This window comes from Patella vulgata, chromosome 5, assembly GCF_932274485.2.
Source record: "Patella vulgata chromosome 5, xgPatVulg1.2, whole genome shotgun sequence".
NCBI lineage: Eukaryota > Metazoa > Mollusca > Gastropoda > Patellidae > Patella > Patella vulgata.
In genome coordinates this window covers 23,400,437-23,528,578 of record NC_065883.2, presented here as the reverse complement: position 1 = coordinate 23,528,578, position 128,142 = coordinate 23,400,437, and the positions used below count along the sequence as shown (strand labels likewise).

Genomic DNA, 128,142 nt, shown 5'->3' with positions numbered 1-128,142 from the left:
TCCCTTGCTATCTTAGGAAATTCACTAAACAAATTAGATACCATTGTGCCACTATATTACTATCTAGGGAAAGGAAAATTACAAATACTCCATAGTAAACTAAGATTATGCTGCTCAAATCTACAAGGCCATAAATTCCTCAGACACGTCGATAATTGCCCTGCTTGCCTCTGTGGTCACAATTCGAAGATCCCGAACACTATTTACTCATATGCCTCTTACATTCTGATACAAGGAAACAGACAATCCATAACATTCAACATAACAATAAAACAATCAGTTGTCTAGGTCAACAAAATTTAGTCCAACAATTTATTCTGTCATCAAAAAGATTTCAATGTCCATAAAACAACTTACGTTTTTTCAAGCCCTGCACACTGTACAATCACCTAAATCTCTAGATTAATCATTATGTATCCTATATGTTCTATATTTAAGTGCGTGTGTGTATGTATGTATGTAGGTGTGTGTGTGTGGGTGTGTGTGGGTGCGTTTGTATATGGTGTATATCGAGGACACACATCTGAATACACACCTTCTAATCGTGGACCTGTGTCAACCGAGTACGTCCTCGGTTGAACCGAGGATTTTTTTTTTTAACTAAATCCAAGACTATAACGATGTTCAGAAGCCCGGATTTAATATCTCATTTGAATGTCGGGTCGATCTGAGGTGCTCCGCGTTAGGCGGTATTCTACAGTTAGGGTGTATCTTTCGAGTGTGTGATCTGAAAAATGAAAAGTATGATTTTGTGTATCAAATCCTCGGTTAGTGTTTATTGGACAACTAGCGTATCAAGTCCTCGGTTGATCTACGTCTACCATACACATCATAATATGGTCACATGGGAGAAATAAGTTGTTATTTCAACGATAATGAAAGCAAGTTTTACTATTATCATCATCATACCTTTGACAAAACACCCGATGACCTGTACAGGAAAGCCGTTCGATGTTAAAAAATCAAGCCATCTAGTCATTATATCATTTCTGAATGAATTTTCGAAGTTTTTACCTGGCATAACGTAAAACATTATTGCCGAAATAATAAGGATAAAATAATAAGTAATCAACAATTGAAATATTAATAAGTTGCGTAAGTTCAAGTAGTGACACTTGTTAGCGCGTGTTACTGTTAAGCCTAGTTTTATATAATGCCTAGGTCCCACTGGGCATCGCGATCCATGCGGATCCATCTGGAAAGCGCCAGGAATGCCTCCACGGCCAGTTTTCCCGGCGATAAGTAGGGAACACATCGGTAAAAATTCCAATGCAAAAAAAAAAAAAGCTTTGAAATTTTTCGCAGTTCTCCCGGACAACCCCGAATGCTTAACAACTTCCATTTCTTACGGGACTACTCCGTTGTTTGGGGAAAAATTTGTTTTATTTCCATATCGCCGATGATTTTCCCCCAGTGGGACCTAGGCATTAGTTCGTCAAACGTTAGTGATCAGCTATTTTCCAAATTGTACAAAAGAACTCAATATAAAAGACTAGGTTTTGTTATTAACATTTTGATCCACACATCTTAAATAAGAATAGGTCCCCATACACCACGGTGGAAGCGGACGTAAAATACAACTAAGAAACAACAACAACATACATGCCCTTTGCGCACTACAGACTTGAGCCTTTCGTTTCAAGTAAATATCTTGAAAATGCAAGTTAATATCTTGAAAGTTCATGTTAGTGTTTTAAAAATTCAAGTTAGTATCTTGAAAATTCAATCTAATATCAAATTAATCTATCAAAAATTTGTTTCATATCCCTCTCAAAACATTGTATTCGGGAGGAAGGACCCCAAGATGTAAAAATCTAATTTTAAAAGCCATGTTTGTTACGTAACTTAATTGAGAGAGTGCCCATTTTCAGAATGTATTTGTCGTTACTTGTGTACATTAAACTATAGTTTAAATTCTGCCCATCGAAATATTGACATCAAGCGAAACAAACAAAGTACAACAATGTAACATGGCGGGGGTGTAGTATGTGGGTAGTTTTTTTTTTAATTATTGGCCATCGCATTTGGTGGCTTTCTATGTTCTGACCTGTTCGAGCTATTTATTGGTTATGTAACGAAGACAGTAAACAATTCGATTACACAATGGTCCTCTTTTAGTGGGTATTAAGTAACTGTTAAATGTAGGCTTTATTTATATTAACATTTCGTCACAAATCTGAATTATCATACTGCTTATATACACGTATAAGCCTTCGTATTTTCCATAAATTCAGTGGCATATTGTTGAACAAGTTTCACTCATCAAAGTTTGTTTCCAAAGTAGCAAATTCTTATATGGGTTCAAATCGCAAAACCAACTGGACTAGTTTCTTCTGTAGTATTTCAGTTTTTATTCTCTCTATAGGTAGAGAAATATAATAGCCAAGGATTTCATATCGCATTTCACATTACATTGCAAGGGATATCTGGATTATATAGCCAGTTATGCTTGTCAGTTAATGATACAGAGTTAGGAAATGGTCGTCGTAATTGCCCCGAGCAAATATAGAGGACTGTTACAAATTAAAAGTCTTCCTAAAATTAGCACACTGTCCCAAAATTTATATTGCTTTTATTAATTTCACTCCACATTTGGTTTGTCTTCTCGTTATTTGCGTTTTATTCGTCTGATTTATTATCTAAAACACTATGGTTTAAGAGCAGATAAAATGGTCATATCAAAATCGTTTGTACTTAAAGCCAGTATATATTATAAATGAAATGAAATGAAATGGGGTTTAACGTCCTACTGTTCTGCTCCGAACTGGGCATATGCCATACAGTGTGCTATGAGGGCAATTTTGCCCGGACAGCGGCACTACGGCCTACACTTATATCGAATTCCAACTGTCAAAGGATCTTTTAGTGCACGCCAATGTGTACACGGGACCTCGGTTTTTCGTCCCATCCGAACAACTAGACAGCCGCCTTGTCAGGCCCTCCGTCCTGTATCACTGACAAGGGGGAATCACGCCGGAAAATCTGGATGAACTTTCTCGGCCAATGCAGGAATCGAACACCCGACCTCTAGGCTAGCGAGCCAGCGTCTTACTCACTTAGCCACGTGATCCCCGTATATATTATAAATACTTTAGCCAATTGTACACCAATCTGATTAATATTATGATCGTGCGGCGGCGTCCATGATGATCAACAAACTAAACTTGATTACCTAATCAACAACCTTAATCTCCTCGCCACAAGATGCTTATCAATTGGTGAGATTACCAGGAATTATTTGTCTTGACAAATCTAGACCGAATTGAAAAAAAAACACCTACAAATACAGGATCACTCTAAATTAAGTTTTCTTCCATTTTCTGAACAGTTGGTAAAAAAATGTTATTTTCTTGGTGATTGATACGTGTTTTATCACCCAAAATAACAAAATATGTCATATCATATCTTACAGCGCTAGCTTTAAAATGGGCATTTTATCATATTCAACGCTCTTAAAAGAGTTTGTTACATTCTTTGCTTCAGTTTCATATGTGCATACAACATTTTCGATAAAGATATGTTAGGAGTTCTTGAAGCTTGGTAAATGCAAATATACTTTTCACGTTTTTATATAATATATGACATGCTTTCATATACCTTACCAGTGTCGGTATTACGCGGCTTTATTAAAATTTCAATTATCCATAATTATCCATGAAGCGAATCGAGGACAACATATTTGGGAACTTTTTTTTTTAAAAAGGTAGTGATATTTAGGCAAATAAAAAACCCGGGCAATTTGGTGCAATATTTCAGAGAAAGAGAAGCAAGAAATGAAAGACAGTCGTGCAGAACGAACAAAATAAATTTCTTTTAGCTATTTGAAACTGGGTAAAATGCAAACTTTTATTACGTTTTTATATATTAATGGTTATTTTAATTATTAATATACTCAGTGCACCTTATGACAGTTTATATAAATGACACTCAGTTGTACACAAATTGCACATTTATTGTTTCTAAACAATGACGACCAGCTGGGCGAAACGATATCCAAAACATTCTTAAAAATAATAGTTATATTTAAAAATTTTCAACTAGTCAGGGTAGGCCTCGAGTCTGATTTATAATCGTGGGAACGTGTAGTATTATGACAACCCATAAATGAAATGAAATGGAGTTTAACGTCCTACTGTTCTGCTCCTCTGGGCTAATAAGACGGGCATACGCCATACAGTGTGTTATGAGGGAAATTTTGCCCGGGCAGCGGCGCTACGGCCTACTCTTATATCGAATTCCAACTGCCAAGGGATCTTTTATGTGCACGCCAATGTGTACACGTGACCTCGACTTTCCGTCCCATCCGAACGACTAGACAGCTGTCCTTGTCAGGCCCTCCATCCTGCATCACCGACAAGAGAAAACCACGCCGGAAGAGAACCCATAAAGCGGAAAGCTAACTAAACAATAGCAATATTGCAATTTTATACAGAATTTCGGTTATTAATCTGAGAGACACCCCCCCCCCCCAACCAAAAAAGGAAAAGAAATTGCCAATAGGAAAGCAGGGACAGATCCCCTCTATATCCACGTATAGCGCGATTTGGTTTGTTACATAATTCCCATCCGTCGGCTTTTCGGGTAGAAATCGTGGAATAATTTTGAAGGTTTTGATGTTTACTGACAAACAAACCAGTGTTGACATTTCTTTCTGAGTAGATCTTCATTATGGTGGTTGTTAGGCATGGAAGCGTATAGGGGTCAATAGCGCGATAAATACCGCAATATTAAGTTGGTAATATGTTAACATATTGTAATTGTTATGAAGATTTTATCTCTGAAAAGACAATTTTGCTATGGAAGCGTATTTGGGTCACTACTTATTGAGATAATATCGCAACACATCGAACTAAAATATGTCAACTTCATGAGTTATATTACAAAAAATCGACTTAATAAGTCGACTCGACACATTAAATTCACCCCTAAACGACAAAAACTATGTCGATATGTTTACATCATGCCAATAGTCGATTTGACTCTAAATCAACAAGTCATATTTTAATGCAATATATAGACTTAATAATGTCGCCGTTTTCAGTTATGTACCACGTGCTTAATTTCATTGCCCGAGATTGCTTATTCATGAAAGTGCAGCCAATGATGGGGTTTAACGTCCACTCGACACAAACTAGGTCATTTCGGGACTAACATATGGTTTAATTTTAGGGGTCTTTAGCAGTGGGAGGAAACCGGAGGACCCGGAGAAAACCCACTGGCATGATGTAAACATATCGACATAGTTTTTGTCGTTTAGAGGTGAATTTAATGTGTCGAGTCGACTTATTAAGTCGATTTTTTGTAATATAACTCATGAAGTTGACATATTTTAGTTCGATGTGTTGCGATATTATCTCAATAAGTAGTGACCCAAATACGCTTCCATACTTCCATAGTTAGCGGCCATTCTATATTCTCGACACGACAAGTCGAAATAATTGCATGTGACAAGTTGACAAAATGTACTCGACAATCGTCACCTTTATTTTGTCGATTTGTCGCCTTCGACAATTGTAATTAAATGGTGTTTAACGTTCCACTGTTCTTCATCGACAGGGCCAGTGAAGACAGGCATACGTCATACAAATGAAATGAAATGGGGTGTAACGTCCTACTGGTCAGCTCCGACTGGGCTAATGAAGACACCCTAAGGATGATTGAGTTCGAATTTCGTAGAAATCGGGCCAAAACTGCCGGACAAAATGGCCGCCCCTCGCACGCAAATAGTGTAAACATCTGGTAAATTAAGGTCACAATTTTGATCCGATTTGGTAGAAACTTTAAATACATGTTTATAACTCAAAGATATTGGTTCCTTAGATATTCACGCATATCGGAGTGTAACTTCCTGAATTATGGCCCTTGATTGAACAAAAAATAACGTTTTTAGCTTGTGGTCCCTGTAGAGGTCACAATTTTTATCCGATTTAAAAAAAACGTGTGAATATATCACCATTACACACTTAGATCTTGGTTCCTTTTGATAATCGTGGATACCCGAACTTAACTTTCTGGATTATGGCCCCTGATTGTTCGAAAAATCGCATTTTTAGCTTGCGGATTCTCTAGAGGTCACATTTTTTTTAAAAACCGTTTTAATACATCACCATTCCACCATAATGAAGTTTGAATTCGAATTTCGGGAAAATGGCCGTTCTTTGTACGCAAATTGTGTAGAAGTGTGTAATACGAAGGTTGTGGACCCTCTAGAGGTCACAATTTTTTTTATCGGATCTCAGTCCCTTTTGATATTTGCACATTTCAGGCCATAACTTTCTGGATTATTGCCCCTGATTGTACAAAAAATCCTGTTTGTTTTTAGCTTGTTCTCTACCCATCTCTTGAAAATGTGGGCGTATCCTGCCTGGCAGCCGCTGGTAAACAGTTATATTGTCTTTATCTCCCATGTGTGGTCAAAGGGGGAGGGGAACAATATGATAGTATAGAGCAGATGACCTCGTTTGGCGGCGTTCCCAACATACACCATGCGTGTCCTCGATTAAGCGTAAATAGCATAGGGACTCGGTCGGTCGTATTTCCTCAATTATTTGCAACATCCTGTGTGTCTGCATTTCTTCTGTAAAACGTCAAATACACAAAATATATATAAATTGAGGTATTATTTATATATTTTTCAAATCGTTTGATGGACTAGAGTTCAGACATAACTGTGTTTTTTAGTTACATGCAATATTTATCAAGACCTCGATTAGAAGCATCCAGTCAAAGTCCTCGATTTACACCATAAACATGTATGGGTGTGTGTGTGGGTGGGTGTGGGTGTGATGGTATGTATGTGTGTGTGCAACATGGAATATTTTATGGCATAGACATGAAAAGATGGTTGATTACTTCCGAGGCATCCTTCTTATTCATCCTGGTTCGTTATTCAAGCGAGAGAGAGAGATAGAGAGAGAGAGGTTTTAACGTCCAGTCGACGTTATTTCAATAATTCGCTTGCGCGTAGGGGTCATTAGGGGTCATTACAATCGGGAAATCGAAACCATGCCAGTCGACCCAATAACAGACCTTACGACAGCGCGCACGCGCTAACCGTTCGGCCATCCAACGCCCTAGTCAAGCTCGAAAAACCAAATGGAACTTTTTATAACATTTTACTGCTGAGGCACAGTTTGCTTTACAATTGGACAATATTAATATAAAATTTCTAAGAAAGAATAATAATTTTATTTGAATCTCGAATAATGAAACACGTTCTGTCTCGTTATTCTTTATTTAAAATTTGAATCCCATATAAAGAAACAAGGCCTGTCTCGGTATTGGTCATTAGCCAATAAAGAACAATGACTAACTTTTAAATCATAAGGTCTGTCATCGAGTCAAGTTCCTTGATTTCAATTCCCCAAATGAAATGGGGTTTAACGTCACACATGTTTGCTCCACCCGGGCTAGTGAAGACGGGCATACGCCATGCAATGCATTATGAGGGAAATTTTGCCCTCACACCGGCGCTATGACCTAGTCTAATTTAGAATCGTAACTGTAACGGGATATTTTACGTGAACGCCAATGTTTACGTGCACCACTGACAAGGGGAAACCACGCCTTACTTACTGAGTCACTGCGGTTCCCGCTCCCAGGAATACTTCGGGTACATAATGAAGAATATGTGAAAGCCAACTATAGGATTTATCTGTGATCTTTTAGTTTGTAATATAAATATTGCAAATAAATCTATAAATTCTTGGCAGTCAAATACCTCATTTTATTTTTGCTTCTACGGCTGTCAGGTACCGTAGCCTGGTACACGTTTAGAGGCCCTTATATGCCATAACACGTGGCTAAGTTGGTAAGACGTTGGCTCGCTAGCCTGGAGGTCGGCTGTTCGATCCCTGCATTGGCCGAGAAAGTTCATTCCGATTTTTCGGCGTGGTTTCTCTTGTCAGTGATGCAGGACGGAGGGCCTGACAAGGACAGCTGTCTAGTCGTTCGGATGGGACGAAAACCGAGGTCCCGTGTACACATTAGCGTGCACGTAAAAAATCCCTTGGCAGTTGGAATTCGATATAAGAATAGGCCGTAGCGCCGCTGCCCGGGCAAAATTTCCCTCATAGCACACTGGCGTATGTCCGTCTTCATTAGCCCAGGTTAGGAGCAGAACAGTAGGACGTTAAACCCCATTTCATTTCATTTATATGCCATAACTAATTGATGTAACTATATCGAACGGTCTTCAAGTCTTGCTTTACTTTGTGGGTTCGAATTTCAACACGAATTTATTGTATGGTTACGCCCTTCGTAGTTATAAACTATACGAATTTGCTGCTTTATAATATTGCACTGCTTAATATCTAAATATCAATTTTAACAGGTTTTAAATGTCACTATTATTGATTATTTGAAATATGAATGTGATTAATGAGGTCGAGAATGTAATATACAATGCGTGTAAAACAAGGTATGATATCAAATCACACATTAGAAATAGTATACGATTGTGTATAGTTGCTATGAAGTATTTATTTACAACATTGCCATATTATGTATCGAATTTTAAAGGTTCGAGGTTAATCGGGTCATCTTGTACAAGATAAAAAGTTCTCTTTATAAAATATTCGATATTTCTTATGAAAGAGAAAAATAAAATTATGGACTGAAAGAGATTAGTAAGCTCAAAATAAATAGAGGAATAAATCCATAATCATCATGCGCAAGTTTGACAAACGGCTGTTCAATGTTTGAACATGAAGCGGTACTCGTAGATGGCTGTTTATACTGAACACGAATGCGACCGAAACGCGACTGCGAACGCGGATGCGGCGATCGCATTTGATTGATTAACTACTATTTGCATACAGTCGTTTATACTACCTGCAAACGCAAACGACGCCGTATAATATGTTCGCGCGGAAAATCGCAGATATTTCATCCAGTACGCATTTTTAGGAACAGTTCGCGATTCTCATTATTTAATCAGAGTGCGAGGTCAAAGGGCATACATGATCAAATCGTCAGTCTCAGTATGAACAATGATTGGGGAAGGGTTAATTTGTGATTTACTAGAACCGAGCCGCACAAATCCGAAAGACTGAATTGTCTAAAATAGGTAAAATAAATTCGCCAGAATGTATGCATTATGTAGAAAAGTTTATATTAAAAATTAATGTTCTAGAAGATTTGAACATATTTTTCTTAATTGTGACAAACTAAATAACCCCCAAGAATTAGTTAAATCAATTATTTCATCTGTCTTTAAAGAGACAGGTTACACGATGTTCAGTTAATTTTCTGGTTCCTGTTTTGGATACCCAGTCAGTAAACATATTTAGCAAAATAAATTCCCTACGCCGTATTTTTGTCGTACCGAATAAGTATAATGAAGTTTAGGCTCTTTATCAATATAAATAAAAAAAAAATGTTTGTGTATTTTTTAAAAGGATGTACCATTAAACGAAAAATACAAATCTGATTTACAAATTTTAAAACTTTATTATCAAGAAACCCTACATTAAAATTATCGATAATGAATTAAAAATTGATTTTACATACATTTTCATCTCTGCATTAAACATACATTACGCAAGAGATAAATCTGTCTATTGCAGGTATTTCATTAGGCCTGAAATATTATCTAAATTATTAATTAGACATTAATTAACTTATCCAGACCATAATCATCTCTAGATGGTATCGCTAGCCTGCGATCTTTAGTGGATTGTGAGCCGATTTACTGCATAACTTTCTTTCACGATTTAACGATTAAATGGATAATCGAGACTATGCTGTTTATCGTACTGACTTTAGTAATGATGGCCGAGGCTGGGCGGAAATTTCAACCGCTTATTTCTCGGTTAATAGTGGATCAATTTGAATGAAATCTTCAGCAAATTGCCTTTACATTATCTAGTTTTTAACTATTATATTTTAGATAGAACTGCCAACTCTTTATCGAATCTCTCATAATGTATCTTTAACTTCGTTTTAATTTCAATATTTTAGATTAAATGACACATGTATCATATATATATATATATATATATATATATATATATATATATATATGTGATATTTTTTGAATAAATCATTGTCAAAAAAAACGAGTGGGTTAAATCACAAAGTCTGTCATTGACTCAAGTACTGTGGTTTCGATCCCCCGCGTGTACGTGACAAGGAGTATGGGTCGCCCCTAAGCGCAAGCGAATTTTTGAAATAACAATGAACCATATGTTAGTATCGAAATGACCTAAATTTGTGTCGAGTGGACGTTAAACCCCATTCCCCCCTTCAAGGATTATTGAGTTAATGTCTTATGTATCACTATCTTAGTGATAACAGAGACCAGTTTAGTAAATATATGATTTATTTACATCAGGTATATAAAACAGCTATAGTTACATACATACAACAATAATACGGGAACTTAAATTATACAGGAACTATATAGACTACGACAGGAACACATCAGGACGGTGCATAACTACATTAAATCTACCATTCCGCCCCTCTGCCAAGGCAGCGGCTGAACTCGGGTGAGTCCATACGCCGGCCTTTCGTCTGCGTCTCTCCTCTTCTCCTCTCCTCTGCCTAACTGTCAGCAAACTCCTCGTTATATACCTTCAGACAATAGATAAGACTCATGGTCCTACATGCAATTGTCTCTTTTATCTCGTCATGGCATGCTTACTGACCAGTGCGTATTCCTTTGAAGTAATGCGGGGCGTGTGCACAGATCATAATATGTAGTTTGTAAGTGGCATATAGGATTAATTACATGTTAAATTAGAACGTGACTAAACAGAAGTATATACAGAGTTATAATTGAAAAGTCAATATCATATATTATCAAAACCAGCTTAGGTCAATAAGTCCTATGCACCTAAATGATCGTTCAATTTGATAAAAGTTATAGAGTACTTTGTTACACTTAAAGGTAAATCGATTCGTGCGAATGTCTGATGCGGATTCAATTTGATATTGGTCTGGTGAGCACGTTTATCAGTTCTTCCGGCGGGTTGAAACGATTCTCTTTTGTATCGAAAGACGAGAAGAGCAAACAATGTTCGTCTATTGTTGTTATCTTGTCCGCCCGCTTCCATAAACAACGTTCATTGAAAAGATTGACGACTGGATATATTCAATTTACACATTTTAAAGGGTGCAAAAGATAAAGATCCCTTGGAAAGAATGAATGTACAAAACACATTCAATAGATTATTGCGGTAGATATTCATAAAACGATGTTGATGCCTAGGACATGTACACACAATTTTGAGTTGAATTGCTTTCGAAAGATAATGAGTAAAGCATCGATTGATGTGGCTAATTCCCTAGAAACTACAATTGTCATTGTATCTTTCAAAAATTTTAATTTGTTGTTCGAATTGGTCAAAGTTAAAAACAAAATAGACATCGAAGAGTTGTGTCCCTTGGCTTCAATTCACTTCTTCGAGGGTGAGCTGGCATAAGCTGAATACTTGATGAAATATACAATATTAGTATGCATTATGTCGAGGTGCTAAATAAATCAGATATTTGTGTTTTTTATCTCGTCGTGTTGTCGAATTCGCTTCGTGATTATTACAACATATAATCAACGTGAATGGCAGAAATGGTATTCCATAGAAACGCCACACCTGACACCTTTAAATATAAATATGACACAAAAGTCGATATTCACATTAGTGAGATATTTGATTTATTAAACGAATGGTGTCTGGAGTAGTTGAAAGACGAAGCATTTCTAATTATCGGAAATATCGGAGGTATTGTCATATAACTATAAATAGAGGTAAATAACATTAAATCTATGTAAGCCAGAATAATTTGTAGTTATAAATAAGCTTTTAATCATATTCATTGATGAATATGCACATGTACTTATACATAATGCCTACTGTTTATCTGTCTATGGCCTCAAGCTACAAACAAACATTATTTTGACAGTCTAGAGTTTTCAAACATTGTACTTATATGGAGGTGTTTAGTATTAATCCGGCCGACCCACCTCCACACCTTATTTTCTCGAAATAAGTCATAAATTAAAAAAAATGAACAAATTACTACTCATTTCATTTGAAATACAAAATTTAAAATTAACCTCACGTTCCGTGGCCGTGTGTAATTGTAATCAATTGACTGCAATGTATATTCCCTTTAGGCGTCATATCGCCAAACATTTGTTTAAAGATACATATGTAAGATTTAATTAAAGAGCTAGCCATTCTTGCTATAATAGTTCGAAAATAGATAATATAAAATGAATAATTTAAAAATTGCATTCAAATTACTCTATTGCGAGCGAAGATATTAGCCTTTGAAGGTTTGCAAGACGTGTGCAATAATTTCAACCACCGTACTGGTTGTTCGAAGATAAGTCTCGCACCTCCATTTTTAAATTAAATCAAAATATGGCTGAACCTTTCTAATCTATTTAATATCGGAGAAACCTGATGCCATCAAGAGTTGATTATGGCCTGGATCAGTTAATTAATGGGGGGTTGGGTGGCTGAATGGTTAGCACGTGCGCGCTGTACCATAAAGTCTGTCATTGAGTCAACTAGCGTGGTTTCGAATCCCCGGTTGTACGTGGCAAGGAGTAGGGTCGCCCTTTCAACATCGTGGGTTTTCTCCGGGTCCTCCGGTTTCCTCCCACTGCTAATGACCCCTACGCGCAAGCGAATTATTGAAATAAAATTAAAAAACCATGTGTTAGTCCCGAAATGACCTAGTTTGTGTCGAGTGGACGTTAAACCCCATTTTTTTCCCCTCTCTCTCATTCTCTCTCCCTCTCTCTCTCTCAGTTAATTAATGTCTAATCAATAATTTAGAAAACATTTCATGCATAAAGAAAGACCTGCAGTAGGCAGAGTTAGCTATTGCATAATGTATGTTTAAACAACATTTTATTTCTCAATGAATCACAGATGTTTTTTACATACATGGATACAGTGCCGGACTGGTGTGCCGAAGGCCCACCTGTCAGGTCATTGACCAAGGCCCACAAAAGTATCCTGTCCTCTCCTTACTTCTTTCTTTTTTGTCCTCCTTCTCTCCTTTCTTCTTTTTTCTTTATAGGCTTAGGCTTGCTTGAGTTGACTTGCTTTCGAAAGATAATGAGTAAAGAACTGCCTTGGTGGAGAGGATGTTTGGGGGAGGTGGCTGGTAGTTTTGGCGGTGATCTAAGGAGTTTTTAAGCGTTTAGTTAATTTGATATAGTGATGTACGATTTCAACGATGAACGAGTTGTCCTGAAAAGATAAGCTGAGTTTCCCGCAAGCATTGTTGTATATTTTTATGTTCGAAATATAATTTAATAGTTATTTTTCGTTGGGAATTGCAGAGCGGGCAGTATAAAAAAAAAATAGCGTTCACCGTCTTCTACATCTAGATCACATAAACAAGAGGGATTTTTCGATATATGCATCAAAAAATTGTGAAGGTTTAAATCGTTCTTTGTGTTTCGAAGTTTACAATAGATTATATTGAGATGCCTTTCGCCTAAATAGTAGTGGTCATTAGTTTTGATTAAGTGGGTGCTTGATTTTAATTTCAATTTGAATTCAGATATAGTTTTAGAATTGGCAGACGTAGATCATTCCACTGTTTAAAGTTACAATTTCATATTTTCTAAGAAAGTCAAAACATAATTATGTCTATGTCTTTTGCTCAATTAGGTTGTCAACTCACTATTATACGATCATAGGTGTCATTCTCACACTTAAAACTCATTAACACCGGAAATAATAACACAATTACCTCCCTTGTTTTATCTTCTCCACCATGGAGTAGTTATCTTCAAACGTTGGAATTTGAAGATGAAAATGATATTTTTGCAAATTTCTCAACTGGCAATAGTGAATTATAGGATTAATAGGATTATTCTTTAACAAGGTAGGACTGGTTATAGATACCATCTATTTTAAGGCTTTATTTTAATAAATTTTAAAAAATATAACTTAAAAATATGACATCGCAACTTTAACAGAGGATGGAAAGAAAGAATGTTGGTAAAATAATATTCTACATTTAATTTGTTTAATTTGGTTTGAGTTACGAAGACGGCGGGGTTGGTCAGCTGAGAAAAGGGGCGGAACTATATCGATTAGATATTTAGGGAATAGTCCATTCAAAATTTTATAGAACAGTATCATTTTATGTTGATAGCGTCTTTATTGAAGCTGGCAAATTCCAGTTTCCGTATAAAGTACATTATGAGAGGTACCGCGTGGATGACCGGTTATAGTACGCAATGCGTTGAGCTGAAATTTTTCAAATTGGTATGATTTATCTTTAGAACAATTATTCCATACACAATCAGCATAATCGAAAATTGAAAGAATTAATGATTTATATATAGTTTCTAGAGATTTTCACTTTAAACGGTATTTAAAGATTCTCAGATAATTTATCAGTTTACTTATCTTGGAGTTAGGTAATCTACGTGCATTACTAAAAAGGATGCCCAAATGTTCATGACTTACTTCTAGGCTGGTCAAATAACGTTTGACCGTAGAACAAATTGCAACAAAAGTTTTTTTTGGTTTCTATTGACTCAGTATGATGTCCTAAGTAAGGAAAAGAAAGTTTACCAAAATCAGAGTCCAAATAACGACGGGGGGGGGGGGGGTGGCGTGGCCAAATCCAAGATGGCGGCAAATATCTCTAAAACTATTGGATTTAGACACCATAAATGTATTGCGGACAGATAGGAAGTCGGTATCAGACGTCGCATTTCTTCCAAAATTACTCCATTTACACCATCTTAACAGCAGAAACGAATGCTGATGCAGAAAAGAGTGCATGGCCATTATGTTGGGTTGATAAAGAACAATGTGTTACAATTAGGGAGAGGGGGTGGGCTAAAAGTATAACTACTGCTGCATTGCCGATAGGTGATACTATCAGAGTAGCTGCAGGAAGACGGATTCATTTCAATTGTTGCAGAAATGAAATTAAATGAGGTTATACATCCTATTGTTCTGCTCCGATCTGGCTCCCTTAGTGTGCTATGAGGGAAAATTTGCCCTGCAATGGCGGAACAACCTACTCATATCGAATTTTATCCGTCAAGAGGTCTTTTTTTGGAGAAGTAGTGCACCAAAAGGTGAATGGGTGGGGCTGATCAATTTTGACATTTATTATTATTATTGTTCGATTTATATATAGCGCTTCATTACACGTGAAGTGTTTCTAAGCGCATATCACAAACATATACTTCAAACACACAAAAACAATCAAAATCAGGAGAACATAATTAAACACAGCTGCCTGTTAGGCGCTATTATTCAAAGGTTTATAATTTTATCCAACAAATCAACCGGCTAATCTCTATATTGAACTCAGTCGAGGTATTACCTGATGAACACCTACACCAAGTAGAGTTCAAAAATAAAAACGAAGTTTAAAAGAATCAACTTCATTAACAAAAATTAAACAATCAAAAACTAAACTGATAAATCAAATTCAAACGAAACAAATAAAACAAAGAAAATGAAAAGAGCAGTTCATTACCCCAAAAATCATCAGAAAGATTTATATTTTGACACCAGTTTCGTAGATGTACCCGAGATGTGTTACAAAACCAACTTTCGCGGTAATGTGAACAGCACCCCCTGGTGGTGTCCACAAAAGCATTACTTTATAGTGGCGTTTTGTGGGTCCAGATCATATGTGGACAGATAGGAACAGAATACCAGAGAGTCCAAAAAGGTGAAAATCGGTTGACCCTATCCATGCAACATTCAATGCACTTCCACAGTACAAGCACAAAATGGGTGTCAAACATTGAGTCGCTGGGCTCCTTAATGTCGCTTTTTAAAATCTATTTGGCCACTACATCGTCGCTCTCATTCGGCTTCATCCTTAAAATTGATTATATCGTCTTTATACTAGTTATGTTAGGCCACATTTTGAAGAAGTTCTAATATTTGTCCCCATACATTTTCTGGTTATTTATCCCAGACGTCGGTTTGAAGGTTGGTTTTTATAAGAATACGACTCGCTGAATCCAAAGAGCTTGCCCCGCCCCCAAAAGTGACGGCAAATTCCGCTAGGAAGCCAAATTCAAAATGGGACCCATTTTAAAGAGAAAATCATAAAGTCCCCTGTATAGTTTTTCGTGGTCTCCTCAGGTATTAACATAAAATAAGTTCCACCCAAAGGTATTCCAATATGACCACTATATTCGCATTGCGGTCACGATTGGCGGGACATTTCGAAATGAAATGGGGTTTAACATCCTACAGTTCTGCCCCAACTGGGATAATGAAGACGGGGGGACATTTCAATGTTAATTGTAGTAATGTGATGGTGTAATACGTTAAACTGGAGGTTTTCGATGTCGCCGAATTAATATCTGAACTGCTAAATGTCAAATTTGAGTACCATATTGGTGCTTTGATCGGTCATGGCACATTTTGGGGTACAGATGTTAATTTGCTTACCCCGAAAACCTACTATTTGACGTATTATGCCACAACATTGCTAACATCGAAATTTCCCGTCAAAATAATGTGGCCATATTTTGATTAAAGTCGTCATATTGGAATACTAATTTGTATTGGCATCATCCGGATTCTGAATCGGCACATATTAAAGATATACTATTGAAAAAAAGTAGGGGATATTTGATTTTTAAGTGTTATTAAAGTCACCTAATGAAACTGACGAAGAAACAAATGACAAAATGAAATGAAGTTCACATTCATCGATTTATTCCAAATGATCGTTAGACTAAGTAAGGCACAGACTGACCATTATAAGGGTAAAATGATACCCGGGGTCAAACAGCAAAGTTACCACAGCATCACAACCAAGTCAGTAACGGGTAAATCCTCCTCTGTTTGCCAAACAAGCATTGATCCGACGTGGCATTCTCCTAATGAGACGTCTAAGGTCATTTTGGTCCAGATTGTTCCATTCCTGTTGCAACGCAGCAGCAAGTTCTTGGACATTGGCAGGACATTGTTGACGTTGACGTAACCTCTGTCCAAGCATGTCCCAGACATGCTCGATGGGGGAGAGGTCGGGACTCAGTGCTGGCCAAGGTAATGTGGTGATGTTCTGTTGTTGGAGGTAACCTGTAACGATCCTGGCCCTGTGACATCTTGCGTTGTCATCCTGGAAGATGAAACGGCGGCCATGACGTCGTGCGAACGGCACAACATGGACTGCCAAGATGTTGTCCCGGTAGTACTGGCCTGTAACACGCCCTGCAACAACATGTAAAGCCGTTCTTCCAGCAACAGTGATGCCTCCCCACACCATAACAGAACCACCCCCAAATCGATCATGTCTGATGACGTTAACGTCTTGGAAGCGAACCTTGACTCATCTGAAAACATCACATTGCTCCAGCGTAGATTATCCCAGTGTTGACGATCCCTACACCAACGACGTCTTGCCTGAATGTGATGATCTCTCAAACAAGGGATCACGCGAGGACGTCGGGCGCGAAGGTGACCCCTATGCAGTCGATTCCGAATCGTCTGGCCACTCACTCTCACACCAGTGTCTGTTTGAAGACGAGCGCTGATCTGATTTGCTGTGATGACACGATTTCTCAAGGCCAAGGTACGGATAAATCGATCCTGGGCTTGAGTTGTCGCCCTTGGTCGACCTGAGCGTGGTCTGTCCTGTACAGATTGTGTATCACGGTATCTGGACCATAGCCTGCTTATGACAGACTGAGAAACATTCATCGTCCGCGCCACAACCGCCTGTGTTGTGCCGATCTGTAGCATGCCAAGGGCACGTAACCTTTCATTTTGGGTAAGCCGACGCATATCAAAATTTGTTTTCTGGTCACTAAAACAATTAAACTGATGTTTCCACCCTGGAATTCAATGCCACAATGACTGTAACATTCAAAGTCAGAGTCGTGCAAATCTTGGGTTGGACCCCCATGATGATCCCAAGCATCACCTGCATTCCATGCGGTAGCTATTGGTGCGTTTGGGCGTCACATGTAACTGGAAATGTTTCTTCTGTTAGGTTCTATAGTGACTTTTTTCGTAGTCATTTGCATATTTTAGTATTATGCCCCCAAAATCAAATATCCCCTACTTTTTTTGAATAGTATATATAATCCATCAAAACACATTAGTTGGACTTTATTTCATGCAGAAAGATATGGTGTTAAATAGTGTATGCTTTAAATTATTATATAAATTAACACTTGGTATATTGATCGAATATTTAACAGTTACATGCACCCGTTTAATAGAAAATTCCAATAAACAATTTATTGTTAGTTCCGGGTGAAAATGCAACAGGTGGTAGATAATAAACTTATTATGCAGATAGATGTTAATATGGAAGGTCCACATGGATACAAAATAATATTTTGTGTGAAATAGGCGTCTTGAATACAATACAACATAGGCGGCTTATGAAATTTTGCAGTCTAGTAGTTTATTCATCAATTGATTCTGAGAAATAAAAAAAAACATTTTGCCATCAAAGCTGGTTTGAATACTGTTTGATGCAAAGTGAACGTACCCTTTACTGCAATATTTTAGTATGTTTACGGTAATAACATGTCTTAAAATTCTTCTAATATAAAGGTAACAATTATTATCGTGATACATATAAATATATATATAGGTTTTATTCACGCTAGGTATATGTTTGCTAATTTCATTTTGAATTCGTGTGAGAGATTCCGCTCGGTGTATTTCTTCACAGACAGAAGATACTACATCTTGCGGTAACTATGGTTTGTGACATCACATCTTGCAGTAACTATGCTTGACATCATTAATTAGTATGCACAGATAGTTCTTTATATATAAAAAGACAGAACTTCTTTTTTGAGTGTTATTAAAGTATTCTTATTGTTGTAACATTGTAAATGTGCTAATTTTCTTATATTTTTTAAAACTTTTTCCACGTTTTCGCTTAAAAATGTGGTATGTGTTTTCTTGAAAATTAATAAAAAAAAATTACCAAAAATATGTTCTTCAAATCAGTTCAAATAAACAGCTTCATTCTGGCCTTTATTTCATAGAAATTGACGGAAAACTAGAGCGGCTAGGATAAAATTGATATAATATCGGCGGCCATATTTGATGACGTCATTATGGAATAACCTACCACGTGGTGAGTGTCCACCCAAGTTCAAAATACTTACTTCGGCATGTCAATATATACACCTCTATGTTCGGCACCCACTAAATATTTCTACAAAAAAATTCTCCCTACTCAAACTTTCCTACAGAACCATAGTCAGATGCTGGATTAGATACCCTGACGTTGACGAGAGCATCAAACGGAACGAGAACGGGTCAGGGCTCCACGGCACTAAAGCCTGGGCAGGTGACTTATAGTTTTAAATTTACCAATTTTTCCAAAAAAAGGTGAACTGACACAATCCGATTCTGATCTTACCAGTGGAACTAGATACCCACAAATTTACCAATTTTTCCAAAAAAAGGTGAACTGACACAATCCGATTCTGATCTTACCAGTGGAACTAGATACCCACATTCAGCAAAGTTACCTGTTTTCTTCTGCTTTACGATCAAGTAACAGTGTATTTTTTAATAAATTTATACCAACAAATGTTTTTATAGGCCCACATTGTCGGTTCCTTTCGATATTGGCATGTATCGGACCGTAACTTCATGGATTATGGCCCCTGATTGTACGAAAAATCACGTTTTCAGCTTGTGAACACTGTAGAGGTCACAATTTTTATCCGATTTGGTTTAAACTTGAAATGTATGCTTATAACCCAAAGATCTCGGTTCCTTTCGATATTCGTGCATATTGAAACGCAACTTCCTGAATTATGGCCCCTGATTGTACGAAAAATCGCGTTTTTAGCTTGTGGACCCTATAGAGGTCATAATTTTTATCCAATTTAAAAATACGTATTATTATATCACCGTTACACCCTAAGGACGACTGAGTTCGAATTTCGTGAAATTCGGCCCAAAACTGACAGACAAAATGGCCGCCCTTCTTTCTCAAATCGCGTAAAAATATGGTATATCAAGGTTGTGGACCCTATAGAGGTCACAAATTTTATCCGATTTTGTTGAAACTTAAAATGTAAGTTTATAACTCAAAGATCTCGGTTCCTTCCGATATTCGCGCATATCGGACCGTAACTTCCTTAATTATGGCCCCTGATTGTACGAAAAATCACGTTTTTTGGTTTGTAGACCGTATAGAGGTCATAATTTTTATCCGATTTAAAAAAAACGTGTTAATACATCACCGTTACACCCTAAGGAGGGCTGAGCTTGAATGTCGTGAAAATCGGCACAAAACTGACAGACAAAATGGCCGCCCTTTGTTCTCAAATAGCGTAAAAATATGGTATATCAAGGTTGTGAACCCTATAGAGGTCACAATTTTTATCCGATTTTGTTGAAACTTGACATGTAAGTTTAAAACCCAAAGATCTTGGTTCCTTTCGATATTCGCGCATATCGGACGGTAACGTCATGAATTATGTCCCCTTATTGTACGAAAAATCGCGTTTTTAGCTTGTGGACCCTATAGAGGTCATAATTTTTATCCAATTTACAAAAACGTTTTATTATATCACCGTTAAACCCTAAGGACGGCTGAGTTCGAATTTTATGAAAATCGGCCCAAAACTGACAGACAAAATGGCCGCACTTCGTTCTCAAATAGCGTAAAAATATGGTATATCAAGGTTGTGGAACCTATAGAGGTCACAATTTTTATCCGATTTTGTTGAAACTTGAAATGTGAGTTTATAACCCAAAGATCTCGGTTCGTTTCGATATTCGCGCATATCGGACCGTAACTTCATGAATTATGGCCCCTTATTGTACGATAAATCACGTTTTTAGCTTGTGGACCCTATAGAGGTCATAATTTTTATCCGATTTAAAAATCCTTTTATTATATCACCGTTAAACTCTTAAGGACGGCTGAGGTCGAATTTCGTGAACATCGGCCCAAAACTGAGCGACAAAATGGCCGCCGTTCGTTCTCAAATAGCGTAAAAATATGGTGTATCAAGGTTGTGGACCCTATAGAGGTCATAAATTTTTATCGATTTTGTTGAAACTTGAAATGTAAGTTTATAACCCAAAGATCTGATGATCCCTGTAGTGGGTGAAAGCGCTAGCTAAGATGAAATTATTTTTTTCTTTCTAAAAACCTCACTTTTCTATATACTTTTACCTAAGAGTAGGTAGTGCTTGACAAATGATGTATATATATTTCAATAGATAATGCAATACGTGTATAAAGAGTGCGAAACAATAGAATGTTTAATGTATGGTTTCCCCCTAATCATTTTTCTTTTTCAATATCAGGGTGGTTTTAAGGTTCATGTACAACTATATCCTTGTCATCACATGGTGCTTTTCAGGTCTTTGATGTTAAATATGTCTGTTAATTGTTTGGACTCTTCTAATGATTAGTAATAAGAATGGTTTCACATTGTACATATATATATAGACCCTCAAGTTTACTAAATGTCATTGTGCTTGATAACGATAAGAGAATACTTATCGAAACGTCGTGCTTGTGTATAATAAACCAGTGATTGTTGTCCCATATAACTGTATAGTTTTGTTTTGTAATAGAATATTTCCACGTACTATTGGCACAGTATAGACCTTTTCAGCTATACATAATAATACCCCTTTGTAAAGGCTCACGAACTGTTAACTCAGTTCTTTTTAAATTTGGCTTTCGTATTCCCGCCATTTTGATTTAATTCTGAAAAAAAGTGTTAAAGCTAGCTATATGGAATGCATTCGGATTTACATAATTTTAAAGATCTACTCGTAACTTTCATAAACTTGTAGCATTAATGTATATGATGACAACCTGTGTTCTAAAATTTCACCTACAGTAATAAAATATTTAACTACCATGAAACTATTGAAAATCTTAAACATGCATTATGCAAGAGCTAAATCTGCCTGTTTCAGGTCTTTCTTTAGGCCTAAAATGTTATCTAAATTATTAATTAGACATTAATTAACCTATCCAGACCATAATCAACTCTAGATGGCAGCGCTAGCCTGCGATCTTCAGTGGATTGTAAGCCAATTTACTGCATAACTTTCCTTCTCATTAAACGATTAAATGGATAAGCGAGACTATGCTGTTTATCGTACTGACTTTAGTAATGATGACCGAGGCTTATGGGAATTTCAGTCGCTTAGTTCCCGGTTCATAGTGGATCAATTTGAATGAAATTTTCACCAAATTGCCTTCTACCTTATCTAGTTTTTAACTATTATAGTGAGAACTGCCAACTCGTTACCGAATCTCCCATAATGTATCTTTAACGTACAAGAATTTTTGACAATTACGATAATACCACGTGACAATGCGCCAATCCTCCCTTTAAAGACGGGTTTCATGACCATATACTGACAGGAAAAATCGATATTGTTGAAGATAAAAATCTTAAAAACCTTTTCCGCTTTGGACCACAATGTAAAAATACTATCTTAGAAATATTCTTACTGAAGTTGGACTTTAGCCCAATACCAAAAATGACACTTACAAATGCATTGGGGATTTAACTAAATTAGATATTTTACATATCCAATATATTTTCAACAGGAAAGACAATGTCAAAATAGATGTACTACCTTACATTTATTCTATACTTAAATTCCATAAAAGCCCAGTAAAATTCAGATACATAATATCCTCCAGCATCTGCCAAACAAAACCTTTAGCAAAAACTATTACCAAAGAACTTGAATTATGCCAAACCCAACATACCATTTGGTACAGAACACTCCGTAGCTATACTAGAATTAATAGTCTTTTCATTGATAAAAATAAATCCATATTAGATACTTTAGATAAAATCAACAAAAAAGTTATTTTTGAGTTATATTTTTAAAATGTATTAAAATAAAGCCCTAAAATAGATATTATCTATAAACAGTCCTACCTTGTTAATGATAGCTATTCCATGGTGGGAAGGTAATTATGTTATTATTTCCGGTGTGAATATTTTTAAGTGTGAGAAAGATAACCTGTGATCGTATAATAGTGAGTTGACAACCTATTGAGCAAAAGACATAGAAATAATTATGTTTTGACTTTCTTAGAAAATATGAAATTGTAACTTTAATGCAAAAACAATATGTTTTGACTTTCTTAGAAAATATGAAATTGTAACTTTAATGCAAAAACAATAAAAACGTTTGACTTTTCTACTTTGTATATACTATGCTACAACACTCAGATGTTAAAGATAATTTGGATTGGTTTGTAGATAAAGCTTTTAATGAAGCCTTCGGAAAGGCAGAAACTTGATGGCCATTTACTCAGAAGATGCTAAATGGATTATAAAACGTCGCAATGCCGACACTGTAGTTTTTGATAAAGAAAAGTTTCACAATATCATATCATAATAGTGTTAGTGTCATACATTTTCTCATTGACAATGCCATATTTGAGGTTGGGGATCAGATAATACAGCAAACTATTGGTTTACCAATGGGAACTGACCCCGCCCCCATTTTTGGCAAATGCACATTTATATAAGTTAGATTATTTAACAAGTCAGTCAAAGAATTTACCACACACGTGGTCGTTTCTCTAGCCGTGAGCGAAAATAGTACCAATGCCATGGAAATAGCCCGTATGTTAATTGTCGTCAACTTTGAACACATCTTCGGCAAGAGGTATCATGATAATATAAATACTTTTATTATTTTGTCTATCTTAATCAAACTGTTTACATTTATATGTATCTCTGTGTCCCTTTGAGACTGTTTATATAGTGTTTCTAATAAAATACCGTGAAGGGCGTGAAGCAGTGTCAACCAGTCGGTATATCATGATCGAGGCTATCTCATGGCGGCAGTTCTAGGACCGTTGCCAGTCAGTAAATGAAATAATTTAGCAGGAATCTAAAGACATTTATATCTTTATGTGAATTTTATTACAAACGACAAGTGCCTTATAGAGAATATATGTGGTCTTTGGTGAATGTTGTAGCTACCATTCCTTGGTATGGATGACAGATATGATACGGTTTTTTCACTTCCGTTTTGCGGATGGACTCACATTCACATTCTAGCCTACTTTACTTATTACCTACGGTGTCATGTTCAGCGATAAATAGTGGATTTTAATGCGTCAATTCATTGTTCATATTTAAAGGCAAACAAATATAGTTTTAAAGGACAAATTTTGGGCCTCACTAAATTTGACCAAATAATTATGAAAACCGACATGCGGGCAGGTCATGAGAAACAAACAATTAATTAACCGCGGCCTAAAAAGATTAGTAAATTAGTCTTAGTGCGGAGTTTTTTGACAGGTAGGCCTAATGCCAACCGTCATTGAATTAGTTACGGCCTGCTAACCGAGACTACACAAGGGTGACCTTTGACAACGATGGCTACGCTTTCGAAGTTTATAGTAATATGCATTGACGGTAGCATGGGTGAGTTTTTAGCCTTTATTATTTTATTTGCAGCCCCTCAACACAATTTTATTGTTAGTTCTTGTTCAGAGAACAGCAGTTCTTGCTTACATCCCTCAAAATACCCTATAAAACTATGTGATGCCTAGTATTCTAGTGGTTGCTATGTATACCGTTCTGACGTGTTGTCAATCGTCAATTTTGGCATAATTTTCCGTTATCCTAGGCCCATCTCAGTTGCTATTTCGCCTCCCTTACTATATTTTCAAACGATTTCTTGTAACTAATGACTGATTATAAGGCGGATCATGTTATTCAGAATTTGATCAAACCTTGATTTAAAATTTCCACTTTAAAGTAAACATTGCTGAGTGCAAAACAAAAAAAGAGAACAAAATTGTCCACACTGCTTAGTTACGAATAATTTATGATGTCTGAAAACGTTTTTTTTTATGAATTTATGACTGATTTTCTACTGTTTTATGCATTTCAGAGATGTATTTGGATACAGGATGGAGTTTGAAAATAGTGTGATGGTCATTTGAGCAGAATTTCTTGTAGATATTTATCATTAAAGATTGAGTTGAGGAAGATGGTTGAGCACAAAATGAAACTGTAATATCTATACGCAGTTATTCGCCTTGCTAAACAGGGGGGTGTTATTGTCCAATCGACAGTGTCTAATTGACCAATCAAAATTCAAGATTCACCCTTAAACATGTTACAATTTTGTCATAAACGTAGTCCATCCAATAACATCAAAATTCACCCTTATATTTATAAAATAATTGCTTTCTGTTTAAAGTACTCCATATGTCTGCTGTGACCTCTCAGCACTTTTATAATTATGTATCAATATTTTTTGTCTTGTTTCTTTATATTTTAAATTTTTCTTTTAAATATAAAACGCAATGTAAACTTTTGTGCACATTCTTCCTCATGGTAAATTATAGTATTTATTATTTCTCTCCTTATTATGAGTCAATGCCAGGCCTACCTTATACATTTTAATTTATTTCATCTGCAAGAAATATACCCATGTCGATAACTCCCTATTTTAATTCAAACACTATCACATAATATTTAAAAATGTTATGCTAAACGATATGTTCTGTATTTCCTGTAGATATACAATTATATTTAACAGCCTTAACTCTCTTAGGGAGATTTGCTCATCACGAAATCGTAAACTTTATTGTGCGGCAACATCCACCCAAATCCGGGACCCGATAAATTTTCAATTCTACGCTTAAATGTGCGAAGCATTAAAAACAAACTTGACGAAATAGCTGTTTAATTAAACGATTTCGGTATATTGACTTCTCTGAGACGTGGCCAAATAGTAATGCACCCGTAAATAGCTTGAGCATACACGGATATCACTGGTCCGTGTAATTGAGTCGCGAAGACGGCAGGGGTGGGTGCAATCTATATTAAATCTTACTTATATTTTAAACCACGCTATGATCTTATCATAAAACACCTTCGGGCGATTTGGATTGAAGTGTATTTTAAAAACAAACAAGTTCTTAATAGGTTCATTTTATCGTCAACCGTCAGCTACCACAGATTATTGGGATCTGATAGAAGAAGGTTTTAACGCAACCCGTGATTTTGTTGACTTTAATATAATTATTTTAGGAGATTTTAACATTGATTTTCTTACTATTAAAAATAGCAGACTACATAATCTCATAAATGGATTTAACTTCTCTCAAGTTCTATCAGCACCTAGAGTGTGTGACTGCTTGTTTTTCGTCTGTTCGATCCCTGCATTGGCCGAGAAAGTACATCCCGATTTTCCGGCGTGGTTTCCCCTTGTCAGTGATGTAGGACGGAGGGCCTGACAAGGACAACTGTCTAGTCGTTCGGATGGGACGAAAAACCGAGTTCCCGTTTACACATTGGCGTGCACGCAAAAGATCCCCTGGCAGTTGGAATTCGATATAAGAGTAGGCTGTTGTGCCGCTGCCCGGGCACATTTCCCTCATAGCACACTGTATGGCGGATGTCCGTCTTCATCAGCCCAGGTTACGAGCAGAACAGTAGGACGTTAAACCCCATTTCATTTCATTTGTTTTTCGTCGTCTAATTATTATCAGTGATAACTGTGCTATAATGTATGATCTGTCTATAATTCCACAGGAATGTGTATGAACAACTCAAGACTATTTCGGTAATAATGCTTTTTATAAAGATCCTTTTGATTATCGTCTTTGATGAAAATTGCATTTCGATGTATAAAAATGACAGTAAGGGTGTTTTGGTGGGGGGGGGGATTTTTTGGTTTTTACTATTTGATATTCACAATACCTTTGCCATAATTATTAGCCATGTGTTAAAATGAAGCCTTCTGTTTTTCTCGCTTATACTAAATATGTTTTCTTTAACCATCTAGATCTTAACCAATTAGTTTGTGTAATGGCTTCCTAATTATCTAAGTATTACGTATTGTAATTATAACTCCAATTTGTCTTTGATTTTTTTATATTTAAACAGAATAGTATTTCTTGTCTTTGTGGCTTCTTCTAAATTTTTATACTTAAATGCTTACTCACAGGTTTTTGTATCATATTATCGTTTTTACCCTGTGCTTGATAAGAGTACACTTGTTGAAATGTTGCACTATTAAAGTTGCTAGTGATTGTTATCCATATAGTTGTGTTGTGTTTTTTCAGTGAGGGTGATATTGTAATGAATGGCTTAAGAAGGTGCAATCAAGCGAAACGCTTAACCTATACAAGTAATGAACCGATCAGTGTAATAAGACCAGACTACCGGTCGCTGTATTTAATCGTTTACATCATTTGGAATTAAACAAAACGTACGGGGGGAAACGGGGTCAAGTCTCAAAGAATCTAAGAACTGAAAAATGGCAGAATTCCCGAGATTACTATAATTGAGTACATTCGGAATTACTGCGTAGCTTATTAGACGGAGAGATATAAAAAACAACCGAGAACAAATTGCAAAAGAATTTCTTTCACTGAAATCTAGTAAAGGGATGCCTTAAGGACTCCCAACTCAAAATTGTCCGCTGAAACCCTGTAGCGTTTTTGCATAAATCCAAGATGGCCGCCAATTGGACCTTCTGACCACTGTATCTTCGAAACGGTTCGTTTTAGAGCATATAAATGTATTATCAATAGATAGAAAAGTGATACCAACGACTCCGAAAAAAATATTTTCACGCCACCAGGACGTCAGTGTCACGTTATTATGACATCGTTTGTCATCAAAATGTTTTCTGTGGAGCAAAGAACTATCAAATGTGCTTCTCTGGTTGCAAAATTAAATTTAATCATATGATATTTTGAGAATAAATTGATCAAGTAGTCAATACTTGAAATTTAAAAGAACTGACCGACTTTCCGGACAAATGTTCAAAGGACGTCATCTCAATTGTCTGTGTCATTTCCGTCTTCATCGACTGAGCACGAATTTGAACATGAAACGCCATGACATTCTCCACATCCAGTAGAGCACTCTAAACCATGCTTTTTGCACGAGCACTTCTTAGAATTACAGTCGGATTTACAGTTACACCGAATCACTTTCAATAAGCTGTCTGGAACAGGAGCGTTGTCCATTTTTACGGCTGCTAAACTGTTTCCATCGTTTGACAGTTTCTATCCCCATAATGTTGGGTCCAATGAATTTCCTTGCCATTTCTGCACCTGAAGATAAACCCTGAGCGAGTGATACTTCCCGCCATCAGACGTTGGAGGCAAAGTCTTAACCTGCACTTGAGTTGTGCTACTGACCACTTTTTCCGCCCACTTTGAACATCTACATTCGTCCAGAGACATGTTCTCCTTTCCATTATAAATGAACACTTAAGACCTTTTCACCCGCTTTGGTAATTTCCTGTGTTGTGGACATAGGTGCATAGAAAACCAAGGCAACATCTCTGAACAAATGTGAAGACATGGCCTTCTTCAAGACAGTCCCTTTACCTATACCAAACAGTCTCGATGTGGTGTCGCACCCTCCGACGGCATGTATAAAAGGCAGAATTTTACAGATTTCCTCTCCAAGATTGTCCCTTAGGCACCGTATATTCCAGTATGGTCGCTTGGATGATATTTTGTGTGATTTCATGTAAATCGGGGCACTGGGCGTTTTGAGGTGATGACACAGTAGAACTAATAAATCGGTATCGTCTCCAATCACTAGTGTTGTACCTGATGAAGACATCTCTATCGCACTCATGACTATGACTGGTATACCATTGGCCTCCAACCTATTTTTCAGTAAAATTATAAAGCTGGACTTATTAGTTTCATTTCCGAGAAATTCTTCTTTCTTTGCTTTCAGAAGTTTATCACCACCAAGTCCAACCACCGTCTTTGCCTTGACCTTGTATCTGCGTTGATGAGCAGCATCTTTGGTTGTTGGTCTCTGCTCATACCCATCAAACACAACAACTGGGTTCGTCTTCCGTTTAACAATCTCAACATATATGTCACATATGGCGCTGAATGATTGATTTTTACCCATACTACCTGCCCATGGAGTAAATCAAAAACGGTATTTACAGGTTCTGGTCTTCCACCAATGTCCCCGTTTGAATAACTAAGTTCATCCAACAGCTGAGACTTTATCGCCGGTCTGATAGCACCAGTTTCATCAAATAAAGCAGTTGGGTGGTTTGTTAATTCAAATTTCAACAGATCCCGAGTATCATCCAAGTCTGACCTAACGTTACCAATTGTAATCAATCGCTGGAACAGAACTTGTGGATCAATCAGCACTGGATCACCGTCCACCTTGATCTTTGAGGAATGTCCCATAGTGACAACTTCATCTTTCTTCCTGAAAGAATAATTGTGCGCATTATTTTCCATATGCCTTTTCCATCACGCCTCGTCCTATCTCAAAGGCATTGTGACAGTTCACAGACGAATCCGCCACCTCTCCAGAGCTAATGTTTCGGAGATGTTCTGAATAATCAAATGGGTTATTTTCTGAAAGATACTGAAATATGATTTTCCCATCACGATGGTCGCGACGTATGCGGGAGACAGAGCACTCCTTGTGCTCTTCGTCATTTTCCAGATTATCAGTAGCCAGTTCTTTCATAGCTTCATGTATCGTGGTACATGCAGGAAGTGAAAGCAACCACTTATTGCGCTGTGCCTCATCCATCACCCCCCGACCGTGAATTAGACCGCCAGTTGACTTTAATGTCAGCATAAAAGATTGTTCAATCACTAAATCTTTTGGCAGCCCAGCCCAAAATCTATTTGAACGGCGAACCATGAACATTCCATGCTCAAATAATCCATAAATGGCTGGATTTTTCCCCCGCAGTTCCACCATATCCTGCAAAAATACTTGAATTGATTTAGCATAATTTCGATGCCCGGATGCCGCGAAGTAGTAGATCATATTTTGCAGGGTTGATAAGTGCAATCTCCAATCACCAGTCCGTTCTGATCTTACTAGTCCCCTAAGAAGGTCCATCATAGTCATGTACTGTGTCCACTGTTGACCAGTTGGATGACTTTTCATCTTCATTTTTTGATCTTCAATTTTTGAATTCACTTTTGTCATTACTTCATACGTTACTACCTCCTCAGCGGATACATTGCCTTTTATTAGACGGTCTTTTATTAGACCTATCATTTCCTCGATTTCCGTATTCATGAGTTCATTATCTCCTTCACTGAACATTGGCATGTTGTATGCTTCTGACAGTAAAATACTATTCAAAGCGGAATCAACCAATAAATGACCCCGCACAGCTCTAGCATATGATTTCCCAGCCAACATATGGTCAACGGCGTTCTCACCGAAGACCGTGGCAAGAACCTGTTTCAGACCTGAAGAGTTCATAATATGACCAATAGAGCCGAGGAATGACAGCCGTGTGGAAGCCGCCAATGTGTAGAACTGTAGACCTGAGGTAGCTATCAGATTTTTCATTATTCAACATGGTCCGGGCTTTCCACCACAAAGGTTGGTCGAAAGTAACGACTGGGGTACATTCATGACGAACACATTCGTCCGCAATGAAACACAAGGTTGAATAAATGCAACTTAGATTATTGGGGTCCATATCTATCATAGGCAGAAAGCGGATACTTGCTTTACCAAGATGATCACCTTTGGTGACAGCCTGCATAGTACCAGACCACAGAGGATATGCCGATTTTAGAGGCCAACAAACTTTCCATACGAGATCTAGTCCGGAAGCGCTTGCAGGATTTATGTCCATTGGCGGTAGTTTGTAAAATAATAAATACGAATTTTCATTTGGAATTTCATAATGTTTGATCTGAATCATAGACTTCAGTATTCGTCTGGAAACATTTGTTTCTTGCTTTAGCAGCAACCGGGATCTTATCTCTGGTGTAACAGTCTCTATCATTCCCATTGCATGCAGCGATTTCTTTCCATCCAGGGTCCACGGATTTCTGTCTGCGTTATCACAAACGTACTGTCGGAAATTCCCACATGATGTTTGCAAAATTTGTCTAGCTACTGACGCATTGATTGTAGAATCCTCTGAACGTTGAAGTTGATGTGGCATTTCAACTTCAGGACTTGACTGATGTTGTGACATCTCCGACTGGTCAGTTGAAAAGCTCGAACGTCCATTCAGGGTGTGAGAATCGTATGTCTGGAGACAAGGTGATTGGTCCGGTTCTGTTTCTGTCCGTGTATCCAATTCGGCAGTCAGGGACACTTGAGTGGAAGCGCTCATTTCATGATTCAGTACCTCTGAATAGGAAGAACACAGTCCAAAGTGATTCAAATTGTCGATTAAAAATCTTGAACCATAAATATGATGCAGCTGGACAGCTAGTCCAACTTGAAATGGGACCAATACAGCCCGGGGTCGGGCAGCCTGCACCAGACACTGTCCCAGAGATGCTATTTTGACATCGTTGTTTGTCCCCACAAATAATTCCTGCAAAAATAAAGTCAATAAATTGGACAGAAAATTTGTCATACTATCAACTGATTTTAAATATTCAGGCTCCGGATAGAATTCTTTGGAATGTGTAATATATTTGCTAATTATTGCCCTTCGAATTAGAGCTGCTGTTGTTTTTATGAATCTTTCTTCTTCAGATTGAGTGTCGTCCTTCCTGGGAATGTCATAGAATGTTTGAAGAATCTGAGCCGCTGTTTCATTGAACGTCACAACGTCATTTCGCCCGTTAACGTTGCTTATGATTATGTTTTCACCCATCTTCTCTACAAGTTTTATTTTCATGTGCCTATTGGTGTATGGATTGTCAGTAATTTTACCCATTTCAGTAACCAGTTCAGAGATTGTCCTCAGCTCGCCAGGATTCGCACACAGATCCTCTACAACTGCTAGAAAGCCATTTTCTCTATCCATGTCTTTTGGTCTACCTGGCCCGGACATCACTGGGTCCTGTGCAGAATCACCGCCACAGTTAGCAAACCTGATGGGAACACTTTTACGAGTTCTGAAATTAACATTACAGACCTGGTGATAAATGGCGTGTAGATCTTGAACAAATTCAATTCTACCTAACACCGTCCTTCCCCATTCATCATTCCGCTCCAAGCATGCATTGTACAATATCATTTGCATATTCATCGTTCTAACGGGATATGTACCGACAGCAAAAGGATTTTTCGTATCAGTTACTTTTGCTTGACTTCCACATAGGAGGCATCGATTGCCGTAGTCAAAACCTCCCGAGTTTTGTGATCGCCGTTTAACCATGATCTTCTGTGGTGGCGGATCTGCACATTGCCTTCTCTTTCGATCTCTGATAATATTGCGCCGGTGAGTGAAATTCTGTCTGCACTGAATGTGCACATGAGCATTTGGGGTGACCGTAATGTCCAACTCGCGAAGCCGAGCAGCCTGATTGATTCCATTCGCTCCCTTGGTGGTGAGCTTGACAACATCCACACCATTATTTAGGTTATCGCCACAAATTATGCACTTATCCATGGCGAAATACGACTTCTTTTTTTTCACAAAATGAGCAAAATTGGATTCCAGTCCAATCAGTTAGTGTCACAAAAACAAACTAGATCAGAACTCACTTATTCAGTATCAAAGCAGTGATCTGACGTCATGACGTCACAATAACGTCGTGGCGTCCTGGTAATACTTTTTCCCGATTCGTTGGCATCACTTTTGTATAATGATAATACATTTATATGCTCTAAAACGTGCCGTTTCCAACATATGGAGGCCAGAAAGTAAAATTGGCGGCCATCTTGGATTTATGCAAATTATGAAAAACGCTACAGGGTTTCAGCGGACAATTTTGAGTTAGGAGTCCTTAAGACATCCCTTTACTAGATTTCAGTGAAAGAAATTCTTTTGCAATTTGTTCTCGGTACTTGACAAACAGAAATTATATATCTCCGTCTATATCGCCAGAAACTGAATATACTAAAACTGACCGCTCTAAATTTGGCTTAGTCAATGCGCGATCACTTCGAAATAATGTCGATCGATTCCTGCATCACATTCAGATCGAGTCTATTGACTTTTGTATAATCACAGAGACGTGGTTAAAGGATCACGATCGAGTTACTATAGCAGAATTGAGACAATATGGCTATGACTTTAAAAATATTTGAAAGAAATAATTGGGTTGGTGATGGAGTTGGAGTTTTCTTCAATGACATCGTCAAGTTCAAAATCCTCTCATCCGGAGAAACACCGTCTTTCGAATACGTGCAAGTTGAAGTAAAGATCATGTCGTTCACTATTACAGTAGTGGGCATATCATATATAGACCATCATACTCAGAACAGCATCCAATATCTTTTACTAAATTCCTTTCTGAATTTGAACAATATGCAAGTGTCGTACTGTTGAACTCTAACAGATCCTTATTTTGTGGAGATTTCAACATATATGTTAATAAAGCATCCCATGTTGATACAGAGAAATTCAATGAGCTATTATTTTCACTAAACCAAGTTGTGTGCGACCCAACCCATATTTCTAGTAACACACTTGACTTAAACATACATTATGCAAGAGCTAAATCTGTCTATTGCAGGTCTTTCTTTAGGCCTGAAATGTTATCTAAATTATTAATTAGACATTAATTAACCTATCCAGACCATAATCAACTCTAGATGGCATCGCTAGCCTGCGATCTTTACTGGATTATGAGCCGATTTACTGCATAATTTTCCTTCACGATTTAACGATTAAAGGGATAATCGAGATTATGCTGTTCATCGTACTGACTTTAGTAATGGTGATCAAGGCTAGCCGGAAATTTCAACCGCTTAGTTCTCGGTTCATAGTGGATCAATTTGAATGAAATTTTCAGCAAATTGCCCTTACATTATCTAGTTTTTAACTATTATAGTGAGAGCTGTCAACTCGTTATCGAATCTCCCATAATGTATCTTTAATATTGATCCGTGAAAATATCGATTTCTCGCAAACTGATTTTGCAACACACCACTATTTTTCTGATCATGTGTTTCTATCTGCAATCATTTCAACATCTCGCCCAACCCTGGTCCGCAAGAAAATACAATATCGGAACATTAAATCGGTAAATCAAGAAAAGTTTCAATCTAATTTATCAAGCATTACTGATCGTTTAGTATCAATCAACGACATCAATACTCTTGTACTAGAATATAATAATCTGCTTTTTGATTTCCTAAACCAACATGCACCATTAAAGACAAAGACTGTGACAGTTCGTCGATCTGTACCTTGGTTTGATAATAAAGCCTTGCGTTTTAAAACGTCAATACGAAACGCAGAACGTCGTTGGGTCAAACATAATACGTCAGAGAATTTAGAAACTTTTCGAACTATCCGTAATACATACTCTTACCATTTGTTTCGCGCTAAGACCTGCTTTATTCGGAACAAAATAGATGACGTTTTCTCGGTACTACAACATCGAATCCAGTTCCAGAAGGTGTATGTATCAGATTCACAACTCGCCAATGAATGCGCGTTACTTTGAAGATAAAGTAGAAACCATCTGTCGTAACTTAGTCTTTGATTCATACTCAAATGTTGACCCCACCACAGTGATCAAGCTCATTCGCAATGCAAAACCACTACCTGTAGCTTAGACCAATCCCGTCCATGTTGGTGAAGGAACATTGTGATATCCTCGCCCCAGCCATCCAAAATGTGATAAATGTTTCACTATCGACTGGACTGTATTCCACAAAGATTATAAATTCTTTGTTGAAAAAACAAAATCTTGACCTGATAAAAAAGAAGTATCGTCCAGTGAGCAACGTGTCATTCTTGTCTAAATTGGTCGAGAAAGCATCCATGATTAGCTATACGCAACACCAGAATTGGCATCAACTCCGTCCGCCTTAGGAGAGTGCGTATCGTACTAATTACAGCACCGATACTTTGACGTGAAGATTTACAATGATCTTCTGCACCACATGGAACATCAGCTTTTATCTCCTTTGCTTGCGATTGACTTAAGTTTGAACTTAAATGTTTGAACAATAATGCTCCAGATTACCTTTGTGATCTTTTAACATATAACCCGAATCGATATTCCACACGGTCATCGACCGCCCAGGATTTACATGTTCCAAAAACAAAACCTTTGCTGACAGATCCTTCAGTGTTGCGGGACCAAAACTATGTAATAAACTACCGCGAAATCTAAAAGAGTGTCCATCTTTGGAAAGTTTTAAGAAGACTTTAAAAACATATCTATTGCAAAGAACATTCTGCAAATAACATTTTTTTATTATGTGTTTATTTAATTTAATTTATATGTGTGTATGTATATATATATATATATATATATATATACTATTCAAAAAAAGTAGGGGATATTTGATTTTGGGGGCATAATACTAAAATATGCAAATGTCTACGAAAAAAGTCACTATAGAACCTAACAGAAGAAACATTTCCAGTTACATGTGACGCCCAAACGCACCAATAGCTACCGCATGGAATGCAGGTGATGCCTGGGATCATCATGGGGGTCCAACCCAAGATTTGCACGACTCTGACTTTGAATGTTACAGTCATTGTGGCATTGAATTCCAGGGTGGAAACATCAGTTTAATTGTTTAAGTGACCAGAAAACAAATTTTGATATGCGTCGGCTTACCCAAAATGAAAGGTTACGTGCCCTTGGCATGCTACAGATCGGCACAACACAGGCGGCTGTGGCGCGGACGATGAATGTTTCTCAGTCTGTCATAAGCAGGCTATGGTCCAGATACCGTGATACACAATCTGTACAGGACAGACCACGCTCAGGTCGACAACTCAAGCCCAGGATCGATTTATCCGTACCTTGGCCTTGAGAAATCGTGTCATCACAGCAAATCAGATCAGCGCTCGTCTTCAAACAGACACTGGTGTGAGAGTAAGTGGCCAGACGATTCGGAATCGACTGCATAGGGGTCACCTTCGCGCCCGACGTCCTCGCGTGATCCCTTGTTTGAGAGATCATCACATTCGGGCAAGACGTCGTTGGTGTAGGGATCGTCAACACTGGGATAATCGACGCTGGAGCAATGTGATGTTTTCAGATGAGTCAAGGTTCACTGTTGATTTTATGGACAGACGTAGGAGGGTGTGGCGTCGTCGAAACGAGCGCTTCCAAGACGTTAACGTCATCAGACATGATCGATTTGGGGTGGTTCTGTTATGGTGTGGGGAGGCATCACTGTTGCTGGAAGAACGGCTTTACATGTTGTTGCAGGGCGTGTTACAGGCCAGTACTACCGGGACAACATCTTGGCAGTCCATGTTGTGCCGTTCGCACGACGTTATGGCCGCCGTTTCATCTTCCAGGATGACAACGCAAGATGTCACAGGGCCAGGATCGTTACAGGTTACCTCCAACAACAGAACATCACCACATTACCTTGGCCAGCACTGAGTCCCGACCTCTCCCCCACCGAGCATGTCTGGGACATGCTTGGACAGAGGTTACGTCAACGTCAACAACGTCCTGCCAATGTCCAAGAACTTGCTGCTGCGTTGCAACAGGAATGGGACAATCTGGACCAAAATGACCTTAGACGTCTCATTAGGAGTATGCCACGTCGGATCAATGCTTGTTTGGCAAACAGAGGAGGATTTACCCGTTACTGACTTGGTTGTGATGCTGTGGTAACTTTGCTGTTTGACCCCGGGTATCATTTTACCCTTATAATGGTCAGTCTGTGCCTTACTTAGTCTAACGATCATTTGGAATAAATCGATGAATGTGAACTTCATTTCATTTTGTCATTTGTTTCTTCGTCAGTTTCATTAGGTGACTTTAATAACACTTAAAAATCAAATATCCCCTACTTTTTTTGAATAGTATATATATATATATACCAACACAGTTAATGGTTGATTATTAAAGTTTATATATATATATCCAGCGATATATATATATACTATTCAAAAAAAGTAGGGGATATTTGATTTTGGGGGCATAATACTAAAATATGCAAATGACTACGAAAAAAGTCACTATAGAACCTAACAGAAGAAACATTTCCAGTTACATGTGACGCCCAAACGCACCAATAGCTACCGCATGGAATGCAGGTGATGCTTGGGATCATCATGGGGGTCCAACCCAAGATTTGCACGACTCTGACTTTGAATGTTACAGTCATTGTGGCATCGAATTCCAGGGTGGAAACATCAGTTTAATTGTTTTAGTGACCAGAAAACAAATTTTGATATGCGTCGGCTTACCAAAAATGAAAGGTTACGTGCCCTTGGCTTGCTACAGATCGGCACAACACAGGCGGTTGTGGCGTGGACGATGAATGTTTCTCAGTCTGTCATAAGCAGGCTATAGTCCAGATACCGTGATACACAATCTGTACAGGACAGACCACGCTCAGGTCGACAACTCAAGCCCAGGATCGATTTATCCGTACCTTGGCCTTGAGAAATCGTGTCATCACAGCAAATCAGATCAGCGCTCGTCTTCAAACAGACACTGGTGTGAGAGTGAGTGGCCAGACGATTCGGAATCGACTGCATAGGGGTCACCTTCGCGCCCGACGTCCTCGCGTGATCCCTTGTTTGAGAGATCATCACATTCGGGCAAGACGTCGTTGGTGTAGGGATCGTCAACACTGGGATAATCGACGCTGGAGCAATGTGATGTTTTCAGATGAGTCAAGGTTCACTGTTGATTTTTTGGACAGACGTAGGAGGGTGTGGCGTCGTCGAAACGAGCGCTTCCAAGACGTTAACGTCATCAGACATGATCGATTTGGGGGTGGTTCTGTTATGGTGTGGGGAGGCATCACTGTTGCTGGAAGAACGGCTTTACATGTTGTTGCAGGGCGTGTTACAGGCCAGTACTACCGGGACAACATCTTGGCAGTCCATGTTGTGCCGTTCGCACGACGTCATGGCCGCCGTTTCATCTCCCAGGCTGACAACGCAAGATGTCACAGGGCCAGGATCGTTACAGGTTACCTCCAACAACAGAACATCACCACATTACCTTGGCCAGCACTGAGTCCCGACCTCTCCCCCACCGAGCATGTCTGGGACATGCTTGGACAGAGGTTACGTCAACGTCAACAACGTCCTGCCAATGTCCAAGAACTTGCTGCTGCGTTGCAACAGGAATGGGACAATCTGGACCAAAATGACCTTAGACGTCTCATTAGGAGTATGCCACGTCGGATCAATGCTTGTTTGGCAAACAGAGGAGGATTTACCCGTTACTGACTTGATTGTGATGCTGTGGTAACTTTGCTGTTTGACCCCGGGTATCATTTTACCCTTATAATGGTCAGTCTGTGTCTTACTTAGTCTAACGATCATTTGGAATAAATCGATGAATGTGAACTTCATTTCATTTTGTCATTTGTTTCTTCGTCAGTTTCATTAGGTGACTTTAATAACACTTAAAAATCAAATATCCCCTACTTTTTTTGAATAGTATATATACCAACACAGTTAATGATTGATTATTAAAGTTTATATATATATATATCCAGCGATATGATGATTACAAAAGTTAATATTTAAGCATATATAGTCTATTTTATGATGATAATAAATTCAAACGACATAAAACTCACTTAATTGCGTGAAAACCATTCACTACCCACGATGAAAGTCTCGTTGCAAAATTAATTAAAGTCACTTATTAATATGAAACACAACACAAAGTTCATAACAGGAAATTGTCCACTTATCACTAAATCCCTAATATTTATACGAATTTACATCAATAAAAATAAGAACACATACGGTCTGCACTGTGAGAAGACAATATGCCTTCCATGCAAATCGACACCATGCACGGTAATCACGCTATCACCGCCAGAATTACCGCCACCCCAGTGTAGGCCTGCAGCCAAAAGTTCTAGCTTGCTTAGAAACACAATTCCGCTACACTGTCCTCCCAAATAAACAAACTATATATTTTTGGAATTATAGACTCGGACAATTAAGACACTAATTATATTTGAACATTTCAGGTATTTATCTAGATATATCAAATTATAGAAAACAAAAGAGAAGTTAGGTTTAGTTCAACATAACGCTACGCGCTTTGCAGACATAATACTTTTCTTTGGCATAATGCAACTGGCCTATATGGCCACAATTCAGAGGAACTTTGCTTTTCTCCGAATCAGGCAATAAATAATGAATGGAGGGGTCCAAAATTGACAGAATCGGGGGACGTTAAACCTTGTTTCATTTATCCATGTCACAAAACCGAAAGAATAAATTGTGGCTAAGGAATATAGCCGTGATAACAATGTTTACTGCAAGTGCTATTATTACATTAAACAATTTTCTTGACTTGCCATCCGGTTCTAAAATGTCAAGCAACTAACTAAATTCGGTTTTAAATCAAGTACGTGCATAATATATTAGCAATCTGTTTATTTGTATCGTCATAAACATATGCGTACATCCTGCTTGGAAGATCGAGTGGTAGACGCATCCGTTCTCTTAAACAGAACGCGAATGTCTTCTGAATGAGAGAGATGTTAAATCGTATAGCCGTGAAGTCGGACAGTGCACATATGTACAATATTAAACAAATGGGGTCACGCCTATTTATGGTTTATATACCAGAATGTAGTATTACCTATATTATTGGCTGAAACACAGGGAGTTATAAATAAGGAAGATTGATTCGCAAAGTGCTATAAAACTAATTATTGTTGAATGGTATTTATATATATATTATTGGTAAGTTTGTTCTACTAAGTGTTGAGTCCAAACTAGACTCATGTTGGTCTTTATTTATTTCACTCAGGAGAATTCGTGTCGTGTATTTTCTACAGCCACTAAAATACATAGGCCCTGGCATAACATCTAGACAGGGAGAACTTAATCTCGGTGAAAGGTAGGTTCTTTAATATTCAGATTGATAATATGACGTAATAAATCCTAGGCACCAATCAGACCCTTGCAGGGGTTTGTTGGTACCCGGGGCCCACATCCGCGATTGCATGCCTCTAAAACTGAAGATAAAGGTCACATGTTCAGAAATGAGAGAAAGGATTTTTTTTAAAAATACTGGTATGTAAAATCTAATGAAATAAACTTTTTATTCAAATTACAGGTGCTAAACATTTAACTCAATAACATGCACGATAATCCTAATTAATCGATAATCAATATGGGTGTTTTTATCTTATCGCGAAAATATAACATCTTAATATCCAATAATTAAGAAATAACGAACATTTTAAAATCCGTTAACGACGTCATTTACTCTATGGTTTTGAGCGCCATTTGTAAGAAACAAAGAAAAAGGTACCCCACAAGACCATGTGGAAGTATAAAGTAGAAATGGCTGATTCATAAACGACAAAATAAAGCAGATGTAAACGACTGTCGATCAATTTTGACTGTTCACGTATTTAACCCAACATTGATTAGATATTACAATAAAAATGTTACAGAATGGAATGGGAATCAGTTTATATACACCTACCTATATTATAATAATCTGTGATTTTAGACCTATTTTCCTAAATTTTAAGGTTCCAAGGAATAGAGCTATACACGCTTCAAGTAGGGTAGCAACTTCAACATTAAAAATAAAATCATTTTAATTCTTTGATTGCATGCCCGCATCACCCGGAAATGGATGCCACTAATGGCACCAATTGACGTCATCGGCAGTGTTCATTTCAAACGTGTCGTCATTGAGTTGAACAAATGGAAATTCCATTTAACCACACCCCGATCTCACCACTATTATATAAAAAGCTTTCACTTATTTTTTTTCTTGAGATTCCGAATAATAATTCGTAATGCACATCTACTTAAATAGTCCTCATGCACCAGCATAATATATTATTTTAACCGAGAGAACTAATGTCTAAGAGTTATATGGCATTTAATATTATAATCAGATTGCCTTTAAACATATCTCTGGCCTCGGTAGATTTTGTGCGTCGGTAATACCCATCTAGCAACATTGCCCTCATGTATATAATGTAGACGCTTTCGTATAACATATTATTTTAACCGAGAGAACTGGGCCCTGTTTATGGAAATTTTAACTAAAGATAAAATCCAATTTTAGTAGATACTTCAAGTTTGATTGGCTAAGCACTAAAATCAATCTAATATTATCCAATCAAATTACTAAAATTTGGATTTTATCTTAGTTAAAATTTCGTGAAACAGGCCCCTGATGTCTAGAGTTATATGTAATTCAATATTATACTCAGATTGCCATTAAACATATCCCTGTCCTGACCGGTACTCGTTCCCTATTCTGGGTATGCAGGGTTAAAGTTAGAAACCATATTTTTGCATAATTTTGTGTGTGGCGGGGGCGGGGGGGTAAAGTTTGTTTGGTTCATAAAAAGTCTTCAGGCGGAGCTGCCATGTCCTCACTACGTACGTAAACTACTCTGTTCCCAAATTTAAAAGAAACAATAAACAACAAATCTGACAATATTTACAATGTCTGGTGTGAAGTAACTAAATTTAGGCGCCATAAGTATGGTATATTCTTGTTCTTTTAATTTCCGTTCAGTTGACCCTTACCCTTCCGCGGATGCTATTTTAGTTTGTATATATACAATATATGATTTTGCTGATATTGATGTTCTGGTTTAATCGTGACCAAAAGCTTGAAATAATTGTCTAATGGTTTGGATTGTTCGTTATTTATATTCACACACCCGGTCATTCCTGACTTACGGATGTAACCGTACACAGCGCATATTTTATTAGATTTACGAAATACTACTAGAAAGGAAAACTCCAGGAGAATCATTAAAGCGATCGTTCGTTGCATTTTTAAAATACATATGTTTAAAGTATGTTCAAATAAAGCCCCTTAAAATATACTGAATCTATAAATAGTCCTGCATTTTTAAACACAATTAAAGGACAAGTTTGGTGTCAGTTACATATGTGATAGAACTGGTTAAACACATTCCAAATATCATTTTAACACACAGGTCATTGTTACAGTAGATGTGTACGAAGATTTGAAGAAACGGTAAATGGCGCATCCTTATATATTACTGACTGAAAGAACGAGCGATAACAGATACACGGTCGAATTTCAGTTCACTGATAAATCCGTTAAAGACGAAAATTTTTTTTTTTTTTTTTGTCACTTCCCGTTTCTTAAGATCTTCGCTACGTATCTATCGTAACAATGATCTCTGTCTTAAAATTATATTTGGAACGTGTTTAACCAGTTCTGTTACATATAATGCGGTAATGGCGGACACCAACTGGTTAGGATCAATTTGTGCTTGAAATATAATATTGTTTGCTTTATCATTATTGAATTGATCAAGTATCTTAAAGGATAAATATTTCTAAAAATAAAATAGATGTTTACAAAATTGAAAAGGCAAGATTAGTGTTTAATGCATGAAACGAATATCGGCCCTGGTATAATCATATACTAACATACTGATTATTAACTTGGGCTGTTATATATAAATTTATATATTTTATTTATTTCTAACATTTCATGCCTAGCTGAGTAGAAAATATGCTTGGGCAAAATAAACTAAGATATTGTGCCCTTATCAGCCTGATTTGTGGATTCGTCAGCCTTTTTATAAGTAAGTATTACATTTTGAAAGTAATTAGAATAGTGTGTTTGTTTTCTGTTTACCATCAGGGGTTGGATGGCCGAATGGTTAGCACGTGCGTGCTTTATCATAAGGATGTCATTAAGTCAACTGGCGTGATTTCGATTCCCTGGTTGTACGTGAAAAGGCGTAGGGTCGCCTGTCCAACCTCGTGGGTTTTCTCCAGGTCCTCCGTTTTACCCCCACTGCTAAATTAACTGTACAGACCGGAGGCACAGTGCCGGGAGGGGGGGGGGCATCAAATGGGCACAAATCAAGACCCAACTTTTCTATAGTAAAGTGAATGCGCCAGCTATTCTTGTATCATGAAAACATACTGAAATGAACGAAAGTTATCACTCTTTCAATAAAAATGTAAACTTGCTAAATTCATCTTTGTTCTTTGGGACCCTGGAATTCAAACGGTCAAATTTTCCGTTTCTGCTCTAGGAAGATTTAAAACAATAAAATGTTAGCATAAAATATAAAAAAAATAAAGCGAAACCTATTCTAATTAATAATGGGAACATTTAAAATTTCTCTTTAGGTGGTATCTCCCCAATTTAGTTTTAACGATTCTTATACATAATGAAACTAGTTGTCCGAAAAACAATTGAATAGTTTCATGCTTGGACTCCATCCCCAGCAATGAGCCTCCAGGCTAGTAAGATGTATTCTGTTGAACCTTTCTCTAATTAAACAAAATATTATAGTTACTGTAATGAAACAAAAACTTAAAATTGAGATGACAATATGTGAATTTTATTACAGTGTCGGAGATATCTACATTCCTGTTAAAACACAAGTTTTCACAAGGTAAGAACAGACTGTGGGTGGGGGAGAGGGCGGTCGATTGTAGAGTTATCCCACTTCAAAGTCTGCTAAGACTAGGCTACTCAAGACGGGCATACACCATTCTTATTTCGTCATTTGTTGTCGTATTTCGACATTTGTACACTAAAATTAACATCTGTATCTTAAATTCAATAGTTATTTTACAAATCAGACATTTTGTCATATCAGATTTGTAAGATGTATTTTTGTTTAACTGAATTGTATTTTAATGTAAAGATAAAATTTATTTTAGAAAATTAAAAAAATAGCTTTCGTTTACATTTCATCAGAGATATACAACGAAAAGCAAATCTCGAACAACAAATTTCCGCTCATGTCGTCATAATGTTCCGGTTCGATGAATTTCGAGAAATGTTTTTGGAGAAATGTGTTTGAAGAAATGTTTTGCAAGATTTGTATTTGGAGATTTGTATTTGGAAATTTGTCGTTCGAGATTTATTTTTCGTTGTATGTCTATGGCGAAATGTAAATGTAGATTATTATATTAAGATACAATTAAATTAAACAAAAATAAATTTTACAAATCTGATATGACAAATGTCTGATTTGTAAAGGGGATCACGTGGCTAAGTGGGTAAGACGCTGGCTCGCTAGCCTGGAGGTCGGGTGTTCGATCCCTGCATTGGCCGAGAAAGTTCATTCAGATTTTCCGGCGTGGTTTCCCCTTGTCAGTGATGCAGGATGGAGGGCCTGACAAGGACAGCTGTCTAGTCGTTCGGATGGGACGAAAAATCGAGGTCCCGTGTACACATTGGCGTGCACGTAAAAGATCCCTTGGCAGTTGGAATTCGATATAAGAGTAGGCCATAGTGCCGCTGCTCGGGCAAAATTTCCCTCATAGCACACTGTATGGCGTATGCCCGTCTTCATTAGCCCAGGTTAGGAGCAGAACAGTAGGACCTTAAACCCCATTTCATTTCATTTCTGATTTGTAAAACAAATAATTTTAATTTTAGTGTACAAATGTCGAAATACGACAACAAATAAAGAAGTAAGAATTAAGGACTATGTATTAAGAACTAAGAACACTGAATAAAGAGCACATACATGTGCAGTGAGGGAAATTTTGCCCGGATATCGGTGCTACGGCATACTCTGAAATCGAACTCCAACTGCCAAGGGATCTTTTACGTGCACTCAAATGTGTACACGGGCCTCGGGTTTTGTCCCATCCTCAGTTGAGGAATTTCTCTGACTTGCATTATTTTAAATAGAAATTTTAAAAGATGGCCGCCAAACTGACATTTGGTAAAGTGACCCTGAAGTCCATCAACCAATTTTGGACACTTTAGACATAAGGCTCACTGAAAATCATAGTTAAATTGGTAATGAATATCTGCCTGTCACATGGACTAGTTGCTGTTATAAAGTGCAATCTCCGCGGAATATTCAAAATTTTAGCTGTAGACCGATATTTAACAAAAAATGAACGAATGATCAGTAAACAAATAACAAATTATATATTTATTGTTCCCCGGCTATTAAAATGGGCCTGTCCGCCTGTCTGTCGGTCCACCCGCCTGTCTGTCTGTCATATTGTTTGGGACACACTTTATGGGACACAATAACTCTCCTTCTAATTGAGCTAGAATGTTCACTAAAGGATTATATTCAAACTTGGTGTATATGTGTTTATGGCGCATGCCTTGATGGAGTTCGAGGATAAGCATTTTCTGGTGAGGGTAAGCAGAGATAAGTAACTTTGGGTCTAATTAAGTGAGAGTGATGAAACTTGGTGTATAGTTTTATTACATCAGTACCATGACTAAGGTCGATAATGGGTATTTTTGATCAGGGTAAGCAGAACGATAAGCAATTTGATTGGTGGAGACTTTGGAAACAATAACTCCCCTTGCAATTGAGGTAGAATGTTCAAATTTGTTGTAGGCGTTCCTTAGGGGAATGCCTTGATGGAGTTCGAAGATGATAACTTTGGTTCTAATTACGTGAGAGTGATGAAACATGGTGTATAGTTAGGTCAAATCAATACCTTGACTAAGTTGGATAAGCAATTTGATTGGTCGAGACTTTGGAGCTCGACTACTTGATTACAATTGAGTGATAGTGGTGAAGCTTGGTGTATAGTTTCATTACATCAATACCTGACAGAATTCGATCAGACACATTTTCCACTTAAGCAATTTGATTGGTGTAGACATTAGAACACAATATCTAATTGGGTGAGAGGGATGAAACTCCGAGTATAGACAGGGGCGGATTGGGGCCGGGAACCGGCACGGGCTCCCATGTCGCAGCGGCCCCTTTTACTGACTCTCCCCCTGGAGAATTTTGAAAAATGAACCCCAAATATGCGATTTTTTGGCATATCTGATTATAATCCCTGTCAAATAATTTATCTCATAAATCGATTAATTTAGGTCAAAACACCGACCTGCAAGTAATTTACAACCTGTGAAATTATCATATCGTCATATTATTAATTAACGTATTATCATTGTATCGTCAAGATTCAAGAGAATTTAACTGGTTAAAAAATGGGACTAGTTGAGAAAATTTTGACCATTTGATTAACCAGTTAGGAATATTGAATAAGTAGGAATATTTTTGTTGTCGGGGGCGCTAGTTGATTCCTCCTGTGATGGAAGGCCACGAGGCACATTAGTACAGAGTGACGAAAGTGAAATTCATGAAAGCTGCTTTTTGATTTTTGGATTTGTTGTTCCAGGTAAATTATTTTACCTTGACTCCGACGGCAGACGTTTCCCCACAAACAGGGTGCAGGTGACTTAATAATTAGTAAATTTGCGGGCGACAGTGTCGGGTGAATCCGATGAAATTTTCGGATGAAATTCGGAATCCCCATTGCAGGATTCCGAATTCCGGCCCACACCCAGCACACCCGGCCCAGAAAGTCTATTATACCAGTCCATTCCAGACTCCAGTGATGGCGTGGCGCCCCGTTAAAGCCACCGGCCACATACAACATGATCATCATCTCTCCAATGCCGGTCCAATAACCCCCCTCCCAGCCCCATATAATGTTCCGCACAAAAAAAGTTTCTTTTAGACGAATTGGTCAAAATTATTTTTTTCATTTTTTGTCCGACCGGCCCTGAGGGCGATCGCCCGATCGCCCAATCCGCCCCTGAGTATAGATTAATTATATCAATACCTTGACAAAGTTCGATGATGAGAATTTTCTGCTTTTAATTGAGGTAGAATGTTTAAACTTGATGTAGTTGTTCATTAGATGAATGTCTTTGCCGAGTTCAATGAATAACATTTCCGACTAAAGCAAAGCAGAGCTAAGTAATTTCATTGGTAGATGTGTTGAGACAAGATTACTTTGATTCTAACTGACGGAGAGTGGTGAAACTTAGTGTATAGTTTCAGGTACTTCAAAACCTTGACTGAGTTTGATCGAGAACATTTTAAGCTTAGACTAAGTATAGATAATCAGTTTGATTGCTCGATACTTTTGAAAAAGATAAATATGCAATTAATCAATATGTGTTATCTATTTATTTTGGGGTATTGCTGGGGGCATCAGACTCACTGTTCGCTTGTTCATGGCCATGGTTCTCACTGATGACCGAGTGTTTGTCTTGACTGTTTAATGAGATACTAATTTTTCCTTAAAGGTAATGAAACTCAAACATATCATTATGCAAACTATACCAGGACGGCAATGGCAACCAAGGCTCACGACCACGATGGACCAACGTTTGTGCTTATTTTGGCCTACATGAGAAGTGGTTCCTCATTCACAGGAGATCTTATTCAACATCATCCGGACGTATTCTACCGATTTGAACCGCTATATAACTTGAAAAACCGTTACACGAGGGTAAAAAATATCAGGTTAGTAGTGTTGAAGTATGACATGGTACAGAATAATATGACGATGGACTAAAACCAAGACCTTTCATCATAAAGTCTGTCATTGAGTCAACTGGCGTGGTTTCGAATCCCCGGTTGTACAAGGAGTAGGGTCGCCTGTCCAACTTCGTGGGTTTTCTCCGGGTCCTCCAGTTTCCTCCCACTGCTAAAGACCCCTACGCGCAAGCGAATTATAGAAATAAAATTGAACCATATGGTAGTCCCGAAATGACCTAGTTTGTGTCGGGAGGACGTTAAACCCCATTTCTCTCTCTCCAAGACCTTTCAGTGCCAGTCGGTTTACTATGGATGATATGACGTCATCGCATCAATCTTGCAATTTGGACGACAAATCAATCAATATGCGCAAATGTCTAAGGAACGCACATGCCAAATTGTTCGAACATAACTTGACGGAGCCTTGGACGATTTTTGAAGAGCGTCCCCCAATCAGACGAGTAGCGTTTGCGGCCCAGTTAATGAACCCAAAAAGATTAGTAGCGCATGAGTGACTAAATAGAAGTATGGAAATGGTCGAGGGGAGTGGCTCACTAGAACATTGGATGGCTTGGATATGGCTAATATTGCCGACCAAGTCGAAATTTTCCGAAAATGGATGACGTCACTCCCGGAGAGTGCCGATAATGTTCTGACAATAGAGTTATGGGCAACTTTCTATTGGTACATGTTAAAAGTATATTTTGGATTAAAAGTAATTCAAATTTATTTCAATTTTAACTGCATCAACATTCAAAACCAGAAAAAAGTAATTTGACTGAAATTTTTCAATATATACTCATTCTTCTATTATAGCAAGAACGGCCCGGACTTCTCTAAATCTCACATAATGTCCCTTTAAATTAATACAAAATTTTGATATATCGGTGTAACTTAACTGTAAAAAAAATTCATAAATAAAGGTAACATTATTTGTGGTTTTCTAATGCCATCGAAATTGTTGGCTATTTCATCTTATTTCGTTTGTTTTTTTATCGTTCAAATTTTGTTTTACTAGTCTGCAGTGAAAGCATCAAAAGTATAAAAATAAAACGAAACGAAATATAGATATGCATTTTAATCTGTATGTTGAACGTTGGTTCCGTACTGTAGCAGTGTGTCAAACCCGTGTGACTGTATCCCATTATACATGGTTGACTGCAAAAGCGCATTTTATTTAATACTAAAATTATGTATGTTAAATGGCATCTTAAGAGGGATAAGAACATTATTGTAGTGTGTTTGTAGGTTTATGAAATTTGATTCATTAAATATTTACACAATATAAAGATAGAGCATTAAGTTATGGGATCTGAAAACAAGCCGGGTGTGTATATATATAACATTTCATTATGAAACTTAAGTCATCATATCAGAATAGTTTTTAAAATTACATTTTTTCAAGGGAATCACTGTGGCCTAGTAAGTAACATGCTGTTGCGATGAAAATGTTTGCTGTGGGGCGACAAACAAGGTTCCGTATACACCTTGAGAGTTGCTATTCACGTTTCAATTTTCCTCATAACAAACTATGGATTTCTTCAATAGCCCGGTTGGTTCAAAAAATAGGTTTTTAAACCCCATTTAATCCGTTCATACATACTTTTAACTATATGGCATATGGCTTTCTTCAATAGCCCGGTTAGTTCAGAAAAATAGATCTTTAAACCCCATTTAATCCGTTTATACATACTTTTAACTATCGGCATTGTTTGTTTCAGTGACGATGTTCTAATCAGTGACGATGAATACGCCCAAAGGCAGCTTGAAATTCTTAAAAAATGGTTTACATGCAACTTAACAAGCTACAAAGCCGAAATATTTATGGACAGAGGCTTAAAAACACGCCAATATACTATGTGTGTTAGGGGTAAAAACAACACCAGGATACTACGAGCAAAGTGTTTACAACAATTAATCCAGGCCTGTCAACAATCAAAATTTCGTGTCATAAAAACAATTCGTTTGTCTGTCAAATCTATTTCAAAGTATTTCAGTGAAACGCCAAATTTTAAAATAATCCATTTAATAAGAGATCCCCGAGCCATTGGGTCTTCTAGAAGTAAACTATATAAAAAGTCCAATAGACACTACAACCGATTATGCCCTTTAATGACAAATAATCTTAAGGCTGGTTCCAAACTAAGGCCACAAAGCAGATACAGAATTCTACGCTACGAAACTGTGGCAGAAAACCCGTTTACGTCTATGTATGATATTTATAAATTCATCGGACTAACACCAACATTTGAAAGTATTGGCCAATTGTATTTGGACACGCATTCAGATACGAATGTCGAAAAAACATATGGTACCACACGACAAAATTCAACACAAACGGCCAACCAATGGAGACTTCGGGTTACTAAAGATTATGTACAAGAAATGAACGAAAACTGTGCACAATTTTATTTAGTTGCTGACTATTTTAAAGCAGATATAAACCTCATAAAGGATATTAGTAAACCACTCAGACCTAAAGAAAATGGAACATTTTTTCGGTTATCAAAAATATAACTGAAATTGCACGTATCGTTACCCAAAATTTAGGTAATTTAAACAATCTATGAAAGGTTATTCAACGTGTGCGTATTGTAACGCAAACTTTGGTAATTTAAATAATTTTTGAAAGGTTATTCAGCGTGCAAGTATTGTAACGCAAAGTTTGGTAATTTAAATAATCTTTGAAAGGTTATTCAACGTGTGCGTATTGTATAGGAACATTTAGGTAATTTAAACAATCTTTGAAGGGTTATTTAACGTGAACGTATCGTAACGCAACATTTAGGTTATTTAAACAATCTTTTAAACGTTACTTAAAGGTATTGTTGGGTATTAAAATGATCAGTGAGCAGTCCGGTTTTCAAACAATGGTAATCAAATTAAAATTATGGTAAAAACAATGTTTGTAAAATTCCCGATACAGTTGGGAGCTACGGTGACTCAGTGAGTAAGGTGCTGGCTCACTAACCAGGAGGGCAGGGGTTCGATCCCAGTGTTGGACGAGAAAAATTCACGAAGTTTACCCAGCGTGGTTTCCGATTGCCAGTGGTACTGTACCTAAGGTCTGGCAAGGAAACTGTCTAATCGTTCTGGTGTGACGAAAAACCGAGGTCTCGTGTACACATTGGCGTACACGTGAAAGAACCCCTGGCAGTTGGAATTCGAAATAAGGGTAGTCCGTAGTGCAAATTTACCTTCGTGGCTCATCACTGACAGCCGATTATTTGAACAATGGTATGAAAATTTTAAAAGATAAAAAAGGCATTATGGAGAAAACTTGAAGTGTTTCTGGGGATGTACATGTTCGCTCTGGTAACAGGTTTTAAGGACGAGGGGATTGTTGATGATCCAGCGTCATTAAGTCTTAGTCACACGATCAGCAAGATGACTACACAACGAACATAAGATTGGTGAGTTCGCGCGCCCAGTTACCCACTGAGTATCACCTTTTCTAACGACATTCCTTGTGCCAAATAGGTAATTTTGGTCAAAAATATTTCAGGAATCAGACCCGCTTATTCCCATCTGTATTTAGGAGCCGATCATTGTATAGAAACATTTGGAAGTTTTTTTTTGAGAGGCATTCTAAAGGCTACCCTACATTCCATATTGAATTCCCTAAAAGACAAGAGAACATTATAGATCAAAAACAGTAAAATACAAAACAGTACTCTGGGATACCAAAACCTGAAGAAAGGTCATAGAGCATTTACACTCGAACATAGGAATATGAGTAAAGGAGAACTTTTGCTCAAACGTCGGTATATGTAGGAGGTTGGCACATGCGGTCAAAATTATGGAAGTGCCATAAATCCTGTTGTGATCTAGACCATCTTCCCCTTCAGAGATTTCAATACTAGACATTGAATGCTCCTACATGAATACTTCTAAATGTTCCGTCTTCTGGTTCTTCTTTAAATGAGTAGGTGGATAATAAACATATCAAGTTTATGATAGTCATGTCAGTCAATAAATCTATACGATGATCTGCTCCTAAATACAGATCTTAATAACCGTGGTCTGATCCCTACAAAATCATACACGACTTATGACCCTTCCCTATGGCTGCCAAGCGAGCGTGAAAGTCACATTTTGTCACAAAAATATTATGATTTTAAACAAAATGACCCGTTTCGCAGGAGGCACGTTCAAATAACGAAACATATAGACGTAATGGTGATTATCAGTAGTCATTTGAAGATAGTTGTTGGTAGTTGCTGAAAAGGCGCTGCTTTGGTTAAATTGTGCTGATGTAAAACGTCCGATTTTGTCACAAAAACATCACGAGTTATAACCAAGATAACATATTTGGTACGAGGAACGTTCAAGTAACATAATGTAGCACTGATGTTAATAATCAACGGCCATATTAACGTTTGAAGTAGTCGGTCATCAGTGAAAAACCAAGTATGGTTAGCGTGCGCGCGCTGTATCATAAAGTCTGTCATTGAGTCGACTGGCGTGGTTTCGAATCCCCAGTCGTACGTGACAAGGAGTAGAGTCGCCTGTCCAACCTCGTGGGTTTTCTCCGGGTCTCCGGTTTCCTCCCACTGCTAAAGACCCCTACACGCAAGCGAATTATTGAAATAAAATTAAACCATATGTTAGTCCCGAAATGACCTAGTTTGTGTCGAGTGGACGTTAAACCCCATCTCTCTCTCTCTCTCTCTCTCTCTCTCTCTTATACACTATATACCTCAGAATGCCACGTTTGACATTTTTGTCCAAACGTAGCGAAAGCGTGTTAATATTTTTGCCACGTTGTAACGTGGTAAATAAATGCCACGTTTATCTGGGGTGCCGAAGCGTGGCTTTTTAGACTGCCGTGTTTTTTAAATGAGGTGTTTTGTCCAGAACGAGGCCAGGTTAAAAAAATGCCACGTTTTCTAAACGTGGTTTTCTTCAAGATAAAGATAACCGGTACTTGCTATCAACAAAAAGAGTCACACAAATAATGTCCCGCCCTTCACGTGAATAATTGCAGATCTACATATTAGATTATTTATCGGGATATCTTGTGATTAATTATGATGGTTCACTTCACTGGAATTCAATGGAATTCTATTGTGTATATTAAACACTGATTTTTTGTCTGCGATATCAGTTTTTATTTAATCTAAGTGCTCAATTAGGTATCACCAAACCACAGTTGTTAATTAACACCTTTATAGGTCAACGTTTTCAATGGGGGTTGAAATGGGGGTTTAACGTCCTACGCTTCTGCACCTAACCTGGGCTAATTGAAGACGGGCATACGCCATACAGTGTGCTATGAGGGAATTTTTGCCCGGGCAGCGGCGCTACGGCCTACTCTTATATCGAATTCCAACTGCCAAGGGATCTTTTACGTGCACGCCAATGTATACACGGGACCTCGGTTTTTCGTCCCATCCGAACGACTAGGCAGCTGTCCTTGTCAGGCCCTCCGTTCTGCATCACTGACAAGGGGAAACCACGCCGGAAAATCGAGATGAACTTTCTCGGCCAATGCAGGGATCGAACACCCGACCTCCAGGCTAGCGAGCCAGCGCCTTACCCACTTAGCCACGTGATCCCCTCTGATCAATCAACCATGACAAAAGATGACAATATTTCACCCCCACCCTCCTTTTAATTGTTAGGTGAACATCAGACTCTCCTCGCTCTTTATTAAGTCTATCCCCTCTCCCCTCCTTCCTTTCTATCTATTGCCCCTTTTTCCTCTCAATCTATCTTCTCTTTATCTATTTCATATTTCTATCTCTCCCCATCCACTCCTCTTTTCATATCAGATAAACTACTTTTAAAGCCAAAACTGTTCAACAGGTTTCCAAGCCCCTGTGTAATGGAATAATCTAACTTGAAGTTTAATAGTAAGTGCAGGGGGACTGCACCACACATAATTTACACAAAAACAAATAACAAGACATAATACGCAGAAATCACTGCGCTGTACAGTCCCGGCCCTGTAGTGACACAGACTTCACTCAAATTTAAAACCATTGTGTAATGCTAAAAAAATTTTTTTTATTTAAACAAGTCTTTAATGGAATCTGTATATACAACATTTAATATGTTATATAATCACCATGTAAAGTGTCCGTGGACACTTGATGTGAAATGATTCACTCTAAATAGGCTGTAATAATGATAATAATAATCTATAAATCTTCCTCTCTTTCATTCTCGTTGATTGTGTTTACGTCCACGTTGAATCATACTGGTGAAATTTTCCATACAGAATTTCAATTATTATTTCAGAATTTAATTTTCTTTTTTATTTCAAGATAGAAAGAAATGACTTTCTAAAAACTAACAGGAACCTCTTTCACAGCACAAGTTTTTTCTAAAAATCAATTAAGTTCCGTATTGTAGATAAAATATCTCAGATCATATCCTGTAATATTACGAAATGACAAGACAACTCTCTCTGTATTTGGGTAGATCCTCTACAGTACCTTCAACCCCATTCTCTGTTTCCTTCCACTGCTAAAGACCTCTTCGCGCAAGTAAATTATTGATATAAAATTGAATCATGCGTTAGTTCCAAAATGATCTAGGTTGTGTTGAGTTAAATCCCATCAGGGGCGGATCTAGGAATTTTGAAAGTGGGGGGGGGGGGCGCTGCAAAATGAAGGCATTGACCGCGGAGACGGGGCACGTCGCTGTGGGGGGGGGGGGGGGGTCCCAAGAAAATTATCCGTCATTTCCTTGCATCTGTAGCCATTCCAAGAGCTATTTCCCAGATTGGTGTGTTTGAGTCGATGGTTTGAGTCATTTGGGATCCCTACAACGGGTTAGGAACGGACATATTTGAGTCTGAGAAAAGGCACTTTCAGCAGTAAAAAAAGGAACTGTCGAAAATTAGGGGGGGGGGGCGAGCGACCCTCGCGCCCCCCATTGAATCCGCCTCTGCCCATCTCTATCTTCTCTCTTCCTCTCTATCACCATTTATCTTATTTTCCTTTCTCTATACCCCCCCCCCCTCATCCCCTGCTTCTTACACACTTTCGACTTTTCAGACCCAGGTTTGGAAACACTGTTCTAAAACATGTGTTTTCTAGTATACTTCCTTCAATTGAACCTCCGTCTTCAATTAGCCCAGGTTAGGTGCAGAAGAGTAGGACGTTAAACCCCATTTCATTTCATTTCATTTCAATTGAACCTCTTTTGATTTATGATCACATTTTTCGTAATTAGAACATATTGTCAGGTCGTACATGTGTCAAGCGTACAGCCATATATACAGTACAATATAACAACCACCAGTTCACTTCTTTCATATCAGGCAAACATATATACAACAGTATGACTGAATGGCCGGGAATCAATAAATGAAATGAAATGGGGTTTAACGTCCTACTCTTCTGCACCTAACCTGGGCTAATTGAAGACGGGCATACGCCATACAGTGTGCTATGAGGGAAATTTTGCCCTGGCAGCGGCGCTACGGCCTACTCTTATATCGAATTCCAACTGCCAAGGGATCTTTTACGTGCACGCCAAAGTGTACACGGGTCCTCGGTTTTTCGTCCCATCCGAACGACTAGGCAACTGTCCTTATCAGGCCCTCTGTTCTGCATCACTGACAATGGGAAACCACGCCGGAAAATCGAGATGAACTTTCTCGGCCAATGCAGGGATCGAACACCCGACCTCCAGGGTAGCGAGCCAGCGCCTTACCCACTTAGCCACGTGATCCCCCCACTACAATAAAGATTACTAAATATACTGTAGGCTATTGTGCTCATTGTTATATTTAAACACTGAAGGCAGGGGTGGCCTATAAAAGAACTATTCGGATCCTATTGGCTTTTATTGAGTAATTAATGCAACGTGTTATCTAGTTTATAGTCCCAAAGTATTTTCACATTCCATGTCCGATAAAATAGATCATAATGCAACTATTGATTGATAGATCGTCGCAACACTTAGATGCATACAACACACCATCTTGGTTTAGACAGCTTGCAATTGAAATAGATTTATTATTATTATTATTTTTATTATTATTATTAATGCTAATTTTTATTGGTAGATTGATGTGAAAGACACCGAGAGACTTAAACAAGAGTGGAACATGATGATCATGCGGATATGAAAAGTTTTATGACTTGTCACTCTTCATATAGTTTATGTAAAAGGCTGCTAAAGTGATATTAATCAAGTTTCGGAAGTATCTGAGTAGTATCTATTTAGCCCATTTCATGATCATTATTGCACACTAAATGCGTTCTATAAATACTAGCTAAAGGGGGAGCTTCCAAGACACGTGTTGTAGGCTCCACTCCACTGCTCCAACCTCAAAAAATACATATAATGAAAGAATTTGTGTTTTTTCACCTTAAAATTATATACACGTAGTTAGAACCTTTGAACGGCATTGTGGGGGGAATAACATTTAGTCTTAAACACCCCAATACACACTATGTTTGGTCTACACTCAATAAACTTTAATAAATGATTACAACCACCAGTTGTGCAGTAGAACGGATATGAGCAAATCCATTATAACAAAACAAATATAATATTTTCGTATAAAACTTTTAACCTCTGTAAATAAATATAAAAAGGAATTCAAATCACAAATCTGCCCAAGCTAGAAACCTACAAATCCGAAGATCTTTGTTCATGAATTTCATTTTCCATTCAATAAATATTCCATTCATCTATTTTTGGATTTGGGAAAATTAATTATCTTTTTATCAAACAAGTGCGAATCGAATCTAGATCACCGTGGTACACAGATCAAATCGCTACACGTAAAACTAAATTGTGACCTGTCAAATGTTGCTGGCGCAAGTCAGGTCTAGAAGTACATCGACTGATTCACTGGACAAAACGTATTGAACTTCATACACTTCTGAGAACTACCAAGACCATTTATTGCAGGGATCAAGAAATAATTTTCATTTATGTTCTCTTTGTTGGGAAGATCAACTTGTGTTACACTACATGACTGTGAGTCTGGCAAACAAATTTATTGATATTCAAGATAACATTAAAAAGTCTAATACCACCAATACGTATGTCCCTTATAGTTTTTTTTTTTTAAAAAAAGATTTTTTGGGTCAGTTCTGAATGCTTTCGATAATTATCAAAATCCGAGATTTCTGAAATCATCAAGTCTCCAAAACCAGGTTTTTGTGAAATTGACCCTTTACCTACACGTCTGTTGATGGCATATTTTGATGTTTTATTGCCAACAGTAACGATAACCATTAATCCCAGCTTGCAAACTGAAACTGTTCCAATTATTTTCAAGTGAGCTAAACTACTTTTTTAAAAATCAGGTTTGGACAAGAACATCTTGAAGAATTATAGTCCTGTGTTTAGTCTAATCTGTATTTCCTCTTAAAGGTTCTGGAGAAAGCTGTTAAAATTGGATTATTTGAACATTTAGACATTAACATTCTTTTCTGCGAACAGCAATCAGTCTATAGACCTAGTCACGGTACCGAAACAGCCCTTAACAAAGTCCTGAAGGATATAAAGATATCACTGGTTGGTGATCAAGTTGCACTTTTGATACTCTTAGATTTATCAGCTGCATTCGACTCCGTTGGTCATAGTTTGTTTTTAGATAGACTTCAATCGAATTCAGGATTGAAGGCAGTGCTTTATAAGGGTTTCAGCCATATCTTGGTTTAGACAGCAGTAAATTTCTCTACATCGGACTCTTCGGTGTTATTATGCGGTGTACCACACCGTACTGTTTTTTTGGGCCAGTGTTGGTCACTTTGTCTACAAGACAGCGCGGTCATTATTTAAATGATCCCGCAATTCGTCATCATCTCTTAGTTGATGACACACAGCTGTCAGACCTTTTCAAAATCACAAACATAAAGACTGGATGGACCTAAACCGCCTTGACTAAATGATGCCAAAACAGAATCCAATTTGTTTGACCCTAAGAATAGATCATCTCAACTAGAATCATGTGGGTTTGGACACTAACATCCGGGAACAGGTTAAAGTAAAAGAAAAACCCACATTGTGAGCTCTTTGTTTTCTTCAAAATAAAACCAGGCAATTAGACAGAAAACCATTTTGTTTAATTTACAAAAATAATTATAAACGAGATTCATTTACGCTTTGGTTATAAAGCTGATGAAATTAAAGGGACTATATACTTCCCTTCCGGTAGGCCTGGAATACAAAGTTCATTGGGTTCTTCGATTTCGAAATAAAAAAATGGTGTTAAAGCGTTTTGGCATGGAGTATAGAGGGGCAGTGTTTACTTCATTTCCAGTAAAATATAAAGTTCAAAGCAACGTCACATTCTTCAAGTTTAAATAGAAAATATCAATGATACACACAATGGTGGTCAATCATTTTGGCATCGATTATAAAATTCTGTTTTCTCGCTAGACCTGAGTAGTTGTTTGAGGAACAGGCTTAAATAACTCTCTCGCTAGACATAAGTAGTTGTTTGAGAAGAAGGGTTTGACTTCATTCTATCTAGACCCGGGTAGCTGTTTTAGGAACTCCATGGCTTTAACATCTCTCTTGTTAGACCCGGGTAGTTGTCTGTGGAGCTGGATTTGACTTCTTTCTTGCTAGACCCGGGTAGTTGTTTGAGGAACTGGCTTTAACATATTTCTCGATAGACCCAGGTAGTTGTCTGAGGAGGTGGCTTTAACATATTTCTCCAAATTATTCTAGATTTAGGATCGAGGGATCTCTTTAACATAACCAGTCCGTATAGAAGAGTTGATACACTCATCAAGTAGTAAAACAATACACTATCTTCAGATGATACCAGATATCCAAAACTCCAGCTCAAACCTGAAATTATACAATTTATTTGGGGAATTGAAATAGAACAAAGTCTCACGACACTTCAGTAAATACACACGGACTTAATGAAGTGTTATCTTTAACGGAGAGAAAGTCTGTTGCCGAAAGCCCCGTTAACTTGCCGTTAGATTTAACGGAGGTGCTGGGCTCCGTTATCTGTTTAACGATGGCATTAGTCGGCTGTCAATCAAAGAATACCCTTAGCAAAAAGTCCGTGTAATTTTCTATAGAATATTCTAGAGGTTTGGGTGATGGGTGGGGGGCTAATCCATTTTCTATAGGATGAAATTCTACAAAATTTGGGGGGGGGGGGGGGGCTCGTGGGAAATAATGGCCCAAATAAATATTCTGCAGTTTCTGTAGTGCATGCAAATCCCATGATTTTTCCTACAGATTTATGCTAAAATTCTAAAGTTATCTTTTTGTCTTTAACTAAACAGAGTGCACAGCTGTCCCACTGTCTTCAGTTTCTTGTTAATGCTAACTGATATGAAGTTGTTATACATGTACATTGAATTTAAAAATTTAAAATTCAACCAATGATCAAACAGTTTTCTCCTGCATTAACTTTAATCAATCCGTTAACTAACGGATAATAAAAAAAACTTTCCAGCAGCAGAAATTTAACGGATCGTTAACAAGCAACACGTTAGTAAGATAACGATCCGTTAGAGTTTAATGGATCGTTAAAATAACTTAGTTTTGAGCAACCGGTCCAAGGACGATAACTCCATTTTCTGAAATCCATGCGTAACTAGTCTTTCATTTAGCTAGAAATATGAATAAGCGTTTTGATAAAAAAAAAACATGCTATAGGCGCTGGTATTGTATTTTATAAGACTATTGAATATTAAAATATTATATTGAAGGGCAACGATGAGAGCGACAGATGTAACCCAATTTTTTGTCTCATTCGTTCACGTATCGTTAATGGGTTAAAATGCATCTCGTAATATAGCCACACTTCAACAGTCTTCATGATTTATCGTTGCCATCTGCAAATGAAATGGGGTTTAAGGTGCTATTGTGCTGCACCAATTGGACATACACCATACAGTGTGATATGAGGTAAACATGCCGAAACTAGTGGCCTACTCTTATTTCGAAGTCCAACTGTCAAATATTCTGTTTCGTGCACGCCAACGTGTACACGGGACCTCATTTTGTCGTCCCAACGGAACGACTAGACACTGTTCCTTACTACAACCTCTGTTCTGCACCACCTCGCTAGAAAATCCCGGGGAACTTTCTCGGCCAACGACGGATCAAACCCCGGATATTCCTGGTTAGTGAACCAGTGTCTTCCTCACTGGGCCATCGTGGCTCCCTCGTATTGGCAAGAATGCTCTATCATGGAGTCATGTGATTCCATGATAACATCTTTTTTCCATCATCCTTTGCTTGATAATCACAAACAGAACGTCGCCCAGGCATAAACAGTATGGCTGAGTGAGTAAAACGTTGGCTCGCTAACCTGGAGGTCCCGTGTTCGATGTCTGTGTTGACAGAGAAAGTTCACCGGGATTCTCTGACGTGGTTCTCACGTGTCAGTGGTGCAGGTTGGAGGGTCTGGCAAGGGACAACGCATATCCGTTCGCATGGGACGAAAATCTGAGGTCCCGCGTACACATTGGCCTGGTGTGTACGTAAAAAACCCTTTCTGTTGGAATTCGATAAAAGAGTAGGCCGTAGAGCCACAGATTGGGAAAATTCCGTCTTCATTGGACCTGTCGGAGCAAAACAATAGAACGTTAAACCTCATTTCATTTCTACAGTAATTGTATTCCATATATAATGTTCCTAGTATATTTCCAGTTTAATGACCATATTGTTATAATTGTTTGCTTGATAATTAAAGACTGGATAATCAGTACTAAACAGAGAGAGAGAGAGAGAGAGAGAGAGAGAGAGAGATGGGGTTTAACGTCCATTCGACACAAACTAGGTCATTTCGGGACTACCATATAGTTTAATTTTATTTCAATAATTCGCTTGCGCGTAAGGGTCTTTAGCAGTGGGAGGAAACCGGAGGACCCGGAGAAAACCCACGAGCCTGGACAGGCGACCATACTCCTTGTCACGTCAACCCCGCCAGTTGACTCAATGACAGGTCTTATGATACAGCACGCACGTGCTAATTATTCGGCCATCCAACCCCCAGAAATAAACAGTAATTATATTCCATAGGATTATGTCTTGTGTATATTATTTCTGTTTCTTTATCCAAATAATATCACCAACATGACAAGCCTGTTATAATGTATATTTTACCATTTAAATACATATACTTCTAGCTTTATTTATATTAATTCAAAAATCAGTTAGTAATAAAACGTTGTGAAAGTACGGTGTCCAAAGGCAACTTTTGAAAACTTACCATTAAAAATCAGAGCCACAAGTAGAAAAGTTATTCTCTTTAAAATTCGTTTTCTGGTGGCACGCGCTGGAGCTGTCATGGATGGCATTCTAATGGTGATAACGAAGATGATAGTGAAACCGATGAAAGAGAGTGTAAATGCTACACCCGCTGGTATGAACAAAAAATAATAAATATAGTTTGGTCTGATCCAGCATCTGAAAAATGTAACATTTATTGCGTCATATTTAACATACTTTATGTTGGTTATAACCATTAACGTCTTCTTCATTTGGGGATCACGTGGCTAAGTGGGTAAGACGCTGGCTCGCTAGCCTGGAGGTCGGGTGTTCGATCCCTGCATTGGCCGAGAAAGTTCATCCAGATTTTCCGGCGTGGTTCCTCCATGTCAGTGATGCAGGGCGGAGGGCCTGACAAGGACAGCTGTCTAGTCCTTCGGATGAGACGAAAAACCGAGGTCCCGTGTATACATTAGAATGCACGTAAAAGATCCCTTGGCAGTTGGAATTCGATATAAGAGTAGGCGATAGTGCCGCTGCCCGGGCAAAATTTCCCTCATAGCACACTGTATGTCGTATGCCCGTCTTCATTAGCCCAGCATAGGAGCAGAACAGTAGGACGTTAAACCCCATTTCATTTCATTTCTTCTTCATTTGTGATCAATGTTTAAAGATGCATTATGTAAGAGCTAAATCTCCCTATTGCAGGTCTTTATTTTGGCTACAAAAAGTTATATAAACTATTTTTTAGAGATTTATTCTCACAACAAGCATAGACCATCGGATAGCGGAAATTTAAACGGATTAAAAGACAGTCGCCATTTAATGATGTACTTTAAAATTGGCGAAGCGAGGCTAAGTCTCGAATAGCATGTAATATCGTTACGATAATAAACAATCTATGCCACATCTTGTCAAACCTTCGCTCACAACAAAGTAATGAATGAAATTTTCAATATATTCATTTTGCATTATCTATTTTATCAAAATCTTACATATGCATCTTTTATGTGAATTTGTCATAAACTGATGAAACACGGATTCTGTTTCGTTTCATTTATTTCACTGTATCTGACTTCGTTACATTAGGGCCTGGCAGGGATTTTAAAGAAACCGTGTTCTGTTTGATATAAGATATCTAAGACCGTTTCGTGGAGCTTTCTGTCGGGTGTAGGGAAATTCTGGTACTTTTGTGCGGTTTGAAAAGTCCGCACTGGAAACACAGGTGCTGATTTGAGGAAATAAATAGTAGACATGTTTAGCCTACACGATTCTTGGCGTGACTTAACATTTGTGTTTTCGAATATGTTTATTGTTTGTAATGTCTGCCCCCGACATTTTTGATTTTATGAATAAAACATATAACTACTTACATATCTCTAATTGTATTGTAACTGTTTAATTGAAATGATATCAGGGCTATAACAGGTATCACAGGTAACACTGTAATAAAACAGAAGAGATAAATAATGACAAAGAGAATGGTACTGACCCCAGTTCGCCACGTGGACACAGAAGTAGATGTTTAAAGGTTATATGAACGGTTCACCTCTAATAAGTTTGACTTGCAGAACTTCAAGTTATTAAAACATGGGCCACGGTAAAGGTAACATTGCAGTGCTCTATGAAGAAAATAAAGCTGATATAACTTGTGGCCATTGAAGATCGCATCCACCTTGAATCCGTTCTTAATTCGGCAAAACATTCATCCTGCATTATCTACAATATTTGTATTCAGTTTTCCTAGAAGTCATCAAAAGCGCTCTCACATACATTAAACATACATATGCAAGAGCTAAATCTGTCTATTGCGGGTCTTTCTTTAGGCCTGAAATGTTATCTAAATTATTAATTAGACATTAATTAACCTATCCAGATCATAATCAACTCTAGATGTCATCGCTAGCCTGCGTTCTTTAGTGGATTATGAGCCGATTTACTGCATAACTTTCCTTCGCGATTTAACGATTAAATCGATAATCGAGACTATGCTGTTTATCTTACTGACTTTAGTAATGATGATCGACGCTAGGCGGAAATTTCAATCCCTTAGTTCTCGGTTCATTGTGAATCAATTTGAATCAAATTTTCAGCAAATTGCCTTTACATTATCTAGTTTTTAACTATTATAGTGAGAACTGCCAACTCGTTATCGAATCTCCCATAATGTATCTTTAAGGTTGTTATCGTCAATTGGGAGTCACGGTGTCTCTTGGTGTTAAAGAAAGTATGATCAGTCCGGCAGGGATCAGTGTCTCGTGTACACATTGGCGTATATGTAAGGCAACCCTTGACAGCTGGAATTCAAATGCGCATGTCCGTCATTATCGGTGCATAAAGGTGGGAAATTAAATCCCCTTTGTTATCGTTAACAGCAGAATAGTAGGACGTTAAACCCCATTTCATTTCATTTCGTTATCGTTAACAGTGTCTTACTGGGTTTATGACAGAAGCAGGCCAATACCAGTGTTGCACATGCACTTAAACGGGGTAAGTGTTAACATGGTGTTATTATTATTATTTCATAGACAAAATATTGTTAATATTACCTGAGCCAATGAGAAGGAATTTCCATCGTAATCCATTAAAATCTAATCCATGAAATATAATATATAATAGGTAACTTGTGACCATTTCTATAACACCCCATACAAAGGTCATCAATACAAAGTAATGTAATATAACGGCTATTGCAGCACATAATATATAATTATTAGAACCGTCAATATAAAATCCCAATAAAAAGACGAACAATGATGAAATATGACTGCAACAATGAAGCACTTGAACAAATTTGGAAAGTTGTCGTTGTGGTCGGCCTTCTCGCAATTTTCTATAAAAAAAGAAAGAAAGGGTGACTTTGAATAATATAATAGGGAACTCATTTTTTAAAACTAATATCCAACAAAAATAATACCGTCTGTAATACAGAAGCACACACCTGTGACAGGGTACTGCGGTAGTTCTCTGCTAAATGAACACTACATCAATTTGAGGACACGCCAGAATGCCCGTTTCGCAGCCTAATTTTCCTCGTTTTCTGCCTACGTTGTTCGATCAAATAAGGAGCATGGTGTGATTTGTTAATTTGATAATCCGGTAAGCCATAATGGTTTGTCTAATCGCATGTGTATAAGGCAACAGACAGTGTGGGTGTGGCCTTTAAAAGAAAAGCTAAAGCCAATAGTTCTAGTTTTTATGGGTTCCTGAAAGTGTTTGTTTATCAAAACTGACAAATGTTCGGTCACATGTTTGAGTCCCGTAATGCCCTAGTTTGTGTCAAGTGCACGTTAACACCCTCTCTCTCTCTCTCTCTCTCTCTCTCTCTCTCTCTCCTCCCCCCTCTCTCTGTCACTCTCTCTCTACCCTATTAGTCATACGGCCCACTAGTCATACGGGTTGAAACAACATGTGATATGGGAGGACACCGGTAAGTCATAATGGTTTATCCAATCAAATGTACGTGGTAGAAGGCAGCAGACAATAGTTCTAGCTTTTAAGGGTTCCTGAAATTGTTTGTTTATCAAAACTGACAAATGTTCGATCACATTTCCCAAGATGCTGTTTATTTCCAGTGATGTACCAGTTCAATGTAATTAAGATTCATTTTAAGAAATATCCAAATTTCTGTAAGACAAAATTCAAAGAGTAATCTCAAGCTGTGATTAGAACCCCTGCTTTTAGGTACCCTGTATTGCTGGAAAAAAATTTCAGCATTTAAATATTTTTAGAGATCCATTTGAACGTACCTAATAAAAGTAATAGTTAATATTACAAAAAGTTCTATCACCATAGCAACAATGACAACAACAGTGCCAGGTATAACGGTTATTGTACCATCTGATCTATCGCCTGGACAATCATCACTACCAACACACTGTAATATCAATACATTTATATTAGTGTAGCAATAAGTTTACATGAGGAGGAATAACCTATATCGCTACTACACTTAATTGAGATATTCTAACCGTTTCAGCTTGTTTTTGATTGCCGTTGCCAACTAATTTACAAAAATTAATTTTCAAACGTTTTTTTTTTAAAAAATGTCGAAGATTGCTGATCTTTTTTCTGGCTTCAAATTTGATATAAATTATTATTTATACATTTATACAAGCACATAATCAACTCTATAGACCATCTGATGAATGTGACATTACTTGGATTGGATCGCATGCGCCGTTTAATCGGTTAACACTAAAATTGAAAATCGAGACTTCATTATGTATTATCGTATCAATGACAATCGAGACAACGTTATTCTGGTCAAAATTTCAAACATTCATAACTTCGCTTAGAATAAATTAATTTGACTGAAATTTTCGATATATTCATTTTTTCATTATCTATTTTTGAACTATTATAGCAAGCACGGTCAGCTCTTTGTTTCAATCTTACATAATGCATATTTAATACACAAATTATGTCTAAACGTTTAATGTGCTCTGGTCAGGATGTTTCGGCTATTCACAGGAATAGAGAGAGAGAGAGAGAAATGGGGTTTAACGTCCACTCGACACAAACTAGGTCATTTCGGGACTAACATATGGTTTAATTTTATTTCAATAATTCGCTTGCGCGTAGGGGTCTTTAGCAGTGGGAGGAAACCGGAGGACCCGGAGAAAACACACGAGGTTGGACAGGCGACCCTACTCCTTGTCACGTACAACCGGGGATTCGAAACCACGCCAGTCGACTCAATGACAGACTTTATGATACAGCGCGCACGCTAACCATTCAGCCATCCAACCTCCCTCACAGGAATAGAGTAACGACCGAAACCGGCTATCTTATTTCTTCAATTCATTGCAATTCATGTTTGAAGTGACCCCCAAATCACGATCCTAACCCTAGATAAAAGGGAGTCTGGTCAAACATGATCGCCAAATCACTTTAAACAATATACAAGGTGTAACTACATCAAATATTTAAAAAAAAATGTTCACTTACCAGACTTGAAAAGTTGTAAGCCGTCCTTGTTACGTTGTTAGAATGTGTTATGTCGTCCATGTTAGCTGTGTCATAAAGAATGAATGAATGAATGAAATGGGGGTTTAAGGTCCTGCTTTTTTACACCGACCGGACAAATGAAGATGGCGTGTCTTAAAGAAATATATTATATCAAGTAAATATCAAGTAATGACAAGATTCAAGTTTAAACCGGATATTTATTTAACCTATATTTTTTTGTCGATAGAAATCGCGTCCTTGTCTCCTAGCTACGGCTATGGCGAGCGGGGATCAATAACGTGGAAGATATGATAACGACTAAACAACAAGAATAAGACTACAATGATCAAACTCACCTTAAAAGGTGACTTCTAATATATCTTAATAACCCATACCAACAATTTGATAGAATACTGACCATATACCTCATGATAAAAGAAAACCCAGGATTTATAGCAGTTCACTCATTTCGGTATATGCCATACCAATAATATATCCACATGATAAATAAGACTGCGATTTATAGTCGATTTACAATACGCGTCGAAGATGTGTCAAAAGAAGGGAAATAACTATACGTTTCATGATGGAGTCGGTCCATTTTTATTTTTTTTTAACTGAAGAAATTCCATTTCTCCTTATCAACAGTTTATATCCCTCAGGGGCGTACATATCGATTTGTTTGGGGATGAGGGGGGGGGGGGTAGAAAAAATGAGACCGACTAGAGAAATTGTTTGAATCTAGAGTTCCTGAAATGCTATTCGCTGGACTTTGTAGCGAAGATTTAGAAGAATTTTGGTGGTCGGAAAACTCTTATAACATGAGTAAAATTGAGTACGCACGGGAATTCATGTTATTTATAAGGAAATTTGCAAAGTACTGTGAATCTGTGACAATTTATGAAAGTAATAATTGCGCCATTTACATTGACCTATTTCTTCGAGATATTGTTGAGGTGAATATACATAAATTAGCAAAGAGATGACTATTGTTGAGGTGAATATACATAAATTAGCAAAGAGATGACTATGTCCTCATATTTTCATGAAGCATCCGCACATAGTCAAGTTTGGCCACCGATCGGCGATTTTGTCAACATCGACCGTGTCCGTCAGATCACGTTTACACGCAAGAGTCAATAGTTCATGGATGCGTCCCTGGTTCATCACTGAACGCATATAGTCTTTGCTATTTTGAGCTTTGAAAAACTGTACTCAGCATGTTATGGGCACTGGAGGGGGCGGGGAGGGTAACGTGCACATAGTTTAATTTTATTTCAATAATTCGCTTGTGCGTAGAGGTTTTTAGCAGTGGGAGAAAACCGGAGGACCCGTAGATTACCCAAGAGGTTATGCAGGCGATCCTACTCGTTGTCACGTTCAAGCGGGGAATCGAAAACCCGCCTAGGCATATGTAGTGCTTGTCAAAAGGTATGATGTATAACAATGTCAGTTGATGGTATTGGGGGATTAAGATATATTCGACGTCATCTTTTAAGGTGAGCTTGATGGGTGTATCGGTTTTGTTATCCTCACTGGTATACATAGTTAACATATCCGCAACTAAAATAGTCTTATTTTCTCCTAATTGATATCATCCCCCATAGCCGCAGCGATCTCTGTCGGAAATATATTTTATAAACTAGTCATGAGTAGAAATGAAACTGCCACATGACTAGTTTCCCCAAAACACAGTGGACCAACTCCATCATGACACATGTAGTTGTTTCCCTTCTTTTGACCCACCGCCGACGCATATTGTAAATACACTATATAAATCGCTGTCTTATTTATCGTTTGCATACAGGCGTGGCATAGTAAAGTGGGTGAACTACTATAAATCGTAGGATTTCTCTTACCATGGGTGCATCATAAGGTATGATATCGTCCGTATATCAATTGCGATATTTTGCCTCATGTATTTTAAAGTCTATAAAACCTGCAAGCAGAAAATTAGGACGTTCGTTAAACCAAATTTCATCTATTCATTCAAAACCGGGAATTCACAGGTCAAATGTACACATTCATTTAGTGTGTTTCACGGGGCACATTCAACATAACTGTTATTAGGTTAAATAAATATCCGGTTTAAACTTGAATCTTGTCATTACTTAATATTTACTTGATATAATATATGTCTTTAAGACACGCCATCTTCATTTGTCCGGTCGGTGTAGAAAGATAGGACCATGCCCACCCCCCCATTTCATTCATTTATTCATTAATTCTTTATGACACGGTAACATGGCCGACATAACTCACAATAACAACGTAACAAGGACGACTTACAACTCTTCTAACAATCTGGTAAGTGGACATTTTCTAAATCTTTGATGTTCTTAAATCTTATATATTGTTTAAAATGATTTTGCGATCATGTTTGACTAGACTACCTTTAATTTAATAATCTTTAAGTGACATTTAGCGATTGGGAAACACATTAACAGAGCAGTTTTTATGGGAAATAATCACTAGTTTTATTCTATAAGCACGACGTTGCCTGGAATGTAAGCATATTATTTTGTTTTGGTTTTTGTTTAATATTTTACTTCTTATTGCCATTGTTATTTAATCTTTGTAAATGACTTCATCGTGATGTCTTATATATTAAACTCAAGTTTACTAAATGTCATTGTACTTGATAACGATAAGAGGATACTTGTCGAAACGTCGTGCTATTAGAATAAAACCAGTGATTGTTTCCCATAAAAACTGTGTTCTGTTAATACCTTTAATTTAGGGTTAAATCAGCAATGAATTCCATTGATTTGAAGGAATAAGATCGTAAAATACTGAATAGCAAAACCGTTACGACGCGGGCACATTAAAAGTTCAGACACAATTTGTATATTAAGAAAGTAAAAACATTCTATACTGCTGTTATCGACGCCATTCTATATCCCATAAACTTCGTCATTTCTTAAAAAGATATGTTTCAGAAATCAAACCAAAAGCAAGGTGAAACGGTTAGAATATCTTATTAGCGATATAGATTATTCCTCGTCACGTAGGGGGGGGGGGGGGGTTGGATGGCTGAATGGTTAGCACGTGCGCGCGGTATCATAAGGCCTGTCATTGAGTCAACTGGCGTGGTTTCGAAACCCCGGTTGTACGTGACAAGGAGTAGGGTCGCCTGTCCAACCTCGTGGGTTTTCTCCGGGTCCTCTGGTTTCCTCCCACTGTTAAAGACCCCTACGCGCAAGCGAAATATTAAAATAAAATTAAACCATATGTTAGTCCCGAAATGACCTTGTTTGTGTCGAGTGGACGTTAAACCCATCTCTCTCTCTCTCTCTCTCTCTCGCTCTCTTCTCTCTCTCCTCCTCACGTAAATGTATTGCTGCACTGATATAAATGTATGTATTGATATTACAGTGTGTTGGTAGTGATGATTGTCCAGGCGATAGATCAGATGGTACAATAACCGTTATACCTGCCACTGTTGTTGTCATTGTTGCTATGGTGATAGAACTATTTGTAATATTAACTATTACTTTTATTAGGTACGTTTAAATGGATGTCTAAAATATTTAATTGCTGAAAATATATTCCAGCAATACAGGGTACCTAAAGGCAGGGAGGTCTAATCACAGTTTAAGCTTACTCTTAAAGAAATGGCCGTTAAAGCGATATCATGGCATATTTATCAAAATTTAACTTAAAAACTTCGGCCTGATTTCATCGAACAACTTGTGCAGAAAACAAGAAAAATAGACTATGAATCGGGCAGTTGCGCAGCAAGGTACTACTAGTACCCTGTCACAGGTGTGTGCTTCTGTATTAAATGAGGGTATTATTTTTGTTGGATATTAGTCTTTTAAAATTAGTTCCCTATTGTATTATTCAAAGTCAACTTTTCTTCCTTTTTTTACAGAAAATTGCGAGTAGGTCGACCACAACGACAACTTGCCAAATTTGTTCAAGTGCTTCATTGTTGCAGTCATATTTCATCATTGTTCGTCTATTTATTGGGATTTTATATTGACGGTTCTAATAATTATATATTATGTGCTGCAATAGCCGTTATATTACATTACTTTGTATTGATGACCTTTGTATGGGGTGTTATAGAAATGGTCACAAATTACCTATTGTATATTATATTTCATGGATTAGATTTTAATGGATTACGATGGAAATTCCTTCTCATTGGCTCAGGTAATATTTACAGTATTTCGTCTATAAAATAATAATAATAACACACCTTAAAGGAGGCAAGTCGCTAAGTTAATATCACCCAGTCTTTGACATTGCAAACACGATTTTTGGTCAATATAAATCAACATTGATGTTGTTATCTTACCGTGAAAAATTAGACTTCTGCTAATGAAAATTTAAACATTGGCACACGAATCGCGTGCCAGAATGCTTTCGAGCACTGTTTGTAATGCAGCGACTCGATGAACCAGACTAAACATACCCCACAGGAGATTACTACCGGTGTAGACCTCTTCGCGTATTTCGCTGAACATAACTGATTAGAAATTACAGCCTGATCAGTGAGCCAAGGTCGTACTCACCGAAACACCGCGCCTCCCATTAGCAATAAGAAAACGATCTTGATAACTTCCCGGAAAGATTTTTTCGACATTGACAAATATACAGGGTGAATATTTGGGCTGAATTTAGAACGAATGAATGAATGGTTAATGCAATCTTCCATGAACATAAGTAATCTCAGCTTTATTTTCTGAAAGCGAGCTTCATAAAATACTACCATTTTACCTTTATATATGGGATCCGATGGCTCACAATGCTTCAAACCTATTGGAGGTGAACAGGTGGTATGACTTTTAAACACGAATTTCTTTGTCCGCATCGAGTCAGTGGCGAAAATGGTTAAGTGCCATTCTTTTTGTCATTACTTCTATATTTGATTTTAAACATTTATTTATCTCTTCTGTTTTGTTACAGTGTTACCTGTGTTACCTGTTATAGTCCTGCTATCATTTCAATTAAACAGTTACAATACAATTAGAGATATGTAAGTAGTTCGCTTTTTATAGGTGGGGGGGGGGGGGGGCATAGACGTCAGGAATCATGTATGTTTCTATAGATGACCTTTCTAAACCATACACGAATTTACGAAAAGGTCTACCCTTATTTCGAATTCCAACTGTCAAGGGCTCTTTTACGTGCATGTCAGTTTATACCATGGCGAGGGCATCATAGGCTAATGCCTCGGCGATTTCGTGACAAATTTTCATATTTTGTAGAAAAAACCCAATGAAGTACGATTCCACACAGTGGCACTTTTTCTAAATCTTGCAAATTCATGAATTATATTATTTAGGTATATCTCTGAATGATCCTACATTCTTCTACAAGCACAGCGGTTCCTGTTCGGTACAAGTCCTTGATACATCGTTCATTTTTTTGGTCTATAGGTAATCTATTCAGGCGTAATATGCTAAATAAGCAGTAATACAAGTGTGTCTTGTGTATCATGTGAAAAGCCTAGGGGAAGAACGATCTAAGTCACATTTTGTCTTTTCGCATAAAAGGCAAAACAGACTTTTGGACGAGAATGCTTGACGCGAACATAACAACGAGTGGGTTTAATTACAACTTTAAAATGATGTTTAATACGAATCATAATTACCAGTACAACAACTGACTTCCACTTTTCAGCCAAATTAAGGTCAAATAAAGGGTACGATGGACGTATTTGTCAAGGAGGCCATTTCAGAAGGGCCTTGGTTCGATGTGACTCCGATCGTTTTAACCTGAAACAATTTGCTTCCAGATGCCGCCATTAACTGGGGTTCGTTGAAAAAGTGAATTAGATCGTTCTTCCCCGGGGCTCTTCATGTGTGTTGTATTAATATGAAGTGTATCTTTTGTGACATATCATAGTAGTAGTATGTACTGTTCTACGTCGCCAAAATATCTTGATGTGGCACATTTTGAAAATTCGACCACAGGAAGTGCTACTGACTCTCTGTTTCATTGATGTTATTTATTGATTCTCTTTGCAAACTCATGTAGTCGGATTTGGCTAACAGAAAAGTCGCATAGAGAGAGTGAGAGAAATGGGGTTTAACGTCCACTCGACACAAACTAGGTCATTTCGGGACTAACACATGGTTCAATTTTATTTCAATAATACGCTTGCGCGTAGGGGTCTTTAGCAGTGGGAGGAAACCGGAGGACCCGGAGAAAACCCACGAGGTTGGACAGGCGACCCTACTCCTTGTCACTTACAACCGGGGAATCGAAACCCCGCCAGTTGACTCAATGACAGACCGTATGATACAGCGCAGCGCGCACGTGCTAACCATTCGGCCATCCAACCCCCCGCATTACCGTTAGAAAACAAAGTTTGAATAATCTCTCCGCGTATATTCCGTGACAAGAAACAACTTCATTCAGAATGCTAAACTAGATTGACACTAACTGCTTGGAACTAAGTTTATGACTTCCCACCCAAGATAATACTTCGCAGACGATCATTTCAGGTCAACGCCACCACATCCCCCAGGGTGCCATCTTGTAACTGGGACCCGGCGCTGGTTTGTACACTGCTAATGATTAGTCACTGTCCCTAAGCAGGCCCTCAATCCTGAAACACTGCCGAGAGGAAACCACGGTTGGAAAATCCCAACGCCTGGATAGAACCTCAGACCTTCTTTTTTGAGTCAGTGACTCACCGATCTAACATGGCGTCATCGGCGACACAGAACATTTTAAAGATTGATCTCAAACACGTCACAGTTTTCCAGAGTTTACTGTAATGCTAACAGTAAAAGGAAACAAATGAAATGAAATGAAATGGGGTTTAACGTCCTGCTGTTCTGCTAATGAAGACGGCATACGCCATACAGTATGCCATATGGGAAATTTTGCCCGGGCAGCGGCACTATCGCCTACTCTTATATCGAATTCCAACTGCCAAGGGATCTTTTCCGTGCATTCCTATGTATACACGGGACCTCGGTTTTTCGTCTCATCCGAAGGACTAGACAGCTGTCCTTGTCAGACCCTCCGTCCTGCATCACTGACAAAGGGGAGCCACGCCGGAAAATCTGGATGAACTTTCTCGGCCAATGCAGGGATCGAACACCCGACCTCCAGGCTAGCGAGCCAGCGTCTTACCCACTTAGCCACGTGATCCCGAAACAAATGAAACGCAGCAGCTTGTGTATTTTCTTCAGATTAAGTAAAAATTTCGGTAGAGCCAGAATAGAGGATGCACTGCTCTTGTAAACTGTTATAACCCACCAAGATTATGTAAAATACTAGCAGGATACCCGGCTTCGCTCGGGGTCATAAGACCGAAACCGAAAGTGGTAGACAAACGCCACCTGGCCTATGTTACTCCCCGGTCCGAGCTACCCCTATACCCCAAATTTCAGACTCGGGGCAGACCTAGTGTAGCCGCCAACCCCGACTTCGCTCGGGGGTCATAACTCCGAAACCGGAAGTGGTAGACTAACGCCACCTGACCTATGTTACTCCCCGGTCCGAGCTACCCCTATACCCCAAATTTCAGACTCGGGGTAGACCTAGTGTAGCCGCCAACCCCGAACAGACAGACTTCGCTCGGGGGTCATAACTCCGAAACCGGTAGTGGTAGACTAACGCCACCTGGCCTATGTTACTCCCCGGTCCGAGCTTCCCCTATACCCCAAATTTCAGACTCGGGGCAGACCTAGTGTAGCCGCCAACCCCGAACAGACCGGCTTCGCTCGGGGTTCATAACTCCGAAACCGGAAGTGGTAGACTAACGCTACCTGGCCTATGTTACTCCCCGGTCCGAGCTACCCCTATACCCCAAATTTCAGACTCGGGGCAGACCTAGTGTAGCCGCCAACCCCGAACAGACAGACAGACAGACAGAAAGACAGACAGACAAACGACAGTCACAAATATATATATAGATAATGAAATAAATATTATATTTTTCAGATGCTGGATCAGACCAAACTATATTTATTATTTTCTGTTCATACCAGCGGGTGTAGCATTTACACTGTCCTTCATCGGTTTCGCTATCATCTTCGTTATCACCACTAGAATGTCATCCATGACAGCTCCAGCACGGACCACCAAAAAACGAATTTTGACGAGAATAACTTTACTACTTGCGGCTCTGATATTTAACGGTAAGTTTTCAACAAGTGTCTTTGTACGTCATAGGGTCAAAAGCCCCTCGTATGACCTCGGACGCGACCTTCCACTACAACCGGTCAAATCTTCATGAAGTGGGGGCCATCGAATGTATAAAAAAGGATGAAATATAGATCTGTATTGGCTAGATGTATGTGTATTGTAAAAGGTAAACCATATTTATGATTAAAATAAATACATTAAACAAGCTTGTTTGTGAGGTAAATAGAGAGAGACAGGGAGAAATGGGGTTTAACGTCCACTCGACACAAACTAGGTAATTTTTTTATTTCAATAATTCGCTTGCGCGTTGGGGTCTTTAGCAATGTGAGGAAACCGGAGGACCCGGAGAAAACCCACGAGGCTGGACAGGCGACCCTACTCCTTGTCACGTACAACCGGGGAATCAAAACCCCGCCAGTTGACTCAATGACAGACCGTATGATACAGCGCGCGCGTACTAACCATTCGGCCATCCACAACCCCCCAGGTAAATAGAGGTCGCTGTGTAGAATTGATTAACTGTGAAAGTAATGTTGGTGATTCTATGCAATATTTATTACTGATTGTCCAGTCTTTAATTATCAAGCAAACAATTATAACAATATGGTCATTAAACTGGAAATATACTGGGCACATTATGTATGGAATACGGTTAATGTAGAATTGAAATGGGGTTTAACGTTCTACTGTTTTGCTCCGACAGGTCCAATGAAGACGGGCATATGCCATACAGTGTGTTATGGGGGAAATTTGGCCCGAACAGCGGCACAGCGGCCTACTCTTATATCGAATTAAAACAGCTAAAGGTTCTTTTACGTGCATCACAATGTATACAAGGAACCTCGGTTTTTCGTCCGATCAGAACGACTATATGTTATCCCTTGCCAGACCCTCAGCCCAGCACCACTGACAAGGGGTAACTACGCCGGAAAATCTGGATGAACTGTCTCAGTTAACACAAGGATCGAACACCCGACCTCCAATTAGCGAGCCAAGTCATACTGTTTATGCCTGGGCGACGTTCTGACTGGGATTCTCTAGGTTTTATTAAGCAAAGGATGATGGAAAGAAGATGTTATCATGGAATCCCATGACTCTATGATAGAGCATTCTTCTCAATACCAGGGAGCCACGATGGCCCAGTGAGGAAGGCATTGGCTCGCTAACCAGGAATATCCGGGGTTTCATCCGGCGTTGACCTAGAAAGTTACCAGGGATTTTCCAGCGAGGTGTGCGTTTTTCAGTGGTGCAGAACAGAGGTTGTAGCAAGGAAAAGTGTCTAGTCGTTCGGATGGGACGACAAACCATACGTTGGCGTGCACGCAAGAACAGTTGACAGTTGGAATTCGAAATAAGCGTAGGCCACTAGTTTCCACCAATCCACTCTGTATGGCGTATGCACGTCTTCATTAGCACAGTAGGAAGTTAAACTACATTCATTTGCTGATGGGATATTGCAGCGATGATTGTTGAAGTGTGGCTATATTACAAGGGTTATTCTAATCCATTAACAATACGTGAACGAATGAGAAAAATAACTGGGTTTGGTCTGTCGCTCTCATCGTTGACCTTCATTATAATATTTTAATCTTCAATAGTCTAACTTATATAACATGGTACCGACATTTTTCAAAACGCTTATCCAAATTTCTAGCTAAATGGAAGAATAGTTACGCATGGATTTCAGAAAAGGAAATTATATCCCTGAAGCCAATCTGTGTCAGTCGGCCACCATAGGAGGTATTTACTGAAGTGTCGTGATACTTTTCTGTATTTCAATTTCCCAAATAAATTGTATAATTTCAGGTTTGAGTTGGAGTTTTGGGTATCTGGTATCATCTGAAGATTGTGTATTATTTTACTACTTGATGAGTGTATCAGCTCTTTTATACGGACTGGTTATGTTAAGGAAATATTTCGATCCTACATCTAGACTATTTTGGCAAAATATTTTAAAGCCAGCTCCTCAAACAACTACTCGGGTCTAGCAAGAAAGAAGTCCTATCCAGCTCCTCAAATAACTACCCGGGTCTAGCAAGAGAGATGTTAAAGCCAGCTCCACAAACAACTACCCAGGTCTAGCAAGAGAGATGTTGCAGCCAGCTCCCCAAACAACTACCCGGGTCTATAGCAAGAGAGGTGTTGAAGCCAGCTCCACAAGCAACTACATGGGTCTAGCCAGAGAGGTGTTGCAGTCAGCTCCTCAAACAACTACTCGGGTCTAGCGGGAAAGCAATGCCAAACTGGTAAACCACCATTGATAGTTGTTATTTTAACTTGAAGATCGTGACGTTGTATATGAACTTTATATTCTACCGGAAGTGAAGTAAATGTGGTCCCTTTATAATCAATGCTCCCACATCATTGTTTATATCGTTGACATTTTTTTTATTTCAAACTCGAAGATGGCAATGGCTTGACGTGTTAAATGAGCTTTGCATTCTAGTCCTACCTGAAATGAAGTATATAAAGTCCCTTTAACTTCATTAGCTTTATAACCAAAGTGTAAATAAATCTCGTTTATAATTATTTTTGTAGTTAAAAAAGGAGTTTTCTGTCTCAATGCCTGAAATTGTGTCGAAAACAAGGTGCGATCACAATGTTGTTTTTTTTTTTCCTTTTACTTTTAACCCATTCCTCCAAACGTAATCAGTTCTTTCAATTGTGAAGATTAATTGGTGCATCACCTTTAACTAAAGCCTTATGGTTTAATACCAGGATGGGTCCATCTTTGAGCTTACCATTATTGATGATAGCAGCAAGTTCGGTTAACCGTTAGAAAGAAAATGGCGGACCGATTCTGTAATCACACCAGCGTATCATAGTTCCAATAAAATCCTAGAATTATATTCGAAAAGCTCCACTCAAATCCCGGAATTATACGTATCTCCCAGGAATGACGGGTAATTCACATTCTTTTGGGGACTACATGTATGCTGAGAAATTTGAACTTATGCGAATCTGACGTTTGGCTGTACACATTATGAGTAACTCCTCGCTGTAACACAACCACACAACCAAAACTCTGGACCTATGAAGTTAATACACGATGCAGTTTTAAGTACATGTATAGAGTGAAGGGTGTGAATATGATCATTAAAGAGCTAAAATGCAAGTATGAGAGCATTTAATTTTAAACCATCCTATAAAATTCTATAGAAAGAGTTTACAAAACAACCTTGCCAACCATTCGGGGCATTGAAACGTTAACAGTATGTTCCTGAAGCAACGACTGCCTGTTTACAACATCTGGACGTTGCTAGATTACTTCACAATTCTCGAACTTATAGCTATGTTATCTACAGACGTGAACAGTAGCGTCCAATCAGAGGTTGTGGCATAGCGACATTCAAGGAAACCTTTGACATTGAACAAACCTTGAACTTTGCAACTCGATTATCACAGTTAGACATTTTGGTTGGAAAGCGCGGGACTTGGTATTCGCGATGATTGAGGAATCTGATAGGCTCACAAGCTGGGTGAATACCCAATCCAAATTAATGCCTTGATAAGAAGGCCTTGATAAGATGTACGTAGCTAAAACTAGATCAAGCCTTCTATTGAAGATGCGTTAACAGTAGCAAATAAAGTTTTATTTTACTGATTAAACGACATTTAGTAATTTAACACACTAAAATAAACATAACTGTTCTATGGAAAACAATCACTGCATTTTAACCGGAGCTACGTGTTCTTGTCGTTTTCATGCACAATCATAAGAGAATCATTGTAGAAACGTAGCTCCAATTAAGATACAGTAATTGTTTTACATACAACTTTTGTGTTTAATTTAATGTTATATTTACAGGAATGAAATAATTGAATATCTAAAAAAGTGTATTTTGAGCTCCAAGAAACCAGACAAGTCACTTCATTATATCAAGTACCATACGTTTTTAAAAATAGTCTTCTGGTCACGCAATGGAATGGGGTTTAATGTCCTACTGTTTTGCACAGACTTAGCTAATGAAGACGCGGGGCATACATCATACAGTGTGCTATGAGGGACACATTTTGCAGGGACAGTGGCGCTACGGTCTGTTCTTTTCGGAGCACGCCAACGCTTACATTGGACAACGGAGGTTTCTCTTCCCATTCGCCATGTACCACAGCACTGACAGCACAAATCACGCCGGAAAAGACCGATGAACTTTCACGGCCAACACCGAGAAACACCTAAGTCCACGTCTTACTCACTGAGCCCCCCCCCCCCCGGTTTCATTTTAGCAAGAAATAAAATCAGGTTTTTTTTTTAAACAGCGTTCTGTTTATGATAGTTTAGTCTTCTCCACAACCGTTGTCGTTTCTCTGGATTTATCAAATAAAAGGGAAAAAATCTATGTTCCATTTCTTCCACGTTGATAGCGTATAGTTTATACAGACCATAATCACTGGGTGTTATATCACTTATAGTTAAAGAAGAGGTGTAGTTTGTATTTGTTATCACAACCCTCGAATTTTCACATAAAGTATTTACGTCACCTGGACACACCCATTTAAACACAGGCTTGGGGTAGTCTACAAACCGTAGAAAAAATGTACGTGTTAGTCCCACTGATACAGGATCTGCTTGATTTGAAACGTATTTTCTGGATTCTTGCACAGAAGTATAAGGAACTGCAAAGAAACAAGAAAATCATTTGTTAGACTAAATAACGAAATGGAATGAAATGGGTTTTAACGTCCTACTGTTAATGAAGGCGGACATACGACATACAGTGTGTTTTGAAGGAAATTTTGACCGGACAGTGGTGGCGCGACGGCCTACCCTTGTGTACACGGGACCTCGTTTTTCGTCCCATCCGAACGACTTCACAACTGCCCTTTCCAGTCCCTACATCCCGAACGTTAGACTAAATATCTGTTCTACTGGTATATTGGAGCTTAGAACGAGTATATAACAGTTACGGTTGGACAAGAAGTGTATTAAAGGATAATATTGGTGTCAGTCATTATCACATATGTGATAGAACTGGTTAAACACGTTCCAAATATAATTTTAACATAGAGATCATTGCTACGATAGGTGCGTAATGAAGATTTCAAGAAACGGAAGTGACGAAAACAAAAGGAAACATGAGTTATAATGGCTGAATTGTCCTTTAAATGTTGCAAAACTTCAGCATAACACCTTAGTACGGAAGCGTAATAGGGCCACATATTTTTTTTATTATTCTATTTTCAATTTTTCAAGTTACTAACTTGAATTTTTAAGTTACTAACTTGAATTTTCAAGATACTAACTTGAATTTTCAAGATACTAACTTGAATTTTATTCAAGAGTGGAATTGTCCAATTTAGTATCTTGAAAATTCAAGACCTGCGTGATCGAATAGGCTACTCCCGCACCTTGTCATTGAGGTCGGCGAGAACGGGATTCGTACCTCGACCCCATTGATGACAGACCGACCACCCGACCACCATCAAAACTGTTAGACTAGTAAAATAGAATTTAATGAGATGATTTAAACTAAACGCAGAACTAACACATTTAGAACTTAGAATAAGGCCTTTTTTGAACCAGCGAGAGTGGAATTGTCCAATTTAGTATCTTGAAAATTCAAGTTAATAACTTGAAAATTCAAGTTAATAACTTGAAAATTCAAGTTAGTAACTTGAAAATTCAAATTAGTAACTTGAAAATTCAAGTTAGCTAACTTGAAAATTCAAGTTAGCTAACTTGAAAATTCAAGTTAGTAACTTGAAAATTCAAGTTAGTATCTTGAAAATTCAAGTTAATATCTTGAAAATTCAAGTTAGTAACTTGAAAAATTGAAAATAGAATAATAAAAAAATATGTGGCCCTGTTACGCTTCCGTACCTTTGGAGAAATGTCAACCAATGATATTCTTACACCTTGGTGTGTGCTTTTTAAGTCACCGAAGCGATTAACCTACATGTGAAAGCAGAATATAGACTTTTTCATCGAAGCGAAAAAACGGCGCATTAAAGTGTATTATAGTCTGTATTAAATAGGTATCTATACAAGCCAGTTACATTTCTAATTATAACACTTACCTTTTTCGTTAGCAGTTGTTTTAAATTCACAACTGTTGAAATGATAACAATATTTACATAAGCTCATATTGATAGTACATGATTCTCTAGGCTTATCATGATTGAATATAGACGCTTTTTTATGACCGTTATACCGTTATGACTGATAACTTCTGAATTAGAACCCGGCCAGGTAAACTTATTTGATTGACCTAGTCTGTGCTGCAGGCAGTATTACCTTATTTGAATTTTTTGATAAATACTTACATTTTCTTTAAGTGTGGTTCAATGGTCGAGTAATATATTGATAAAGCACGGGTTGCGTAATCTTCAGTAGTAAGCAACGTCTAGATGTTGTAAAACTCGCGGTAGAGGGGCGTTATATATTATACAATGTCTTCAGCTCGAGACCATTAAACGACACTTAAAGAAAATTGCAGTGAAATAGGTCACGCGAGTCTAAAATTTCATCTTGTATAAATAATGTACGATTGGCAAGTTGCCCGTACATTATTTGAAATAATGGTACTCCAACATCAAAGGATAACGTCACGTCTGTATTTTAAAGATAGATAATTAAATATTCAATGTATCCTGGGGTAGTAGTGTAATTTATGAAACCATGTGATTCCGGTCAATTTCGCGTTGGTTGGGTGGAGAGGGTGGGGGCAGGGGTGGGGATGGAGGTGTGCAGAGAGCAGTTTTGTTTAGATATGGATACATATACCTCGATAACTTTCAGGCCTTAATGGGAGACTTTGAAATTTCCCAAATGATTCAATGAACGTTGACATCGATGTTACACAACATAATACAAATGATTCAAGGAACGTTGACATCGATTTTACACAATATTTACACACATGACAACGGAGTATAACAGTATTCATATTCACATTCCAATAGAGGCTTAGAATTACAATTACAATTATACCCTTAAGGCCAGATTCTAAAATCAATCATTAAATAGAATTAATACGATGACACAGTGGTAGTGAAGCTTCAATCAATTTCCTTAGTTGCCACATAGAAATAGATCTGTATTATATTGCTATGGTTGCCATGAGTATTTAATAAAATGCCCTACATTCCAGAATGGGTGGGAATCCTCTAATACCTCTTGGCTAAGTGGGTAAGACGCTGGCTCGCTAGCCTGGAGGTCGGGTGTTCGATCCCTGCATTGGTCGAGAAAGTTCATCCAGATTTTCCGGCGTGGTTCCCCCTTGTCAGTGATGCAGGACGGAGGGCCTGACAAGGACAGCTTTCTAGTCGTTCGGATGGGACGAAAAACCGAGGTCCCGTGTACAAATTGGCGTACACGTAAAAGATCCCTTGACAGTTGGAATTCGATATAAGAGAAGGCCGTAGTGCCGCTGTCCGGGCAAAATTTCCCTCATAGCACACTGTATGGCGTATGCCCGTCTTCATTAGCCCAGTTCGGAGCAGAACAGTAGGACGTTAAACCCCATTTCATTTCATTTCTAATACCTCTTCGTGGTGTAATACCTACATCCATCGATCTGTATTATATTATTATTTGCCATAACCTGGTTTATGTTTGGGGCAGTAATCGGCCGCCCTATATTAATAAAGCGCATACTAGATCATTACGATTCAAGGAAATTAACTAGAAAATCAACTATTCTTTGTTATTATGTAAAACAACAAATTAGATTTAGGTAAACTTACCGTCGGGTCTTTGAGACATTATAAGCAGAATAGAGATGAATTTTAAAGCCATTTTATCGTCAATTCAATCCGACTCCGTATTACAGCAAATCTTTCTTATAACCACTATTCGAGATATTGTGAATGGATAGACTCTATTTATATTAATTAAAACAGTAGAATGCGCTTGAATTTCTATTGATATTGCCACTTATGCGAGAGTTCAATACATGCCCCACACGCGTCAGTTTTAACATATCGTTCAATACAGCTGAAGAAACTAGATATCAACTGTTGACAACCGCTGTTGATATAAAAAAAATAAATAAATAAAACCTGTTGTTGGCGACAACATTGACCTAAATTTAATAAGACCTTCGATAAAATTAGTTATGAACTATTTATAGATAGTTTACATTCAAATCATTGTAGCGAATCTGCATAGACGCATCATAATAGTTACATTTTAACTGACTTATAGTGTTACTGAATTATCACCCGAATTTTTGTCTGCGATATCACCCAAGGTGGAAGTGGACGTTAAGCCCCACAAATGAACGACCATTGGACCATTGGACCGCCTAGGCCTAGGTGGCTGTCTCGTTTTCAAGAAATATCATATTCTCTAATCTCACCACTGCTTAGCTTATGAGTTTGTTTACATAAAAGATTAAATTTAGAATATTCATTTATGTTAACTACGAGCAGGGCTCATAGTGGGGGGGGGGGAGCTGGGACACTTTCCCAGACGCCCGGAGCCTAGAGGGGCCCAAATGTATGCCGAGTAATGTTTTTAGAAAATAATTGTTGGTAAATTAATAAAATTAAAATATATTGTTATTTGATCGTAAACTAAGTAAAAGAAAACCGGTGACTGTTCTGAATGTGGGTAAGTGGCGTGGGTCGAGGATTAGAATCGGATTTTGTCAGCCCACTTTCTTTGGAAAAATTGCTATATTATAAACGATAAGCCATCAGCCCGGGCCGTCGCGCCGTGACGCTAGGTCCGTCCTCATTCCGTTTGAGGCTCTCGTCACCGTCAGGGTATCCGAGCCTCCTTCCGTTTTAACCCAGTTCAACATGATTTTGGGTGTTGAAAAGAATACACAAATAGATTATGTTATGAAAAAATTTATTTTTGATATTTTGGAGCCAGATGCTCAAGGTTTTTATTTTTTCCATTTGTTGATTATTTTTACATCAGTAAAACTAAAACGTAATGTATTTGGTATGTCATATGTTGTTCACACTGTCGGTCGCCTAAGTCGCAATTTGCGATAAAAATATGAAAATGGCGATTAAAATTTGATTTTTGGCGATAATGTTTTGCTGTACTGGCGATTCTAATCGTATTTATCCTGGATTAATCATTATTGAATGTCAATCACGTGACGGGATATTATAAATTAATCAACTGGCCGATAATCCGGATCGCGTCAATGAGTAATACTAATCAGTTATCTTGGATTAATGATTAGTTGATTGATAATTGCCAATGATATAACCTTATCTCAAGTCACTATTTACTCCTAATGATTAATCCAAGTGGTGATTATTTGATGTTTCGTTTCGTCTTAAAAAATGATAATATACTATTCCAAAAAAGTAGGGGATATTTGATTTTAGGGGCATAATACTAAAATATGCAAATGACTACGAAAAAAGTCACTATAGAACCTAACAGAAGAAACATTTCCAGTTACATGTGACGCCCAAACGCACCAATAGCTACCGCATGGAATGCAGGTGATGCTTGGGATCATCATGGGGGTCCAACCCAAGATTTGCACGACTCTGACTTTGAATGTTACAGTCATTGTGGCATTGAATTCCAGGGTGGAAACATCAGTTTAATTGTTTTAGTGACCAGAAAAAAAAAATTGATATGCGTCGGCTTACCCAAAATGAAAGGTTACGTGCCCTTGGCATGCTACAGATCGGCACAACACAGGCGATTGTGGCGCGGACGATGAATGTTTCTCAGTCTGTCATAAGCAGGCTATGGTCCAGATACCGTGATACACAATCTGTACAGGACAGACCACGCTCAGGTCGACCAAGGGCGACAACTCAAGCCCAGGATCGATTTATCCGTATCTTGGCCTTGAGAAATCGTGTCATCACAGCAAATCAGATCAGCGCTCGTCTTCAAACAGACACTGGTGTGAGAGTGAGTGGCCAGACGATTCGGAATCGACTGCATAGGGGTCACCTTCGCGCCCGACGTCCTCGCGTGATCCCTTGTTTGAGAGATCATCACATTCAGGCAAGACGTCGTTGTTGTAGGGATCGTCAACACTGGGATAATCGACGCTGGAGCAATGTGATGTTTTCAGATGAGTCAAGGTTCACTGTTGATTTTTTGGACAGACGTAGGAGGGTGTGGCGTCGTCGAAACGAGCGCTTCCAAGACGTTAACGTCATCAGACATGATCGATTTGGGGGTGGTTCTGTTATGGTGTGGGGAGGCATCACTGTTGCTGGAAGAACGGCTTTACATGTTGTTGCAGGGCGTGTTACAGGCCAGTACTACCGGGACAACATCTTGGCAGTCCATGTTGTGCCGTTCGCACGACGTCATGGCCGCCGTTTCATCTTCCAGGATGACAACGCAAGATGTCACAGGGCCAGGATCGTTACAGGTTACCTCCAACAACAGAACATCACCACATTACCTTGGCCAGCACTGAGTCCCGACCTCTCCCCCATCGAGCATGTCTGGGACATGCTTGGACAGAGGTTACGTCAACGTCAACAACGTCCTGCCAATGTCCAAGAACTTGCTGCTGCGTTGCAACAGGAATGGGACAATCTGGACCAAAATGACCTTAGACGTCTCATTAGGAGTATGCCACGTCGGATCAATGCTTGTTTGGCAAACAGAGGAGGATTTACCCGTTACTGACTTGGTTGTGATGCTGTGGTAACGTTGCTGTTTGACCCCGGGTATCATTTTACCCTTATAATGGTCAGTCTGTGCCTTACTTAGTCTAACGATCATTTGGAATAAATCGATGAATGTGAACTTCATTTCATTTTGTCATTTGTTTCTTCGTCAGTTTCATTAGGTGACTTTAATAACACTTAAAAATCAAATATCCCCTACTTTTTTTGAATAGTATACATGTAATCAAAATGGCCGACAGTTCCTTGAGAAGAGAATTAAATATTTAGATAGCTGAATTCGCTTACAGTGGCTTCATATACGTCATGTAAAAATACAAGCATGTCTATCGGATATCATTATTTCAAATTATAATATCACCACTGGTCGAAAACCTAAGAACGAGTTGAATAGTGACGATTCTTGAGCGAGAAAACAGTTCGCCATTTGTATCATTGTACCGTCGCCAAATGCTCTAAAAGTTAACGACGGGTATATTGTAAGCATGTCTTAACAAATATAATTGAAATTTATACCATTCTATCAAGGAATCAGATTCTGATACCTTTATGGTACCTGAAAATAACAATAGGCCCATTGTGCACGCAACACAAATTGGCAATCTTCTGATGAGATTTGACGTGTAAATACTTAAAATATATTGTGCAGTACGGATGTTCAAATAGACTCAAGTCACTAAAAATAAAATCTGATCTTAAAAATTATCATCAATTTTGGAGGAAAAAAACCGAAAGCCAGTGTGAGCCCTGGTTGAGTAAAGCCCGGCCCATACCGCTACTACACACAAACCGACAGGACTCAGCGTCTTGGGTAGTTGTAAAAAAAAATCGGATCGCGCCTTTACTTCACTTGCCTACGACGGTACCACTCCACACAGGCCCGACTCTCACAGATTATGCGTTAAACAAGGAGCACATGACCTGCACAGTCACATGACTAAATGCTACTCTCTGATTGGCTAAACATCAGTAAGACAATTGATCGCGTCGTGTGGGTGTCCACACAAACACGATAAGTTACGACTGCAACCAACTGCATCCGACTACGATTGAACATGTTCAATCGGGCCGACGGGTCGTGGGACTGTCCACACTGCATTGATTATCTGAGACAAGACGTTGCGTTGGGTAGAGTCTGGCCAAGTCGTGGCGGTATGGGCCGGGCTTTAAAGGGGCTAAATCGCTAATATTTGGGACCTAGATATTGACACAAATGGGTCGAAACGCATATAATAGTGTAATATGAATGTATAAAAATTTACATTCAATCGTTTGTTTTTACTATAATTTCTAATCAGTTATTTTCGGCGAAATACGTCAGAAGTCTCAATCGAATGGCAATCTCTAGCGTCTGGGTATTCCAGTGTACATCGTAGGTATTTGTTGCGCATGCCCTCTAGATAAGAATACGGCGTCACCGTTTGACATGACTTGTGGAATATGTCTAGCCTCGTTCTTCAAGTGCCTTGTTACAAATGGCGCTGAAACGCATTATGGTACACAATTCGTGTACCAAAGGTAAAATATTTATTTTATCTTTGATATTGGATATCAGAAGGCCATCTTTTCACTGTAAGGTCACAGCAGCAATATTGATTTAAATTGACAAATAATTCGTGTTTTCAATGTTGAAGACCCTCGAGTTAGAAACTTAGCTATGTTAAATCTCAATTGCTGAAGTGACCTCCAGTCACCCCTGATATACGCCAAAATGGCGCTAGAGATCATGTATTTTTCAAAAAAAAATTCTAGCCCGGGGGAAGAGCCCCACCCCACACCCGCCTAAACCCACCCCACGTCGAGACCCTGTCGCTGGCTCTGATTACGAGAAGACAATTTTGCGATTATATTATTTACTAAGCTGTAGCAAAACAGTGAGCTTAAAACTTGTACCCGCGTTCAAAATGATAATGATAGTAGGCCTTACACGAAAGTGTTGATAAAGCAATGAGAATATTCTTGTATTCATAAGTCTATTCGCCTACATATTCGCCATTGTATGAGTGTAGTGTACAGTGAAACTTAATAACTGTATCGTATTCGCAATAAATTAAATGTTTATCACACGAGTGATTTCACCGAATGAATAAACACTATGAATAAAACTATGAATTCTCGCTTCTTTTATAGTGTATTAACAGCAGGTTCGGATTAAGCTTGCATGGGGGCCTCTGGTTGAAAATGTCAGTGGGATCCTTGCATCAAGGAGGTTAATCATTGGCCGTCACAAGCACACAAAATGCAATTTATATGTCAGAATGGTAAATCGACAGATATACTCAACAAACACATACAACATAATAAATTACCATAAATTACATTTATTTAAGGTACAAAATATTTTCGAGAACTAATTTGGAGTGCCCTTTTATATTGGAACCCCGTGTTGCAGGCCATTCATAAGGTCTGTCATTGAGTCAAGTGGCGTAGTTGCGATTTCTGACTCTGCCTGGCAAGGAGTTGGGTCTCCCTCAGTTTCCTCCCACAGCTAAAGATCCCTACGCACAAGCGAACTGTTGAAATTAAATGACCTAGTTTGTGTAGAAGGGGCGTTAACACCTCTCTCTCTCTCTCTCTCACTCATTGAGTAAAGGGGCATACTTTCAATTACCAGCTTGTACCTGATGACAGTAAGTTGGGTCGCCTGTACAAACTCGTGGGTGTTTTGTGTCTTCCGGTTTCCTACCGCTGCTAAAGACCACTACGCACAAGCCTATCATTGAAATAAAACTGAACCATATGTTAGTCCCGAAATGACCTATTCTGGGTCGAGTGGACGTTAAACCCTACCTCTCTCGTTCCCTAATGTAATCGCCACACGCCCTTTTTAGAGCACCATGAAAATGCCTAAGTGCCACGCCCCGTTTTGAATTTAATAATATTTTGGATACAATTATATATTTTTACATTACGTAGCGCTACTAGTATATCATTGTATTTCGTAAGTTAAATCCATTTATAGGTGGACTTAAAATACATGAAAATCATGACCTCCAACTATTTTTCATTGCTACTTGCTATCGCTGACGAAAACAAGCACAAAGGGGCTGTTCTATATATTAAATTCGGCCAAATATTATTAAATCCGACCACTAAAAAACAGAGATACCGAGGTTTGAAAGGCTTTGTTTGCTCTTGTTTATCCTCTATTAGCTTAATTATTTTAAGGTCGTTAATTTTATTCAGTGACGGAAGCCATATACAATATCTGTGCTACAAAAGTTTTCTTTTTGTATGTTTTTGCATGCAATGCTGTGCATGACCGTTAAAGTCTATTTCACGGTTGAAAATATGTATATATCTATGTGTATCTATTCGTAGGCGTTTCTTAATTTTCTGAATCCACGGAAGCATTCGTTACTTTATATTATTACACCACTTTAATGTCTATTGAAGAACTTTCTCAGTCCTTCAAATCGTAAATAAATATGTGGACCATTCTTCGTAAAAAAGCTCTCGACAAGAATGGTCAAACATGCCAAAGTCATCCCAATTAGAATTACATAGAAAGCACTCTGAATATCAATTAGTTCTACAGTCTGAACAGAATTTGAATCATCCATACACGTTCCTGGTTTAGGCCACCATTTTCGTTTCAATATTTGAGCTAACCCGCTTTCCAAAATTTTCATCATTCTGAAACAAAGCAGAGTTAATATAAATTTTTGTATTTATTATAGATTAATGATCAGTATTTTATTAAGGTATTGCCGAACTTGAACGTCTGATACATTAAAGAAGGACAGGGAATGGTTTTATTGGGTATGCAATGCTCGATTTGTTGCGCGGAGACCCCTATTTTAGTCTACCTTGGGTTTCATTTGCCACACCTGCCTGCGATAACATAACCCCAAACAGCACTACATATTGGTCAATTAGTAGCCGTGATCTAAAACCAGACATCTGAAATAACATCAAACGAAATCGACATTTCATCAATTTTAGAACATAAAATAAACAGAAAGTGATAAGCAATACGGGGGAAAAAGAAGGATTTCATGTATCATGAACTTCGTGGATCGACCCTGATAGCTTGGTACAGCAGTGTAAAATGTATATAAATTTGTATAAGACATGAATAAACTTACTTATACTGCAGATACCGAGAATTACTTTCTAATCCAAATGCATAGTACATGGGGAAAAAACAATAAGACTTACTCATAATATGAGAAATAGGGCAAATACGGAGATTTAATTTGTAATCCGAATGCATAGTTTATTGGAAAAAAAAACCATTTAAACGTACTCATCTGAGAAATACTGCAAATATGGAGAATTACTTTGTAATCCGAATGCATAGTTCATGGGAAAGAAAAGTTCTTTCAAGTAAGTCAAATCACAAGATTGGAAAACCCAAGTCTCTGCTGTCGTTTTATCTGCAATGTAACCATAGTTTTCTGTAATAACCTTATGTCTCTGAAGGTCTTGATCTAAATGTAGAACGTCGGGATCGGTTTTGTTGAATTTTAAAATACCTTGCCATAGGCGTTTATAATCCGATAGGTTGGAATTCTATAAAAATATAAAACAAAAGAAATGGGTTTAGGCGTATTTAATTATTTCAATGGCATTTTTATTGAACTTAAAGTATCATCCAAAATCTTCAACATTGAAAACACGTTTTATTTGTCAAATTAAATCAAAATTCATGTTGTGATCTTACCGGAAAAAGATGGGCTTTTGATATCCAATATTTAAGACAAAATAATGCGCTTCAGCCCCAGTTGTATCAAGAGACTCGAGGGACGAGGCTAGACACATTGCACCAAATCAAACGGCGTATGTAGACTGGAATAACCAGACGCTAGAAATTTGCACTCGCTTGAGACTGCTGGCTTATTTCGCCGAACATAACTGATTTGAAATTGAAGTAAAAACGGAAACCATTGAATGTAAATCAGTTTATATACATTCATATTACAGTATTATATGCGTTGCGACCCACTTTTGTCAATTTCTAGGTCCCAAATGTTAGCGATTTAGCTCCTTTAAAATACACAGCTAACAATTCCATGGAATCGTGTGAAATAATTACTGTTTATAATGGGGGCGTTTCGAGTAGGTTTCTCTGTGTAGTCCCAGAAAAAGATAAATATGAAATGCGATTGGACGTAATATACATGTAAAAACATACTTAGTTAATGATGGCCCACCCACTGACACACACAAACCTGCCTTCAGATACGATGTTTAGAGTAAAGAAAGGGCAAATTTAATAGGGCAAATTTTATAGTCCCAGAAAAAGATAAATATGAAATGCAATTGGACGTAATATACATGTAAAAACATACTTAGTTAATGATGGCCCACCCCCTGACACACACAAACCTGCCTTCAGATACGATGTTTAGAGTAAAGAAAGGGCAAATTTAATAAATTAGATCATAACATTTTCAGAATTCATATGAGGCCCGTATATGTCAACCCGAATCTTATCTATGATTGACAGTGCAAGTCGTAGTTGTAGGATGTTGCCACTACCGAGGATATACAATTCTTTGTAGGTTGTAAATGGATCGTTTACGTGCACGTACATATAGTAAACACACCGACTTTCCCTTAAGTTATGGATCTTTTCAGAACCCCAATATAGAGATAAACCACTAGATCTAATGAAATAGAAAATAAAACTAACTTGTAATAAGGATACCCAGACACTGCCTTCCAATGTTCCCCATTTGTATTCATCTTGTGTCCCGAGTTCGGTCAATGTCTCGAAGGGAAGTTTTTCTTTAGATACAGTAAGGAATGCTATAAGATTACCACTGTAGGTAGCTACTGATATTAAACAAAATATCCACCAAGCTGCTAATAATGCTCGTCCAGAACTAGATGATGGCATCACATTTCCTCCTAAAATAATTATTAATGATTTTAAGAACCAGTACTACAAATAAAGACTTTGATTACTGCCGTTCAGACTCACTGGATGATAGTGACTATATTTTAAATAATTTATGAGACAAGTTTCACATTGCCAGGAACCGAGTCAGTTTGGATAACGGGTAGAAATGCAGCACCGAAATATATGAATGGCGACTGGATGAATGAATGTATGAAACGTCTTACTTTTCTACTCCAACCGGGCTAATGAAGATAGTGTGCTATGAGAGAATGGTATTCAAATATAGCATCTGTAACAGGGGAGGCTCTGTCAATAAAGCGCTGGTTCGCTAACCCGGAAGTCTTTGGGATTTTCTGGTGTGATTCCTCCGTGTCAGTAATGCAGGACGGAGGTCCTGGTAAGCATAATGCCTACTCGAGAGATAAACCGAAGTACGGTGTACACCTTGACATGCACGTAAAAAAAACCAAATGACAGTTGGAATTCGAAATAAGAGGCCGCTGTTCTGGCAAAATTTCCCCCATAACACCATGCAGGGCGTATGCCCGTATTCAGTAACCCAATCGGTTAAACAAAGGGTAGGACATTAAACCCCATTTCATTTCATGTCGATGTCAATGGTTCTATTGCGTGCACGCCAACGTAAACACGGAATCGAAGCAAATACTTCCGGGTTAGTAATCTAGCACCTTACGTTCCCTTTGTGGTTGATAATATAAACGATGCCATTGGTAATAGAAATGAAATGAAATGAAATGAAATGGGGTTTAACGTCCTACTGTTCTGCTCCTATACCGGGCTAATGAAGATTGGTAATAGAATGGATAGTTACCTTGAAATAACATGGCACCAAATAGATAAAGCACGATTCCTTGAAATGTTGGTCTGGGTTTTTTCGAATTAAGGTAGAAAGGATTGAGGCTTTCTATTGTGTAGAGAAGTAAAATAGTTCCACAAAAAGATGAAAATAAACAAACATGAACTTCCCATTGATACGGTTCAACGAGTTTCCTCCATTTGTTTTTGTTTGGATCAGGCAGTCGGAAAACCACTGCTGTATAAGCAAGGAAATACGGATAGACAAAATCTATAGCTTGCTCACGCTCTGCAGACATGGCTAAAGGTCCTACAAACAGGTCAACTTCCTGTAATAAAGTAATTGACGTAAATTGCACAAGAAAAACAACTGAAATAAACATAGTATAAGCCATAGGTTGCCATGTAACGAAATATGTCCTTTGCTCAATATTATTGTGTACGGCATGGGGTATTAAAATTGATGGATAACAGGACTTAATAAGGTGCTGTAGCAAAGGGGAATAACTACAAAGGTGAAGCCAACAACATTTGTTGTACTTTTGTATTGGTAGTTGAGTCGCAGTGGCTCATTGAGTAAGACATTGGCTCGCTAATCGAATGTTGGCCGACACAGTTCAGGGCGTATGGTCTGACATCGGTAAGCGTATTGTTGTTCGGATGGGACGAAAAATGATGTCCCGTGTACACATTGGCGTGAGGATAAAAGATCCCTTGACAGTTGGAATTGGATATAAGAGTAGGCAGTAGTGTCGCTTTCCTGGCAAAATCTCTCTCATATCACACTGTATGGCATACGCCCGTCTTCATTGGCCCAGTATGATGTTATATACAACCCATTTTGTTTATTTTTTCGTTTGTATTGGAGAGGTTAGTGTTTAAAAAGGGACATAACTCCAAAATTCAATGTCAATAATCAGTCATAGAATTGTCTTCTTGTACAGCTAGACAGCTAAACCGAGCTTTGAAAAAGCCACATAATAAGACCTGTATACGTTCTACGAAACGTTGCTATTAAATATTAGAGAAATAGTTATCTAGGGGGTACTAGATTGACGTTCCAGAATTGAATTCTCTTAATCCCAAAAATTGTGACAATCGAGTGAAAAGGGGTATTTCGGGCTACAACGCATGCGTCGAATGGATAAGTAAACATCTCAACCAACCATGCAGCCGAAACATGGTTGTTGTGTTTAATTACGTCATGATTTTACTCACACCACCTCCGTAGTCGGGACTGACAGAACTGGGACAGGACTGAATTCCGCGTCACTCGATTGCAATTCTGTCAATTCGGGACGTTCTGGACTGTGAATTGAGCATCCCCAGTGTGTTTCACAAGGGGGTTAACTGAGTCGGAAATGTGTGAAACGGTCTAAATGTCAACATTAACCTGCGCCTGGACTTGCAACTAAGGGGCTAGCCATCTTCATTTGAACAAATTTGATTAAGCGTCACACCGGTTACAGAACAGCCAAATTTGTGGGCACAGCAGAATTAGAACTAGCAAAAGTTAGTCTATGTTTTATTTTAAAAAAAACCCCAAAAAACTGTAAATATAACCATACCCGTCTGTGAAGTTGTCCGACATTGCCAGTCCATGATCCATTCAGAACTCTTCCCCATTCCCCATCTTCTGGTTCAATTATTGTCAAACTTAATTAATCAATGAAAATATAGAAAATATAGAAAATTTATCAGATGCTCGTTCATATCATGCCCCCTATCTAATAGTCAAGGTTAATATTACATTATTTTGATTACTTCGTTTTCCATGTTTCGGAGAACGTTTGTACAATTTATGAAACTATTTGAACCATTCTAGAAACAGAAGACCATTCATGAAACTAAAGATATTTACCTAAAATTTAGAGAATTTTGAAGAACCTTCATGATATCATAAGAATAGCCCTCATACTGTACTGTTCCGTTCACCTTTGGCAAACGTTTCGAGAACGGTTGCCACTAGAAATATATAAATTAAGACAATGAATTATAAACTTCTCTTAAGCCAGGTGCATTCTGTTTTACAGCGTTATAAATTAAAGCATGAATGAAGTATAATCATTAGAATATCCCTCATATTAAACTGTTGCCACTGAATAAGTATAAGTGTAATGTGTAGTTACTCTTGTTTTTGTATCTTCATAATTGTTAAATTTGCACTTGATAGCAATTGGTTTTAATTTTGGACAAACGGAATAACGTGTCGAATACAAAATTAAAACAAACGTTTGCTAGCTATCTGAATTCCTTAAATAATAAATGGTATTGGGGTTCTGCTAATACCCCCCACCCAAATTACAGCTGGAACCATTAAAGCAAGTCAGACCCATTAAAGAGCCAGACCCATTGTGGCCATGGTCGCCATTTTGTTACCGTAACCAATTTTGTAAGTTTAATAAATCAAAATTAAAACAAAAGAAATGTAAAAAATTAAGTGTTAGTGGCAAAGAACGGAATGGTAGTTCTGCATAAAATATAATGAACCAGATGGATTGTGTAGAATATGTACTAAGATTAGCCACACAAAGCTATTACTGGTTAGCTAATCACAACAAATGAACAGACTCTTGTTATATATGGTTCTACTTATAGCTAACAAAAACATTGGTTTGGAACAAGTAAATGAGAACTTCGACTAACTACAGAGTCATACCACGTCCCTGCCTACCCAACTTGAATAACGTAAAATATTAGGTTTTGCCGAAAGTCTACTTACACTATTAGTTGTTGTTCTAAAGACTCTTTGATTAAATCCATACTTTGTATTAGGAAAAATAATAACATTAGGAGATAGATTAACGTTTTCTGTATAATTAACATGACCAACTGGACTTAACAATCGTCCTTCTGTTTTATATAATAATGTATATATTTCTGCTCTCCAACAATCGCTATACGTTGTTAGATCCTGGAATAAAAAGACAAATTACGAAATGAAATGAAATGAAATGGGGTTTAACGTCCTACTGTTCTGCTCCTATACTGGGCTAATGAAGACGGGCATACGCTAAATAGTGTGCTATGAGGGAAATTTTGCCGGGCAGCGGCACTATCGCCTACTCTTATATCGAATTCCAACTGCCAGGGGATCTTTTAGGTGCATTCCAATATATACACGGGACCTCGGGTTTTCGTCTCATCCGAAGGACTAGACAGCTGTCCTTGTCAGGCACTCCGTTCTGCACCACTGACAAGGGGAAACCACGTCGGTAAATCTGGATGAACTTTCTCGGCCAATGCAGACAAATTACGAAACAATCTCATCCATCTTTGTTGTATACCGGGGTCCGTATTCAAAGGTTTTCTTAAAGTTAAGTAAAAATACTTAAATTTTCCACTTAACCAAGTGCCTTACAATGGAATGTCATCGCAATGTCAAATTTACAAATAAATTTAACGCATCAAACTTTATTATATGACAGTCGTGGCAAACATGATTGATTAAACAATACGAACATGTCCATGTCGGTGGTAGTAACCTTATACACTATTATGGCTCTACAAAATCAAAGCTGATGATGAAATAAAAAACAAGAAAAAATCGTTTGATGCCAATTCTCTTTTAAAATCGCCATTACGGGCCTGCTACTATATTGTGTACTCCGGTTAAAAGAAGTCATTATAATCTCACTTAACTTTAAGGTAAATCCCATTGGTCACTTAAAGTTAAGTGGATTTTTCTCACTTAAACTGGCCTCTGAATATCACTAAAGGACTAAACACTTATAAGTTAAGGCAGCGTAACTTTAAGTAAAAATTTAACTCTGCCTTTGAATACCACAGGAAGTTACGTACATTTAAGTGAAATCTAGTAGTTAAGTGACTATCTTAGACTTAAGATATCCTTTGAATACGGACCCAGATCTCTTCTAAATATCCAGGTGTGAGGGTAGCATAAGTTGCGGTGGGGGGGGGGGAGTTGGATGGCCGAATGTTTAGCACGTGCGCGCTGTATCATAAGGTCTGTCATTGACTCAACTGGCGTGGTTTCGATTCCCCGGTTGTACGTGACAAGGAGTAGGGTTTTCTCCGGGTCCTCTGGTTTCCTCCCACTGCTAAAGACCCCTACGCACAAGCGAATTATTGAAATAAAACTGAAAAATGACGTTAAACACTCTCTCTTTCTCTCTCTCTCTCTCTCTCTCTCACTCTCTCTCGCATAGTTACACCGTATATTTGAGTATACAGTTGGTTGTCGAAATTATATATATATTGTATAAAATCACAAGATTAATGAAAAATATGTATAAATGCCTGATCAAGTTCGGGTGGGATTGGAAGCGTTATTGTGAGTTACTAAATACGTCTTACCTTTATCAGAACATCATAAACTAAAGCAGGTAATGTTTTAGTACCACTGCCTGTTGTTGTGCCAAGAGAAGCTAACTCGATATCAATAAAATTACTGATGCTAGTTTTTATACTGTTTACAAATACCTGGTGATAAAAGATTGAAATTGTAAATTATAAGAATCGAAATCGTGATATTTTATTTGGGAGTATCCTATTAGCTGGGTTTGTCACTATAAATAACTAATAAAGCCACCAGCGTCCATGATATGGAGGAAGAGAACAAACAGCTGGTCAGTAACTTGTGGGGAAGGTTTTTGGAGAAGTAACTCTAACTCACAGCCTGTCGAGCATTTAAAGGGTTTCTATGACCGGGGCAATAACACTGCAACATTAAATAATTTCGGTAGGTCCGCTGTGCATGACATAATGTTCATTTGTAAAATGACTGTAGTACACTTTCAATTTCGTTTTTTATCAGTTACTAACGGTTGACTCGGCGTAGCACGGGTATAGCCATCAACCGGAAGTAGCATAACTCCGAAACCGGAAGGGATGTACCATCGCCACCAGGCCTATAGTACTCCCCGGTCCGAGCTAAACATATACATCAAAGTTGCAGCCTTGGGACAGCCCTAATGTAACTGCCAACCCTGAACAAACAGACAAACAAACGATAGTCACAAATATTAGTGCAGTAGATTAGTTTCTGTTTTGATCCGTTTCGTTTTGACAGAATTAGCGAACCCTCCCCTTCGAATTAATATTTTCATTCAAATCATCATCTGTGATTTGCGAGTTCGACATAGCATCAATATTTGCTATGTACAGTCGAACAAATGTTGTAAAACGGTTGTATTTACACATATGGCAAGTTTAAAATTTGAATATTTCTTACGTTGGATTGACAAAAAGATTTATGACGAGGTGGCCAGCCTGGTTTAACTTACAGTTCTAAATCTTGAGAGAGCGTCCTCATTAGTAACGGGAAATTTCACTACAGCAATATTATCCATTTTCAGTTGACATCCATTCGGTAGAATTGTTGCGTCATGAAAATCAGTTATCAACCATTTTGAAAATACCCCCATCGCTGTAGCACCACTATTTCTCTCGTCAAATTTGTCAACCTAATGAAATAAAAGGAAGAAATGCAAACAAAGCGTTATCAGCCAGATAATGAATATACACCCATTAGCAGATTATTTTGTAAAGAGGGGGGGGGGGGGTACATATAAATGTATATCAAAGAAGCAATAACTCCCATTTTGTTGTATAGAGTATGTAAGCTTATGGTTTATAGATTTGAATCGCCTTGCCTTTCATCTACTCATAACAACCAAAATATAATCTACAATCAACAACTGATACAGGTTGCCACATAGTGTTGCTGTGGTGTCAAACTTCAAAGATTTATGCATTTTCACTAGAGAAGGTTGAATAAATCAATCTGCCAGATCTGTTGATATAGAGAGAGAAAAGAGAGAGAGAGAGAGAGAGAGAGAGAGAGAGATAGAGATGGGGTTTAACGTCCACTCGTCATAAACTAGGTCATTTCGGGACTAACATATGGTTCATTTTTATTTCGTTAATTCGCTTGCGCGTAGGGGTCTTTAGCAGTGGGAGGAAACTCGAGGACCCGGAGAAAACCCACGAGGTTAGACAGGCGACCCCACTCCTTGTCAGGTACAACCGGGGAATCGAAACCACGCCAGTTGACTCAATGACAGACCTTATGATACAGCGGCGCATGCTAACCATTCGGCCATCTAACCCGCAAGATCCGTTGAATCACAAGTATCAAAGATACTATTCTTTCGTCCAATGACACCTGAATATCTCTTAATTTAATTTCCTCACAACCCTGAAATAAATGCCAATAAAATGGTTATGCTACGGGAATGATAATGGACAGACACCAGATGTTGTTCATTAAACTATGTAGGCCCCGACATATAATCAAATCAAAGGAACTTACCTGATATAAAACACTATTTATACAAGTCTGTGAACACATCAGCAATAAATTCCTTGTTTCATATTCGGTACTTTTATAAATTTTATAAAATAAGTTGTAATATTGCTCTGTATCATTGTTAAATTCGTCAATATTATACAAGGTTAAAGTGATTTGATCACCACCTATTATATCTGTGAACGGCTTTACATTAAGTTCTGAAACAAGAAACATATACTTATATTTGATGATTGTCATATTACTTGGATGGAGACGTGCGTTAAATACTTCTTCACTGCATGAACAAATAAAGTGCATTTTGATGGGTACTTTCTAATATATTTATGTATTCGCTAGTCATGCCTTATGCAAGATAACATATATTCTATAGCTAACTCTTAAGAGTAAAAGAATAATTGATGACGTAAGAAGCCATGATATGATGATACATAATTTATATATATTGATATCCAATATCCAGTATAAAATGTTTATTTTACAAAAAGGGTGTGTGTATGGAAGGGGGGCATGTAATACACGGATTGTCCGTTTAAAGCTTGAGTTCGGTAGGATTCGCTGAGATATATAGCATCCTTGTTACTGCAGACTATATTTCGAGATACCGGTTTCGGATTTTTTTGTCTTATAATCCGTATTTTATATTCTACCGGGTTGATTTTCACATAAAATGACTTCTTAGTCTGAACTATAAACAGCCAACAAACACACGTTGGTGTTCCAGTCAGGGGGAGTGGATGGCCGAATGGTTAGCCCGTGCGCGCTGTATCATAGGGCCTGTCATTGAGTCAACTGGCATGGTTTCGAATGCCCGGTTGTACGTGACAAGGAGTGGGGTCGCCTGTCCAACCTCGTGGGTTTTCTCCTAGTCCTCCGCCCCCCTCCCCCCGCTAAAGACCTATTCACGTTAAGACACCGTCTACCGATTTATTTATATACTAAAAAAAATGAGCATAAAGACGAAACGAAAGTTAATTAAACATGAATTATGCAAGAGCAAAATCTGCTTATTACAAGTCTTTCTTTAGGCTTGAAATGTTATCTAAATTATTAATTAGACATTAATTAACATATCCAGACCATAATAAACTCTCGATGTCAAGGCTAGCATTCGATGTTGGCTGGATTAGATTCCGATATGCCGCTAACGGCTATTGATAGAGTGGTTCGTGCAAATAACAAAAATCAAATAAACGAGCTATATTTGGGGCTTATTTTAACAAATATGATAAGACTTACCATTAAAATCATCATTCATTAACAATTAAACTATTGCTAAGTTGGATATTTGTGTGATTTGGCCATTTGAATGGGACTTTCTAATTATATGGAAAATTTGATCGCCCAAGTAGCGTTACAGCAGTAGATTTTTTCATTAAAAAGAGTTATGTTTCTTGGTCACATCAAAGTTTCAAATTTTGTTCTGGAAAACGAATTCTTATTTTCCGCAGTCGGCTTTCTTCGTTTTTTTACGTACGTACAATTAACGATTGAATTTAACATTTGTACGCGTGAGCAGCCCTTAGTTAGAGAGAGAGAGAGAGAGAGGGAGAGAGAGAGAGAGAGAGAGAGATGTCTGTATTTTGAGCTGATTTTTTTAACGTTTACATGCAATAGACTATATAAACTATAAACATACTTATGGAAAACAGCTACTGATTTATTTACGCGACGTTTCGAAGAGTATTCTCTCAACGTTTTCGAAACGTCGCCTAAATAAATAAGTAGCTGTTTTCCATAAGTATGTTTATAGTTTATTTATCTGCCCAGTTACTAAATGCCACTTAAACACTATAATAGACTATAGTTGAAACTTTCTAATAAGGGGTGAATTTCGTGGTTTACAAACGCAGTACGTAGAGAGTGCTTACCGTACTCATATTGTAGATGTTAAATATCCTTCATGATAATCCTATTTTGTTTCAAATAATTATCACAAATATAAAAATCATACACATCAAAAACAGAGGAGCACACGACATGCGCAAAGAAAAAAAAGCCATATAAGCATTTTCAAATCGGTCCGGCAGCAGTGGTCCAAATGTCTAGCATTGCATCCGGAATTCCGTATAAGAATCTACTTAGAAGTCAAAAATGCGACTCCTACACATTGTGCTCTAAACCGTGTTATAAATTATAGAATAAACCGTAAATCAATTGAACCCATTTCAAGGTGGAAGTGCATGCTTTTTGGTATGATTGGGCTATGTGTGGCGCCAGATAATCCAAAAATAGAAGTCGATACGTGACAATGCGTCTCGAAAAATTCTTTGATCTGTTATATGACTGGAAAATTCTGTTATTAAAAACAACCGGCATGACAATGACTACATAATAAGTTGGGAGTTCTGCAATAGGGATCTTTTAGTGAAATGTTAGAGAAATTTAAGTTTAAATAAATCCTTTGTGTTTGAATTACCACTTATGGTTGGTTGTGTCGTATTATGTACATGTATCAATCTAGAAATTTCTGTTTTATAGCTATAGTTCTCGAAAGTAAGACGCACAATTTACGCATCGTGTCGCGTTTTAATATTTTTAATAACTATCATAGGCGTGCGAGCCAGGGGGGGGGGGGGCAGCTCCCCCCCTAACTTTCGGGCAAGCTGAATTTTCAGGCAGACGGGTAAAGTGAAAAAAAAAATATTTCATCTATTTGGCAAAATAAAATTCCCGAAATCTAATAAAACACTAATTTTACGGGCTGGAATAGCACTAAAACGCACTTGCGGCCGTCAAGTATTCCAAAATGTTTTGGGGGGTCCAGACAAGGTCAGCTCCGCTTTTTCGCCTCTCGAAGAAAACGGGCGCCGCTGTCTGTATTTCACTTTTCTTTTAATTGAATACAACGAATTTGTACTGAGTTGACTATGGATTAAAACATTTTGTCTGGAGCCATTCTTTGTGCGACATTTTTCTGGCATCGATTATTATTTGTGAATGCAACTGCAACAGTCTGATTGGATGGTTGGAATTCAGAATGGGATTTTGGTTACAAAACCATTGGATACTTTTGGAGCTGCTTTCACGGGCTAGGATAGCAGAAAACGCATTTGCGGTGGTTAAATTTTCAAAATTTTCTCTGGGAGGGTGAGGCCCCCATACCCCGCGACGATTGATTGGTTGTTTGGAATTCGGGTCAGCCAGGTAGGCTATATTGGACCGAATTGAAGTTGCTGTATTCACAGGCTGGAATAACAGGAAAACGCGTTTGCGGCAGTTTTTTTTCCCCAACGGTTGATCTTTTGATTGGAATTCGAGTCAGCCATTGTCATTAGGCTATATTAGACCACATTGAAGTTGCTTGTTCACGGGCTGAAATAGCAGGAAAACGTCAAATATTCCAAAATTTTCTTGCGGGGGGGGGGGGCATACAAGGTAAGCTCCGCTTCTTCGCCTCTCGAGGAAGACCGACACCGAAATTTTTTCGGGCATTTTGGGTTCTGCCCACCCCCCTAACTGTCATCGAGCCCGTTAATTATGATATGATAATTATGAAACAGTCAACAGACTAGGGAAAATAATTTCGTTCAATTAATTTCCAGTCTCAAATTTTTTCTGCGTATTTAGAGCTAGCAACAATGTAACTTCTAAAGTAACTAAGCGCCCACTAACAACAGAGTTTTACGGTTAAATAAAAGTAACTTTCACAGTCTTGCAGTGTCGGTATGTTGCCACGAGAGTGGATTTAAAAGATAGAAAAAGGGCGAAATTACATGAGTTGACTCTGAAACGAGAACCGTTACAATATATACGTCATTGGTTACAATCAACTAACTTAGAAATTAAATCGCCGAGTTTTAGCCAAAATTTTAATCTAGTTCTTAACTTCTTATTTTTAAAAGTCCAACGAGTAAAGAATAATTTTTTTACATGGCTTCATTGATAAATAAGTGAATGAATATTGTCACGTGAATGTCTATTTTGGGCGACTGTTTGCTGCTTACAGTGCACAAGCGAGCCCGTGAGAGCACTTTTCTCATAATCGAAGTTTTGATCCGCGTGACAACATGCTGTTAAAACAGGTCAGTTTATATAGTACAGATAATTGAGACTGTGGGTCACTCTACTATTGATAATTAAATCAATAAAAGTGGATAATCGAGACTATGCTGTTTATATTAATGATTTTAGTAATGATGACCGAGACTATGCAAAAATTTCACCCGCTTCTTTCTCGGCTCATAGTGGATCAACTTGACTGAAATTTTCAGCAAATTACCTTTACACTATCTAGTTTTTAACTATTATAGCGAGAACTGCCATCTCTTTATCTTATCTCCCATAATGTATCTTTAAAATACCTGAATATATGATTTATCCAATCGTGGTGCGGACGTCTCCAAAACTATCTCCAAAACTAATTTTCATTCATGGGGTATTCTAGTTGATACCTATATTGTAATAAATTATCCGATTTTATGGTCTTACCTGTTTTAGTTTCATAAATGAGAATAAAATTATCCCATTTTAAATCCTGTACAATAGCTTCCATCGTTTTTATTTTCTTCAAACCATCCTGACGATAAAGGCAGAACAATCCATTATCATCACCAACTGCCCTACGGTTACGCCGTTGCGCATTTGAGCAGGGAACAACCGTCAATGAGAAATCGACTTTGGTGAAAGGAGCCACACAGCTATATGTGAAGTTCCGTGGTATTATCGTATCTAAGAAAAAAGACTCTTCACAAAGACTGGCAGTAAATAGCCATAGATCATGGGATTCGTTCAAAATTGATTTCACTGAAAAGCAAAGGAACAACATTAGTATAAATACATGTATAAAGTATTCCCGTTTCTGGTCTAGCCAGAAAATGTGGTAATATATATAACAGTTCTAAATTGTGTGTAACCCCTTGCAAATAGAAGAGTCATTCATCAACATTCCGCGTAATTGGACATGCTTTAGAAGATGCATGATAGACCATCTCTGTATTATTGGTAATCAGCATTTAAATACTAGTTATAGTAAATAGTACCACGCTTCCGAATTATGATCCCTGATACAAATGGAACATAGTAATTATTCATCTGAGAATTTACAAATTAGTTATTGTCTCAACTACTATACTCGGTTGATGTCTGTACATAGGTATCGTATCCTGAATAGTTTGTCATATAGACCCGAGAATAAAAATTTGTTAAGTGATTAAATCCTAAATTACAATTAGCAAAAGTCAAAAATATTCTAACAGGTTAATGGGTGTATAAAGTTTTATAAAGATATCTTGAACGATGGACTGAGCCCATTTCAGTACTCATTCCTCAAGTGTTAATTTACGATCATAGGGTTAAAACGTAAATAGGAGTCTAGTCGTTTGAACGGAGTGAAAGGTGGTGTATACCTTTGCAACAGCACATTAAAGATACGTTAGGAATTGAAATAAGAGCAGGACATAGCGCCGTTGTCAGGGCAACATATTCCTCATATCACACTTCCTTAGATCGGATAGTGGGGGGAAAAGTATGACTTTAAACCCATTTCATCTCTTCTAATCGTACGTGCGGTAAGACCACACTACACGCAAAACAATACCGACAAGATAAAACCTGCAACCAAGACAAACTACATAGATATTGCAAGAAATGGTTACGTATACGCGGTTAAAAATGGAAATGGAAATGAAATGAAATGGGGTTTAACGTCCTACTGTTCTGCTCCTAAACTGGGCTAATGAAGACGGGCATACGCCATACAGTGTGCTATGAGGGGAATTGTGCCCGGACAGCGGCGCTACAGCCTACTCTTATATCGAATTCCAACTGCCAAGGGATATTTTACGTGCACGCCAATGTGTACACGGGACCTCGGTTGTTCGTACCATCCGAACGACTAGATGGCTGTCCTTGTCAGGCCCTGTTAAAAATGGTTGTAATTAAAAACTATAAGCAGTGTTAATTAAGTATAAACACCTCAGCTAGCGTTTTTAAAATGAAATACTTTTGCAAGGGTAACCAACTAAAAGAGCTACACCTAACAATTGTAACCGATATTCAGGACCACTGAACACCGGAATAGGTGTAGTTGTGTGGTGTTTTGGATAATTAAGCTACACCACTACCGGTGTTACACTGCATTTACACCAAAAGGTGTGCACTATTATTGGGTAATAAATCCTAGAGCAGTGTTAATTGTACAACGTTTATTGGGTTGCAAAAGTGTAATCGATATTCATGAGTACTGAACACTAGGATAGGTGTAACTGTAGCGCGCTAAGGGGCGTTTGGGATGAGCTACACGTCTACAAGCGTTTTATTGCATTATTTAGGAAACATTCCTTTGAATAAGGTGTCAATTTTTCACCGTATCTTGTGTTACAAAAGTGTTTGTGTACTCCAATTTAAGTAATTTACTTTGTAAAATATGGCGTTAATTTCATTAGTAACACAGGAATAACTTTTTTTAAAAGTGTTTACTCATAACGAATATAAGTCTACCAGAATATTGTCATGTATAATAATATGAATAATTGTTCATAATGCCTCAAGTATAGATTATTTTAGCTTGTATACACTAAAAGACGTGTAAATGTTTAAAATATTACCAAGTACTATATCTTAATCAGGTGAGGTGCATAAATGAATAAACCACATTTTTCAGCCAAGTTGTAAGGATATGTTTATTGATTTTTCCTCTTGATTTATATTCATTGTAAATTGATACTGATTGTCTAATTGCCCAACAGCAGTTGAATTTGAATCAGTCTGATGGATATTTGTCAATTTAATGTCATTGTAAAATGAAGCGAAGTAGCCGACGGTCTATATGTAATCTGGGTCGGACTAAACGCCCTGTACTAATTATCATAGAGACCTATAGCCAATTTCAAGTTTTGTGAACTTAGAAGTCATTGGCTTGAAATACATATCCAACAGAACAAATTACACCCGCGTTGGTGTAATAATTGTAATTTACAAAACTTCCTTGAGGGGTAATGCTTAATCTACACCCACGGTTGTTAACTATTTATCTGGAACATTACACTGTCTGAGCGCAACACTCATCCGAATGTGGTGTATTAGGCAAGTTACACTACTGGAAGTGACAACTAGTTTCCAAATTGGTGTAATGTTCTACACTAGAAGGGTGTTATCAGTTTACACCACTAAAGGCTATGAGTTACCCCTAATTAGGTGGCAACGTGTTCCACCCGAATGGGTGTAAACTACCCTATTATTTTGAACAGTGTACTTTGACTAAGTATTAAGTATGACGCCAAATGATTATTTATTTTTGTTTATCAATTCGCTCAAGACATGCATAACTTACCTTCCTGAATATTCTGTGTTTTGGTGCTAATTTCATTCCAATGTATAACAGCAAATATTTGACCAGAACGACCCGTTATATCATAATTCCACTGACTGTTGGTATCATTAGATGACCAGTCATTCTTAACATCTAATACAGCTAAAATATACAAATAGATATCATAAGATGATCAACCATTCAAACAATTAAAGATGCATTATGTAAGATTTAGATAAAGAGCTGACGGGTCTTGCTATAATAGTTCAAAAGTAGGTAATGCAATATGAATATATTGAAAATTTCATTCAAATTACTTTATTCTGAGCGTAGTTATCACTGTTTTTAGTTTTGACAAGATGTGTGCAGTGATTGTTTATTATCGTAACCATGGTACTGGTTATTCGAGACGTAACTTCGCTTCTCCATTTTTAAATTAAATCATTAAATGACCGAACCGTGCTAATCTACTTAAATTCGGAGCCATCCGATGACCTAGAGAGTTGTTTATGGTCTTGTCGTGTTAATAAATGTTTAATTAATAATTTATATAACATTTAAGGCCTAAAGACAGAGGCAGTTTATCTCTTGAGTAATGCATCTTTAATTAATATACACCTGTTTGGAGATAAACCTCGGTTTATTGAATAAAAAAATCGATTAAACTACTAAGAATGAAACATGGGAGGAAGCTTGTCATATCCACCAACAGCAAAATCGTTCGGGTTGGATCTAAAATGGCAACAAATCTGGCTGAGCAAGTTTTAAGAAATTCATCCAGAAATTCTTTTAAGAAGTCTGTATATTATATATCCTGCATCGCGTTTACAAACTTTAATATGAACCATGACGTCATGGTTGGTTCCTGGTTTATATATTTGAACGTAAACAGGGATATAGATCAGAAATTTACGATTGGAAATTTCTGAATTTTGATAGGGGTACTATACGACAAGAAAACATACCAAGCGTTTTGGGTTGAAATACAGCAACCAAATAACAAAAAGTTGAAAGAGTTTTAAATTGTGTAGAGTTGGCGACAGAGTCATATTCTCTAGGCTATCAAGAAACATAACAAGAAAGACATGCCAACTGCCAATATTTTAAACTATATCCGATAGGTTGCTTAATAGATTGATGAGAGTAGATTAGTTTCCGATGAAAATTATATATATAATATGTATATATTTTCTTACTTCGTTAGTTTTAATCGTTTAACCCATGTAAGTACTAAGTCAATATTTATTTGTAATGATGAGAATTTTCATAGAGGTCTTTTTAAGTGTATTTACAAACCAATTAAGTTATTTATTTTTTAAAAAAAATAGTTTCTTAAGGCCTAAATCTAACTTTAAGTAGCTTGTAAACATTTGTATCGTTTGGTTTAAAACCCTTTTCTGACATCAATTCTAACTACTACGGATAGATTGGTAACAGTAGGTTTGTTTCCGTTGAAAATTGAATTAAATAATTCTCGATATTTGATTAGTTCTTACTCGGTTAGTTTCGATCGTTTAACCCATGAGTACTGGGTCAATGTTAATCTGTAATATGATAATGATATGACAATTTCACAGTGTGTTGTTTAAACATACATTATGCAAAAGCTAAATCTGCCTATTGCAAGTCTTTATTTAGGCTTCAGATGTTATAGAAATTATTAATTATACCTTTATTTACATGACAAGCTCAAAATCAACTCTGCAGACCCACAGATGGCCTGGGTACAGCTTGGATTTAAACAGTCGTCAATTTAAAATCAAATCAATAAATGGCGGACCAAGCTAACGTTTACCGTTAGTCGCTGATGTCACTATCGGAAACTGGTGATGAAAGGCCTGCCAAGCGAGGCTACCATAGCCATTGAGCATGTTACATGATAACCAAGAATTTGTGGGTGGAGTGATCGTCTGTCAATCAAGCTATCGCCAATTCTCATAGATAGTGCAGACACAATTGATGCCTATTTCTAGTCCAAACTTCCAACAGTTACAACTTCGTTCAGAATAAAGTAATTTGACTGAAATTTTCAACATTTTCTTTTTTTATCATCTGGTTTTGAATTATTATAGCGAGAGAGAGAGAGAAATGGGGTTTAACGTCCACTCGACACAAACTAGGTCATTTCGGGACTAACACATGGTTCAATTTTATTTCAGTCATTCGCTTGTGCGTAGGGGTCTTTAGTAGTGGGAGGAAACCGGAGGACCCGGAGAAAAACCCACGAGGTTGGGCAGGCGACCCTACTCCTTGTCACGTAAAACCGGGGAATCGAAACCCCGCCAGTTGACTCAATGGCAGACCGTATGATACAGCGCGCGCGTGCTAACCATTCGGCCAACCAACCCCCGAATTATTACAGCAAGAATGGCCAACTCTTTATAAAACTCTTAACTAATGTATCTTTAAGAGTGGTTATTTATATCATATTTTTAAAAAATCTAGTTTCTTAATGCCCAAACCTAACTTTAAGCACTTTGTAAACAATTATATCATTTGGTTTAAAAACCCTTTCAAACATCGAATGTAAAACTTAAGTTCAAAATTCTCAATGTTTGATAAGTTCTTACTCTGTCAGTCTTAATCCTTTAACCCATAAGTACTAAGTCAATGTATATATGATTATAATGTGTCAATTTCATAGGGACCATTTTAAGCGTTGTTGCCAAACAATTAAGTTTTTAAAAGCCTAAAGATAACTTTAAGCAGCCTGTAAACACTTATACCGTTAAATCCTTTTAGCATCGAATTTTAGATAGTGCTGTGAAATATGGTATCTTAAAGAAGACATGTTATATACTCTTCAAAAAAAAGTAGAGGATATTCAGAAAGAATACAAAACTGCGGAAATGCACTGCTGTTTTTATTAGAGGTAACCAGTGTATGTTAATAACAGGCCAAATGCCTACACATAAACATAAACAGTTCATATAGATGGCTTATCTGACGGCCTCATTTCACTCGCAAAGAGATACACTGTCAAAAGTGAAAATAGACGTTTTTGATTTTTGTCTTAATAATGAGTAATTGCTCCACCAATCCGCAGACATTCAGCAATTCGTCGTGGCATGCTCCTAATCAACCGTCCAATCACGATTTGGGGCAATCTGATACACTCCTCTTGAAGTACCACGGCCAATTCTTGCAGGGTTGACGTTGATGTCCACGAACACGTCTCCCGAATATATCCCAGACATGCTCTATGGGGAAAGCTCAGGACTCGTGGCTGGCCAAGGCATATGGACAATATGGTGACGCTGGAGGTAGTCATTCACAACGCGACCTGCACGTTGAGCAAAGGGTAGAACTATAGGTGCCAGGATGCGGTCACGGTAGTACACGCCAATGACCATTCCTTGAACAATATGCAAGTCCGTTCTGCCAGTCATGGTGATTCCTCCCCACACCATAACAGACCTACGCCCGAATCTGTAATGCTGTATGACGTTAACGTTGGCATGACGCTCATTTACACGCCCCCAAATGCGAGCACGCCTATCGGTGAAATCCAGAGTAAATCTGGACTCATTTGGGAACATTACACGCGCCCATCGACGAGTACCCCAATTTCTACGCTGCCTACACCATTGATGCCTGTTTGCCATATGCTGGCGAGTTAATGGAGGCACAACACGCGGTCGTCACGTATGCAAATGGGCTGCATGTAGCCGATTTCTAATCGTTTGGGGTGTAACTCGAATTCCTGTTACTTGGTACAAGTTTACAGAAAGCTGATTGGCCGATTGTCCTCGATTTCGCAGGATCCGTGTACGCATGTATCGATCCTCGGCTTGTGTAGTGGCTCTAGGACGACCTGAACGAGGTCTATCATCAGCGTTGTGTGTTTGTTGGTACCGGTTCCACAGTGTGCTGATCACAGACTGTGAAACATTAAGCATATTGGCTACTGCTCGCTGTGTAGAACCCATTTGAAGAATGCCAATAGCACGTAGACGTTCATCATGTTGAAGACGTCTCATTGCAGAATTAAACGTAACACACTCAAGCAAAGATACGCTAAACAGTACACCTTATGCAAGAACCGATATGAAAGCAAACATGGATAGGATAAACCAGCACGCGGCAGTTTTCATCAACCCTTCCTTGAAGTGTCAAATTTGACAATGAACCCCTACCACGTGTATGGCGCAATTGCGTGTCGCAGGTGCAGCTCAGTGGTTCTGCTGGGGCGATAAGTTCTTCATCTGTGAACATACTCTCAAAGCATGTCAAGTGGCCATGACTATTTATCATATCACAACCTGCATAGGTATTTGCATTTCAATATCCCCTACTTTTTTTGAAGAGTATATAGCTGGGGTGGGCCAACGTTTTATCTGTGCGATCTCCAGCACTGCATGAACAAATAGAGTGCATTTCAATGAATACCAATTGTGTTTTTTTACATGCTGATATTTGTCTGTATACGTCAGAGTCAGACTTCATAATAGCTATCCCCATAAGCAAGATTTTATAGCTACCACCGAAATCGACAACTCGAAATCTTGTTCGGAATTTTCGCCGAATATTTATGTCATCTGGGCGAGAATGTTTTAAGCCAATTTAAAATCGCCTTCTACTGCTAGCAGTCAGTGTATTCTGATGGATACCAAAATGTCCTATTTTACTTGCTAATCCATTTCTAGGCTTTTTCTTTCTATAAAGAGAGAGAGAGAGAAATGGGGTTTAACGTCCACTCGACACAAACTAGGTCATTTCGGGACTAACATATGGTTTAATTTTATTTCAACAATTCGCTTGCGCATAGGGGTCTTTAGCAGCGGGAGGAAACCGGAGCACCCGGAGAAAACCCACGAGGTTGGATTTCTTTCTATAAATCAAACTGTCTAGGAAGTGAATTATTTTATGCAAACAGCTTTTTGCAAAAAGAGCAACATCGTGAAAGTATTCGAAAAGAAAAAAAAATATGGTATAACATATTTCCTGTTTGTTTTTAAACTGCATACAGTTTTCAAAATCCAGGATGAGAACACTTCCGGTTCTATATTGATCAACTAGATTACATGTCTGGTAAACAGCTTCAATGGTATTATGCAATTGAAATGGAAATACTGGATGTTTTAATAGCATTTAATCAATTACTATCAAATGGTGTTATGAAATGTTTGGCATCACCATAACCAACTCCTCATAATACGTTTACATTTATTAATTTAGGTCACCCTAGTCACATGTCTGTTGTTGGTCACCGGTTTTCATTGTTGTTTACATGTATATTATGTCCTATCATTTTTACGTTTTTTTTTAACTTTGGCGAAACACGTATTGTATCTGTAAGTGTTTTTATTTATTTATTTTTTATTTATTTTTTTTTTTTGGCGGGGGTGGGGGGGGGGTTAGTCAGTCTGTGCAGCCAAAACTGTACATGGTGCAAATATCCTGCCAACGTAGAATCTGTTGCCCTCCGTGGATCTATTTATTAAATATAAATTGAGTTATTTTTGACAAACAGGAACTGTTTTGCGGATGGGACAAAAATAATCTCGGATGCCCATATCTCGGTTATTTCTCAACGGATCGCCTTCGGGTTTTCATTTTTAGATTCTTTGGCCGCCATATTGGATTTTACAAAACATCTTCAAATCGATATTCAGCCGCTATTTTGATTCCGATTTTCAAAACCTTATTTTTGTTTTGAACCTATTCCAAATAACAACTTCCGATTTCACTTTGAATTTTCTTCCACTGTTCAATTTCTATCTGGTTACCTAACCTTTTAATGACCCTTGACCTTTTCATATGATGACCATCGTGTCTACTAACAATTAATATCAAAATGTTCGGTCTTGAAGTATAACTTCCGGTTTTATTAATAAAAGTTCAAAATGACAGGTTTTTCCACTTTAATAGGTATTATATTTACTATACTCAATAAAGCATGGTATAACTTGAATGTTGACGTGACAAGGCGTGACAAGGCGTGACCTGACGTACCAAAACACGTCAGTACTCTTTGGAGTTCTAGTTTATAATTGTATCATTGCTTGATGACAGTAATGTGTTATATAGGATGTGGTCACTGTAGATTATATGCCTGGTACTAGAGTTTTAAGCATTGTATCGGGATTGCCAGTGGGCCAAGTATAATAATAGATATAACGATCACTCCCAATAGACAAGTGGTGTATAAATGGAACGACTGACGAGTTTCTTCATGCATTAACTCAATTGAGATAAATAGGAAGAAATAAATAGTATTGACAGTTGTTGATATAGTTCTAAAGATAAGAGATTTATACTATGTACGCCAGGAACATGGTAATTAAGTTCTATTATATTGATATCGCCATCAATAAAGGGATAACAATAAACTTATAATTACTATTAAGAATACCAATATAATTAGATATAGAATTGACATGTTCTATAAACAATGCTATAACTATTTCTATGGTTCGTTTATATACTGTGATGCCATGACGATGGTGTTTACATAAATTCAAAATACAAACGTAGATATAATAGTTACCGGCCTTTTTATTATTTACAGTCCCAACATTCCTGTACTAAAGTTAAATGAAAAGTATATATAATACTATCAGTTTGTAAGGGTTGGCAAGTTCTTTTATTACAAGTATTGCTTACTGCACCAGGGTAAGTTTTCAAATAATATTTTGAGCTAATTGGGTGCCCTGCAAATAATCCATATATCGACACTTATAAGTATCCCCACCCCATCAGTTGCCGTATAGGTATATTGTGGTGGAATTCAGGACGATGTGTTTGCAAGCGATCAATCAAGTAAACACGTGTTGAGCGAGCCCCGAATTCTGCAGACCTTCATTTGGCTACCATTGAGAGATATTACAATTTAATTGTAACTGGAGGCTGGGATTAGAAATATTTTGGTCACGATGGTGGGATCCTAAAGATGGTTCACAAATTCCGCCGGCTCGGGCTAGAGTGTCGGATTGGACATCATTTGGTCTTCCGAGATGAGGCGGAGATCTTGAAGCTGCTCTCTGATGTGCGCCCGAGTTAGTATTATTGCTGATGGTTGGACTTAGGCTTTTATATTATCAAGACTGTTAAAATGTATACTGCCATTATAGTGCCATATAAACAATGTTATTAAAAACGCCGTTTCCCTGAGATTTGATTAGTATACAATTCTGTACATAGAATTATGACTGCTGATAATAAACAAGATATACCAAACCACAACTCAATACAAAACATTCTTATTGGATTAACATGATATTTTTCTTTGATATGTCTGTCTATTTATGGTATCAAAGAGCTTAAGAACAACCTGTGGCGGAAACAAATGTATGCGATATTTCCCTGTGCGAAAGCGGATATAAAACTTCTTTAACCAGTCAATCAGTCGGTAATTAAAAGGTTACATTGAGAGAATACTCTTCAGCACAACACCCAAATATATGTGTTATATTTATGTTATTGCTTGTAACGTTGTCTGAGAACAGTTACAGCAATATTGTGACAGTTTTCTGATCCCCATCTTTGATCAATACAGTATTAGTCAATTTGTATTATTATTATTTTATATGTTTAATGTATTTCAAATTTCATTATAATCATATTTATATATTTTTGTACTTTGTCATTATTAATATAAGTTATATTTATAGCACGGCCGTAGGCCGAGATGTTAAACCTGTTAACGAATGAAGCGTGTTATAAATGACCTGTAACATTGACACTGCTCAACATGCTTGTTGTTATTGCACAGAAAACCCACACCACTTCCCTATATTATGATTTCTACTAAAACTAGTGCAAACCAGCAAAAGAGTGCAATAACATTGAACATGTCTACTTATTGCACGGTTAAGCTCCACCCAATCTACTAGAGGGAGAACAATCTGCTTAATCAACTAAAATAACAAAGGAAGATTTTCCGTCCACGTTACAAGATGATTTAATACATGGTAATTCACAATTCATTCACTGTGTTGCTGCATTACATGTGCTATATCAACTGTGTTGTCATAAATATTTTATAACTTTATCCAGTTATTAAATACCTCTAACAGATTAGATGAATATCTCTGTTTCCACACGCCGATAGTTAACAATGGTGTTAATATCAGTATTGGAAGTGTCAGAGAATATAATTAGTATTAAACGATTGTAGCACATATTCCTGTGGGGGTAATAAAACATTACGCACTAAAACAATTTATTTAAAATTGTCTATTAATTTAGTCTCGGTGAAATGCGGTGATTATTGGTTTGCACATAACAGGGTCCATTGTATAGACGTGGTCATATTGAGATTTACGGTTGAGAGGAATGGGCTGAATGTGTTGTTGACTGGTCGATTGGGACACAATTTCCCGCAACTCCCAGGACGTGTCATCATCTGTACAACAGGATGTATTACCTTAAAACAGTTACATTTTATTTTCGAATTATGTTTATGTTCTAAATAAAACTGGCACTACGCTATGTTTCAATGTCGTAAAAACAAATATTTTAAAGTAGCTATAATTATACGTTTTCAACTCAGTATCATCCATAGTCTTCGACATTGCAGCAAACACGACTTATTGGCCCATTTAAATCAACATTGATGATGTTATCTTACCGTGAAAAGATGGACTTATAATATCTAAATAATGAAATGAAATGAAATGAAATGGGGTTTAACGTCCTACTGTTCTGCTCCTAACCTGGGCTAATGAAGACGGGCATACGCCATACAGTGTGCTATGAGGGAAATTTTGCCCGGACAGCGGCACTACGGCCTACTCTTATATCGAATTCCAACTGCCAAGGGATCTTTTACGTGCAAATTTTAAAATTGGCACTCGATCAACGAGGCTAAACATATCCTAGGTGAGAATACTACCGATGTAGACTGGAATAACCAAAGAATACTACTCAATTGGGACTCTTCGCGTATTTCGCCAAACATAAATAATAAGAAATTAAAGTATACAGGGGGATCTAGTGGTTTATCACGTGCGCATGAAATCATAAGATCCGCCATTGGGTCAAGTGGCGTGGTTTCAAATCCCCGCTTGTACGTGACAAGGAGTAGGGGTCGCCTGTCCGACCTCGTGAGTTTCGCCACAGTGCTAAAGACATCTACGCGCAAGCAAATCATTGAAATATAATTGAATCATATTATAGTCCCGAAATGACCTACTTAAACCCCAAACTCTCTCTCTCTCTCTCTCTCTCTCTCTCTCTGGTAATGAGTAATTCGATGCAGTTTCTTTAACATTTTCAGCATGCACAATATTTTTTCCCTTTTTTTCTTGTTTGTTTAATACTTTTTTCTATTCAAAACTGTTATAATTAATAGCTATTTTAAAAACTTGATGTTCAATGTATTGTGAAAAAGCTTAGATAATCTATTGTTTCTCGAGATAAAAAAATGTATTAATTATTTAAACTGTATCATTATTTAAACTGTATCCAGGGGCAACTATTAAAATTACCTGAGGGGCTAATAGTTGTCTTGAAGCATTAATAATGCAAAAATAATGTTATTTCTAATGTAATTTACCGTAAATGGTGATAATGCTGCTTAACCCTTATTTTATAGTATACAACTCTCAAATCAATGTCATTAAGTGGTATTTGCTTGTCAGTCAGATCGCAGGCCTAGACAAGGAACAGTATCTAGTCATTCGAATGCGACGAAAAACCGAGGTCCCATTTACATATTTGCGTGCACACAAAAGAACCGTAACGCTCCTTTGTGGGCAACATTTCCTCATAGCATACTGCATGGCGTATGCCCATCTTCGATATACCGGTTGGTCCAAGAAAGTAGGACGTTAAATCTTATTTGGATCTTGTCTTTTTCGCAGTAAAGATGCACAAACATGTCGTGTCGAATTCTTAATTTTGGTAGATTCTGTTTATTTATTTCTGTCCGGGGTCCAATGTGCTGGTAATGTTAATAATATCATATCTGTATTCAACTGTTTTAATAGTATTACTGTGTATATTATACGATACGATACAATATATAACGTATTACCTACCTATCCGCAGTAAATGGTTCTCTTTAGCTAGACAATTGAGTAACAGCCCGGATAAAACAATTAGAGATTGGATCAAATAGATTGGTTTATTCATGTTGAGGTTGGTCGATTGCACACACTAAAATTTCTTTTATTCTGAAAAACATTAGAAATATCTAGAGAATTGTGACACAATACAACATAAAATTCATAACACGTATTGACATGTTTGAGGTCATAACAAATGGTATAAACTAGTTTAAACATATGTCATATGGAGATCCGAAAAATGGGGATGACAGTGTCTTCTGTGGAGAATGAAACATTTAAATTCTAATCAGATATTTACTCCCTACAGTTATACTCCCATATAATGCAGGACGACGCACAAAGTCTGGAAATTAATGTTGCATTCGAATCAGGTCGAATTTTCAGAAATCACTTTGATGCAGATCCCCCAATATGTATTTCGTTTCGACGGGCATGCGATGGTTGAGTATCGAATTTATATTTATCCACAGTTATAAATACGGCGCCGTCGTGTCCAATAATTTAATCGATTTTTTAACGAAAAAATTAATAAAAACAACAACACAATTTTACATATTATAAAAACAACAACACAATTTTACATATTATGGTTTTCTTACCAGCGGACATATTAAGTTTCGTTAATTTCAAATCTGGAGATTTCGCCGTGTATATGGAAAATGCATATTCTATGACCAGGTGAAGTACAGTTTTATACGTGAAGAGTAAAATGGCATTATTTCCTATGCAATTTATTCAGGTAAATTTAATCCCACCCCCTAGCGGCCAATATTTCACATAGCTTCGCTCGGGATTATAATTTAACATCAATCCCGTTCTCAGTTCTCTCTTTAAATAGTTTTGCAGCGTTTATTTCCAATACCAGCAATTGACTATAAAGGTGTTCTTAGAAAACTTATAATTACCATAAGCTATGTTTTTGAAAACTGTTTGCGCCCCGCATAAATCCTAATATCATTATTTCCGCTCCAAATATCATATCCTTGCGCTTAGGAAAGATTAAAGACAACCACAAGAGAAAAGTTCTCAGAAATATTCACGCCCCAATTTCCGCTTCCTCTATTTTCCAGGTAATTCAACTGTCAGTACTAGACCTGCTTTTAAAATAAAGCACCCACAACAAAACATATAAATATTATTCTATTACAATCTGAGGATGGGAACTATGCCATCACCTTAATCCATTTCTGTCAAGGAATTGAGGAATATACACCACAGAACTTCGCTAATAACCGCACGTTTGCACAATTATTGCACCTATACGATGCTTTCCGTGTTGTGGCTTGGTGGTTTGTTAATCCCGTAAAATAAACCTGGTTTTTTTCCTCAGAAAGTAGCTATGAATTCGTTTTTATTCCCTGGTTCACTTTTGTTAATCCAAGAAATTTGTGGCATGTACGTAATCAAAATAAAGCAAACACAACAGCAACAGATCACAACTACCAAAAGAAAATATCCAGTGCCAATTAGTCAGCGAGACCAGAAAACAGAAAACAATTAAATTGCACACACCTAATAAGATACACTTAGTCTAGGATTTTTAAAAATATAGATACAAACATTACATTATTATGATGCCACACATTAAATGAACATTATGTTGTTATGCACAATAATGACCTATGACAAATATTACTATGCTGTTGTAATCGTACACGTGGGACAAGATTTCCGTATATCATGACCGATCAATACTACTCGTCAACCAGACCATAACAGTTGAGGTGAACAGCATCGACTGTTCTTGCGAGACCACAGTTCTTCTCTAATAAAATAATAAATAACATATGTTATTGTAACAACTTGACATATGCTCACCATTGTAACAACATGCTTGATAGACAGCATAACAATAGAAAGTGTTACTGTTCAATAAACTCAATCCGTTTTAAATGACGTCGTACAAAATATGAAGACCTGTTAAATTAATAATTTGAAGCAAAAATTACACAATGTAATGTGCAGATACCGTAATGTTGAAATAGTATGAAGTAAAGCGAGTCGAATATTTTGATCAAATAGTAATATCGTGGTATAAATCATATATTCATGCGGGGATCACGTGGCAAAGTGGGTAAGACGCTGGCTCGCTAGCCTGGAGGTCGGGTGTTCGATCCCTGCATTGGCCGAGAAAGTTCATCCAGATTTTCCTGCGTGGTTTCCCCTTGTCAGTGATGCAGGACGGAGGGCCTGACAGCGGGCACGTAAAAGATCCATTGGCAGTTGGAATTCGATATAAGAGTAGGCCATAGCGCCGAATCCCGGGCAAAATTTCCCTCATAGCACACTGTATGACGTATGCCCGTCTTCATTAGCCCAGTTTAGGAGCAGAACAGTAAGACGTTAAACCCCATTTCATTTTCATTTCATATATTCATGCACGACACGTTGTTAGAATTAGGCTTAATTTTGAAAGCCGATGCTACACTATGAAAGTTGTCAGTTTGTCTCTTAAAAAGGAGTCTCTATTGCTCCGGTCGAAATAGTCACCACATTCGTTGTGGGTTCAATTTTTGATGTAGCGATCAACATTGCTAAAGGACACTTCTTGACTCAACGTGTTGGAGTCCAAATAAAAATTACGAAATAGGGTAATCCACGGAGGCTTACCTTTTTATTTAGTAAATATGATCAACTTTCTTTGAACAAGTTTTCTTTGCCGTGAACCTCTCCTACAATACGGATTTACTTGGGGCTCAGGTAGCATGTGGTTGGCTCATCAACCGGCCATGAAAGTTCCCCGGGAATTTGAATCCCGGGTTCAGTGATGCAGGGCGGAGGGCCTGGTATTGAAAAACGCCGTTATTCGTTGAAATAGTACCAGAAGCCGAGGTTCACCCATTCACCTCAAGAACCCTTTAAAGTGCAAGATTTCGCTCATAGCACACTATATGCGTCCGGACAGTGCAAAACAAAGTACTTCGTTAAACCGCATTTAATTTTATTTTTTACGGAATTACTTCAAACAACTAACTGCACGAAACAGCTGTCACGCAACCTCACTAACAAGTGTATGGATTATGTTATCCTGTCCATATTTAGAAGTTATAATCTGATAATTACGATTTTAAAAAGATCAATGTTTTAAATCTCTAAAATGTATTTGGAGTTGACCTGTTGGCATTAACTTACCCGTGTGTTTCTATGTTGTAATAATAAGGGGCTATTTTAAAGATTTGGAATACATTCTGCTTAAAATAGCTTTCTATGGGTTTTTTTTTCATCCTATACAAAACATTCATGTGTTTGAGAAATCGAAATATATTCTATCTTAAAACTCATTGTTACAGAGTAGAAGAAGCCTGGTTGACTGAGGGCATAGTGTAGACTCGAACCACCTGTGTTAAAATTCCACAATACAAGAGATCAAAAAAGTCAGCCAAGTATTTGGGAGATTATAAATGTTTATAGCGCCGGTGATATTGTGGGGAGTGCCGTATGTATTGCGTGGATTTATCGTTGCAAGTGTGACCTAAAGGATAGTGGACAACATTCTATTGCTTAAAATATGATTTAGATAAGTTTTCAATTTTAACACAAACAGCTCTGCTATCTGATTATGGCCTTTTGAAACAGAAAATGAATGAAATGGGGTGTAACGTCCTACTTTTCTGCACCGACTGGGATAATGAAGACAGGCATACGCCACATACGGTGTGCTATGAGGGACATTTTGTCCAGACATTTTGAATTCCAACTGTCAATCTGTACTTGGGATCGCAATTTGTTCTCCTATCCGAACGACTGGACACTATCCTTCTCACACCATCCGTACTGCACCACTGACAAGGGGAAACCGCACAAGGAACTTCTCGGCTTAGCGATGCAGCGTCTAACGCACTGAGCCCGATCGACTTACGAAAAGGAAATAGAAATATAACACAATTACACATATACAGAATGCTATTATAACGATTGAAATACCTTAAAGTGTAAAATTAATATGGACATTACCACAAGTACAGACCAACTCCATTATTTCTTACCGATCGCTAAACCCCTTTTCTGAAGCAACACTGAAAAGGTTTATAATCTGTAATCAATAGATAGATCGATATTATTTCGTCCAACCTTTTTGTGATATTGAACAAAATGATTGATTCTAACATAAAATATCGAATGAATATACTGCTTTGCTCATTTTGTTGCTTTCATTTGCTGCTGTTGGTGGGAAGGGGAATTCCATTCCCTTATAGAAATTATTATAAACCTGTGAGCATATTTTGATTTCGGTGAGCCACAGTGGCTCGGCGAGTAGCTAACCAGGAGAAGCTGGGTTCGATCTAGGTATCTGTCTAGAAAGATTCCCTGGATATTCAGCTTGGTTTCCCCTCGTCAGGAAATTAAATGAAATGTCATTGAACGTCCGAACTGGGCTAATGAAGACGGGCATATGCCATACAGTGTGCTATGAGGGAAATTTTGCCCGGACAGTGGCACTGCGGCCTATTGTTATATCCAACTTTCAAGGGATAATTTACGTGCACGCCAATGTGCACACGGGACCTCTGTTTTCGTCCCATCCGAACGACTAGACAGCCGCCTCTGTCAGCCCCCCCCCTCGTCCTGCACCACTGATAAGGTGAAACCACGCCGAAATATCCCGATGAACTTTTTTGTGCCCGACGAGGGGGTGGGGTGCGCTCTCAAGAATACTACAGAAACCGAGTGCCCTTGTATACCGCTGACATCCGTTAAAACTCTCCCGACAGTTAGAAACAGAAACAAGAATAGACCGTAGTGCCGTGTACCGTTATCAGGGGGAATTTTCCCACAGCTCAAAACGTGGTGCATTTCCGCCTTCATTAATCCGGGTGGTGCAAAAAAGCGGAACATCCAATCGCATTTCATTTCAGTTTTTATCCGCAATGAAGCAGAATGTGATCCACTTTCCTGATTTCAAAATTACCGTTATATCTATATATAACACACACACAGAATTTACTTATTATTATTATTATTGATATTTGAGCTAATCGGGATTAGATGAGTATTAATAGGGCATTAAGTGCATTTATTGTCAGCAACATATTAAACAACTCTAACACGAATCGTCCATTAACAGAAGCACTAATGGCAGTTACATTTTGTTTATAACTTACACAGGAAATGAAGAGAATCACAATAAGATGTTTTTACTTATTTAGTTTAAGCTCACATAGGTAATAATAGTTATGGTAGGCCTACTTTTATATCGAGAATTCAATTTGTAAATCATTTCTTTGTCATCAATATATAGATTTGACTTTTGTTCCAAAGATGTGATTTGTATAACAGGAAAAGAAATGACCAAATCATGTAGTCTTATACACCCCGAAACATAACCAGACTAACCTACCAATCGAAATAATTATCCCATGGCAATGTACTAGTTAAAGATGCATTATATAACAGCTAAATCTGCCTATTACAGGTCTTTATTTTGACTTTAAATGTTATATAAATTATCATTTAGACATTTATTAACATTACAAGCCTATAATCAACTCTCCATACCATCTCTTATTGTCTTTTACATCATCGGAAATCATACCTGCAATATTATGTTGTTAGCTCTACCCATAACGATTGATAGCCAATCTCAAATGAATTTGGACTAAACGTAACTATGGATTACATTAGCAATTACGTAAGTGCCAATTAAAGATATTAAATGAATCTTGATGATAAAACCCGACCCCGGGGGAGGGGAAGGGGTGCGAATTAAGAACCCTCCAGATTAGCTTTAGTTGGTATGCCAAATAAACAGATAAACTGAATGGACTGATTGCTAGGTCATCGTACTTTCCAAAAAGGACCGTTAACTCCCTTTACAGCTTACTTAAACAAAGTTATCAGATCATCCAACGAAAAGATTGACCCGAAATCTTAAAAGAGTTACGTGTCCGGATAAGCGGTTTTGACGTTCACGTCCAAACGACTCAATACTTTGAGCTGACATTTTCAGACAAGGTAAATACAGCATTCCTCTATATTTTGACACTCGAATTTCATACGTACACTGAATTTAATTTCTGAGACTCTGTTACAATCGGGATGGTCCCTTTAAACAAATTTATGCACAAAATAGATTTTGACGATAGATACCATTAATTCCAACAAGTTGAGAAAGGTAAATAATTCTGCTTTTGGTCGATGTACAGCCCCGGATCTCACGGGAAAGGAATGCATGTGAAACTGGCGTCGCTAAAGTCAATAATTGTATTCAAGTTTCAAATATTTCTATAAAAAAGTAAAATGTATTTTAAACGTTCATCATGATTTAACGTTAAAGACACATAAATTTATAAATTTCAAAATAAACTGAAAAAGTCGACATTCTTAGAGATAATTATGACCACTTTGTTCTAAAAATTACAAAGATAATTTTAATGTTAAAGACAAGAATTAATATTGAAACCTGACTTAGCAATACTCTAGCATTAATAGTACAATACGATCTACTCTCAAACTACATACGGTCTGTCATTGAGTCAACTGGCGTGGTTTCGATTCCCCGGTAGGATCGCCTGTTCAACTTCGTGGGTTTTCCCCGGGTCCTCTGGTTTCCTACCACTGCTAAAGACCACTACGCGCAAACGAATTATTAAAATAGAATTGAACCATGTGTTAGTCCCGAAATAACCTAGTTTGTTTCGAGTGGACGTTAAACCCCATTTATCTCTCTCTCTCTCTCTCACACACAATCTCGGATCTTAAAAGTCTGTTATCTCCAACCTTCCAAAATGTCTTTTCAAACACTTCACCTACATATATAGGACACTATCTTTTAAAAATGAACATACAGAAAATCGAACTAATTGTGACACTCAAAATATCTTCAGACAGGCAATATATTGCAAAATAAATCAAAGTTTATTGTGGTAAAAAAAAACCTTGCGATGAGTACAGAAAAATGACATTTAGCATTAATGATTCCATAATTCTTTCACCGGATACAAAATGGACAATACTGTAAATGTGTTTACGTCACGTCCAAGATATACATCAAAATCTACAGTATTGGAGATTGATTTCGAAAAAAAAAATGGCTAATGACCTTATTTTAATATTCTGTTTTTTCTCGTCTTTGATGGAATTATTATTGTTCTCTGTACTTTTAAAACTAAACTAATGACTTATTAAATTAAAAGCTGTTTGCAATAGGTAGATTATCCAGAGCTATTTTAATTACATGTAGTATTATCTGAATGGCGTGTGAAATGAAATGTAATGAAATGGAGTTTAACGTCCTACTGTTCTGCTTCTAAACTGGGCTATGAAGACGGGCATACGCCATACCGTGTGCTATGAGGGAAATTTTGTCCGGGAAGCGGCGCTACGGCCTACTCTTATATCGAATTTCAACTGCCAAGGGATCTTTTACGTGCACGCCAACATGTACACGGGACCTCGGTTTTTTGTCCCACCCGAACGACTAGACAGCTGTCCTTGTCAGGCCCTCCGTCCTGCATCACTGACAAGGGAAAACCACGCCGGAAAATCCTGATGAACTTTCTCGGCCAATGCGTGTATTAAGCAACCAAACTGCTTACTACGCTGCTTAACCTGGTCAGCAAATACTCATTATCGAACACAGTCGAGGGGGGGGGGGTATTGAAATTATAAACAACGTTCCATTGTTCTCACTAAATCAGACAAGGCATGGACAAATCAAACTGGTTATTTATGCTTAGCTCAAACAGAAAATGTTCACCATCTAACTCAGTCTAGGTATTGGTGTAACGAAACAATATTCCAGGTTATTTAGACTCATCAAGTTACCGTTTAAACTACACATCGTCAAATCAAATAGCTTAGCCTATGCAGAAAATGATCATCATCGAACTTAGTCAAGGTATTGATGTAATGAAACCATATGCCACGTTTCATCACTTTCAATGAAATAGAATCAAAGTTATCGATATAACTAAGCAACATCAAATCAAGTAGCTTAGCCTAAACAGAAAATATTCATCATCAAACTCCGTCAAGACATTAACCTAATAGAAATCTACATACAGGTTGAATAGTAACCTCAATTAGAAGCAGCGCTATGTGATCCATAAAGTATGACCCTCACGACGCACTAACCCATTTAATAGTATCCTGTCTTTTCTGATATGCGGTGACAATATATAGTGTTTAATACATTCGTGCTGAAATCGAGATCATCTGATTAAAACTGATATGTCAATGTCATTTGATATTTGAAATGAAATATAAGATACGTCCTATATCAATAGTATCTAGGTTGAGATTTACTAATCTAATATGTTAATGATTAATATATCATGCTATTATTGATAATATCTACATTTTGTACTTCTTACCACCCAATACAGCTATTTTTCCAAGTTTTTGATAACAGTTTTTTTTATTTTAATCGGAATATAATGTACTCTATTCTAAACAGTATCTAGATTTAAGGAGATATTTACTTAGTTAATATACCAATGATAAATATCGTCTTATAATTGATAAAATCTAGATCTTGTTATTAGATATTGTCAGCCAATGATTTATTGTCAAATTGCGAATTAGTAAAGGTTTTTAAGACAACCTAAGCCCACTCTGGTCAATACAAAAACAAGCAGAACATAACTATGGTAAAATCGCAATGTTTGTCAGTGTGCATTTCGTACCAAACTATCAGCAGTAACTATTCGCTTGGCCGCTACTGTCACTGAAAGGGGTGACATCGGACCGATTTAATTGGTTCTCAATATTTACCCTTTTTCTTCTGCAAATTAAATTCTAAAACAATTTTTAAAATTATTAGAAAATAAAATATGTGTGATGAAAGTATATCTGGATAAAAAAAAAAATTCTGTGTAGTTTAAATGAGAACATCAACTAGAATGGGTGAAAGGCGCCAACTACGTCCGATGCAAACAAAGTATGTGCTATCGAGGTCGTCTGGTGTGAAGTCACACGTAGTTTCATTTATTACATAAAGGGGGTTGGATGGCCGAATGGTTAGCACGTGCACGCTGTATCAGGAGGCCTGTCAATGAGTCAACTGGGGTGGTTTCGAATCCCTGGTTGTACTTGACAAGGAGTAGGGTTGCCTGTCCAACCTCGTGGATTTTCTCCGGGTCCTCCCACTGCTAAAGACCCCTACGCGCAAACGAATTATTGAAATAAAATTAAAACCATATGTTAGTCCCGAAATGACCTAGTCTGTGTCGAGTGGACGTCAAACCCAATTTCTCTCTCGCTCTCTCTTTATTACATAATAGTTGCATCTAAATGGGGAGCCACGGTTGCTCGGTGAATAAGATCAGGAGTTCGACCCCGGTGTTAACTGCGATAATTCTCCGTGATTTGCAACCGTAGATTTCAGTTTTGCGGAACGGGAGGCCGGGCAAGCAACAGTGGTTATTCGTTAGGTTAGTAAACGTATAAGACCCCTTGCCAATTGGAATTGGAAAAAAGTGTAGGCCGTAGGTCCGCCGTCCGGTTGGTGCAGGAAACTAGGAGGTTAAAACCTATATCATTTTATTCATAACTTCGATATACGCGATTTTGCCGGTTTTACTGTTTTTTTCCAGAAATTGCGTTAGAATAAATGCTGTTTACCACAGATCGGACAACATTGGACAACGTCATGCTCTAAACCAAGCATTGGATTCACCATGGAAATCGTGAGATACACAAATTGGAAGTAGCATACTGGAAAACATCCAACAATCAGCCGCATTTTAAAGTGACAAGCGTCTTAACACCGTGTTCCCCGTCCGTCCCCAAATAATATAGGCTATTCACCATTACCTGACAGAAGGGAAATGGATAGAAATGAAAACAGTTTCTATACCCATCGGAATAGTGAAGGTGGGCATTTAACATGCCTACTATTCCTCGAATTCCATGTGTCAAGGGTTCTTGTACGTGCACGCCAACGACGGACCTCGGTTTATCGTCCCATCCTAGCGACTAGACGTTTTGTTTTTACCTGCCAGGATTACTTTGCTTTGAATGACCAACAAGAAATAAAAAGGGGTAGGTTTTGGATGCTGATGATACCTGTCTGTATATTAGTATTTGTACATGGAAGGCCACATTTTAACAGCGTTATGTAAGAGCTATTCTGCTTATTTCTGTTGGTCTCAAACGTTATATAAATTATTATTTAAACATTTATTCACATGGCAAGCCAATAATCAACTCTTTAAAACATCGGATGACTAAGGTCTTTAATGGATTGAAACACGATCGCCATTCCCCAATTTAATTAATATAGATAATCGAGACCTTGGTTATTATCGTAGCAATGGTAGCAATGAAAATCGGGAAGACGCTATTCTTACCAGGAATTCCAACATTTATAACTTCACTCAGAATAAGGCAATGTGACTGAAATTTTCAAGATATTCCTTCTACATCATCTTATTTTAAAGCTATTATAGCGAGAACCGTCAGCTCTTTACCTAAATCTTACAGAATGCAACTTTAAAGTAGCAATTTATAATAGTCAAACTTTTTGAATCAAACAAATTTTATAACATTTAAGGGGGAGCCAAGGTGGCTCGCTAACCTGCAGTAGCCTAGAAAGTTCATTGTCAGTGGTGCAGGGACAAAGTGAAGTCGTTTGGATGGGACCCGTGGTTCCGTGTAAACATTGGCATGCACGCAAAACAAACCTTATTTGGCAGTTAGAATTCGATATAAGAGTGGGCCATAGCGATGCTGTCCGGGCACAATTTCCCCTCATGGCACACTGTATGGCGTATGCCCGTCTTCATTATCACAGTCTTAGCAGAACAGTAGAACATTTATCCCAATTTCATTTCATTTTCAACATTTATCAAATACGTTTCAGAACTCTAATTCCTAATGAGTTGGCATAGAAAATAACGTTTATTTATTTACATGTTGACGTGCACCTTTAAATTAAAAGTTTATAATATATTCAACTTACCTCTATATATTCCAGGTTGGTCTGATGCTCAACCTTGTCAGAAAGACTAACTGTCCATGTCGACCCGCCAAATGACAAATGGTCAAATTTTCTCTTTTAAACAATCATCGTGTAAGTTTTTCCAGACTAATTACCTGCTTTTTGCAAAGTAATTAACATGATTGCTGAATGCCAAAGATGTTTTAATGATTATTAGGATGCCAGACCTAGATATCAAATTGATCTTAAAGCTAACCGATGTAATCTTCTCGAAGAGTTTCTTCACCTCTTAGGAGCATGTCTTGGGTAATTAGGCGGTGAAGCAGTAATAGGGTGTACAGTGTATTAGGTTCAGTGTGTGTAGTCGTTCGGAGGGACCAAAAATCGAGTTCCCGTGTCTCGATCATCATGTTAAACTTTTATAGTTCTACCACTGTGTGTAATGTAGAAAACATTGTTATATATGGCCCGAAAACCGTTAGCGCGCATGTAAAGGAACATTACCCGTCTTCATTGGTGCAGAACAGTAGGACGTTCACTCCCGTTTCATTTCATTTTGCCTCTATTAAACTATACTACTGCGAGTATAATAACGAAATTAATTAATAAACTTGTAACTTATGGAGTAAAAAACCAAGCTGTATGTGGTTTTTTTAATCGAATACGATATGATAATTACAATAAGATTACTAGAATAAGATAACCCTGTGTTGTCATTGATAACATCGGTTTCATTTTTATATCCATTTTATTACATTATATTTCTACGATAACAAATTTATCTCAATTAAAATCATTAAAGGTTAAACGTTTTTTGTAAAATTTCTTGACTTTTTTCACCTGTTTATCTGTTCAGGTATAAAACTAATAAATGACTGTACAACATAAGTTCCAATCAATATATTTGAGTAGTTTTTAGGCGATAAATATGTTTTATTAGATCTGGTTAGAACATTTGCTTTTGTAGTAAAATTGGTAAAGATAAACAAATGTTTATAATGTATAAATGTCATATATTCTTAATGTACAATATATCAACGTAAATGTATTAAATTAGTGACGTTAATTTTGCCTTGTAATATTAGTCCGGCAGCCAAACCGTAGTTTATGCCTTGGCATGGAAATATAGACCTTGAAAACCTATAGTTTGACTTATTACAGCATAACATTACTCAAATCCAAATTTCCCGCTAAATGTGGCCGCCATTTATTTTGAATACACGGTCAAATTGGATCGGAACATATTTTTTTCTGTTTATATCTTGATTAAGTGACCCCGAAAATCTAAATTTCAATATATTACATACCTATATAAGGGACTTTGTGATTTTCCCGATAGAATGAGCTCACACGAATTCGGACCCAAGCGGAATTAGTCGTCACGTTTTGGGGGATACCTATACTTATCGGATTCCATAGAAACCTTCTTCAATCTAAGGTCCCCGAGAATTGGTCACGAATTTATAGTAACTAAATAACCAGAATATGCCTCGTGACGTCCATCTTAAATTCCCACAAGGATGCCATGGTGACATCTTCCGGATTCTGAATCTACACGTACTGTAGGTATAAAATCAATCAAACACATTAGGTGGGATGTATTTCCAGATTAGCCTTCGCGCTGACGGATTAAAATAAATACTGCATAATGCATCACAAAGCATTTATTACATTCAAATATTTCAATGATTGTCACGTGCATAATTGAAATCGTTTATACAAAATCGTTGTCATATAAAACAATGGTATATAGTTTAATATTTATTATCTGTTTAATAATCGACTGAGCGTCTTGAATCTTAAGTAAATATCATGTGGAACATTCTTTTTATTTTCTCAAATTACAAACGGCTGTCACTCAAACCTTTAATGTCTATTGAATAATTTTCTCAGTTCCTCAAATCGTAAATAAATATGTGGACCATTCTTCTTAAAAAAGCTCTCGACAAGAATGGTCAAACATGCCAAAGTCATCCCAATTAGAATTACATAGAAAGCACTCTGAATATCAATTAGTTCTACAGTCTTAACAGAATTCGAATCATCAACACACGTTCCTGGTTTAGGCCACCACTGTCGTTGCAATATCTGAGCTAATCCACTCTCCATAATTTTCATCGTTCTGAAACGAATGATTATTGATTAACCCTCTAATATTTTAGAATACAGTAATTATTTATCTAATGGTTCTGAACCCCTTTTATTTTTGCTCGCCGTTTTAATCAGTCAATATTCACGATTCAATTCATAACCATTTATGTTTATATCTAAAAGGGGTACTGTTTTCACAGCTTAAGATTTCTGTGAACAATCAATTTAAATAAGGATTTTGTGAAAAGTCACATAATGTGGAGCCATGTCAATACCCACATTAGAATTACTCCTAATATTCACGAAGAGTCCTGTTAATGCTTAATTCATTCGGTATAATATGTCGTAATTACGAGCTTTGGGTTTGACAATATTATACAGGTCAACTTACAAACTCTAAAAGTATTTTGCCATTCATGGTTGCAATTAGAACAAGTGCGAGCGTACTGTATGGACCACGGCCGAGCATGACGTCATATCCGCCATCTTGGAATTGTGACGTCATTTTAATCATTGCTGACCAATAGTCAAAGGAACAAACATGTTAAGTTCTCTGAAATCTGACTCTGGTCGTATGTTCTGTGTGTGAGTTTATTGTGACTGTTGTCCTTATAAAGTGAATATAAAGGAAAATGTTGCGAAAAGAACTTACTCATCCGAGAAAAGCTGTAGGTATGGTGAATTATTTTGTAATGCGAATGCATAGTTCATTGGAAAGAAAAGTTCTTTTAAATAAGTTAATTCACAAGACTGGAAAACCCAGGTCTCTGCTGTCGTTTTATCCGCTATAAAACCATAGTTTTCATCCATAATTTTTTGTCTTTGGTGGCCTTGATTTATATGTAGAACGTCGGGATCGGTTTTGTTGAATTCTACGATACCCTGCCATAACCGTTTATAGTCAGTCAAGTTGGAATTCTACAAAAAAAAAAATCTCAGTAGATGAAAAGATTCTTAGAAACTACCAGTTTAATAATGTCGAGAAAATTCCAAATGTAAACCAAAAAGATACCCCCTAGCCAACGTCTTGTATATTACATCTATATAGTGACCGTTGTCGGCATTTTAAAATCCTCTCAAATTAGTTGTTAATTTTTGATCTTTGACACAAAAGCAAAAGGAAT

General features: G+C 37.7%; 4 protein-coding genes and 1 long non-coding RNA gene across 8 annotated transcripts; 2 read left to right on the top strand and 3 right to left on the bottom strand.

Annotated features, from left to right (window-relative positions):
- The first annotated feature begins 11,667 nt into the window (after positions 1-11,667).
- On the top strand, positions 11,668-52,160 carry LOC126822100 (carbohydrate sulfotransferase 1). 3 transcript variants are annotated; one of them, XM_050550855.2, is made up of 6 exons: positions 11,668-11,749; positions 39,568-39,657; positions 42,273-42,358; positions 43,139-43,183; positions 46,825-47,044; positions 48,781-52,160. In XM_050550855.2, exons 3-6 carry the CDS (start codon positions 42,286-42,288, stop codon positions 49,574-49,576), a joined length of 1,134 nt encoding a protein of 377 aa, XP_050406812.1. In that variant the 5' UTR covers positions 11,668-11,749; positions 39,568-39,657; positions 42,273-42,285; the 3' UTR covers positions 49,577-52,160. The 3 variants fall into 3 exon arrangements, with proteins under 3 accessions (XP_050406812.1, XP_050406811.1, XP_050406810.1); XM_050550854.2 differs by lacking the exons at positions 11,668-11,749; positions 39,568-39,657 and adding an exon at positions 39,274-39,500; XM_050550853.2 differs by lacking the exon at positions 11,668-11,749 and having other exon boundaries at positions 39,274-39,657.
- Positions 52,161-57,074: 4,914 nt separating this feature from the next.
- Positions 57,075-65,679, bottom strand: LOC126822102 (adhesion G protein-coupled receptor L4). 2 transcript variants are annotated; one of them, XM_050550856.2, is made up of 7 exons: positions 65,524-65,679; positions 65,168-65,232; positions 63,967-64,094; positions 62,767-63,050; positions 61,591-61,660; positions 60,219-60,415; positions 57,075-57,829 (listed from the first exon to the last, which is right to left on the bottom strand). In XM_050550856.2, exons 2-7 carry the CDS (start codon positions 65,225-65,227, stop codon positions 57,633-57,635), a joined length of 936 nt encoding a protein of 311 aa, XP_050406813.2. In that variant the 5' UTR covers positions 65,228-65,232; positions 65,524-65,679; the 3' UTR covers positions 57,075-57,632. The 2 variants fall into 2 exon arrangements, with proteins under 2 accessions (XP_050406813.2, XP_050406815.2); XM_050550858.2 differs by lacking the exon at positions 65,524-65,679 and having other exon boundaries at positions 57,075-57,563; positions 57,658-57,829; positions 65,168-65,459.
- Positions 65,680-66,980: 1,301 nt separating this feature from the next.
- LOC126822103 (adhesion G protein-coupled receptor L4) lies at positions 66,981-75,808 on the top strand. Its single transcript, XM_050550859.2, has 6 exons — positions 66,981-67,474; positions 68,543-68,670; positions 69,042-69,325; positions 70,082-70,151; positions 73,076-73,272; positions 75,086-75,808. The coding sequence occupies exons 1-6, from the start codon at positions 67,412-67,414 to the stop codon at positions 75,265-75,267; spliced, it is 924 nt and encodes a 307-aa protein (XP_050406816.2). The 5' UTR covers positions 66,981-67,411; the 3' UTR covers positions 75,268-75,808.
- Positions 75,809-76,850: 1,042 nt separating this feature from the next.
- LOC126822106 (uncharacterized) lies at positions 76,851-81,235 on the bottom strand. Its single transcript, XR_007680646.2, has 2 exons — positions 80,966-81,235; positions 76,851-77,896 (listed from the first exon to the last, which is right to left on the bottom strand). It is a non-coding gene; the product is annotated as an uncharacterized LOC126822106 (long non-coding RNA).
- Positions 81,236-86,183: 4,948 nt separating this feature from the next.
- On the bottom strand, positions 86,184-114,145 carry LOC126822095 (glutamate receptor ionotropic, kainate 4). The gene is made up of 13 exons (XM_050550846.2): positions 114,019-114,145; positions 104,057-104,197; positions 101,215-101,529; positions 96,787-96,983; positions 95,759-95,938; positions 94,830-94,955; positions 93,235-93,426; positions 92,374-92,477; positions 92,081-92,168; positions 90,529-90,841; positions 89,487-89,704; positions 88,098-88,363; positions 86,184-87,484 (listed from the first exon to the last, which is right to left on the bottom strand). Exons 1-13 carry the CDS (start codon positions 114,110-114,112, stop codon positions 87,229-87,231), a joined length of 2,490 nt encoding a protein of 829 aa, XP_050406803.2. The 5' UTR covers positions 114,113-114,145; the 3' UTR covers positions 86,184-87,228.
- Positions 114,146-128,142: the final 13,997 nt, after the last annotated feature.

Bases quoted from the DNA above. Each gene is read 5' to 3' on its own strand.
- LOC126822100 (XM_050550855.2), top strand. From the start codon at position 42,286: ATGCTTGGGCAAAATAAACTAAGATATTGTGCCCTTATCAGCCTGATT. The intron at 42,359-43,138 runs GTAAGTATTACA...ATTTTATTACAG, and splicing joins ATTCGTCAGCCTTTTTATAA to TGTCGGAGATATCTACATTC. The intron at 43,184-46,824 runs GTAAGAACAGAC...TTTTCCTTAAAG, and splicing joins AAAACACAAGTTTTCACAAG to GTAATGAAACTCAAACATAT.
- LOC126822102 (XM_050550856.2), bottom strand. From the start codon at position 65,227: ATGGACGACATAACACATTCTAACAACGTAACAAGGACGGCTTACAAC. The intron at 63,051-63,966 runs GTACGTTCAAAT...CTTTTTTTATAG, and splicing joins TTAACTATTACTTTTATTAG to AAAATTGCGAGAAGGCCGAC. The intron at 61,661-62,766 runs GTAATATTAACA...GTTTTATTACAG, and splicing joins ATTCCTTCTCATTGGCTCAG to TGTTACCTGTGATACCTGTT.
- LOC126822103 (XM_050550859.2), top strand. From the start codon at position 67,412: ATGGCCGACATAACTCACAATAACAACGTAACAAGGACGACTTACAAC. The intron at 67,475-68,542 runs GTAAGTGGACAT...TTGATATTACAG, and splicing joins ACAACTCTTCTAACAATCTG to TGTGTTGGTAGTGATGATTG. The intron at 68,671-69,041 runs GTACGTTTAAAT...CTTTTTTTACAG, and splicing joins TTAACTATTACTTTTATTAG to AAAATTGCGAGTAGGTCGAC.
- LOC126822095 (XM_050550846.2), bottom strand. From the start codon at position 114,112: ATGAATAAACCAATCTATTTGATCCAATCTCTAATTGTTTTATCCGGG. The intron at 101,530-104,056 runs GTAAGTTATGCA...TTTGCTTTTCAG, and splicing joins AACACAGAATATTCAGGAAG to TGAAATCAATTTTGAACGAA. The intron at 92,478-93,234 runs GTAAGTAGACTT...ATATATTTCTAG, and splicing joins TTAGAACAACAACTAATAGT to TGGCAACCGTTCTCGAAACG.